Below are 140564 nucleotides of genomic sequence, written 5' to 3'. Positions count from 1 at the left end.
CCCGCTACAAACACACGCTCAAAACTATATTCCGTACTTTTTTTTTTCTTCTGCCGGAGTACTCTCGTGGAGGTGTGTACTTTACAAAAGTATCGGTAATATAAATAATGAGAAGAGACAACTGACTGCTGAAAAGTTTGAATCTACTCACGGGCGTACATAAAATCACGCGTGTACACGAGTATAAATGAAAAAAACGGACAATGATAGATATAAACCTACTGCCTACGATCACAATACGTAGCGATGCAAAAGTCGGGTTACGAAGTGGGTCTGTGTGTGTATGTGTGTGTTTGCGGAGTATACACTTCGTAGAGCTTGAAATAGTTTCAATATTCGTAGCGTAATGATCTGTAGAAGCTGCAATCGAATCGAGGGTACCCTCGGGTTTCTCGTGTACTCGTTGGATAAAAACAGAAGAAACCTAATCTCTATGTCTGTGTGTCGACAGTGTGATCACCGTGTGTGTGCACCGGTTCTAAGTCGTTCTTCAGTTTACGTTAGTACTTTTCCATCAACCCTAATACCGTCGTCCGTAATCAATAAATATCAATAAAATATCTAACATCGTTATTATATTTTCAAGTAAATTACCACCCTTACTAGTCATATTACTTTTCATGTACAGATTAAAATTAATTATCATTATATTAACAATATTTATCCTCCAATAATAGTTATTAATTATCGGTAATTATAATATTAAGAAAAAAAAAAAAAAATCAAAATACCTAAAAAAATGGCAATTTCACGTGACCAGAACAAGTTTCCATTTTCTCTCGTTTTTCGTAACTTTTTACAACTCAGCATACGACGCACTTTGTACCAAACCAGGCCGATTAAAATCGCAGCACGACTGGCGTTCATTCGCGTGCTCAAATAATGCTTTTTTCACATGCCACATCGCTTCTCTCTCTCTCTCTCTCTCTCTCTCTCTCTCTCTCTCTCTCTCATTCCTTTATATTACCTCTTTAAATAATTTGCGTTCAATATTCTTCGTATAACGCATTTCTTATTATTATCAAACACTTCCGCGCACTGCAACCTACTATCTCTTACTCTAGGCCATTTTTTCATGAAAAGTGCACTTAACGGTGTCCATGGAGCACCAAAATTTAAGGGACTACCACCTCGGCAGAGATTGATTGATCGCGCTAAGATACGTAGTGGTCTCGAAGGGGCGCGTGCTTGCGCCGTTTGCGGTTGTTTGTGTGTATGTGTGTGTGTTAGTTCCGAATATAAAATATCATTTGCGATACGTACATCTAAATCTATCACCGGGTAGAAGCGTAGGTACATTAAAAGTAAGGCAAAACTGGACTTCACAGAAGGATATTGGTACGGAATATGTGATATATATGTATATGTATATTCGTAAAAATGTAAAATATATTCCTATAAAAAGCATCTCTAATATTTCCCACTATGGGAAAGTATCACAAACATTTGCCGAGGACGTCCCCGGAAACGTTTATCTCAAACAATGCGTAAACCTCGTCAGACAGGATGAACAAACTGACTTTGCGATAGAAGCTCATCCGAAATTATCGTTGAAACGTTTAGCGGCTCTGTTGAATACTAGACAAACAAAATATCGGATCTGCCTTGCAGATTTCGTCATTTAAACTTGTCCCGACGTTTAAAAACTCAGACGTTGATAAAGTCAATGATGATGATATTGGCAAGGTGGAAGCACAAATATATATATATATATACATATATATATATATATATATATATATATATACACACATATATATATATATATATATATATGTTTATATATACATATATATATATATACACAAAAAATATATATATATGTATATATATATATATATGTGTGTGTATATATATGCATATATGTATAAGTGCGATATCTAAAAAAAATATACAAAAAAAAGAAAATATCAAACTGGCGCTGTTCACCTTTGCACGGTTATACGGTTTGAAATTTTTTTTTTTTTTCTTTCGGACGAGGAGAGTCCGGATAATCCTCTCACATCGCGGTTGCTCGACAATTAATGAGACAAAAACCGTATCAATGTCTGCCAAAGTAGGTACACCTTCGAACAATGTCCTGCTATAGGAGACTGTTCTCCCTTGCCATTCTCTATCTCTCTCTCCTTAATGCCTACATTCCTAACTTAAGTTAAAACGAGTTTGCTGTACTTACATCAAAGACGATATATCTAGTCTAACAATTACATATTTTACAAAAACATTTGAAATCTGGCCCTACACAGCAGACGTGAAATGTCACGAAGTTAGTCATACACTGTACACTAAATTTAAAAATTTACACGAATCTCGTTTAAATATACAATTATATCGCGCATTAGATTCTCGTTCGCTCGACATTTGTACAATGCGCTCACACGTCATTTCTTCTTTTTTTTCCCGTGACACTCGAGAGAAACGCAACCGATCTCCCACGATCAGTCATGAACATCGAAAATCCGCTGTTTTCCTCGACGCGCCCTTCGCATGAGAGACAGCTTCCATTTATTTTTTCCTTCATTCTTTCTTTCTTTCTTTCTTTCTTTTTTAATCTGTTCCAACACGTTCGCCACGTATAGGGGGAAGAGTTTCTCAAATTCGATCGAACCCTCGACAAACCTCTGTCGACGTCATGTAACATGGATGATCAAAATCATACGAACCGATGAGCCGTCGTATTTAGTGTAAAGTGTAAGATAACTTGTACACTCTCTTAAGCCTCAATAGTAGATAATAGGTAGAGTCTAAAAGTCGTGCGAGAAAGCACAGGCGTGAATAAAGTAACACTTTCAAAAGTCTCAAAGCGCGTTAGTACACGCACGACTCGCCGGGTACGAAAGCGGGACATGCTCGAATCGTTTATTGCTATAAGGTATACGTGCCATACACGTGCAGGTATACCTTCCCCCTCTCCGCCCTTTTCCCATTTCGCCACTCTTGCTCTTCCTCCTGCTTTACCTATTAAATCAACTACACGAACGTAGCTGTCTAAAGTAACATCGTCGCGACCGCGCCGTGCTTCGCGTACTATACACTCTGGCCTTCTAATATTTAAAATGTATAATCTATGCTCTTTTATAGTAATAAAAAGCTGCAATCTCTGAAAATAGTTTGATGATGAGTAAATGAATAACGTTCAATAAAACGAATCCTATTCGAAAGCGCGCGCGCAATTATAGCACATATTTTATCTCTGTGTCGTCGATCGGCTGCTTAGGATAAGCTGTATATACGCAGTCTCAATTGAGGTATTTGCGACATCTGCGGGAACCGCAAGTACACGGGATCTTGATGTCCTCGAACGGGAATTTGTAGTCGTACGTTAATTCCTCCCCTTGAGTGATACGGCGGAGAGCGAAAATCAATATGTGTTTCTTACCAAGAATGTCCACCACTCGCGAGTAACAGTTTGGCTGTAACACAAACGCGTCAAACGTTATCACCGAGCGAGCGAGCGTCCTTATCGCTTTCTATCCATTTAATAAATTTCAAGTAAGAGGAAAGACATGTGAGATATGTAGAAAGAGGAAAGAGAGCATACCTCGCACGAGTGATTGATAAATCTAGCTGCATTCCCTTTCATAGTGGCGTCGACAACAAGATGATCGTCGATCTTAAACATGTAACAGCCAATGTTCTTGCTGTCGTAGTACTTTTCTCTCTTGTCGGTCAGAGACGATCGAATAACCTGGAGACGAGATGATTTCGATAGTAGTAGCAATAGTAATACAGAGATACCGCGTTAACAAGCAATACATCATCACGACATGGCAATTCTTCTCTATCGCTATCTCTCAAACGATCATTCGCGTCACTCACCTCGCCAGCATATTCAATGACCATTTCACCAGCCTCGATATCACGCAGGCAAAACAGACCTCGACCGTGTATGTGAGAGTGGTACACACCGACAGATTCTTTCGATGTTTCCTTAAGTATTCTGAAGCGCATCGCCATGGGCAAATTGGTGCTGGCAACTCGCCTGGAAGAGACGCATCTGACGTGATATTCACCAACAAGTACTCGCGGTGATTTTGGGACAGCCTGGCAAACTCGATACGCAGGTTTTACCTGGACTCCGCTTCGGATATGGCTATCATCTTGGGCTGTTGCCTGTGCCGCGACGCCAGCCAACTAAACATGTCGTGCACCTTCCTGTTTTTGAACGGTTCCGCCCGCACCGCTCCGTTGTCGCAAGCCGCCGGCAGCTCGTTCTCCATCTCGCCGGGTCTCGGCGGCGTCGGCGTGTGAAACTTGGGTTTGTACTTGGTGCATCGGTTCACGCTCGGCAGTTGCTCGACCAGATAAACGGTCGCGTTGTTCTCCAGGCCGAGGCCCTCCAGCAGCGGATTGTGAGGCAGCGGTGGCAGATTGTGCGCTTTGCGGGCGTTCTGCACCGCCTGGAACACCGTCTCCCAGACCTCGGCCATGGACGAGGCGGTGTGAGTGAAGCCGTCCTGAGATTTTATCTCATACATCAGCGTCGGCCCCCTCGAGCAGTTCTTCTGCATCTGCTGCTGCGGATTACTTCGCACCGGTCTGATGGACTTGGCCAAGATCCTGGGCTTCTTCACGGCAACCGGCGGCGCCTTCGCCTTCAGCATGTTCATGGACGCCTTGGCGTCCATCGCCGGCTTCACCTTGTCCTCGATTTTGTTCGCCTTGAGCGTGAACGTTTTGATCGGCAACAGTTGCAACGACGCGATCTGCGGCACCTGCTTCGACGGCAGTATCTCCACGGAGGTCACCTGCGGCGTCTTCTTATTCTGCGTCACGGCCTTCATGTTGCGCGTGATCTTGTACGAGCCGTCCTGCAGCTGCTTCTGCAGCACTATCTTCAACGATGTGTTCTGCAGTTTCTCCTTGTCGAGCTCCAGCTTGAGATTCTCTTTCACCTTCTCTATGGTCTCCGTGTTTAGCTTGATGCCGTCGCTGATGTTATTGTTGTTATTGTTGCTGCTGTTGTTATTGTTGTTATTGTTGAGCACAGGTTCAGGTTTCATCACCTCTTCGGCAATCTCTTCAATCTCCTTCTCCTTCTTCTTCGGCTCCGCAATCTCCGGCTCGGCCGGCTTGATCACCGGCTTCGTGGGTTCCTCGATCATCGCGATGTCGTCCTTCTGCACAGCCTTCGCCGGATCCTGCTTGGGCGTGACCGCCTGCATCGGCAGTACCCTGTTCATCGGCCGACTGGTGGGCATGCTGTTGCTCGTCGGCATCGATATCTTGTTCTGCGCGTTGGAATTGCTCACGATCACCGGATGACTGCTGACGTTGATGTTGTTCGTGCTGTTGCAGTTGGAAGTGGCCGCTGCGCCACCGCCGCCGACGCCGCGCCGCCGCCGCCGCCGCCGCTGCTGCAGCTCTTGGATACGCTATGGTTCATGTCATGATGTGGCTTACTGTTGATGACCAGGCTCCTCTGGGCGATACAATGATTCGGCAAGGGCGGTATCTTGGACGACAAGATGCTGGACTTGATCATGCTGGTATTCTCCGACACGTGCTTTGAGTCGAAGTACGGCCGCACGCTGTTGCTCATCGGTTGCTCCGCGCCAAACAACGGTTCGGTGATCTTCCAAGGCCCATGATTCATCTGCTGCGTGATCGAGTGCGCGACCGGACTGGGTCGCACGGCCACACGAGGGATCGTCGGCGGCATCACATGCGGCGGCAGCTTCGGCGACGTCGACGCCCTCGCGACCGCCGCCGTGATCGCCGCGCCGTTGTGCATATCGGAGGAGCACACGTCTGCCACTTGGATCGACATCACCGACTTCGCCACGACATTCTGACAAGGAGCCGCCGCTGGCGACACGACGTTGCACGCGATGGAGCCAAAGGTCGCTTGTTGTTCACCACCGGTTGCGGAGATGTTGATCTGCGGAGCTGTCGCAATCGGTTCCATCGGCACCAACGACGCTGCCGGCGGCACTGGTGGGGGTGCTGGTGGTGCTGGTAGCGGTACTGCTGCCACTGGCGCCGGTGGCGGATGTATCGGCGGTATCGACATCGGTACCGATGCCGTGGCTGATGCTGGTATCGACACTGCCGCCGATATCGTCGGTGTCGTCGCCGCTAACGGCGTTGGTACCGGCGTGGCTACCGCCGCTACTGCCGCCGCCGTCGGTGCTGGCGGAGGTGGTGGTGGCGGCGGCGGGGCCGGTTGGTTCACCACCACGTAACCGCTAGGCACCGCAGGTACATTGGGCACGCTGCTCACGCCTTGCATACTCGCCACGTTCGTAGGCACCCCGGCGATATTGGCAGGTACGCCTGGCACGCTCTGTACACTCGGCACGTTCGCCGGCACACCCGGCACGTTCTGTACAGCCTGCACCGCCGTGACAGTTGGCATTCCTGACACAGCCTGCACGTCCACGATCGGCTCCATCAGCTTGGACGCTTGGAACACCTGCGTGGTGGTCTGGTAGCTGCTGGCCAACACCTGCGGCACCGCTCCAGCCATGAACTGGCTGGACGACATGACGGTGTTGCTAACGATCGTCTCCAGGCCGTAGTACATGGGCTGGTTCGACACGAACATGCCGCCGGTCGGGTCGGTGAACATCTCCAGAGTGGGGGCGGAGCTCAGTAGCAACTGCTCCGACGATATGACGCCGCACTGGATCGCCGCGCCCGGTTGCTGCTGAATGATGGTGCCCAGCACTGTCGTCGGCTGCGTCTGCGCAATTTGCACGCTCGGCAGTATCGAGATGCCGCTGCCGTTCTGCAGCGCCAGCAGGTTGTCGGACGGCGTCTGTATGTAAGTGCCGGGCACCAGATGATTGGTGGCGATGAACTGAGGCTTAAAGCCGGACTCGTGCTGGCCGCCAATCGTCGTGATATACTGCACATTCTGACCAGACTGCTGTTGCAGCGTTTCCACGTACGCCGACACGATGCCGGGCGACGCCACCTGCTGGAGGATCACGGTTGGTCGCTGGGTCTGCTGCGCCAACTGGATCACCGGCGCGCCGCTCTGCACCGGCTGATACCTCGCGTGGGCGGCATTGTTGTGCGGCTGCACCACGTTCTTCACCACATGCGGCTTCACGCTCTTGGCACGAGGCTTGGCCGCCCGGGGACTCTTGGTTTTGGAGGGAGCGCGGTTCACCTGCAATAACGACGACGACGATGACGATAACGATGGGGAGGAGGAGGAGGAGGAGGAGGAAGAGGAGGAGGAGGAAGAGGAAGAGGAAGAGGAGGAGGAGGAGGAAGAAGAGGAGGAGGAGGACAAGGACGAAGACGAAGACGAAGACGACAAGGACGTCAACGGAGACGACTCATGCGCGGTCTGCACCCCCATGGACGAGAATGTGGGCGACATCTCCGGCGTAGGGACGGTTTGCGAGCTCGTGCTGTCCGGCGAGCTCATCGGCGTGTTCACCATATTGTTGTGCACCGGCGCGGCGACCGAGTCGCTGGAGACGGATGGCAGATCCGTGATCTCCGTGATCTGCACCGTGCTCTCCTGCGGTAATACTGCTGGGTTCGGCAGGGTGGTGGTCCTGCGCGTGTACTGCGTCTGCACGATCACGTCGTTGGACGCTAATACTGTCTGGTGAACGGTCTCCACGTGCGTGGCGTGAGCATGGATCTGCGGAGTGATGATCGCCTGGGCGATCGGCTCGATCTGGATGCTCGGGTGCGGCGATGCCACGGACGCTTCGATCGGCGAGGTCACTTGGATCTCCGTGTAGTCGGTCGACAGGGCGTGGCCCTGCGATGGCGAGAGCGTGATGAACTGCGGCGGCGAGCCGACCGAGCCGTTGCTCGGCGAGAACCTCGAGTCCGGCGACGACGCCAGCTTGTTGTCCATGGTCTCGGAGTCGCTGTCGCTGGTGATCATGATGTCGCAGTTGGCCAGGTGCCGGTTGTAGCTGTCCTGCGTGCGGTATGTGCAGCAGCATCGCTTGCAGGTGACCGGCCGGTCGATGTGCTGCTCGAACGGCGACGACTCGTAAGACTCGTGCGGCCGCGTCAGCCGATTATTGTCGCGCGTCACCGACAACGAGTGCTGCTGCTGCTGCATCGAGACGCCGACGCCGACGCCGCCGCTGCCGCCGCCGCCGCCACCGCCACCACCGCCGCACTCGTCGTCGCTCGAGATGTCGTCGGCGCCGTCCAGTTGCGGGATCTGCGGCAGGTTCAGCTTCAGGAGGCTCTTCTCCTTCAACGGGCTCGCTACCTTGTGCGGAGCGTATCTCGCGGACGCGTTCATCACGAGACTGCCGTTGCTCTTCGCCTTCGGCGGCTTGTTGCCGATGTTACCGTTGTTGGACATGTGCGACCTGACGAAGCTGAAGTAGCGTTTCTGCTGCAACAAGTTGCAGGAGCGCTGCTGCAGCAGGTAGAGGTCTTTCTCGTTCGCGACCAGCTCGCTCGCGTCGGACGAGTGCTCGTCGTTGATACCGTCCAATTGCGGGATCGACAGCGACTCCTCGGACGCGTGCAGGCCCGCCGCGCTCTTCTCCTCGGCGTTGTACTCCGGCGAGCTGCATTCGCTCGCGCTGTTCGCGTCCGCCGGACCGTCCACCTGCAAGATGCGCGGCTGCTGCTGCCTCGGGTGCCAGAACAGCCTCTTGTGCTCCTTCGTTTCGTCGCGAGCTGGCAACATGCGGCGATTCAGCGCGCCCGGGTCCTCGATGCAGTACTTGAGCTCGCGCATCGAATCCGAGAGTATGTTGGGAGTGCTTCCTCTGCCTACGGTGACCATGATGCTCTCCGGGATCCTCAGCTCGTGGAACATGGACGTGCGCTCGTTCTGCGCGTCCAGAACGATCAGGCCGGCCTCGTTGGACTTGGTACTGGAGGGATTGCGCGGTAGCTTCCGTCTCTTGATGCCGGCGCCGTAGGTGTTGTCCAGCTTGCAGCTCCAGGTAAGGCTGCAGGAGCGCTGGTGGTGACGCTGGTGGCCGCCGACGATCAGCGGATTGTTCGACATTACCTCGGACTTGGAGCGCTTGAGCTCCCTGCCGCCGCGCTTTTGGCTCTTCGAATTGAACAAGTCATCCATGAGATCCTGCATCGCGGTCTTCGCCTCCAGCCGCACCCACAGGTCGTTGTGCGTGCCGAGTTCCAGCAAGGACGAGTCCATCTTCGAGATCTTGCTGTCCGGCGGTTTGATCGTCTCCTCAACCTCCGACGGCAACATGTCGTCCTTGAAGAGGTCCGCGGTGAAGGAGCCGTCGTTCTTCAAGTCCATGGCTAAAAAATCCTCGTACGACATTTTCGGGAAGATGTCCTGCATGGAGATGCCGTCCAACAGGTCGTGCGGCAGATCCTCGAATATGGCCTCCTTCAGCTCCGGCGGCAGGATGTCCGTGTTATTCTGCTCCGCCAGATTCTCGTCGACCTCTTTATTGCACACGATGTCGATCAGCGTATCCAGAGTCTGCTTCACCGCCAGAAACTCGACCTTCTGCGCGTCCGTCGGCGCCGTCTCCTCCTTCGCTTGCTCCTTCGTATGGTCGATGGTGATGTTGTTCTCCATGTCGGACGAGACGTCCGGCATGTGTACCTGCACGTACGTTCTGATGTAATAGCGCACGATCTTGTAAGGGTTCACCGTCGACCAGTAGAGCCTGGAGCACTTGTAGTCGCACGGTATTATCCTCTCGGCCGTGTCGGAGAATTCAGGCACGATCCCGCCCAAGCAGTCGACCATCAGCGAGCCTATCATCACCTTCACCTTGTTCGGCTCCGCATGCTTCTTCTTCTTACGGTCCAGTTCCACGTAGACCGACCGCTTCAGGCTGAACTCGTTCTCGCTCTGCAGCGGCTTGTGCCCGTAATGGTTGGCGTGCACCGCGCAAAACACCGTCTTGTCGTCGTTGAAGTCGAGCCCGATGTTTCTCGCGCACGGAAAGTGAAAGGTATTGCTGCAGTTTTTGGCGCAGCAGCCGACGCTCGCGCCCTTCTTGCCGCATTCGGTGCAGCGGATCAGCCGGCCGCGCGAGATGGCACTATGAACGTTCTGCAGCGACCCGTCGATCTCCTCGAACACCTCGTTGGACCACAACGCGCAATTCGCATGCACCCACTCGTTCTGTCCGCAGTACAGCAGCCTGCCCTCCTTCGTCTCCTGGCCGTCGCCCAAGCCTTTGCACAAGCAACACGATCTGCTGTCCTCGACGTGGATGTTGTAGAGATTCGCCGTTTTCGCGGCGATCGCCTTCGGCGCCTTCATCAGCTCCTCCTTCCACGCCTCCAGGATGGGGTCGTCGAATTTGGTCGTCGAAGCGGTGTCCTTGCTCGAGTTCTTCACGGACGATGGCACGTCGAGCTCGTCGTCGCTGCTCTTGAAGTTCTTCGGAGTGAACCAGGGAAAGACCTCTTGCAGGATGTCGTGGTAGGTCTCCGTTAGACCCTTGGCGCCGGCGCGACTGATCACGTGCTCCATGTCACAGTGGAACTGCGACAGCGACTTGTACTCGTTGCCGTTCACCTTGCGCTTCACGGACATCAACGTGGGCGAAGGCCTCGCGATAATCTGCTGTTCCGAACAGTGGCACTCTGTCGCGTCGCCCAACGCAGTCAACGACTCCTGACTCGTCCAGTCCCTTCTCTCGTTGTTCTCCTGCGAGTCCTTCGGGATACAGTTCTTCACCCGGACCGAGCACTCTCTCAGATGGAACTTCTGCCGCAGCCGTCGCAGGCCTTTCCTCACAGGACCGTCCGTCGACTGTTCCTCCGAGTCGAGTTTACCAATACCGTCTTTGCAGCTACCCGAGCTAGTGTCGGTATCGGCGGACTTGTCGCCGTTCGACTCCTCTGGATCCTCGTTCTCCCCTCTCGTGCAGCTCGTCTCGCTCTTGTCCTCGGGGAACTCGAGTTTCCTCACGCTCGAGACCGGTCTGCAGAGACACTCCTTCCGCGGACTCCACTTGAGAGCCGTGCACACCTTGCGGTTCTTACTCAGGGCCTTGATGACACCGATCAAACCCGCTTTCAGTTCCGCCTCTATAGCGTTCCTCCACACGGAGTTCGAGTTGGAGGAGCACTGACTGCACGTGAACTCGATCGAGTCGGGCAGGTAGCTGAGTATCTGGTAACGCTCGTCGGAGAGGCCTTCGCAACGGGCGTGTACCCAGCAGGAACACTCGCTACACTCCATCATCTGAAAGAACACACGCGGTGGTAACGCGCGGGCACACCATCCGACGCCTGGCGGCGGGGAAGGGGACGACGAAGAGTGCGAGCGAGATCTCTGCAAGTTAGGCAAAGCGCGCGCGCGCGCGCGCGCACACACGCGTACTCACCTTCGTGTCGAAATCGTTTTCGTTGTAACACCTCTGACACAAAGGACAATAGTTTCCTTGTTGCCTTAACTTAAAGCACATGGAGCACAGAGGTAAATTGCCCACGTGGACGTTGACGCCTTCGCTACCGCAGCTCTTACATTTAATGCAGCTCTGACAAACATACGGCCGATCGGGACTGTACAGTCTCGAGCTGACGCCGGACTTCGACAAACACGAATGATGAAACGACTGACGACAACGGATGCAGGACAATTTCGGACCGGATCTGAGATGGCAGGATTGACATATCGTACACCGGGGACAACACCAGTTGGGCTGGGCGCAAGCGTTCCATTCACTGGGTTCCAAACAGAAGGCGTGGTATGGCTCGCAACAGCACTGACAGTGGATCAACTGTAAAGAACGATCGTTATGTTTGACAATTCTCGACTTCGATATCGCGCACGAGAGGTGGTGAGACTTGTTACTGCGAGATACGCACACTCGAGGATTTTCCGATTCTCGGATTCGGATCGAATGTTCTACACTCTACACTCACCGGTTCTTTACCGGCGCTTCCACACAGAAAACAAATGGCAGGTATGTGAAACAGCTCCGAGCCGATAAGAGCGAAACCCTTCGTCCCGACTTCCGAAGGATCGTACTGCTCCCAGAAGTCTATGGAGACTGTGTACAGGGTGTCTGCGGTTGCCTTGGATATCTGCGATAAGACATATCGATTAGTGAAAGTTTTGAACGCATCGAGTGCGCACACAACGTGGCACTTTGTGTGTGTGTGTGTGTGTTTGACCGTTTTCGAGAAAAGGTCTTACTACTGGAAAGTGCTGCGACGTTGACACGTTCTGTTGCGGCTTTCCTCTCCTCGGGTGAGACTGTTGCGTCACGTTGACATTGGGATTTAAAGTGCCATCTTCAGCCTGCTTCTGCGTCTCTTTCTCCTTCACGACGTCGTCTTTCTTCTCCGCTTTTTCGAGTTCCTTCGCCGTCTTTGGAATGTTCTTGCCGTGTTCGTTGTCTTCTTTCGCGTCTGCGGCGGGAAAGGTGGCGATAGGCTGGCCGAGAGCGACGCTAGCGCTCCGGCAAACGTGCTTGACCCTCGGCCCCTTCAACTCGAGCCTCTGTCGAAGAGGCTGCGGACACTGTTGATTTCCAACGGACGAGGTGAGCGCGGGACTTTTCATTTTCTTTCTCACTTTGATCCTATTGTTTTTCCTCCGCTTCTTGTTGGGCGATATGCTGATTGACGAGTCGACTGCAACAGAACGATTCGTCGTGTAATTGGAGAGTAAAAAAAAGAAACGCTATCGCAAAGAAGAGCATTCGAGATGCGAATCGACATTGCGTCTTACACTTGCCTATCTTTGTATAGAGGAAACCTCCGGTACCCTGATAACTCGTCTTTTGTCCTATTTCGAAGTTTTTCCAGCTCGTGGCGGACTTGAACAGATTCCTCTCGGAGCTATCTTCCGCGGGCCAGCTGAGTTTGGACGAGCCCAATTTTTGACAGTCTTCATCTTGACCGAGCGCCAAGGAGATACTCAAGGGATCTCTCATTATCGGCGGTAACAACGAATTTAAACCTGTCCTCAGGGCAGATGGAATGTTGTAACATTTCAAGCACATCTTCAACCAACAGGCCGGACACCTGGCCTTGTAAACGCATCTCATGAGGTTCCATTGCTGACTCCTCACGACAGGCGGAACCAAGCACAGACCGTCGCCTTTATGACACTGGAGAATGGGAAGAACTTTGTTGGAGGATTTGGCGCAAGCTTGACGTTTGATCATCTTGCTTATAAACTTGCGGCAGGACTCGCAACTGTGAATGCCGAACTTGCGCGCCTGTTTGACGAATCGATAAAACCGGACTGCGCCGCAAACGCCGCATTTTATAGTTCCTGTTAACCCTGGAATTTTTAAAGATTCATCATGAGACGGGAAATGTTGTGCACGTATGTGTGTGTGTGTGTGTGTGTGTGTGCGTGTTCAATTGATGTCGAATTATGAGTTTAAGTAAATACAAATGCAAGTGCAAGGGATGAGGAATACAAATGTACCACCTAGATTAGTACTTCCTCCCATGGTATTATTACTAGCGCTCGTCGTTGAAAATGGTCCTTCGGTTCCGGTTAAGCACTTATTATCCAACTTTAATCTCGCTTTCCTCAGAATAACTTTTCCACCGTTCAGTTTCATCCCGCTGAATTCGGACTGCTCATCTTCCGTATGATTGCCGTGTTCGCTCTCGCTCTCGGACAGATTGCTCTCCGTCTCGAAATTGTCCAATGTACTAACCACAGTCTTGTTACCATTTTCAGGCTGATCGTCAGCTTTCGCACAGCCATCTTCCGGTAATCCTGCACCACCTTCGGAGCTCGCCTGATTACTCACATCGGTCGCTATCTCACTTTGGGTTCCTGATCTCGTCTGAACCCTGGAAGACTCGAAGTTTGGAACATTGGAATCGGGAAGAACTTTTGTAGGAATAGAAATCTGCTTCTGATTTCTGGGAACTGTTGATTTCGCATTTTGTGCCGCTCTGCTCGGATTCGGCGAGCACTCCTGATTGTTACTGGAATTGTCGGGTGTGTCGTTTGATACTTTATTCTTACACGATATACTATGAGATTTCTTTACTTCTCTATGAGTGACTTTTGATATTTGTGCGTTTTGTACAGAACTCGCTAATTTCTCTGTGCCTTTCACTTGCTGGACTGTCGCAACCTCGACGTTAGAATCTACACTATGAACCACTTTTTTTGGCTTGCTCCGTGTCTCTTTGTCCTTCACTTTTGTACACTTGCTAGCCTCGTCCCCCTTCAATTTTGATTCCTGATTGCAGAGTTTGTCCGAATTTAACTTGACCTTCTTCACGTGTACACCGATCTCGTTTTCACTGTGCTCTGTACCAGAAACTTCCTCCAATTCCTCGATGAATCTTTTATTCGGCTTTATCACCCTCGACGAGTGCACGCTGCGAACGGGTAAAACAAACTTTCTCACTGTGCTGGCCTTCTCTCCAGGTTGCACCACCAAATTGCGCGCATTACTCCCATTAGATTTCGCCCTTTGCAGCAATCTCTTTGCGGTACTGTTACGCAACTGCCTAGTTCGTTGATGCTGATCCAAAATGTTGTTCACTGACTTTAGCACTGGACTCTTCAAGTAATTGGAAAATTTGATATTCTTGCAATTTTTACGATTCTTAGCTTTGTGTACATTCGGAGACTGTTTGTTAGTCAAGGGTACAGTTGTATCTTTAGTGTCTTCCACCGGTTGTGAATTTCCATCGGTAAGCTTCTCTGTGCTGTTCTTGATGTCTGAGGGAGAATTTTTAGCATCAGTGGTATCCTTCTTCGTGCTTGACTGTGGTGCAAGATTTCTGACTGTGGCTGAGGGTAATTTCTTGGTGCTTTCCTCTGCATTGTGTTGCTGTGTTTTTATATAAGACGCAGAAAGATTAGCTTCTTTAGTGCTAAATCCATGGAACGGTGGATGTTCCTGAGGGCAAAACAAGTACGTTAACATCAGACATGGCAAACTGCTTGACAACTATTACTAAGTATCTATTACCTGCATTTATTCATATTACAACTGTCACATCGTAGTTACTACTTATCATACTACACAATAAACAGTAAACAAACAAGTGGCTCATGAATTATGTCGGATTTCCCTACGTGACAACTTGTTCCCTGTAAACTCTCGCTTGCCCAAACTTGGCAGTTCTGTATTTATTAGCTACTGAAGAACTGCGGAGCAAGAATTTACAGAGACATACCTCACTGACAGCATTCGGCAACAAAATGTCTAGAGTGGCAAACGGCTCCAAACAAATGGCCACAAATGACACGACTTCTGTACAGCGTCGTACAGAAATGAAGGTAGTTCTCATTCGAGAGGCAAAGCATCCTCGCGGCGAGCGAGCGCGCGAGTCGTACACCTGCCATTCCGCGGCCGCGACGGTCCCGCCGTTAGGTTAACCCGCACGATACATGGCTCCGGAGCTGTTGAGCTCGCGCACATCGTGACTCCGGGTGCACCGTATGCGTCCTCAGTGGGACAACACGCGGCAGCGGGTCGCCGCGGCGAGTCGCAAGTTGCGTTGCGCCGCGTCGCACGATGACGCGAGACGCCTCGTCGGCAACGGCGACAGCGACAGCGACAACGACGGCTCCGTCGACGTCGACGTCGACGTCGACGTCGACGGCGACGGCAACGACAACGGCGATCGCAGCGTAGTAACAACGCTGGCGGGCGACGACGACAGCGGCCGCTCCGACGCGGCGATTTTTTCCCTCACCTTCTCGTTGTCACCGAATGTTTCGTTGAACAGGGAAAGTCCGTAGTAGATGTTCTCGGCGACGGTTACCGGATCGTTCTGCGCTACCTCGGGCTGGCCGAGCACCTTGATCCGTTTCCTGGTGGCCGTCTTCGGCGGCTTCCCGGGAAACTTGGACCTTCCCATGTTCACTGTTCTCAACGGCCGACCTCAACCTCGCAGCGAAATTCCGCTTCCATTTTACTCGCGATTTGTGCCCACGGCCGAGAGGCGCACCGACTCTCTCGCGTACACTATACACCGACGTACGCTCTCCGATGCACACGTACGCGCGCGCGCACACACAAGCACGCAGTGTTGGTCGCTCTCGGGCTGCCGCCTGCTCGGCCGTCGTCGGCCATCCTCGCCGGTGCTCGGCCGACGGCCGCGAAATACGCGCGTACTTCTCAAACAGAGAGAGCCTGGTCTACCAAGGCGGGCTACGCCGTGCCACGCTCGTGCATGTCGCGCGATAGGACGCGCGGCCTTCGCCGCGCGCGAGACGCCTTTTCGTCCGCTGAAAAATCCGCACGTCGGACGCGCAGCCGGCACGATCGCGCGCGCGAGGATCGTGCTCGTGCTCGAGAGAGACAGAGACGGGGAGAGAGAGAGAGAGAGAGAGAGAGAGAGGGAGGAGAGAGAGAGAGAGAGAGAGGGAGGGAGGGAGAGATAGAGAAAGAGGGGAACAGCGGCATTCGAGACGGAGAAGACGCGCGAAAACGCTCCTCCATGTTCGACAAGTGGTGATAATGGAAATACGGTATGAAGGATATTTTTCTCTTTGTAGAACATTGTAGCGACAGCGCGAGCACTCGTCGTTGTCGCCTGCGAAGCGACGTTCTCGAAAGCCGACGTCGTCGAGATCTCGAGATCGCGGTCGATATCATTGCGAAAGGTTAACATTCATCGCTGCCATTTCGGTGCATTGGAACACGATCGAGGTCCTTTTTGTTTTGCCCCATGTCGGACGGTGGAGACAGGGCTCTCGATAATGGCCGATAAAGATCTCGCGTGTTGATATCGGTGGCCGGAAAAAAACAGCAAGGGTCGTACACAAGTAACGAGCCCGATTCGGACGCTAGGTGTCACGTGACTCGCCACGGAGCGCCGCGTCCAGTTTGAACGCGGCATAACGCGCATTTAACGTTCCGCGCACATGTTAACGCTTTTTTTACGGAGCGAATGTTTTATTCATGAATGATTATCCGCGCACAACTTGCCGGGCTGGCTATCGATTTTGATTTCCCGCCCTAATCTGATCGGTCGGCAGCGACGGCGCGAGGACGCGACGGTGAAAAATAGAAATATTAAGGCGATCTCTCGCGTTCTACCGTAATTTGCGTGTCGAGCGGCTTGAAATTAGCTGCCCGCTCCAAAAAATCCCCGCTCTCTCGCTGCAAAAATATCAAAATATGCGCCCCTTTGCATTCTCTCTCTCTCTCTCTCTCTCTCTCTCTCTCTCTCTCTCTCTCTCTCTCTCTCTGTCTGCCTATCTCTTTCTCTCTCCTCTCCATCTCTCTCTCTCTCTCTCTCTCTCTCTCTCCCCCTCCCTCCCTCCCTCCCTCCCTTTCTCCCGCTCGCCTCCTCTTCTTTTCATTTTTCCTTTCGCGTGTGCAATCGCGAGAATAAATTTCTCACACGCGCGCAAACCTTGTTTCACGCGACGCTCGGCGACCGCTTTGGCCAATTACGTGCTTTATGCGTACTTTACGAAGTTACCCTCGTACACACATCGTTAACTCGTACGTACTTTGTTAAGAATCCATTGTTCATAACGTCGAGGCAATAATCCGCCATAAACGCGCGTGCGCTCACGCGGGAACACGAAGAAGGATGGAAACGTCGTCGTATCGCGCAGCGCGCGCGGCCGTCGCTATATCCATTTATTTACGTAGCCGGGTACACGTTGGCGCGTATCTATTTACTTATCTATATTTCATCGCGCTTTACTTCAACTCCGTCGGAATGAAGCCGGTATACTCTTACAAGCCCGGCGGCCGTTACGGAAGATTTACTTGTAATTCGTTTACTCCTTAGCGCGTTCCCAGCTTGCGCCGGTCGCCGCGCGGCGTGTTGTCGGTTCATTATTTCTGCCGAAGCTACCGCTCGAGCGCGAGCGCACGCGGGAATGAGGATCATTTCAGCGGCGCTTTAATTGCTTCCGGTATTCCATCGAACGTACGTTTACTCAAACAGTAATTAAGATCCGCCGTATAACGTCGTCGTTGCCGCGGCTCGCGGAAGAAAGGCGAGGCGCTGTGAAAGAGGCCGGGTTCGCGCTCGCGCTCGCGCTCCCGCTCGCGCACGCACTGTCGATTGATCGATTTCTCTCGCAGCCCCCGCGTATATTTCCGTGTGCACGCATATAGGACTTCTTCGACCGCACGCGGAGTCGCGGCGGAACCGAATGTACGCGGCGTGCGGCGATGTGCAATATTTAAGAGCGGCGTCGATGTTAACGGAACGGCGAGCGACGGCGGCGGCGGCGGCGGTGGCGAAATTAAAACTCGCGCCGCGTGAAATATTCGTCGCGACAATTTATTCAAGGGAAGTAATGCTGAGAGACGAGAGAGCTACACTCGCCCGCGTAAATTTCTTATTACTCTTGAGTAAACCGCGTGCACACGCGCGCGGTCGAACAGCGCAAAAAGTGCCGTCGTCCTGCGTAAAGTTGTAAACGATGAAACTTACAGAGCGACCTATTATCGCTCGATACTTCTTCGCCGCGAAAATTCCCTAATGCGTTCCACCTGTTTGCTAAACGGGTTCAGACGCGAGCGAGTAAGAGGCTCATTAAACTATCACGTTCGAGAGGCACCACTGACGGCCGCGGCGCGCGGTAATCGTTTATGACGGCAGATGAAGTGACAGCGCGCGCGAGGCATTCGACGTGACGACTGCAGCGAGGGAAAATCCGAGCGTTTTCAACGTACCTCGTATCCGTCACACCCGATGGATAAGAGTACGCAGTAAACGTAGACGTGTGCACCTAAAAAAAAAAGTAATTTCAAGCGGAATCATCTCAATTTTAGAGGATTTTATTCTTATATGTAGCCTCATGAAGATTCCTCTAAGATTAAGGGGAAAATATTATAAACACATTATTCTCTTAAAGTTAGAGGGATTATATGTATAATGCAAATCTTATTGATTTTAATATAAATTTCCTCTTATTCACAGGTTATTGAGTCTTTTTTTAAAAGAATTATTATTTATTCCTTATTATACTTTATTCTTACTGGTTATACTGATTAATTTGAGCAAATTATTATAATGTATATAGCGAAAAGTAATATATATATATACAGGGTGTCCCATTTTAAAGGACCCGCTCAAATATCTCAGAAACACTGCGTTAAGTCAAAAAATGCGTAAGACAAAAGTTGTTTGACTTGAAGGGGGACATAAGAGAACGATAGCATTTTATTTATAGATGGCTCCACTTTCGAGATATTCACTGATCATCAATTTTCTTAAATGGAAGTCCAAATTTTTTATTGTATCATCTTTTTCTACCAATTAGTTTGAACAACTTTTGTCTGACACATTTTTTTATTTGCTTAATATATTTTGAAATATTTAAGGAAAACTTGATAACTTTTCCAACATTTATCTTACAATGTCTCACTAACTATTCGTCGAAACAAAAAATAGTATTAGACTTTTTTACTTTATTTACTATCAAGAATATATTACTATAATAGTGTCCTAACTTTTGTTAACTTATCGACCTTTGAAAATTTCAAAATTATTAAATTGATAAAAGTTAGGGCACTATTATAGTAGTATATTCTTGAGTATAATAAAATAAAGTAAAAAAGTCTAATACTATTCTTTCGACGAATAGTTAGCGAGATATCGTAAGGTAAATGTCGGAAAAGTTACCAAGTTTTCCTTCAATATCTCAAAATATATTAAGCAAATAAAAAAGTGCTTCAGACAAAAGTTATTCAAATTGGTAGAAAAAGATGATATAATGAAAGAATTGGGATTTCCATTTAAAAAAATTGGTGTTCAGTGAATATTTCGAAGGTGGAGCCATCTATAAACCATATAAAAATCTATAAAATGCTATCGCTGTCTTATGTCCCTCTTCAAGCCAAACAACTTTTGTCTTAAGCATTTTTCGATTTAACCTAGTGTTTCTGAAATATTTGAGTGAGTCCTTCAAAATGGAACACCCTGTATATATACATGTATATGTACTTCTGGCTCCAGTTCTATAATAAGTAGGCACAAATGAAATAAGATCATCATAACAAACAAATTTCCAATCAGTTTTGTGATAAACTTCATAGCTACAAAGATGTTCATCATAACCAGTTGTATGAAACATAGTTAAAAGAAAGAATATATTATTTAACTTGTTGCAATAGATTATAAACTGTATTTGACTAAATATGGATAAATTATCTTCGTTATATGTTACTACAACACACATACCTTTTTTAAAAAGCGTTCCAAATATTCTGACCCATGAATATATGATTATTTTCGTTCATGTCTGGAGGTAGAGCATGACTGAACAAAAGAAGCCGACATTCAAATCGACATATTCCTCTTCTTGTAAGAGGCAAGTTAATTGCTATAAGAGGAAATCCTCTTGAAGTGAGAGGAAAGTAGAATAATATCAAATAAATTTTAGACGAATGGTTCACTTTAATCGCTTTATCGAAAGAGCAATCCTCTTTCTGTAAAGGGCTTCGCTTAGAATATGAGACTATGGGAGAAATCATTCTATTGATAGAATTTGATAGATATTCTATTGATAGATATGGATAGAATTATATAATATAATATAATAGAATAATTACAAATAGAATATTTTTTTTAGGTATGCGCGTAGACTGTGCGTTTCGTAAGAGGTGCTGCCGTGCGTAAAGATCTGTGCGTAAAAATCGACTAGATCTGTAAATCGACGATCGATTTCCTGCGCGCTGCGGGCACATTCGATCTTCGCCCAACTTCATTCCTGTCGGAGAAAGCTAGACGAAGATGGCGCGCCTGTGCAGGCAGCGGAAGGGAACTATCGCTGTCCTTTGTACGTATCTCTCTCTCTCTCTCTCTCTCTCTCTCTACCTCTCTCGGCCTCAAAGCTGTCGTAAGAAGAAGCGGTCTCTATTTGCGTAAGTCTACAATTATTTATCATCATGTTTGCAATGTACATCGATCCGTGTATCCGCGTGTACAGTGTGTGCGTATGAATCTATGACAATTTATCTGTAAATCTGTTTCTCGGCTGCTGTCATGGCCGATTGCCGTCAATCGCGGCGATTTGGCGCACTCCTTACTTCGCTGTGTCTAAACCGCTTCGCGAACAAGTGTCTGCGCGTGTCGTGTGTCGCGACACACACGCTTATACACCAATCAACGCTGTACACTTCTGTTGAAATAACTGACGCCAGCATGCGCGCGTTTTGCCTCCGTCGTGAATCGCAATCCGTTCGAATTTCGCAGCCGCTCCGGGCGATAGGGAAACGAAACATTTATCGGCTCGCCCATAGCCGCGTTATTAAATTTGAATTTCTTTTCAAGTAACCAACAATACCTCCGTCGACACTCCTAATTACTCAGATATTCCCCTCGCCGCTGATTATATGTTAAAACTTTAGCCCGCGAGCGACGCAAATAAGGTGGAAAATTTATCAGCTCGCGTTTATTCCCCCGATTTCTCTCGCTGTGTACGTGTAAAGTTTCGCCCGCGATCGCGGGATAACGTATTCGCGAATCATGCCGATCCGAGCAGAACACGCGGTATATACGTATATCGTGGTCTCCTTTTGGACAATTCAAAACAGCCGACACTCTTTTTTTCCGACGGACCAAAGCTGCGCGCCGCTGCTCGCAGATTTCCGTCGTAATTAATTTCCGACGTAATTAATAATGTCCACCGGAGCTCCTAACAGCCCCGCGGAATTCTCGCAGTGAGTCATCGTCGAAATTTCGAGGAAACAATTGGACCGGTCGCGTCGCTCGGAGCTCACAATTCCGATGATTTCCGCGGAGTTCTGCCCGCCTCGTTGCGAATTTCAGACTGCGCTGCGAAATGGCCGCGTCGAATCTCGCCGCGGTTGAAATTGCATTTTTAACTAACATCCAGTAGTATTCTAGAAATTAACGCGCCTCGGTTTTCACGAGGGAGAAAAATCCGCCGTTCCTCAATAAAAAAGCCCGGCCCTTTTTTGCTATTTTCCCGAAAATTCCGTTTCACCACGAGTGTCCTCCATTTCCGAATGAAACGGTGCCCCCTCCCTCCCTCCCTCCTTGCCGCCCTTTCATTTCGCTTTTCGGGAAAAAAATGTTTTGTTTGATGGAATTACGCGCTTTTAACATTGAGCGACTCGTTGATCGAATCACGCATGCCGGCCCGGCCCGGCCCGGGCCGATTCGGCCGGCCGGCCGGCCGGCCGAAAATCGCCACCTGCCGTGTGCTGCTGCCGAGCGAGAATATCGGGACGGGCGCGTGTCTGTCGTCGCGCGTCGAATCGCGGCGGGCGAGAGAACAGCATCTGGCTGGAAGGCGGCCACGTTGTCTACGAGGGCAACTTCAAGGCTCGTTACCGGCGAGCGCACTCGCTCGAACACCTCACGGGCGAGCGAGCGAGTGAGTCGGCTAGCTCGCTCGCTTATCTCTCCATCATTCCGCTCGAAATACTCTCGAGCGGGTGTGGTACCACCGGCCGTATTCGTTGGGATCGGTCAGCTAGCCGGTTGTAACGGAGCTATAAGATCTGCTGTTCCGTTTCGTTGCTTTGCATCGCGTATCTCTTCGGAGCGCGCCGCCGCTACGTGCACCGCCCTGACTTCGCTTAGCAAGAGAGAGAGAGAGAGAGAGAGAGAGAGAGAGAGAGAGAGAGAGAGAGAGAGAGAGAGAGAGAGAGAGTAGTGGTATCCAAGCGAGCTCGCCTCGTGTCGACGACTCTCCCGACGAAACTTTCGGACCGAGTATACATATTCCGATCGGCAGCGATAATAATACGTCACGATTGACTTGAGCCGAGGCTAAAGAGACCACGTGTGAATTTTCAGCTCGAGAACAGCGTCGGATTCGAGAGTCCGCGCACTTACAGGCGGAATCAACAACTGACCTTGACACGATAATTGATAACAATTCGCAGAAACGCACGCGGACAGAAACGACGAATGGAAGCGTCCTATTCCGCCCCGTTACACCTTATCCCGGGATTACCCAACTTGAGAAGTGAAATTACCCGACGAATGAACTCTCGCGTCGTCTATTCGCGCCGCTACGCGTGCTTCGCTCTCGAATCTCACGAGCCGCGCCGTATTTTCCCACCGGACAAGTGTGCGATCCTAGAAGGATAACGCGTTATGCGGTCAGAATCGTCGGTCCATTTGCCGAGTGTGTGAGCGAGAGATCGAGCGCGAGAATGAATGCGCGGGGGAAAGAGAGGGAGGGAGGGAGTGAGTGAGAGAAAGAAAGAGAGAGAGAGAGAGAGAGAGAGAGAGAGAGAGAGGCAGAAAGATACAGAGAGAGGCTGATAATACATATTAATACAGTCGTACGCACGCTCTCCCTCGCTCTCTCACTCGCTCGCTCGCGAGCATCGAAACCGGGACCGGTTCAGGTTTTACGACGGTGTCGAACGTTGCGCGGGAACCGACGACGCGATTTATACATTCGCGGAGCGATCAGTTTCGAACGCCCACGTGGCCGGGTATTATAATACTCCGCCGGCGTCGCGCGATCCGTTGTGCGCTCGCTCTCTTTTTATCACGTCGCTTCATTATATTTCATTACCATGCGCGCACTCTCTCTCTCTCTCTCTCTCTCTCTCTCTCTCTCTCTCTCTCTCTGTCACCCAGTCTGTATGTCTGTCTGACTCCCCCTTCCTCTTTCCCTCCTACGCGCGCGCGCCCAATTTTGAATTTATTACACCTAAACATCGACTATGCGATGTATTATTCGTTTGTTCATTATGCCTCGATTTCATTACACGGCTCGCGCGCGAGCGCACGCGAGTTCGTTAGCCGTTAACCTCTCATCGATCGATTTTTAATTTGGATTTTATTATATTCTAGGAGAGATCCATAGAGAGGGGCGGAGGGGGTCCCTGGGGCGCGCACGCGCGCGCGCTGCCATTATTCGGTCATTTTCATTGTGTCGCCGCTTATATTACTGTACGCCCATTATTCCCCACAGCGGCGTTTTCAATTCGAGATATTTATGCGACCTGGTTATACAGTCCGCGACACCTGGCGATTCTGACTTTTTCACGCGTCGCCGTATTTAACCCTTAATATGATATAGCGCAGCCTTAGCGCGCGACCCTATCCACAATTAGTCACCAGATCCACCGTATTTAGCGCCGAACAAAGGCGCTCGCTCGTATTATTTTAATTTATTTGCCGCGGTGAGGACGGGCTTCTCCTGTTCGGGGGAGGGAGGAGCAAGAGAAAGGCGCGATCGAAGTAATTGTAACGTTCGCGCGAACACGACACCGTGCTGTTTTGCAATCGTATAATTGACAATCGCGCTGCTCCCCCGTTCTCCCGCGATATTTTTATCACACAAACGCGTAGTTATCACTTCCTACGGCAGTTATCATTTTCTACGGTATCATCACATCCATCCGCGGGAAAATATCCCGCCGTTGCCACCCGATTGCATAAATATAAAGTCCGCGCAAACGTTTTGTCGCGTAAACAAAAGTCGATGGAAAAATAATAAATCTTTCGAGCCGATACACTATTTTTCTACATTCTCCTATCGCGATTTCGAGCAACGTACAATACGTACGCGCGTATGTGTGTGTGCGCACGCGCGCACAAACACACACACACACACACACCCGTGTATTGTATTTATCTTTCCATTTTCATAATTCCGAAAACAACCACGGACTCCGCATACCGGTCGCGTGACTTCCTTTCGCCGTACCGATTACGGCCCCCGGGAGGAAGAAAGAAAAAAAAACAAAAACACGGCCCATTAATAATTATGAATTTTTCTAGCGCGTTTAAAACGGTTCGCTTGCTCCGATAAACACCGGCTCGGTACTCGGGCTTGTACTTAGGAGGAAATTTACCGCGGCCATCGTCGTCGTCGTCGTCGTCGTCGTCGTCGTCGTCGTCGTCGTCGTCGTCGTAGCGATCGTCGTAATATTTAACGGAGACCGGAATCCGAACGCGCGCGCTCGCCGAGTTCCCATCGATACAGATCGGTGAGTCAGATCGGTCTCTTGCCACCATCCTGGCAAGCGGCGTGTGCGTATGGCCACGGGATGATTATATCGTACTTGACGGTATCGGCCGCGGTGCGACATCGGGGTGTATCCGCGCCCGGGACCGGTTCGTTCGCTTTACGAGCACCGGCCACGTTCGCCATGGGACGGCCGTTCTCGACGAGCAATCCAGTTCGTACGCCCACACACGCACACCGCGTATATTATCCGGATCATAGCTGACGAGAAGAGAGGACGAAAAAAAGACACATCGCAGTCCCTAACTCCTATCTCCGTCTCTTTGCTCTCTCTCTCTCTCTCTCTCTCTCTCTCTTTCTCCCCCCCTCTCCCCCCTCTCTCTCTCTCTTTCTCTCTCTCGCGCGCGCGCGTCACATCTATCTTGTTCTCTCTTGCTCTCCGCTTCTCCGTTGTACATTTCCGTGTGAAATCAATGATGCACCCCGAGTAACCAGACGTCCCGGTTTCCGAGAACGCGTCCTCCTTTTTTTTTTTGTAGGTGCTTCCGGACGTTCCCACGAGCTTTAGAAATTCGTCCTGGTTCGTCCCAGTTTCGCGCTCACAATACACGAGACCGAGAAGTTTGCCTCGTGCCGTTTATCGTCTCGTCTTATTAACGCGTCGAATGCCTGCGCGAATTTCCATTAAACTGCGCGAAAGGCCAGCTGAAAGTCAGTTGCATCGGTCGAGCCTTTGAGTATCGACCGGCGAGGTCCGACGAAGTCCGACGATTGTCCCGATGTATAATTAATCGGTGCAATTGATCGCGCAACAAATAAATATTAATTCTCTCTCCCACCCCCTCTCTCTCTCTCTCTGTCCCGCACTCAATGACAAATAAAAATGAATAAAAGTCGCGTGCGCGTACGACGACGCAGTAAAACAAACGCGGCTTCTGACGCGTACACTCGTTACCTCGTTTAATTGTTTCTCCATCGACGATATACGCAACTCCCCGAGCACAATTGATTGCCTTTTATACGTAAATCAATGAGACATTTCGGTATCATAGCGCCGGTCATCGGTGACCGCTATGGCATTCAACGCGTTAACACTTCAAAGCCCCAAAGCGAACAACCACTGTTAATAATTCCCGTGCGGTTGTTTCCGGTCCGATTGTGATTAATTTTCGCGATGCACGCACGAGAAAAAGAAACACAAGGCCCAATGCCGTGCGCTTCGTGACGTCACGGCCCGATATTAAACATTACAATAATAAAACGACCCGATGGTTTAAAAAAACATTCCTCTTTTCGATACAAAAATCTGTCTCCGATTCAGCACGAGTCGGAATACAAAACGCAACCGGAGAGAGCTTCGCTTCGTTTATTAAACCTTTCTTGTTAATTCTTGAAAGGACTTGAAAAGCCTCGCCAAGTGAACACCGTCGATAATAATACCCGCCATTGTTTCATCTCCGTAATTCGTTTCGACAATATTTAACTAAAAAATGCGCGAGCGTGCGTGTTCGCTACGTTGAGCGAATAATCGATAATAAAGTATAACTCGATGAAACAATTTTAATAAAAAAGCAAAAGAAAAGAGAGAAAGAGAGAGAGAGAGAGAGAGAGAGAGAGAGAGAGAGAGAAAGAAAGAAAAAAATATGTAAATGGATTCTCGTTGTAGCCACTAGAAATGATGCATACTCTGATTCTCTCGTGCCTCTCTTCTCCAATCGATATAAAGAAGATAAGTCAGTCTATCCTGGCTGCTTCATTGTATATTTTGTATAAATCAATCGGCCAGGCGATGAGACGTCGTAGTCTCGAGGAGAGAGAGAGAGAGAGAGAGAGAGAGAGAGAGAGGAAGTAGCCGGAGGAGCAAATAGATACAACCATCAATGGCTCGGCACGTACATATATAGGCAGCCATTAAGAGACAAGGATCGCTTCGCGCTTTACGACAATATGGAGCTATTAATGGACTTCAATAAGAGCAATCTGTACGTCTGCCATGTGCGCGGAGTCACTTCTCGCCGATTTTTCACCGTTAACCCATCATTCGGATCTTCTATTTCGAGGGCCTGTCCGATTTTTAACACGTTCGTTACCGCGTTGCATATTGAAAAAATAGACGACCACAGATGGAAAGTTATCTCTCTCTCCTCTCTCTCTCTCTTTCTCTCTCTCTCTCTCTCTCTCTCTCTCTCTCTCTCTCTCTCTCTCTCTCTCTCTCTCTCTCTCTCTCTCTCTCTCGTCGCGATCGTTTTTCAAATTCGTTCTCTGGTCGACGATATAAAAGAAGAAAAAAAGAAAAGTCAAAAAAATGGTAATTATTATTTCACCATCTGTTTCTAAAAGTACGACGACGTGAGTTTTAATTTTAACGAGGTACAAATTTCAATCTCGGCGCCGTATTCGCCATGCCGTTACGTAACCGTTATCATAAGCGAGTTGTTACACGAATCGGCGCATGTCGGGCGTATGTAACGCGCGATAGCAAAGATATTAAAACACGTCGAGTATTTGAGTAACTGATAGCCGAGTAATGGATCGAGGATACATATGCGATAAGATATCGAGAAACGAAATGTCCGTTTCATGAGTTTAATCTTTTCGGCGATAATAAGTTATCGATGCAGCCGCACCGTTCTCGACGTTTCTTCGATATTATACCTGCATCGCGGTGCTCACTGGAGGGGACTTTGAGTATTAATAAGACAAATTAATAAAGGGGACGCGACATGTTGAACTTTTCAGCAACATTCGCATAATGGGAAAATACAAGCGAATCAAAACGAATTTTGCAAAGAGAGAGAGAGAGAGAGAGAGAGTAATTCGAGGAATATTTATACAAATATATAAATGTAAATATTCCACGACCCCCGAGAGTTTGGGACACCCTATATACGGGAGCATTACATATTCCGCGTTTCAAATTGCGGCCTCGCAAAACGACCCAACTTTATCTCGCGCTCGCGAGACAACATTCATTTTATTTTCAGGTAACGAATAGCCGGCGTACATTTTCATTGTCGGCAACGGTTTTCGACAAATTACTTTTAATTGCGGCCTGCCGGAATTCGTTAGCACGTTTCTATAGTATACCGAAGAGATATAGAGAGAGAGAGAGAGAGAGAGAGAGAGAGAGGGGAGATAGGGAGGAAGGAGGGAGGAAAGGGACATGAAAGAACAAAAGAGACCGAGAAGAAGAGAGAGAAAGAGGAAAACTGCATACACGTATCAATGATGACGAAAATATAGCATGCTATAATGAGAAATGAAAAGATCAGTTCACTCTTTATAACAGAGTCGCTAAACTTATAAAAGCACAAACTTTGATCATAATATAATTTCATTTGTAGTAATTTCTTTAATATTTCTTTTACTGACGACAGAAATTTCGATAAAAGTTGGAGAATCAAAAGGAACGAAAAAGAAAGACCTGTGAACATTGCAAAGATTGCAATGATGTGTACCCAATAATATTGCACAACAATAAAGATTTAAATTCAGATTTGTAACACAACAATGACTCTTTAAATAGAAGAGAAAGGAAGACGAAAACTGGAATTATTTGCAATTTTCGATCGAGAGCATGACTAATTACACGTTTATATTTATTTGCCGTCAAGCCGCTGGAGTCAATATTTCTTGCTATATGAAAGCAAGTATAGATGTAGGTAAATATGGATCCAAATTACGATTAATAGATGACCAGAAGAGTGTATATCAATTCGTAATTTGTCAAACGTTTATGACCTAAATTTCGAGCCGGTGTATTTCTGCCTTCCCGATCAATTCGTCAAATATCCATCGAAATCGCGAATATTTTGTGTAATAAATAATAAATTGTATAATAAATTGTATAATAAATTGTTCAACGCACCTGGAGATATACGATGCGTCGCTGTCTGCAGCTCTCGGCATCCTGCGTCTTGTCCTGGCTCCTGGCTACTCCGTCTTGGTACACCGGGCATTCAGTCGTAGCGCTGACACTCGCTCAGATACAATTCGATTAAGGGGAGCACGTCTTAATTAACGCGACAAGCGCCCGATTGGATATTACAAGAACCGACGAAATATTTTTTTCTTTATCCATTCGACGGGAATTGTAATTAAAGCGTTCCCATGAAAAAGTCCGGTAGCCGACACTCTGCCAATTTTCGACACTCTCTCGCGCGGCTTTCATCAGATATTAACAATTCATATTAAACAATAACATCATTATTATTAATATTAAACAACGAGCACAAAGGTCATCCAACCGTAAATCGTCCAGCCGTCATTGCCCGTCACTGGACGCGGCTGAGGGATTTCAACGATCGATACATTCCCTGAAACATTCCAGGGTCTGTCAGTCTTATCTTCGTGTGTCCTTTCTTCAGAATTTCCATTGTGTTTCGAGCCGGCGAGTATGCGCATCACTATGCGCATACCGCGTCTTAGTGTCTCGATGCGTTAATTATCAATCTTAATCATTTAAACATTTCGTCGATTCTTGAAATATTTATCAACGTCTGACAAACTTGTCTAAGATCAAAATATCCGAGTCGAGAAATATAGGTCAATATTCATTCGTGTAACATTTCAGTTTCGTAAATTTTTGACTAATACCTGCGCGTCAACCTACGTGGTAAAACGGTCTATGAAGAAGAAACTATGACTGACTATTTTCACAAACAAAGATCGCAAATACTTCACTATTATGATTATCATGTTAGACTTTTAGTACAGGGTAAATATAGGTATAACGAACCGCGAGTTCTATCATGATTATCGTACATCTGATAATACTCTCTTTTTATTTCTAATTCATTGATATCACAGATCCAGATTCAAATGTATACATCCATTTACGTGCAGTATTATTGTATCAATCAATCGCTATCTTTCTTTGCTCTTACAACTCCCCTCCGTTTATCGATAAAATTGTATGCCATGAGTGAAAAAGTTTATATCGCCATATATTGTTCATCCATTAATCTCATTATTCAACTACATCAAATGTTTAATCTTTATTTGGTCGAAGTACTTTATATAAGACGTAGTTGAGCAAGTTATGCAAGAAATACGTTAATAATAACTAGTGACGTAATTAGTATATTGCCGCTGGAAATTGAGGAAATGTAACTTGAATAGAGATTGAACAATGAGATAATCAGATATTAAATAATCTGGAGGAGAATAGAAACAAGCCTTTTTCTAAAACATGGAGGAGAGAACAGTAATTAAATACACGGTGAAAATTAGACGATAGTTCGCGCAATGTTACATCCCACGATCCTCCCCAACGGGTTCGACAGAAGCCCGACTTTTGAAGGGAATTTTGAAGGGTTAACGGGCAGGAACAAAATTTCGACTCGGAAACTTCGGATTGCACGGTCGATCGTTAACTTCGTATCGCACGAGTGAGAAACATTGGCGAGTGACACGTTCGGAAAATGACGGGTCGAAGGGAAACGCGGCGGGTGTTTTCTCTCTCTCTCTCTCTCTCTCTCTCTCTCTCTCTCTCTCCTTCTCTCTCTCTCTCTCTCTCTCTCTGTCTCTCTCTCTCTCTCGTCCGTTTCCGCGGTCGGAAAAAGCGTCGATAGTATCGCCAACGTGTGTCGACAACGACGACGACGACGACGACGACGACGATACTATTTCGGAGTCAGAGCTCGAGAGATCGTGCCTATCGATTAGCTACACGGGCATTTGTATATTTGGCGTGTACATAGATTATGCGTACAATTTAATGCGGTTATCGAGATAACGAGATGCGCCGTTTAACAATATATCCGCGTTTCGCGAACGAATATACAGCGCTACATAATGGGGTGCGCCGCGCCGCGCCGCGCCGCGATTCTGTTTATGACGACGAGGTCGCGTCCATCGGATTTGCGGCGAACTCGGTCAGTCCCCCTTGTCCCTCCCCCACAAATCCGCGTCACTCCTCTCCCCGCCTCCGAGGCCGTCTAACCCCTTCATCCCCGGCTGCGCCGTGTAACGCTCGTCTTATTTCGCCGGCGATTAAATATAATGACGTTTCCTCGATCGCCTCGCCGAATCTCTCTACCACCCGCCCGCCCTCCCTCCCCCCGCCACTCCCAGAATCGTATCGCTGGCCGCGAACGATCAACCGCGAGAGAGGAACGTTAATTTAATTAAACTCGTCCACCGGAACGATGTTACATATTTGACTCGGTGCAGTGCGAGCGCCCGGTGGGAGGGCGTCGGGGCGGGGGCGCAGGGGGATCACCCCGCTGGAACCGGTTAATTCGCCGCTCGAGGAAAGTCGCACGAAAAACATTAATATTCAAGCGAGGTGATTAATCTTAGCCGCGCGCGGGCGGATAAGCATCGTACGTGTCACTATTCAACAAGGCAAGTAAGCGGTCACTAACACTAGATCCGCTCTTAATTAACATTTCTCGAGGGCCTCGCCGGCCGGCTGGCCGTTCGTTCGTTCGTTCGTTCGTTCGGTCGGTCGGTCGGTCGGTCGGTCGGTCGGTCGGTCGGTCGGTCGCCATCACAGGTTCGCGACTCGTCGCAGCCCTAACCATATAGCGTAGCGCGACATGTTCTTTTTACGCTGAGCGTTACACGTTACGTTTTCTTCTGCAAGAGTAAAGCCCTAAACACAATGCCAGACAACAGGCAATAAGAATAAAAATAGACCAATCACAATAGATTATTCTTGTGATAGTCGATTGTGATTGGTCTATTTTTATTCTTATTGCCTGTTGCCTGGCATTGTGTTTAGGGCTTTACGTATAGGAGGTATAAACAACATGGGAGCGAGTCCCTATAGACATGACCTTTCTTCTTTTGTTTATTTACCCTATGCATATACACTAAGAGCCGAATGAATAGACGAGCAGTTCGAGGTAGTAAACACAAAAAAATAATAGATAGCATAACGATAATATAATTCAGACGCTCATCGGTGGAGGTCGAGCGGGATACGGAGACGCACCGAGTGCCAGAACACCTTCGGGTCAGGCTTTCGCGTAATTACCTCACGCGATAATTGATTAAAAATGGCGATCCGAATGGGTATGCGTACCCTCGAACCGCTGGCGGGCGGTCGGAGATCTCCAAGGGAAAGCGCACGAGGAGATCACCAACGTGTCTCTGCCTAAAGCTCACCATCCAGGCACCAAGAGGTACAATGGACATCAAGGGCAAGCGCACGAGATGTCCCTGTCAAGTGCTGGCTCAGATCACTTAGGTCATCACCGGGCCCCCCGGCAAGACGCACGGCGAGTCCGGTCTGGCGAGCAAGAAAACATCTGAATCGGACCGGTGTCGAAGGGGAAACGCACGACGACACCGGTATTTGGAATTCAGAGAAATCAAGCAATTGTGTAAGGGAACAATGTTCGACCCCGGTTACCCGATGAACGTTAGAAAACTATGATTTGATTAACACTCACCAACCTTCCGTACGAGTGGCGATGGCGCGTCTCTCCTTCGGGCGTCCAACAGCGACTAACTGCCTACCTCTATCGCGACATCGTTTTTATGATCCGCGACTCTATCTTCCAAACGTAAACACATCGTTTCCCCCCACCATCGACCTCACTGTCATCGTTATTGTTTTCCGACGCTCCGAATGGGCCCATTTGGCATTTTCATATGCAATACTCACACCTCGTACGATATGAATGGTTAGGTATTAGAAGCAAGAATAAATTCAATATTTTTATTACAATTATGTGCTTCTCTTCAAACAATCTTATACACAACAACAGATCGACATTGTTTAGTAAAGGAGAAGAAAAAGGGCTGAGAAAGAAAATGAAAAGAAAAACGAATGTATGTCTCACACTTCCAAACGGCGCTGTGATTGCAAACGGAGAATGATGCCGCCGGGGGGATCGGGAGGGATACCCTTTTTCTCAGGAAGCGAGCGAGCTGTTACCTCCTGCGCGCGACGAATGCGAATCTTGCCGTCCAAAAGGCTGCTGAGGGACGAATCGTGCTTGCTAACCGATTCGAATGCTCGGGGCATCCTGTCTGGCGTCCTGTAAGATCTTCGGGAGCGCGGCCCATCCGCATTGTCCTGGCCGCACCGACAATGGGGGATCACGAAGGACTCGGCCGTGAATCCGGGCGAACGCTCGCGGAGCACACATCGGTCGGGTGGGAGGGAGAGAGGAAAAGAGAGAGAGAGAGAGAGAGAGAGAGAGAGAGAGAGAGAGAGAAAGAAAGGCCGAGACGTCCGCATTCTTCTTAGTTTCGTTTCAGGGACGTGTACTTATCGATTAGCCCCGGCAGCCGCGTGTCTCCTCTTTCCACGATTGTTCCGCTCTTGTAGCCGGTGTCGCGTCGATGGCGGCGCGCGGCCCACAAATGCGCCGCGCGTCGCTATGCGAGGCACGGTAATTACGTGGAGGTTAGAAATGACTCGGTTCTTCTCGTGTGGTCGGCGCGATCGAAAGGGACGGACGGACGTAAGGGACATCCGAAGGGACGCCCGGGGCCCTTCTGCGCTATCGCCCCGGCCGCAGTCGCCCCGTCGCAGGCGGAAGAAGAGAGAGCGAGCGAGCCGAGAGAGAGAAAGGGGGAAAGAAACTTCGGCCGATTTTCCGCAAGCAAGCTCCGGGCGAACCTAAAAATATTTCATGACCCGGCGAGCCGTATTTCTTCCCGCCGATAACTCCCGCCCTATCGCGGGGATATAGAAGCGTCCCGTCTATTCTCGGAATGATTGAAAATAAATCGCCTTAATAAGACGAGCGGTTTCCGTGATAGGTCGCGACGAACGGACAGACGGACGGACGGTTTCTCCCGATCGGCCGTGTTACGACGTTGAGATCGTTACGTACGGAATGCCTATTCCGCGCAGGGAGAATAAATTAGGCTAAGCGAGTGTTTTATTCAACGCTGCACCTCCCCCTCCTCGTGCGCGCAACCCTCGAATGCGCTTCAGCGGATTATACTCGAAGGGCTTGTGGAGCGGCAACACGTTAATCCGTACGAGGAAGGCGAGCGCGCGCGCGAGATTAGTACTCGGTATTTATTTACAGGTTCAATCGCGGTCGCTAATAAAAGACTCTCGGCCTCGGAAGCACCGCGGAGAAATCGGAGAAATCGGGGGAACGATATCGAGAGACGCGGAGGGTAAATCTTCGTTGATCATTTCCCTCCTGCCGGGGACTGACGAAAACGTAAACCTCCGGCCAGGATTTTCGAAGACGAAAACGGGAATATTAGAGCGGAGCTTCGCGCGCGCTCGATGTGTGTACCTTTTATTTATTGACATATTTATGGCGAGAGGTTTAACCGCCTGTTCCCCGCTGCGGCCCTTCGCGGCGGCGGCGGCGGCGGCGGCGGCGGCGGCGGCTGCGTCGCGCTACCCTCTGCCACGTCGCTAAATCCGTCTATGATTTATGGTATTCCTCACTTGTCCACATATAGTTCGCATATCGTTTACTCCAGTTTGCCAATCCGCTCGCTCGTCCGCCGACGCGACGCAATGTAAAACCAGAAAAGCTGCCGGTCGCTGATTAAACTTTACGCGCCGGTTTATACGCGTATTTATTTATGTCACGCAGCTGAACGTCGCGCGCTGAATGAATTATTAGCGACAAGTTGCCGGCCGCGCGCGCGCGCTCGCGAATAGTCGACATTTGCGTCGGCGGTTTATAACGTTGCCGGCAAATGTGGGAAATGTTCGCACCGTTCGAACTTTCTTCTTTCTCTCTCTCGCTCCCTCTCCCCCTCTCGCCCTTTCTCTCTCTCTCTCTCTCTCTCTCTCTCTCTCTTTCTCCCTGTCTCTCCATCGTGATATATCTCAAGGTGAAACGGTCGTAAAATATGCCGCGGAAAATCAAGCGTTCTCGTATACTGTGTAGCCGCGTGAATGTCCGACGACGACGGCGACGATGACGTAAGCAAATTGCGCGGAGAACGATTGTTGACTCGTTTACGACGAACTTGCGTAACGTTCGGTGACGACGCTCGAAGGGCACGCGCCGGCAAATCAGTCGAAAAACATAGAAACGCCACGCGTAAATCCCGCGGGGATCAACTCGAATGTCTCGGAGACCTCTACTTCTCTGTCTCTTTCTCTCTAATGACGTATACAAATGCCTCTCTTACAATAATGTACAGATCCCACAGCCATTCAAAATATTTGTGTTTCCGGAGGGGACGGTGCCTCCTCAGTTCTTCCGAGGCCTGACTTTCATTTTCACCTTCTACCTGTATTGTCCTACCATGTTGCCGCCGTGGTTTTACCTGTTTGCGGACCGATCGGCTCCTCTTAAGTGCCATTTACCGTCCAATAAATCTTGCCTCGTTTAACCTGCGACTACCGCGGTGACGTTTCTCTGATACTCTCTCGCCCCGGCGAGCGCGCGTCTCTGAAATTGACCCCGCGAGCGTAATCGGAATCCGTATAATCAATTACCGCATCTGGCAAAAACACGTCGTCGGTTCGGCGAAATAACGTTAACGTAATTAAAAAAATTTCGCGCGCGCGCGCGCGCGTCTGCAGCGCGCGGCGGTGAACATGACCGTTATATTACGTTATATTACACTAGCCGGAAGTTAATAATGTGTTAAACTCGACGTAGCGCCGGGCTATAAATAACGTAATATCAAGAAAATTAATTAAACGCGAGTTATCAAGTTCTCACATAATTATCGCGCGCGCGCAACTTTCGGATATTATTAACAGAAACCCCGGCCGAGAGAGCCGGAGCCGAGCGTTCATCTCCCGGCGGATAAGTACTTTCCGCCTTTGCCGCCGTTCCGCCCGTCAGCGTCGTTGTTATTTGACAAGCCAATCGCGAGATTATGAAGCGTCAGCTGAGCCGCGCCAGACTGGGCCGGAGAGGGGCGAAGGAGAAGCGGGTCATTGACAATAAGACGACGGGATAACTTCAAGGTTAATTGCTCGTTTCCGCGGCAATTAGACGCGCACCGTTATCGAATGGAGAAGTGCGGATCGATCGCGCGCGCGCGCGCGCGCGCGCGAGATGCACGGAGTCGTTACTACGACTCCGCCGTGGCAAACAAGATCGCGGGGTGCGGTTGCACAATAGCAGGAGGAAGCGACGATACACGCTAATGGCCGAAGAACTCGCGGAAACGCAATAAGGCTCGGGTATCGTGGCAAGATGCTGCGGACTAATGGAACAGTAACTTCGCCACCGTCGGAGCCGGCTTCCCGTCCCTTCGGGGAACAATATACGTTTCCATTGATCGATAATGTCCCAGGAAAGAGAAGACGGATCGTCTTATCTACGAGAAGTAACGTCGTTGTTCGCGAGGAGTTTCTGCTCGGGTTCATCGCACGAGCACGAGAACGACGACGACGACGACGATAGCTTCTCTCCTCCTTTTCCTCTCTCCCCTCCTCTCCCTGCCTTGCAACAAATACGACGGCGTCGCGATCAGCGCGATACCATTACACCCTCATCCTCGAAAATCGAATACGAAGCTGCTAATATCGTTACGCTTAATCCATCCCCGCGCGTCTTGTTGTCGCGGCGCGACCAAGCCGTGAATAAAACAGAACAGCGGTTTCAGTTCCGCGAGGAGAATCCGAGAGACACTTACATTATGTATTTGGACCCTGAACTTGAGACGAGTCTCGAAGAAGAGAAAGAGGAGAGAGAGAGAGAGAGAGAGAGAGAGAGGGAGGGAGGGAGGGAGGGAGAAAGATAGAAACTTTAGTCTGTAGCGAGAAATGTAAAAGGGAAGAAAACAAGAATCGACGAATAGCACGGCGTAGAGAAGAAGTCGCGGGCGAGTGATTTTTATACGTCCCTCTTTCTTCCTCTTGTTGTACACAAGACAAGACCTCCGAAGCGCGAAGGAGGAGGAGGCTGATTGTCAATCCGGCGCAATCCGCCGGCGAACGGTACACGCGACGTGCCGGCAACTTCTACCGATCTATTTTTTATTTAATCTAATTGGCCGCGGCAATAATGGTAACGACGAGGTGTCCCCGAGGTATTATACATATTAATGTTTGATAGACTCGAGAGCGGACTCTCGCCGAGGTCGCTGCACGCCGCTATGAATTATTCCCGAGTGCATTACGGCGCAACCAATTACCTTCGCGCGCGCGCGCGCTTGAGAAAGATCCCAGCTTCTCGCGTCCGTTCCGCGCAACAATACCACAATCTCCTCCGGTTTCACTTTCTCGTTTTCTCCACGACAGCCGACGACAATAGCGCGAAAAAGGACGCACGTTACGTCCCTTCCTGCGATTGTCCGCCGTTAAACGCGCTAGCCAAGCCGAAGCTTCCACTCATTGAGACTTTCGCGATGAGTGTCACGCCTCGCGAGACGCCACCATTTCCCGCGGAGTACCGCAGCGTTTTATGAGTCACGACCGCGCGCGCGCGCGAATCCCGTCACACGCAGCGGCCTGACTTCTCCTCTGTGTCTTTCCGTCCATCAAGGAGAGCGATCTCCCGACGAGGACTCGACAGATAGACAGGACAGAGGAAAGGACAGAACAGTAGAGGAAAAAGAAGGAAAGCCGCGGACGTTGCGAGACGGCGGCGCTCGGCGATGACTCACTTCTTTAAACTCGTTAACTCGTTACACAGCGAGCGAGCGAGCGGGCGGGTACGGGCGAATGAGTAAACGCACCGCGAGTTTTCCCCCCTCGAAGCGCCGCGTCTCCGACGACGACGACGGCGACGAGGCCGGCCAGCCGGCCGGCCGGCCGGCCGGCCGGTCGCTCGCTCGGTTGCTTGGTTGCTTCGAGTCGCTCGATCATCGTAACGCGCGCTGGGCGTACGCGCGCGGCAAGGTGCAAATAATAATAATGCCAATAACCGAGGGCCCGGAGAGCGTGCCGCGCGGCCGAGAAGTCAAGAGACGACGGCACGGCACGACGCGGCGCGGTGTGGCGTGCCGTGCCGTGATGTGGCGTGGTATGGTGCGGTGCGGTGTGGCGTGGCGTGGCGTGGCGTGGCGTTGCGCGCCAGTGGCCGGGATTGGGTCGAAGGGTTCGAGCCTCGCGCTCGGGGACTCATAATCGGTTCGACTCGCTCCTGCGCGACGAGGACGGCAGGCGAGATCGCCGCGAGCGAATTAACGAGAAGGAGAAGGACACGGGGGGAGAGAGAGAGAGAGAGAGAGAGAGAGAGAGAGAGAGAGAGAGAGAGAGAGAGAGAGAGAGAGAGAGAGAGAGAGAGAGCGAGAGAGCGAGAGCAACGCAGGGTGCGCGCTGCCGCGCCACCGAGGCCGATGCGATAGCGAGAGAAAGAGAAAGAGAGAGAGAGAGAGAGAGAGAGAGAGAGAGAGAGAGAGAGAGAGAGAAAGGGACAAAAAAGGAAAGGAGAGAACACGACGAAGGGAGCGAAAGAGCCGTAAGAGCGAGCGAGAAGGCGAACCGTGCGCTGACGGATTGGGGATCGAGGGAAGGAGCGGGTGGTGAGAGAGAGAGAGAGAGAGAGAGAGAGAGAGAGAGAGAGGGAAAGGGAGAGAGGGTCGACGCGAAAGGCGAAAGGTCCGACCGTGTGTGAGCGAGCGAGCGAGCGAGCGAGCGAGAGAGCGAGAGAGCGAAAGAGAAGGGAAGGGAAAGAGAGGAGAAAGCGAGAGCGAGAGTGAGAGAGTACGCGCGAGAGACACGCCCTGCTGCAGGTCGATAACGGAACCGACGCATCCTCTCGCGGCTCTCCGGTAGCTCTCTTCTTGCTCTACGCCACCCTCTCCGCGCGTCTCTCCGCGTCGCGCGTCCTCTCGCAGCCCCTTCCTCCCACTCGCCCTCTCCTGCTGCCCATCTTTTCGACCTTCTCCTTCTATCGCGCGCGCATAGTCACGTACCACACCCGCCATTCTATCCATGCCGACCGAGAGCGCGCGCGGACTCCCGCATACCTACTCCATCGTAGGGTGTATATCCATGAGCTACCCCCCTTACCCCCTAGCCTCGTCACGATCCTACCTACGATCTCATCCTCTCCTCCTCCTCCTCCTCCTCCTCCTCCTTCTCCTACCGGTCGTGCTTTTCCTTTTCCCGCGTCCTGCTTTCCTCCCTGCCGCCCCTCCAACCCCCGTCCCCCGTTCCTCGTCCTTCTCTCTTCGCCTCACGCATCGCGCCTCCTTCCGCGCGGCACGCTCGAGCCTTCCGCGAGGATACGATGTGCCGTGGATCGCATTATTATCACGCGCATCTAACCTCCGAGAAGGCTACGCCTGTCGGCGTTGGAGCGCGAACGCGCGGAGCGGAGCGGAGCGTTCCCGAGCGGAGTGAACCCGCGGAACGCACGCACGCACGCACGCACGCACGCACGCACGCACGTCGCTACGTGCGCGACAGTACGCAGTGGCGTAACTAGGTGAACGTACTCGCTCCTTGAGCGCACGCCAAGCGCGTAGCATCAAAAGCGGGCGCGGTACTGTTACGCGCGCTGCCTTAGCGCGCCTCATTGAGCCCGCACAATTTCCGCGCGTGGAATTTTCAATGCCGCGCACACAGGAGGGAAGGACGCTCGCGCTCGCGCGAGATAGTAGGCGCTTACAGTCGCCGCAGGACGCGACGCGGAAGAAGCGGCTGAGGTCGCGACCCGACCGAGACAACGGCGGCCTCGCTCTTCTCCCTCGACGCTTGTGCACGTCGTTGCACCGCGAATTAGAGCAGGTTGCTCCGCGATGCTGTTTATATACGCTGACGAGAGCGAATTTGATCGATCTGTAAAGCCACTCTTCCTCCCTCCCCTTTCGGCCCTCTCACCCTCCCGCCCTCCTTGCGCACCGACCATCCTCGCAAACGTGGTCGCGCACGAAACGAGTACACAATCGGGAGGAAGACACTCGGGCGACAATAACGGTGAATTAACGAGTATCTCATGTAAACTCGATAAATTCTCTAAACTCTCCCCTTAGTTACGCCTCTGACTATACATTTTCACGCACGCACGGCGCGTACGTGTACATGTACGTGTACGTGCATGTGCTAAGCCGTGTAAGCGCGCTGCGTACGTGTGAGAGCGAGTACACACGTTTCCCTTCGCCGAGAGAGATACGTATCGTCGTCGGATCGAACGACGACGACGACGACGACAACGACAACGACGACGACGACGACGAGGACGAGGACGGGAACGTGAACGAGGACGGGGTAGTTGTCGGGAAACCGGAGCGAGTCCCAACGCCTCTCTTCCCTTTTTCTTCTTCTTCTTCTCCTTCTTCTTCTCCTTCTTGTCGGCCCCTTTTTTTTTGTCAACCGACATCAAGCCGGCCGAGAGAGAGAGAGAGAGAGAGAGAGAGAGAGAGAGACAGGGAGGCGAAAGTACCAAAGGGTATCCCCTGTCGATGCTCGAACCGCCTTGTTTCGTCGTCCCTTCGAGCGCCCCTTCGCTTGTCCCTTGTCCCTCGTGTCCCAGGGACCCTTCCTCGCTCCCGCCCCCTTGCCCCGCTCGCTCCTTCTCGTCCCTTTCCCTTTGCTCCCCCGCCTGCGCCTGTATGTGTGTGTATGTGTGTGTCAAATGCCCGGCTCAGAAGTGACTCAGAAAATTTTCATCGACAGCGAGGGCGACGCTTAGGTCACTTGCACCGCGCGAGCGCGACGGTTTTTGTCGTGACTCGCTTCGATATCGATCATCGGAGCGCGTCAGCTGTAACAACGGCGGTGTCGCTTCGCAAATTTGCGGACGTCATTAAAAAATAGCGTACACTGTGTATCTTGTCCCGTGCAAATAGTCGGCGCGGCGTGACGCGCGTGACGCGAAATTCTTTTTTTATATTATTTAATAACAACCGCGCGCGCGAGAATTTGCGGGACGGCGCTTACGTCGCGTCGCGATACACGCGCTACCCCGGCCGAGCGACGTTTTCGATTGTGCAGTGGAAATTAAAAGTCGAAATTAAACACTGAAATACTGTACACACCGAGTCCTTTAAAGCGGAGCAGCGGGAAAAAAGAAATTATCTGCGTTGGACGTTAACAAAGTCCCCCGCGCAGTTCGCAATGTAAAATATTGCGAATATTCGGTCGATGCTTTCCCCGGCAGCCATTTCCCAGTTATTGGCGACTGCCACGCGCAGTCCCGCAAGAAACATTTTAACAAATAATAAAATTGCCGCGCGATAAGCGGCCGCACCAATTTCGCGCCCCCGATCCGCGCGTTTCCGAACGGCCGCGGCGGCAATGATCGCGCAAGATGGAAAAATTCCGATGCGTTTGCGATACGACGATGGCGCGGAAACGTGTCGTTGCATCTCGCGATAAACACACAGAGAGAGAGAGAGAGAGAGAGATGGGAGGGGGGGGGGGAAGAGGAAGAGAAAATGACAAAAGGAAACGGCAAATGTGCACGGGCGTGTAAGAATCGCGAGAGACACGCGGCTCGTTGTGTCGGAGTTTCCCGTCGTGTTATCCACATCCGGGGGATCCGCATCGCGCGGTGAGAGGACACTCCGCAGGAGGGAAAGGAGAGGATAAAACGATACCTCGGGTGCGCGATACGTCGTCGTGGAGGAACGTAGCCGCCTCGAACGCTCAAAAATTTATCCCCGATCGTAGCGGCGAAAACTGATTAAGGCGGGCGGGCGGAACGATGAAAAATTCACGGTTTTAAGAGTCGTCCCGGCGAAATAAGATATATCACTCGGGCGCGGGGGAGGGCGGGACGACGGTGCGAGAATTTGTCACGGATTCAGCCGGGGTGAGAGGGAGGAGGCGAGGGGGATCGTTCGTCGTCGATCGCGCGAAACGCCCTCCGTCTACGACGCATTCCGTGGAATTACGATTATAATTTCGGGATTCCGCGCCAACTAAGTTCGGATGGAAGTCGCCGCGCGCGCGCGAATCCGCGTTCCACTTTGCGAGCTTCCGCAACGTTAACATCAAACTTTATCCTCCGGGTAGACGGGCGGCGGGACGGCGAGATGAACGGGAGGCAGGGATGAGGATGAAGGGAGAGACGGAGAGATAGATAGATAGAGAGAGAGAGAGAGAGAGAGAGAGAGAGAGAGAGAGAAAGAGGGGGGCGGAGGGAGGAATGCGAGAGAAGCGCGTGGAGAGAGAGAGAGTTGGGTTTTCATTTACATAATTCCCCGAAATACGTTAGGCCCCCCGTCTATTTTCAAATACGACTTAACAAGCAACAATATCTCGTTATCCGACACGCTGCCGTCTCCCTCCTCTCCCTCGCATCGATGGGAATATTTATTGTCCCGAACCGGAGCGAACGGCTAGAGCGCCGTTACAAAGAGACGATAGATTCGTCCGTTGTTTGATCTTCTCGCCGCGCGGCTGCTGCTGCTGCTGCTGGAAGCTGCTCTCGGAGCATCTACGGGGTGTTCCGCGAGGTCCGACGTCGATCTTGAGAAACGACCTATCGGCCGCTAAACTCGCAGTCAATTTCTCCCCCGCCGGCGCGGGGCCGTCGAGAGAACGAGGCTCGCTCCTCTCCTCCGGCACTTTTCGCCGATTATGCGCAAACGATACTCGCAGCAGCCGCAACAATGATACCCGAAATATCCGATCGCGCATGATCGATTCGTTGCTTATCGTCCGCGGAACGTCGACTTGCGCCGAATTGCAAACGGATCTGCGAATGACGCGCGCGACATGTGTGAAGTCTCCGCGATGTGAAAAATCCTCGCGACTTCCGCCGAGCTTCGCCGGACGGAGGTACGCCCCTGCTCGGCGTGAACCTTCCGTCCCTGCACCCCTGTACGGGTGGTCGATGTACGGGTTGTCGGTCGGTCGGTCGGTCGGTCGGTCGGTCGGTCGGCTTACCTGGCCGCGTTACGAGCGCGCGTCCACTCGAATGCGAAAGAAACACGCTCGGGCGGAGGAAAAAGTCATCGCCGCCGCGCTGCGTGACGGTCGGTATCTGCTGGACACCCGGCCTCGAGTGTTCCATCCCCCTCCCCTCCCTCCCCCCCCCGCGCATTGTGTTAGCCTGTGTCATCGTGGCGATGGAGGAGGCGGCTCAGCGGGAAACTCGTTCCCTCCCCCCGGACGTGGAGAAGCATCGGATTGATGAAAAAGTCAAAGAGCTTGTTTCCTCCCCGCACGGCTCCGTGTAATAAAGAATGGTGAGAGAAAGAGGGAGGGCGCGGAGGGGGGAATCGAACGCACTCCCGGAGAGCGGTCTGATATTTCAGCCGGCCGGGCGGGTGAACGCGAGATGATTAATTCCACGGATTAATCTGGCGATTGTCGCGCAGCTGTTGAATCTCTCACGTCCTTACTTTTCCCGGGACCTTGCGCGCGCGGAAAAAGACGCGGAGGTCTAGGAAGCGCGAGGTTACGACGTATGCGCGCACACTCCGCGCGCGAGTCCCCGGCGGATTGGCATAAAGAATCCCGGCCGATCGGGCCGCGAGCCGAGCGAGATTTCCCATGTAAATATAAAATAATATTTCCTCCCACCGGCGCTTTTTCCTCCTCCGATTTCAGTTGCAGATTAATGCACTCGCCGGCTGCTCGACGAGTATAATCTCACGACGAAAGAAAACACACCTGCCCCTTGCTGCCTACGCGAGAGCCGGGCCCAGCGAGAGAGCAAGCACAGCGGCACAGAGTACAACAAGGCTGGGGGCGCTTTCTCGCTCCCCCTTCGGCTGAATTTTACACCAAGGGGAGGAAGGACCTCGCGCGTGCCCGGAGTACGAGGCTCCGTCCGCCGACGACGGACAGGCAGCACTCACGACGGCAGGTATAGCCGCGCGCCGCTGACGGAAGGGTCGACGGGGGTGGAGCGGACGCTAGCTCGACGAGGAGGTAAATATGCGACAAGTTAGCGTCCGCGTATAAATCTAGCAACGCTCACGGTGACAGGTCACGCAGCGCGGAGAGCCTTCCAGTTTAGATCGCCCACCTATACATATATACGGGCACACGGGTATATATGTACATACGCGAGCGGCATGGACGTCGCGCCGCCGCGAGAACCTCCTCACCAGGTTCTCTTCTCCTTGCGAGGAGACTGGCCGGGGAGGGGGCGAGGGTTGCATTGCGAAAATTGCGCCGAGTTGGCGGGAATTTCGGGCGACTTATCCGGCGCAACTTGCCGCCACGACGTGAGATGCGCGGTAATACACGTATCCGAGAGATGCGCGTCAATAAGCTGCTGCCAAACGGGTAAAATATATAATATCCTTTATATAAATAAATCGCACATGATATATATGTATGTGTGTGTGTGTGTGTGTGTGTATATACACGGATGTACAATATATCGGAGAAGTATGCGGTACGCCGAGTAGAAGCGTTAGTAGCTGCGAACGTAAGTCGCCGCGACGCACAGAGAGAATTCATCTTGCCGATAACGCCGACGCACGTACAACAGCCGCAAGCTATCGAGTACGAGATTTCGCGCGAATGAGAAAGCGACGTTCCTTTCTCTCTCTCTCTCTCTCGCTTTTTCCCTTTTTCGTCTTTCTCCTGTCGCCCGAGCTCTGCGCTGCGCTGGAAAACCCGGCGCGCCAGACTCGCAACCGGTGTCTGCGGCGGCCACGCCACGTGTGTGATTCTCTTATCCGGGCGGTTTGCGCGACTAATTAATTGTAAAGAGCCATCGAAAGTGACCGCGAGCGAGCGAACGAGCAAACGAGCGAGCGAGCGAACGAGCGAACGAACGAGCGAACGAACGAACGAACGAAGACGTACGAGCGAGCCGGCCTTCCGTGCCGGCGAGGGCGGCCAAGTATTTACCGGGGGTGGGCTCGCCGGGGATGGTTCGAGCGTTCTCGCGATAAGGGCGAAGAGCCGGCCGCGCGGCCGGCGATCGACGTCGGGGATAAGGGCAGACAATAATCTTTTAATAGAATTGAGAAGCGAAAGGACGAGCGCGGGCCGCGCGCGCGCGCGCTTCCACGATTTCCAGCGGCCAAGGTATGGACACCTTAACCGCCGACGCCGACGCCGACGCCGAGGGAGCCGGCGGAGCGTGCAGATAGAATCGCGTGCAGACACGTGGTGTGCGCGCTCTGTCCGCCTTGGGGTAGCCGTAACAGTGTGGTCGTAGTAGCCCGTGGTATCGTTAAAAGAGCGAGCGAGAGAGAGAGAGAGAGAGAGAGGGGGGGGGGAGGGGGGAGAGAGAGAGAGAGAGAGAGAGAAAGAGAGGAGGAAGAACGAAAGAGAGGCTAACCGACCGACAAAGAGGGGAAGATTTATTATGGAAAAGGGAGAAAGAGAGACAGAAAAGGGGAGAGAGAAACGAGGCCGCGACAGTGACGACGGTGGTGGCAGTTTTCGCGAAATTACCGGGTTCGCCGGGGTACACGTTTAAGCGGGCGCGGGGTGCGGGTGGGGGTTGCGGGGACGGGAGGGGGATGCAACTTGACGTGTGCGAGGTGGTGGCGAGAGGGAGAGCAGCGAGGGCGACTATGTTGCATGCGTGCGGGGCGAGCTAGCGCGATGGCGCAGGTGGTGGGTACATGGAGGCAAAGCAGAAGGGCGAGGACGGAGAGGGAGGCGGGAGGAAGCAGGAGCAGGAGGAAGAGGGTGAGATAGAGGAGGAGGAGGAGGAGGAGGAGGAGGAGGAGGAAGGGGATATCACGAAGAACGGGGCACGCGGGGCGGCGAGTCGCGCTAAAGTTCTCTCTCTGCAAACATGGCAGTCGTCACGCAAGTCACAAAACCCGCCAACGATATCTCGCTCGACTTCGCCTCGCCAGCGACAGGAAAAACGACGCCCCGGCTCGCGTATATACATATACGTACGTATCCGCGCGGGACCGCGACGCGTTACACGCGAGCTGACCGCGAGAGCAAGGCGGAATCGTCGTTGTCGTCGTCGTCTATCATCGACGAGCGGATTCAACGCGAGCGCGCATCTCCGTTTTCGCCGGGTAGATAAATAGGTAGGTAGGTAGGTTGGTAGGTAGGTAGATGGGCAGGCAGGTAGAGGTATAGGTAGGTCGGTACGCAAAGTTTTTTCTTGCCCTCCCTCCCTCCCCCCACCCCACCCTCGCGCGCCCTATGTTTTCGCCCTTTTATTTTAGGCGGCTGCGAACGCCTAAGCGAAGCGCGCACCTAAAAACGATTTAACCAGCCCGGCGCGGCACGCCTTGAGAAAGAGAGAGAGAGAGAGAGAGAGAGAGAGAGAGAGAGAGAGAGAAAGAGAGAATCGGAGAACCAGATCTCTCCTCTCCTCTCTTCCCTCTCTCTTAAATCGCGCCCGGTGCAGCGCGAGGATGGAGAGGCGGCGGCAGAGGTGTAGCCGGCGAGGGAGTCGGAGCCGCGCGCGCGCGCCTTCTTTTCGCCCACGGATGGATCGGAAAATGAACGCGGCTATCTCGGGCCGTTATCGAGCACGAGCCTTAATGCCCGGTTTACACGGGAGCGGATAGGGCACGTCAAGCAGCGGAGGCACTTGCTTAGCGTTTCTATTAGCTGTCGTTGAAAAAGGTAAGCGCGAGTGGCTCGTTACCTTCTTAGACGAGATGCCGATGTAAGAGGTAAGCAACACCGGGCTCTCGCTACATGACTCGCCTATCCGCTATTACCGCTGGCTCTCTCTCTTTCTCTCTCTCTCTCTCTCTCTCCCCCTCCCTCTCTCTCTCTCTCTCTCTCTCTCTCTCTCGTGTATTCGCGGCGTTAACTCTCCTTTCTGCCGCGACACCGCGTATAATATGCTCCACTGTCGCGAACGTGAACCATTGTTAACTGTAAAGCCCGTAAATGGAACATTGTTGCGTGATACTTTGTTACGTTGGCGTTGAAAGGTTTTCTCTGATACCGGGCGCAGCGATCCATTAAGCGTGATAGTAAATAAAAGTGCTCCAGTTACGATTTAATTGCCTCACCTTGATATGTGTGTGTGTGTGTATATATATATATATGTCATATATATAGATATACATACATAGATATATATATATTTTTTGTATGTATACATGTATATACACGTGTACACGCACACACGCGCGCGCGCACGTAGCGCACAACAAAGTGCGAAATTGCGAGAAACAGTCAAAGCTCGGCCGGGACGCAGAGAGAAAGACACGGCCGAAGGTCAAGTTTATTCGAATTCATTCGGGCTCGTGCTCTCTCCTCGTCAAGAGACGGGACAGGTGGTGGTGGTGGCGGCGGTGGCTGCAGCGGCGAAGCATCTCCTCCTGGAGCTCGAGGCTCGGACCTTTCGCCGATTACGCCACTGAAATCAGACGGCCGCTCGTCAAGGCCGGCGAACGCTACACAGAATCTCTGAATAGTGTTTCGCAAGAACGACCCAAATAACGAACCTGACGCCGACGCGTGGCGCCCACCCTTTCTCGATGCGAAAGGTGCTCTTGCGGTCTCGGTGACGCGCTCTCGCTCGAGTGCATTATCGCCGATTCCCTTTCTCCCGCGTAAAGCCGCTTTCACGCGCGCCGTTCGCGCGCGAAATCGATCAGAAATATGTATGTCCGCGATCGGTTCGCGCGCTGCTCCATTTTTCCAGCGCAGCGATCTTGCCGCGTCCCGCGCGGTGGCGCACAAAGTACACCGCGCGAGCGATTGACGAACGGGCAAGCGGAGCCCATTAGCGCGCGGCCCGGCGCGGCGCGGCGAGCCGACAGATAAATTCCGGCGTGGGAATAATTTTAATTGCTCGCCGGGTATTCGCCGCGGTGACGGCGAACTATGCACGAGTTATGCAGACCACCGCTCGCCAGCGACGTGGAGCCGACAATAACGGAAACGACGTCGACGAAGTAGTCGTCGGCGACCGAACGTCGACGCGGCGGGCGGGAGGCTCGGCGTGGCCGCGGCGGGATATACCGCAAGGATCGGGATCATAGAGGCGATCCTACCGCGCCTAGATCCGATCGCGGCCGGCAACTACGCGCTGCAAATAATTACAGCCGTCCTTACATTCCATAGCAAGGCGGGCAAACTGGTTCCGAGCGCGCGGCCGCTTGCGCTACTATACGGAGAGCCGCGGAGAGGAAACTATATTTCTTAAAGTATCACATACGTGTTTTTCAACCGCGCGCGCACCGCCCTGCGAGCCGCGCGAGCGCGTCCACCGTGTCAACGATCGCGATCGCGAATATCGCGCCGCGCGCGGCCGTGCCGTGTGGAAGCCGAGGACGGTGATTGCGCGAGTGCTCGAATAGACCGCGCTGTGCTCCGCACATCGCCGCTCTCTCCGTATTCCTCATTCAGTGTCTTGAATTCTTCAACGTGCATCACGCTAATTCCCTCTTCGCCGTTCCATCGAGTGCGCGATAAGACACGGATGAGAGACTTCTCTGTTTCTCTTTCTTTTTCTCTCTTGTTCTTCCCCCCCCCTCCCCGCCTCTCTCTCTCTCTCTCTCTCTCTTTCTGCGCCGCTTGAAATCCGCTCCGAGTCGCGGTCAAGAGTTCCCGATTTTTCATACTAATGTATTAAATATCGGCTCGTTCCCAAATATGCGAACGTTTCGAATCGCAATTAATCGTAACGAGCGAATGTACTCTGAACTCGATTTTCCATCGGATCTCGTAAGCGATCGGTCGACGGATTGGCCCTCCTCCTTCCCTCTCGCTCTCTCTCTCTCTCTCTTTCTTTCTGCCTACATAGGACTCGGCGATGCCGACGAAAATGCGAATCACATCGCGGACCTCTCCCGAGTGCGCTCGAGAGTTGAACCGCCGCGTGCGCGCGCGCGACATTCTCGTTGTTGTTTACACACTCGGCCGCGGAAAGATTTCACAAACAACGGAGAAACATACGTCCCCCGCGGGTACTGAATCCCCTCTCGCCCTCCCCCCTCCCCGCGCAGTAGCGGTCGTAGGCGCATTAATAATGTAAGTGTGCAGATGGTGTGCAGTGAGTGCGCGGCGCCGCTGACTAGGATCAATGTTCCGTTCGCGATCTATATAGTCGCTGCGCGGCCGCGCGCCGCGATATATAGGTAACGACAGAGAGAAAGAGAGAGAGAGAGAGAGAGAGAGAGAGAGAGAGAGCTAGGCTATGTGGGAAACAACACGGTTGCACACACCACTCGTCGCTCGCTCGTTCGCCTCCCCCTTCTACTCTTGCTGCTGCACCTCCTCCTCCTCCTCTTGCTCCTCCTCCTCCTCCCGCGCACGGATAATGCATTTGCGCGAATATTTTAACCAATCGTAGCGCAAAATTTCCATATGGAAATAAGTTCTCTCTCTCTTTTTCTTTCTCTCTCTCTCTCTCCCTCTCACTCTCTCTCGATCGATCGATCCGAGTTTCGCTCGCGAACTCGATTCACGGGAAAAAGCAGCTCTCCTTCGTCGACCGACTCGCGAAAGAAAAAGACGTTAACCGCGGGAGGAGCACGTGTCCCTCACGTTGTCGCTCATAAGCTCGTTCTGGCGAAATCGCGCTCCCCTCTCTCTTTCTCTCTCTCTCTCTCTCTCCTCCTCCTCCTCTCTGCATAATATTTCTCTCGAAATGAGATTTAAAAGCCCGTTTTAGAGAAATTACAATTTGGAACGGAGAGTGCCGGAGAGTGTCTGCAGAAATTTATCCTCCTCCCAATTTGTTGAGTGCAATTACAAATTTTCTTACGTCGCGGTTGTCGCGCGCGCCCTCGCGCGTTTGTAATTAGAATCTGCTCGTGCGAGTAATTAAATCCTGCCGCCGGTGTTTTCTTCCAATTCATCTTCACCCGCGCTGTTATTATTGCGCGGCAATAAAGGAGCATTAGAGCAACGGCGGCGGCGGCGGCGGCAGCGACGAGAAACTCGCGGCGCGATTATATTTTATTTCTCGTCCGGCCGGGCGAATATTTATCCGTTATCGTGGGACCGCGCGCATTGCCGTTGCCGCGGCCGCGGCGGCGAACTATGCGAGCGATTAAAGTTTCCCTATCGTAGGCATCGCGGATTATTAAATCTGTCAAGTAGTTTGCCACACATAACTGTACACTTGTGATACCACCGCGAACGTTTCTTCCGTATTACGCGACACGATGAGGGCTGCACCGCGGGAATCTTGTCCTGAGTTCCCTGGTGAACGAACGAACGAACGAACGAACGAACGAACGAACGAACGAATGAACGAACGTAGCTTGTCTAAAACGAGCTCGACTTTCAACAGCGCGGCGTCATAGCCGTAGCCGTAGTTATCGACTTGGCCGGAGCATCGAGAATGTCGGGCATATTACTTTCTGCGAAGATGAGTAGTAACGTACTTTATAAATTTATTCACATGATTTAAATAAATCAAGTATACAGTTAAGTCTCACGACACATGCGCGCGGACGCTCTCGCGCGTCGCTCGCTCGGCGGGTCGCGGGCGCACATGCCTCTCGCCCTTGCATCTCTCTCTCTCTCTCTCTCACTCTCTCCTTCCTGCCGTTCTTTTCGAATTCTCGCCATCTCGTCATTGACTCTTTCTCTCTCTCTCTCTCTCTCCCTCTCTTTCACACACGCGACGAACGCAGTAGTATCTTACACGAGGCGCGGCGGCAGGGGTGTAATGTGTAATCGAATATACATATTTACATATCGTACAAACCGCCTTTCGCTCTCTCTCTCTCTCTCTCTCTCTCTCTCTCTCTCTCTCTCTCTCTCTCTCTCTCTCTCTCTCTCACTCTCTTCCTCGTACCGGACATATAAAATTACAAAAAGTCTCGTCTACCTAGTCAAGAAATTCAAAGTCGAAGCTAGCGTCATGATTCTATTATCGCGGCGAGGACGTCGAAATGCGACGACGCGTGTCAATTACGTGTATGTATATATACAATGTACACACGTACACAGACGCATGCTGCGTAGTAGCGTATTTACACGGGTTCGCGCGCGCGCAGGTAAGTAAGTAAGTAAGTATTTACACGAAAGGTGTAATCGCCGCCGAGGGGAACGGCTCGCTCGTTCGCCCGCTCGCTCGCGCCTTATTGCTCGCTGAAAAGTCGTCGGACAAAGTAAACGGACGTAAACGTGGGCGGCACAGGACGCCCCGGAAGCCTCGACCCGCGGGTTCTCTCTCGCGAGGTCTCTCTTTCTCTCGCGTGCTCGCGGAAAGAAATTCCACGTGAAAATCCAAGCGAAGCGAAGCGACGCGACGCGACGCGACGCGACGCCCCGCGCGCGACTCGAGACTAGATTTCGATTGAAATTAAGGTGCGTACACACGAATCGAAAGAAACAGCCGATACATCTCGATGAGAGAAACAAATGCCGTGGGACGCGGCTGAGGAAGATGACGCGAGGCGCCGATCCCGTCCCGCCGCAGGAAACTCAAACACACAGACCGAAATTCGCTGGAAGCGAACCCGAGGCACCCTGTATACCCGGACGAGGCGCGTTCTCTCGCGAGACGCCATTCAGAAATTCGCATTACAGCGGGGGTGCGCACACGCGCAGCCGCGGCGCCAAGGGGGAGGCCGAAAGTCTTATTACGTCGAGCGGAGCGGAGGAAGACGGGGGCGAGGAGGAGGAGGAGGAGGAGGAGGAGGAGGAGGAGGAGGAGGAGGAGGAGGAGGAGGAGGAGGAGGAGGAGGAGGAGGAGAATAATAATAATAAAAGGGAAATGAGAAGTAAGGAATAAGCAAGGCGAGAGGGTAAACGAGGGAGAAGCGGCGTCGATCACATCCCGGCGACGGAAAAGAAGCAGCGGAACGAGACGAAGATGAAGAAAGATCGTCGCGTACCGTCGAGCCGAGCGGTCGCTCGCGGACGACTTGCGACACGTAACGCGACTGGCATCCTCGTAGTCTCCGGAGATGACAATTGTGACACGCGAGCACTCAGTCCCTCTCCCTTCGCGACGACGTCTCTCAACTATATACACGCGTAGTCTCGCGTGGCTGCGCGGCTCGGTCGTTTCGCGGCGGCGACGACGACCACCACCTGGTGGTCGTCGTCGTCGTCGTCGCGACCGAGCCCGCGGACGAGCAGCACTGCGAGATCGAGCACAACCTTTCGAGCGCGAGCTACCACCGGCGCTCGTCGCTGGCGCGTTCGAGCCGATGGTATCACAGTCCCGGCTTCTTCTTCTTCTTTTTCTTCTTCTTCTTGGACGTAGCGGCGTTGTCGCCACCGCGGGAACACCAAGGGTGACGGTCGCGAGGAGCTAAACCAGGTAGGCTTGTCCGGAGGAGGGCGGGGGCGGCGGTGGCGGCGGTTGTTGCTGCTGTTGCTGCTGCCTCCAGGCGGTTCTCTCCAGGGTGGAGTAGTCCGAGTCGATGGACGAGTAGATGTGCTCCGAAAGCGGTCTCCTGTGATCCTCGCCGAGGCCGCAATTGACGGTGGTGGTGGCGGCGGCGGCAGCGGCGGCGGCGGCGGCGGCGGCGGCGGCGGTGGCGGTCGTGATGAGATTACCGGATGGCACGCCGGAGACTGCGTCCCGGTAAGCGTGATTGACGGTCAGCCTCGGTTGCGCCGGCGACGACGGCGGCGGCGGCAGAGTTTGTTGCTGTTGCTGCTGATGCTGATGCTGATGCTGCTGCGGCAACACCGGTATCGCGCCGCACGAGTACGCGGGTGGCGCGTGTTGCAGCATCAGCGCCGACGACGCGTCCTTGAAGAGCGCCGCGCGCTGACCACCGCGCAACGTCGACATGCCGGTCTTCTCGCCGCCGATCCCGACGCCGACGCCGCTGTCCAGCGTGTAGGTGTTGATGTTGCGCTTGTAGACCAGCGGCGAGGACTTGCTCTCGATGGAGACGTCGCCGCCGCCGCCGCCGCCGCCGACGGTGGCGGTGGTGTTGCTGGTGGCGGTGGTGGTGATGCTGGCGGTGACGGACGGCGGAATCCCGTACCTCAGCCGCTCCCAGAACCTCTTCTCGCCCCACGTGAGTATGAGCGCCGCTGATCTCAGGTAAGGTCTCAGCTCGGGGTCGCGTTCCACCTCGACGCCGACGTGTCGGCCGGCCTGGACGATGACGAGCTGGGAGGCACGGCCGCGCAGGGCCTCGTGCAAGGCCGCGCGGAACTCGAAGCGCGACCACTCGGTCTGCAGGAAGTCGCGGGTCAGCACGATCAGCACGCGCCTGGACGCGTCCACGGCCTCGAGGACGGCCGGCGCGGGCGCGGAGGCGCGCAACACGCATGGTAGGTCGCGGTGATGAAGACAGAGCCGCAGGCCGGCCGGGCCGTGCTCCAACTCGACCGCCAACGAGTGCAGCACAAAGTCCTCGTCGTTCGGGCTGTAGCACACGTAGCAGTCGTAGAGGCGATCGCGCTCGACGTCGCAGCAGCCGGCCATGGCCGAGCCGGCGCTCATGGTCGCCGTGGTCGCGGCCTTGCCGGGTTTCGCGCGGAGGAACCGCAGGCCGTACTTGGAGTAGGCCCACGCGCCGACCGGCTCGCGGAACACAAAGGCCAGCACTATGATGACCAGGAGAACGAGAATGGCCGAGAGCGTCGCCGCCACCAGCGGCAGATAGTCCGACACCATGATACTCTCGATGACACCGCCCTGGGCGAAGTAGTCGGAGCAGGCGGTCTCGTTGACGTTGAGGCGACGTCGGTAGGCCGGCCTGGCGTCGCCGCCGTAGTAACACCACACGTCGCCGGCGTCGATCACCTTGTGCGCGTTGTCCGACACCCAGGAGGAGAGCTCCTGCAGGAACTTGCAGCGGCAGGACCACGGGTTGCCGCCGAGCGACAGCTCGACCAGCCGGGCGTTCAGCGTGACTTGCCACACGGGAAAGGTGACCAGCCGGTTGCCGTGCAGCCGCAGGATCTCGAGGGACCGCAGCGGCAGGAACGTGAGATTGCCGATGAAGCCGATCGCGTTGTTCTGCAGGTAGAGCTCGCGCAGATGCGACAGCCGCTCGAACTCGAAGCCCTTGAGCTCGCGGATGCGGTTGTCCTCGAGGTGCAGGATCTGCAGATTGTTGAGGCCGTTGAACGTGCGGTTCTGGATGGACTCGATGCCGCTCGCGTTCACGTACAGCACGCGCATGTTCTTCCGGCCGATGAACACGTGGTTCTGCAGCTCCCGCAGCACGTTGCCGTCCAGGTAGACCTCGGTGGCGTCCATCGGTATCCTGCGCGGGATCTCCTCGGCCCTGAGCCCCGAGCAGTCCACCGCGTTCGTGTTCCACGTGCGGTCGTTGTAACACTTGCAGCCGGCCGGGCAGGTCATCTCGCAGTCGCAAGCGTCGAAGTCGCAGCAGTGGCAGAGGGCGAAGCAGTGCGCCTCGTAGCGGCAGAGGAACTGCTCGGAACGCGCGCTCGACGCGGTGACGATGGCGACTCCGCGGGGGCCCGAGGTGCGGCACATCGCGTTGTCCAGGTCCATGACGCGCGGGTACTCCCTCGTGGAGGTCTGATTGTTGATGGCCGGCAGCCAGTCCATGGAGCAGTTGCAGTTGAAGGGGTTGCCGCCGATGTAGAACTCCGGCAGGGGCTTGCTGTCCGGCACCTTGGTCAGCAACAGCGACGTCAGCTCCATCGTCTCGATCATGTTCGCGTACATGTCGACCCGCGTGAGGTTCACCTTGTCGGCGAATGTGTTCGGCCGCACGATGGTGATGTAGTTGTTGTTGATGAACAACAGCTCCACGCTGTCCGGCACGGACAACGGCGACAGCTCGGTGATGCGATTGTGGCTGGCGTCCAGGGTCTTCACCTTGGAGTCGCGGATCTTGTAGTAGTTGCCGAGGCTCTCGATGAAGTTGCCGTGGATGTCGAGCCACTTGAGGTTGCCCGGTATGAAGGCGTAGTCGAACCACTCGATGTGATTCTCCGACAGGTTGAGCAGCAGCAGGCTGCTGACGCTGGTGAAGACGCCGTTGATGTCCGACAGGAAATTGCCGTCGAGCCGGATCGCCTCGAGCCGGATGTTCCGCTCGAACGAGTGCCGCTCCACGTGTTGCACCTTGTTACGGGCGAGATTGAGGATCTGCAGGTTCGGCAGGTCCCAGAGCATGCCGCGCGACAGATTGCCGATGTCGTTGCCGATGAGACGGAGGCCCGTGAGCTGATGGAGGTTGCGGAAGGAGCCGTTGTGGAACTCGCTGATGCGATTCTCGCCGAGGTCGAGGGTCTTGAGGAAGGCGAGGTCGCGCAACGCGTCCGGCACCGCGGCGAGCTCGTTGCTGCTGAGATCGAGCTCCTTCAGGTCGGAGCAGTTGCGGAACGCCATCGGGTCGACGCTGGCGATCGCGTTGCCCGACAGGCTCAGGCGGTTCAGCACGAACAGGCCGTTGAAGAGCTGCGCTCCCACGGTGTGCAGCCTGTTGTCGGACAGCTCGAGAGTGTGGAGATTGTAGAGCGGCAGGAAGGCGTTGCTCTCGATCCGGTCGATCGAGTTGTTGCGCAGATCGAGGATCTGCAGGAAGTACAGGTCCTTGAACATGCGGGCGTCGATGTGCGTCAGCTGATTGTACGACAGGTCGAGCACGATCAGGCGGATCAGGCCGAGGAAGGTGGCGTCGTCGACGTGGTCGCTGCCGAGCCGGTTGTTGGCGAGGTTCAACACCAGCAGCTGCTCGAGATTGGTGAAGACGTCGCGCGGCAGGTCGCGCAGGCCGTTGTACGCCAGGTGGATCTCCCGTAGGTCGCGGGTGCTGACGAACAGACCCTCCGGCAGCGTGTCCAGGCCGTTGTAGCTGGCGTTGAAGGTGCGCAGCACCGTCAGGCCGTTCAGCGCGTTCGCCTCGATCCGGACGATCGCGTTGCGCTGCAGGTAGAGCTCCTGCAGCTGCCGCAGGCCAACCAGCGGCCCGTCCTCCGACAGCCGCTGCAGCTCGTTGCGCGACAGGTCGAGGATGCGTATGTCGGCGCGACACGACTCGCCGTCGACGGCGCGCGCCGTCAGACCGATGTCGTCGACGTCGCGGATACGGTTCCCGGTGAGATTCAGGCTCTGCAGGTTGTCCAGCTCGCAGAGCAAGTCCGCCGGCAGCGCCAGCACGTTGCTCTCGACGATCTCCAGGGTGTGCAGTTCGCGGAGGCCGAGGAACGAGCGCGGGGCGAAGTCCAGGTGCCTGCCGGCGCCCCACGCGGCGTTGAAGGTCTGCAGCACCAGCCGCTTGAGCTCCAGCAACGGCTGGAACGCACCCTCCGGCACGCGCAGCACCTTACAGCCGTGCACGTGCAGCTCGTGCAGGCCGACCAGTCGCTGCCAGCTCTGCGCGTTCAAGCTGCTCTCGAAGTGGTGCACGTCGCTGCAGCGTATACGCAAGCGGAGCGCGCCGTCGAGCGACGGTGCGAGGGCAACGATCGCGGCGGGGTCCAAGACGCGGAGGGCGCAGTCCGCCGAGCGGGTGTCGTTCCCGGCCTCGTTGCTCCATCGGCACGAGGCCAAGGCGGGCCCAGGGTGCGTCGACATCAGTAACAGCAGTAGCAGGGTGCTCGCGAGCAGACGGCGAAACGGCGCGAACACGCTCGCGAGCGTCGGCGCCGTCGGCCACGACGACGACGTTGCCAGCGACGACGACGACGACGACGACGACGACGACGACGACGACGACGACGACGACGACGACGGCGACGACGACGACGACGACGACGACGACGACGACGACGACGATGACGACGACGACGACGACGACGACAACGACGCCGTCGACGACGTCGTCACGCCGCCGACGACGACACCACCCCTCGCCGTCGTCATGTCGCCGTGTCGCGCTTTCACGGGCTGCGATCTAGCCGTCCGTTGGACGTGAACGTCGTCGGGTCGCGCGACGACGACGACGACGTTCGTCTCGGCGATCTCGGGGTGACTAGCAGCCCTGCCCCTTCCTTCTCTCTCATTCACGCGAGCACTGACGTATTTCGGCCAAGACAGACACACACGCGCGCGCGCGGGACACTCGACACCACCACCAGCACGACAATGATGATGATGATGATGATGATGATGATGATGATGATAATGTTGACGACGACGACGATGATGATGATGATGATGATGATGAGGATGATGATAATGATGACAACGTCGACGACGACGCCGACGAGGACGATGACGACCGCGGGGCGGGCGAGCAGGCGGACGACGACAACGACAAGCACACACGCACGCACGCCACATACACACGCGCCGCTCACGGAAGGGAGAGAGAGAGAGAGCGCGCGCGCGCGCGCGCGCTCACGCACCTCGTATCACGTATCAAACGCGGAGCGGCCCATTTCCCTTCTCGCCCTTTATCCGCGGGCCGAGAGCAACCTCCTTGCCTCCCCGGACTCCGTCGCACGTCGTGTGTTTCTGTCAGCCGCGCGTACTCTCGTCAACCCCTCGTTGTGCGTACGTCGCGGGACGTCGACGTCGACTCTTTCTCCGTCGCTCGCTCCCTCGCGCGCGCGCGCGCGCGCGCGAGATCGAGAGTCCTTCGCGCGAGATTATCCTTTATCGATGTCCAATCCTGCTAATCGGTAACAGGCAACAGGCAACGTACTGTCCGTTCCCGCTCGGCGGCAGCGCGCGTATCAACAAGCGCCCTGTCGCGCCCGACGACGGAGCCGAGAAGACGCTCCTCCTCGACGATCAACGAAAACAGGCTCGTTCGGGCGCGAGCACACGGAGCACTACTCGTGCCGCACCGTCGCGCACGCACTCGCCTCGCATCGAGCACCAGCACTGAAACCCGTAGGCGCCTGCGAACGCGCATCATCGGCATTCCCGACCGTTGCGGCCCCCGGTCTCTCCCCACCGACGGTGCTAGAGGGCACCACCTTGCTAGGACCGCGCGGAGAGCGGGGGTAGCGAGCATAGGGATAGTCGGTAGGGTTGAAGTCGGGATTCGTTCCGGGGAATAATAGTCTCACGTGGTGCCATTGTCAGCGTCGGCGTAGCGTCGACGAATCCGAGCGTCGAACGCGCGCACCTTCCGCACGTCGTCCGTGCGCGTCACGTTTCGACGTGGGGAAGGATTCTCTCGACGAACGCCCAGACCACAGAAGCCGGCGTCGCAGCGATCGCTCTTCCCGGGGAGCGCGTCTCGCGCGCCGCGGACCGCGCCGGAGAGGAAGAAATCCACCGCGACTGTCGCCGCGTTCTCTCTCTCTCTCTCTCTCTCTCTCTCGTCGTCTCCGAGACTCGTGCATTCTTACTCCGATCCAGCGAGCGAGTCCTTACTCAGGTCCGCGTTTTTTCAAGCGAAGTCCTCCGAAATCGCGCCGCTTCCGACAGCCGCTCTCTCTCTCTCTCTCTCTTTCGAGAGAGAGAGAGAGAGAGAGAGAGAGAGCGGCTCCTGCGTTTAGGAAGTACCAACCCACATTTCACGCGCGACCACGGTCGGCGCCATTGTGGTTACCTGCGCGCGTTGCTTCCAGTCGCGACGTCGATAATATCCCTTCTCGATCGGCGACAACGCGTTATCCTTCTCCTCGGTTCTCTCGCGGTTCGCAAGCGGAGGACCGTCGTTCTCGCTTCTCGGCTCTCGCAACCTTCCGCGCGCGAGATTAGTCCCAACGAGCCGCCTAGGGATTATCATCCCGCGCTGCCGGCGTGAGACCGCGCCGCCACCGTCGCCACGGGCATCACCTCGCGTCGTTGGCGAGGCAGTCGCTCTGCGCTGCGAGTTCAGGCGAGTTTCAGTCCGGTGCTGGTGTGCATCGCGTGTGCCTCGTCGTGCGTTCTCGTTCCAGCCGCTCCTCACATTGTTTCTCGCGCTGCGCACTGCGAAGCGAAATCCCGATCTCGTATTTCCGACGACGCTCATACTTGCGACGATGAAGTCGGCTTATGTGCTGTGCGCATTGCTCTGCGTAGCGATCGACACGTTGGTGTTGGCCAGCGACGGTGAGTCTCTCTCTCTCTCTTTCTTTCTTTCTTTCTTTCTTTCTTTCTTCTTTCCTTCCTTCCTTCCTTCCTCTCTCTCCCTCTTGGTCGATGCCCGATGCGGCACGATAGCGTTTTAGAACGACGTAGAAAACGGCGTCCCACCGACACACGCGAGACGCTAGGCTGCGTGGCGTGCGTGCGCGCGTACGTAATAACGGGTTTCGATAACGGATTAGAGGCGGCTCTCGGTTTGTCATGTACAACGCCTACTCACCTTCAACCGACCCGGTAACGACGGGTTTTTCCAGGGTTGTCGCGAGTTCGAGTCGATCCTGCGTCGCGTTCGTTCCGTTCGGTCGTTTGCTCGTCCGCCCGTCCGTTCATTTGTTTTTTTGTTTGTTCATTCATCCGTTCGTTCGTTCGTTCATTCATTCATTTGTTCGCTCGCTTGCTTGCTTCGGTTAGCGCCCCCCTCCCCTTGATCTTCTTCCCTTCTCCGCGGGGATAAGTGTGCGCTTTTCTTCTCATTTCGGGAAAAAGGCGCGAGGGACAAGGGACGCTTGGCGTCGCGGCGTGTTTCTTGCGCGCGTTCTCGACCTTCATGTCGCGTCGGCGTCGACGCCGGCGGATTCGAGCAGATTCCTCGTCGCTATCGATCTCAACCGGCGGCCGAATCATGCGGACTTCGACTACGTCAGCGATAGCGATCAATGCACGACGTGATAATACTTTGGCCGGTGCGATAATAAATTGGAGAGCGCCGACGAGTGTCCCGCCGGTGGTGTGTATTGCTTTTACACGTGTCGTACTTTGATAGGTGTTGTTTTTAGTCTGATGCGAGATATCGTACAAATTCGTGGAGGTATTGGGAAACTGTGAGCCGAAATCATTTAACGCACCGAAGATTAAAACATCGTCAAGCTTGAAGGGTGATGAAGCCGCGATAGAATATTGCTTACGAATTTATTGTATAATAAAATTCAAGGCGTTTCTTATCTCGCCATGCCTTCTGAAAATATTTTACAAGTTTGAAAAATATACATATCAATATTTGACCAATAGTTGATTTTACAAAATATTCGCATGCGATGCATCATCATGCGAGCGCACGTAACGTACAGTACTAACCAGATAGCTGAAACTTGTTAGAGATGTTTCAAGATCTCCTAAAAAAATGTCTAAAAAGTCCTTAGCACGTACACAATAAAGATAACTTGTGTGTACATTTTAATTGTTAATGTATTATAATATAAAGAACGTCTAGAAAAGCTGATGTCTTTGAGATGCCTTTAATGTTCCCAAGATTGATTTTACAAGTTATACTACATGGCCATATCGACCCACATAGATTAATTTATCACAAATAAATAAAAATCTGAGTATGTACTTAGCCAACACGCATGTCCAAAAGATATGTCTGAGAGATGTGTTAGATGTGATATTGTCTCAAACATATCTCAACATTGTCTGGGTTAATTGTTGCTCAATCGATCAAGGATATTCCTAAAACTGATCACTTATTATGACCAAAACAAAGTCTTGTCTGTTGTACAAGAAACAATGTATGGATCCTCTGTATGTTCAGGTGCAGCAGTAAAGGCGACATCAACTCCTGTCGCTCCAACTGAGGTTAATACCAAAGAAATTAGCACAACTGCTATTCCTACAACAACCAAAGTTACATCCGAACCGAATGTCACCACAAATTTTTCTGTTTCGACTACAATTTCTACCAACCCTACTATTTCTACTACTACTCTTCCTACCACTATTATTCCACCTGTTACCACCACAAACAGTTCTACTATCAAAACTGTAACAACTGCTGCACCGCCAACAACTACGACAGTTAAACCCAGCACATCTTCAAGTGTAACTCCGCCGTCTAGCAGTACAGCTACACCCAATAGCACAGCAGCGCCGCAAACAACGCCTGTACCACCAGCTTCCAAAAATCGTCATTTTGATGGCCTGAGCTTCTTTGGTACGTAAGAGATATACTGATGATTAATTGACGACAGATTCGCCAAAGCCAAAGTAATATAATATCATTACAGTCGCCTAACATATGGTATATGTTAGTTGTTGCTTTAATACTTAATGTATCACAAGAATATTATTTATTATATACTATATTTGTCCGAGAAAAATGTGTGTTTCAATAAGTCAGCCGTTACGTGCGTCCCATTAAGACAATTGATGGGTCGTAAAGTCGTAAAGTGCTAAAGAATCCCTTGTGTTTTCGCTTGTTGCAGGTGGTATTATTCTTGCTACATGTCTGATGGCAATTTCCGTGTTTGCATGGAAGTTTTACAAACAATGCAACGAGGGGAACTATCGTACACTGTGATAACGTGCGAGACTGTAACAATAATCTTTCAATGATCGACAACTAAATGCAGTCAACTGAACTAAGAACTACGAATAATTATTTTATTGTAATAATATTGCGTATTTTTATAACGCAGTTAAGTGTTGCGTGGTTTAAGTGCTCTTAGTAATGTGATGTGCAACCACGAGTTCAGTTTTTCTCAACATATATACGTGTATATGTATATATATATATACACATCGTATATATATATATATATGGAATATGTAATATATATAATATATATATTATATATATTACACACACACACACACATACACACACACACCTATTTACAAAGAGTAAATTATCACATGTATTAAGAGCGACACATCGCGGTGGTGTTTGTACATGCGTTTCATTAGTAGATGAAAGATAGTGGAGAGAGGTTGCGACGTAACAGGAAGAGAAAATAGAGCGAAAAAGGAATGAAATGACAAGAGAATAGGTGGGTGGAGAGGGGAGAGCGGGCGGACTGAGGAACGTTTCTTCACAGAGTTAGTGACCAATGAGGGGAAGAAGGAAAGAAACAGCCCGCGGTTCTGCAAACGCGCGCGCGCTATCCTACTTGTTATAATTTCTGCTCGAAGTCGCTAGTACTCTCGATAACGACGCGACTTGTATCTGCAATCTGCATCGGAGCGTTGTGTATATACCTCGTGGTTAGAGTTACGTAAGATTAATCTTTTCTACGATTCGATAGAAAGAGAGAGAGGGAGGAGGAGGGAGGAGAAAGTGCTCGGTGCGCGAGCGCGCACTCGACAAGCGGAGAGCGCGATACGGCATTTTGCGAGCGAAACTCTCGCCAAGACTTGCCGATTGTGTCGGCAGAGTCGGCACGAATCGATGTTAATAATCTGCGAAGCGTCACTCGATGTCGCATCCGCAGCGGGGTATGATGTGTAACAAATTAACACCGCGTGTTGTCGGGAAGGTGATAGCAGTTGCAGCACGCTCGCACGTTGGGTGTGAACTGATAACTCCCTCCTCCTCCGGTCCCACGCTCGTCGATGCCTTCAGTCGCCGCTGTCCGCTGTACAATGTTTTCCCGGTGAAAACGCGTTTATACCACGCGTGGATAATCGTCCGTGAAGATCTCGGCATTGCGCTTAATCAGAGCAAACGTTCATTCTTTTTTTTCTTTTGTAGTGCGAGATATACGTAAGATCACGGGATCCTTGAGAGAGAGAGAGAGAGAGAGAGAGAGAGAGAGAGAGAGAGAGAGAGAGAGAGAGAGAGAGAGAGAAACATAACATATGTTGGCATAATATTTTCATTTCTTTTCCCCTTCTCTCGTGTTTTCTCCTTAATCAGATAACGTGATCTCTGTGTAGACTGAGGTATCGACCGTGCGATTATTTACGTGTTGTAATCGCAACCGTCGGCGTTCTAGAATTTTCTGCGAACTCTTCAACGTGCTTACTTGTCGGATAAAAAGCCTAAAAGCGTGCTCATAGATCGAGCAGTTCCTTTCTCACACTCTCGCCTAAAACACAATTAGAGGTAATATTGAATTAATTTAAGGCAAACTTGTTCTTCACTCTTGCTCACGTCTTTTCGTTTTTTCTTTTTTTTCCTTCATTCCTTTTAGAGCGGCGCGTTGACACAGATTGATTTGCCGTAGACTTTCGAGATATAGCGAATGTTATTTTAAGTATATACAGTCTTGTATAATGTCGAGAGAGAGAGAGAGAGAGAGAGAGAGAGAAAGAGAGCGAGTGAGTGAGCAAAACCTTACGAAGCGATTTTGTAAGCGTTACGTATTTCTTATAAAAAAAAAAAAGGGAAAAAAAAGAAACAAAAACATCACATGTTATGTTATCTGTATTCACGTTTCGTGCAATATTCGTGTAGAGTTTTTAATTCCTCGATTTATGTTGAAGTTACGTCACGTTGGTACAACATTGAAAGACCAAAGACAGAATATTGCGTGGTATTTCATGAATTTCCCGACTCCGCTCCCGGTTTTCCTCTCGACACCGACGCGCGCTGACACGGATGGCACTACGGGGACACTTATCTCCGACCGCTCGTTTTTGCGTTTTTTCCTTGCGTGTGAACAGGGAAGAGAGAGAGAGAGAGAGAGAGAAAGCGCTACGATATGAAATCCATAATGTCTATCTCTCGGCGCGAACGTTGCATCTGTACTAACCGTTATGTTTGTATCAATACCGCTGTTGCTTTCTCCGAGAACGCAATCGCGCGCATTTGTCGAGCGCAATCACCAACGATTTAGAGCTACAGAGCGGACACAAAGAAAGCGCTGCCGAGAGCGGCGATATGTGGATCGATCCCGATCACGAGCGATCCGCGATATTTTCAGCGCGCGTGTAGATTGTCGTCGGCGACTGGTCAGATAAATCGGCAGATATTCATAAGCGACGGCGGACCCGGCGAGAGATATCTATTCCCATGTGCGATAAAGGCGATAAAAATATCAGTCAGATTACAAATAACTCGCCGCGGTTATCGCAGTCTCGAGCGAGTGTCGCGGCGGGTTTTCACATAAATTTTGGCTTCTATCGGAGAACAATCGCAACGGTAACAGTCGATCGACGTCTCTCCGGTAGACCGCGTGCGTTTCATTATCGGTGTCTCCCGGCCGCGGCTGGCTGGCTTTTAAATAGACGTTTAAATACCGTCCAGAAAGAGTATTGATCCGACGCGGTGCCCGTCCGTCCATTCGTGCGTTCGTTTGTTCGTTACACGTACTTGACACACATATTTCCGCCGGCATGCGCTTGTAAAACAAATATGCAGGACCGCGCGCGCACACACAAGCCTCTCTGATACGGCTGTTTTCCCCGGCGCCGCGGAAAGCCGCCGTGTTTTTTTCACCGGGCGTTACGCGAGGTCGTGGAACGCGCGCCCAGTAAAAGCTGTTGGGGTAAAAGGTGAAGAGCAGAGAGAGAGAGAGAGAGAGAGGGGAGACGGTCGATAACGGTGCGACCGCTTCGCGGTTTAGAGTTCGTTGTAACGGATATTTAACGAGGTAAATTAGAACGCACGTTAAATCGCGCGGCAGTCCCCCTTGCCCGCCCTGCCGGCCCCCCCCCCCCCGCTAGCGCGCGTTTATTATATTTGCAGACTCTCGCCGGCAAATGATCCGGTCGGGTCAGCGCGAAATTTTCGACGCGCCAAGCGGAACGACGGTTGACAGGCGAGACACGGTAACATATGGCATTTTACGTAACACCGCGCTCTTACTTCCGACCGCTTCGCGCGGCAGCTGTCGATGAGCGCGCTGAATCGATCGGCGCATTATTTTCGTGTTGTCGCGCGTTACTTCGTTTCATTTTCCTCGGTGTTGTATTTTTCTTTATTTTTTTTCTTATTTTCCGAGATTCTACGGAGAATAACTCGCGACGAGATGCACGCGAGTGGAGCTTGTGTTCTCTCTCTCTCTCTCTCTCTCTCTCTCTCTCTCTCTCTCTCTCTCTCTCTCTCTCGTATTTTTCTCTCCGCACTGAGAGACGCGGTAATTGCAGCTCGTGGAAAACGAAGACGTTCGAAAAACGTTGGAGAAGGTGGAGCAGCAGCAGCAGCAGCAGGAGGAGGAGGAGGAGGAGGAGCAGCGGAAGGGAGGAGGATCGATAAGAGCGAAGTAGCGGGTATCGTGCATAAGGATTTGCACTCGGCGAGATCTATAGTTTCGCCGACTACAATGAGATATCCGGCGGCGAACACGGCGCAAGACGGTGCCGTGGTATTATAGTCGATAAACTCTCTCGCTTGGCACGCCGCAATAATTCATTCGACGCTGCCGAGTTTCCTGGGCGTCTTCCGCGAAACTGAATACGGGACGTCCCGTTAGCCCCGCGATGTTTTGAGGAAAATCCAATTCGACCGTTTCCCGCTGAATTATTAGTCAAAAGGGCTGGTCGAGAGAGCAAGTTTTGCTGTTTGCGATCTCGTGATTGTCAGAAATATTTTAAGCCGGTTGCTTCGACTTGCCTCTCTCCCTCCTGCCCCCTCTCTACCTCTCTCACTCTCTCTCTCTGCCTGCGCTCTCTCAATAAATAACGCGACGAGAGAGGGAGAGAAAAGCGTAATATAGCGATGAGGAAATATTAATAAAGCTACGAGAGACCGTGGCGCGCGCGAGACAAGTCTCAAGACAAAGAATAATAGGAGCGACGGCCGAACTCTGGCGGCTCTCTCTCTCTCTCTCTCTCTCTCTCTCTCTCTCTCTCTCTGCGAGAGCAGCGAGTAAACAAAAGAAAAGTTTCCCGTTGAACAAGCACATGTGCCGAGCGGCGAAGGAATCGCGCTGCAAATATACTTATTTCAATCCCGCCCTTGGGTTCTTGTCGGCGCGGATGATGTCGTCGTGGACTCGCCGATTTCATCGTTCTTTCTGTTGCGGAATTTTGCGAGATATCTCTCGGATTAAGTACGAAACAACGAAACATTCGCGAACTTTGTGGGAGTCACATGCGCGCCGCTTATTCCCATTTTATTTCGCGCATATCAGGCGTGCGAGTGTCGCGGCGCAACATTCCCAGGGTGGAGAGATAGGGCGCGGAAAAGCAGATAAGAAAAACACACGCGTGCAGAAAGGAGATCGCGGGCGGCAGCAACGTCGGCGGGCGTGACGCGGCAAGAAAGAAGCAAGGAAAAAAAACTTCAGCGTGACATCACGTTGCGTTTCGTGAGAATCGCTCGGCGAAAGCGCGACACGACGTCGTTCCGCGCAATTCGCTCGCTTCTTTCCGCAAAAGCACAGCGGAAGTGTGTAGCCCGCCGACGCGGGGCTGCCGCCATTCACGGAGGAAACTGCGATTGAAAGTCGATTTTCGCGGATGGATCGAGTTTCCGCCGGGAGTTACGCCGGGCGTTCCGGAATGCAATCAGTTATTGTACAAATTTAATATGAGATCGCTTCGGGCGTCCACGTGGATTCTCAAACGCGAGCCGACTCCGAATTGTCTCGAGGAAACTCGCCGCGGATAAAAAGGCGGAAAACAGAGAGGCCGGAACGTCACTCGTAATGTGTGTGTGCGTGTGTATGTGTGTGTGACTGATGCGTGTAATTACGCAATTAAAGGTGATGACATACGAGACACCGCATACTGCAGCGCGCTTTCATCTTCCTCATCTGCGACGCGACGTTGCGAACCATCGGCTATCAAAACATTCTCTCTCGCCTTATTTATCTCCTCCGCCAGCCGTACGCTAAGCGCGCCTTTTTCTTCCTCGTGATTTCACTTCCGCTTATCAAGTCGCGTTCAGGGTCGGATCGATTATTCAGCCGGCGAGTTTCGCGAAAGAGAGAATGGATGGTACACGCATTCTGCATTTTTCAGCAGAATCCTGGACGTCCCTGCGAGTCGAACTTGCAGAGCGATTGAAGTTACAAGTCTCAGGTTCTCTTTGCTCTAGCAGAAATTTAGTTTCCCAACTAAAATGGAACGTTTAACCTTTGAGACGGGAGGGACAGATATATTGCGTTAATTTATGTGGGTCAGATTATCCGTTTGACTTAAATATCCTAAAATTAATCAAGCGAGCGCAAAATGATTCTCGCGAGTAATTCGAGAATATTCGCTGGAAAATTTAATACGTCGGGAGAGTTTAACGTTGCTTTAGCGGAGCGTTATGATATCGAGAGCGAAAAGGGGATATTCCATCCAGAATTACTCCGAGACTGACTTGAACCGGCCGATTATCCGGGGACGTTCCGATATTAATTGGAAACGGTAAAATCCAATTGTAATCCGAGATTATCCGCGATCGCGGGAGAACATACATTCTCAAGACACCCTGTACAATTTGCTATAATGTAGGGCGATGTTGGAAAGTCCGACCGCGCGGATATCAGCTACCGTGATAGCGGGGAAAAAATGGATTCGCCTGGAGCACGATACGCCCTTACTCCTTTCACTGAGAGTCCGCTCCGCGGTCTACTATTTATACTTCAGTGGAAATTCTCAGGATAACGACACGGAACTATTACGTAGCGCGCGTAACGGCCGGTGCAGCACCGCGATTACGAACCGCGGACGATAAATTCTCGCCGCGTAGCGCTTGGCTGTGAGCGACTGTGCCGTTTCAACGACACCTGAAAGAGCGATAGGAATTTTAACGGCGCTCCGACGACACTTGGAAGAGCGATACGAATTGTAGGGTCTTGATAAATCTCCAGCAAGTTGGAGAAAGAACTGAAAACGAACAGCCTTTCTCGTGAAGGGAAGGAAAATCTCTTCTCGTGACCTCCCGTTCCTTTTAAAGCACCGGCGGTTTAATAGCTTCACTTAGCTTTCTCCGCGATACCGCACGTATGACTTTTTCATTTCTGCGTGCAGACCCGTATAATGTTGAGGAAACTTCACAACTTCACAACTTGGTCTGTAAACGTGAATCTGTTTTGGAATTGGTTCTCGAGTTCAGTCTCATTTTCGGCTTCCTTTCACGGTAAATCGACCGCCTTTCAAGGCCTTCCAAGGCGACAAAGGCACACGAATCGTAAATACATACACACACACACACACAGCGCCTACTCGACTGACGAATAATTCATCGCCATTGAATGTGTGTGCAACAAAGTCAAGCTCGCATCAAAAGTCGAAGCGAATTTTTTCGAATAATTGCAAGCGTGACTTGACTTGGGCTCGCTTGAGCTCTTAATTATAAAATTATTTCACCGAGAAACCCGACTCAATGTTGAAACTCGTTCGTGTTTAATTTATCTGAAATTAAACCGTCATGGTGAACGGCGTTACGCTCTCCGTTGGGACACTCGCGAGCGGCGCGAGTCGGCTTCGCAATTAATAATACCGGCTAAGTAACGTGTCGCCAATCGCTGAAACTCCGCTGCAAATTGTAACGACAGATTGCGCGCTGCGGTGGACGCGTGCTGCGAGGCGAGGCCAGGCGGCCGCGTGTACGCCGCGAAGTCTCTCACCAGGGGCGGAGTTCGTGCCGACCGTCAATAAGAGAGCACACACACACACACACACACACCCTTCCGTATTTCTCCGTCTCGTATATTCTTTACCCTTCTCCCCCACGTCGTATCTTTCGCCATTCCTCTCTCGCGTCGTCCTTCCCTGACTCCCTCGCGCATTTTCCACCCTTGTCGAAGCCCCACATCTTCACTTTTCCTCCGTCTTCCTTCCGCCCAGCTTGACCTACTCCTTCTCTCTCTCTCTCCCTCCCTCTCTCTCTCTCTCTCTCTCTCTCTCTCTCTCTCTCTCTCTCTTCTCTTTCTGCCGTCCTCCCTCGGCACCTCCCACGCGGCGACCTCTGATCATTAAAAAAATTCATCATTAAAAAATAGAACAAAAAAGCAGGAAGCAGATCTCTCGCGTAATACGGCAGCTCGTACGTTGCTCGTTTAGTAAAGACCGCTGATAGATCGTTTCACTTCACGCGCGAGATGCGATTTAGAGCCTCTCCCGTCTCCCGCAGCTTTGACCGTATCATAACTACGGTAAGAATTCGCGGCGCGCAATTTCGCTCGAAATTACTCCGCCTCCCGTGCCCCTCGCCCCCAGGGTGGAAGCTCCGCTCCGTCATTAACGTCACATGCGGGGACAATTTACGGATCCTCCCGAAGAGCGACATTCATCGGACGGCGAGTGACAAGCGACGCGTTGCGAGGAGGATCTCCCGACGAGCGAGCGTCCGTCTGCATATTTCATCGTACTTATCCGCGCCCTGGCCACATACATTAACATTTCATGGCCGATACGTCGGCGACTCGACTCGCCACGGCGCGACGAGGCGAGAACGGCCGCTCCTACATCACTCGCTCCGCTTCACACGGAGCGGTCTGCCTACAGCGAAGCTGTCGCGCGGCGAAGCTACTCGCTCGAGCTGAACGCGCGCCGCGCCGCGCCGGCTGATCGATCGACGCCCGCGACGGCGTCGGGGCAGGTCCGGAGCGCGCTCACTGGCAGCCACTCGTGCGGCAGGTCGCCGAGGTGCACGAGGGAGAGATCGGCGGAGCCGGGAGGCCCGGATGATGCTCGGGACGTTCCCGGCTCCCCTAAACAAGTAGGCCCGGCGTCACCGTGTCATTAGGCGCGCCGCGCGACGCCGCTAATCCCTTCGATCGCGGGATAATCGCTCGAGCAGAGCCTCCCCGCGTTCCTCAGCCGTCCGCCCGCTTCGCTCGCCCACTCACCTTCATGCTGGAGGATCGAGGGCGCGAGAACGCGCGCGGGACGTAATCGCGCCGTGTGGTCCACGCGCGCGCCGCCGGAACGAGAGGGGAAGGAGAGCGCGAGAGGGAGGAGAGGGAGAGGAAGAGAGTGAGAGAGCGAGAGAGAGAGAGAGAGAGAGGAACGAGAGCGTGCGCTGCTCCGCTGGCGAAACCTAGATTTCGCGCGCGAAACAACACCCTCCGTTGCGGCTCGCCGACGAGGACGCATTCCCCGCGGCTCGTCCACGGCGGCTCCTCGTCCTCGCCCTCGACGATCGCTCTCTTGCTCGATTACACCACGGCGTGGCTTCGACGCTGTGTGGTCCAGGTTGCGGCGGTGGCGACGGCAGCGGTGCTAGAGGCGGTGGTGGCGGTGGTGGTGGTGGCGGCGGCGGCGGAGGCGGCGGCGGCGGCGGCGGTGGTGGTGGTGGAGGTGGCGGTGGTGGCGGTGGTGCGTCCGCGGGGGACGTTTCGCGAAGTGTGCGAGGAGAGAGCCGCGGTGCGCGCGAGAGGGCCGGATCGATAGCACCGAAAAGCGAGAGGAAAGAGAGCGCGGCTGGATCCTCTCTCGGCTAAGACGCTCCGTAGTGTCGTAGGACGGAGCTGCGTGAGCTCAGCGTGCGCGCCGGTTCCGTGGAAGCTGTGAACGCTTCGAGTTCCTCGCGTGATCGCGCACGTGCGTGCCTGCGTGGGCCACGACGTGGGTCGTCCGGGTCCGGGTCCCGCGGTCGTGGTGTGACGTACGTGTGTGAAGGACCGCCAGGTTTCTCTCTCCGCGCTGCTGCGGGTCCTCGAGGACCCGCGGCGAGAGGTCGTGCGGGAGGAGGAGGAGGCGAAGGAGGAGGAGGAGGAGGAAGAGGAAGAGAAAGAGAACACGCGCGAGAGCGCGACCTTTGGGTCCTGGCCGGCCGTCGCCGCATGATCTCGAAGACAACATCCTGTCGAGCGTCCTCCGAGTGGACGACCGAAATCCGCACAGGACACCCCCAGCCCGTTCTCGATAGCTGCCTCACGCTCGGGTCCGGCTGGCTTTCGCGCTGACAGCTGCTACTCCGCGGGGAAGATCGACGGACCGCGGACAATCGCCGCACGCGACTGTCGTCGGTGCTGCCCGCCGCGGCCGGTGCGCATTCGCGAAGGACGAGCCGTCGGACGTCGGGACCTTGGATGCGAGCACGAAGCGGAGGATACCGACGACGACGACGGGGGTTGTTACGTCGAAAGTACGTGGATAATAGACGGCAAGTAGACATGGCTAGCGTCAGCTAGTTCCTCTTCTGTAAATCCGGCCGCGTGTACGTCACCGCCGCGACGCCGCTGGCTGTTATCCCGGTCAGACAGCGCAACGTTGATTCGACGGCGTTGAATTAACCGTTGAGGGTTGAATTAACGTTGATTCAAGCAACCGTTTCATCGTGACCATCTCTCAGCGTGAAATCAACGCTATTGTTCTGACTGACGCGAATACGAATTCTCCCGTCGCCGTCGGCGCCGTCGACACGCAATTTCGTAAGAATCCGAATCGCGCGACTCGCGAGCGGGAAGCTGAGGATTTAATCGTTAGCCGAGCTCGACCTCGCGGTGTCGAAGGGTAGGCCCGATATAGCCGGCAGCATTGACCGATATTGCTGTTGCTAACGGCACTTTGCGCGATCTTAACTACGCTGATCGTCCCATCGGCGCGCAAAAACGGCCTGCAAATTGTCGCCGACGAGGCTCGCTCTCTCTCTCTCTCTCTCTCTCTCTCTCTCTCTCTCTCTCTCTCTCTCTCTCTCTCTCTCTCTCTCTCTCTCTCTCTCTCTCTCTCTCTCTCTTCTTCCTCATCGATTGTCACCACGGGGGTCGACAACATGACCCCCGGGTCGTGCTGATGTTATATACGGCACAATTGGCCGCGTGGACACACGCCGTAGCGTAGTGTCCAACGATATTGCGTAGCGTGGACGTTTGTCACTGTCAAAAGATGACATGAGCGTCCGGGAAGGCGGCGTATTCATGTATCATAGATAGGATTGCCAGGTAGCCTTGATTTCCGAGATTGTCCCGGAATTTCAGTCTTTTGTCCCGGAAACTCAGAATTTCCCTCAAATTATAATCATAATATTTATGTTTTTAACCGACACCAGAGAGGAATGTGAGAGCAATCATTGGGATTTATTAATATGATCGAGATATTTGACGTGCCACCTGAGAAACCATTCGTGTGGTAAAAGAAAAAACAGAAAAGGTCAATCGTGTGATTGATGTCTAAACTTCTCTCTTTTGGTATCTTTCGCACATTTATTCGTTGCAAGTGTGAGCAACGACATCTCTTAACCCTCTCTGTCTTACCCCCCTCTGTCTGTTGAATTTAACTAAAATTCCCCAACAACCTACTTTTCAACCTAAAAAATGTCCCGGAAATAGTCGTTTTGCATCTGGCAACCCTAATCACAGATGATTGTCCGCGCGTCGAAAACACCTCGGCTGAATTGCCAGACGAAAAGCTGCGCGGCTCCCAGCCGCGGACACGTGCGTTGTGAACTGCGCGAGTGATCGGGTGACACAGATTCGGCGGGTCGATCGCGTTTCGTTCGTGCCGATGTTCCTCCTTCCTCTTTCTCCCTCACGTTTGCGCGATTTTTCGCACTTCCGCACCGCCGCGGCGGAAGCGCCGGCGGAGGGAAACGCGAACGGGAGGGGGGAGGGGGGGGTAAACATCCCAACGAGCGGCACTCCAGGGGGATATAACGATTATTTATTAATTATCACCTATCATCGATTCACTTCCGATCCTCACGCGTCTCAGTCAAAATTCGGTGAAAAACCCAGCGAGAGTGCCGGAAATGGAGAGTGCGGAATCGGTCGGCAAAGGACGTCGGCGGCTCACACTGGGGCCAGATGACATTCTTTGGTTGAAAATTCTTTAGAGACCTGAATTTCCAACCGATCATCGACACCAATGGATGAGGTTGATCCTGAATAAATTCCGAAGAGATTTGCCTTGCCAGAATTTAAAAAGAAATTTTTTTCTCGAATTACTAGCCGCAAAAGAGGAAAAATTATCGTTAAACGCGAGAAACTTGTGAAATACTCATTATTCGAAATACTTATTTCCATCTAATAGCGTATTCAGCGAATTGAAACTACGAAACCAATCAACAGACACCTCGAGATTTATCGATCTTGAAGCAGAAACCCATTAACCACCCAAAACTCACATGCCCAAAATACAAAAACATCAAATATAGACTCGTTAAGCACAAAACCGAGAGATTTTGAGTCTTAAGCCCATCAACCTACGAATCTATCAATCCGAGAACTTTTTAGCACGTGGATGCATGAAGCCGTATACATTAAGAGCCCCAAATAGTCCAAGAACCCAATCTAGCCATAGCTCGAGAACCTAATAATACTCGACGTTGAATATTCAGCTGTAAAACATTAAGTTCGAGCCTCGAAACTTTTAAGACAAACCCTAAACCCATGAGACCTGAAGCGATAATTTTTTCAAAATTTCGGCTAGACAGATCTCTTTGGAATTTATTCAGGATCAACCTTATCCATTGGTGTCGATGATCGGTTGGAAATTCAGGTCACTAGAGAATTTTCAACCGAAAAATGTCATCTGGCTCCACTGTGCGGCCGGGCGGTCGCTCGAGGACTCGCGCAGGACCAGCGAAAAAACGAGCACACTCGGGCAGCTAATTTGAATAACGTCGAGGACAGTTCGCCGCCGTCTCGCGCCATTGTCATCCGAAGCGGAGGCAGGCCGGTCACTCGCACGACGAGTAATCCACGCAGCGCGTGGAGCGTCCGCGAGCGTCGCGCGAATCCTATCCGGGAGGAAATCACAAACGCCACGGGGTCCGAGAGGCGGACGACTCGGCTCTCTCTCTCTCTCTCTCTCTCCGAGTGTTTTCAAGTCGACGACGATGAGCACTTCCGGATCACGTGATCATTGAAACGGAGGGTGCGACATAATCCGCGGAGATGGTCGCCGCGGCGACAGCGGCGAGGCGAGGCTGCACCGCTCTCCGGAAGAGACAGGAGAGAGGGAGCGAGAGCAAGACAGGGAACAAAGTGCTTTCCTTGATTGCTGTTAACGAGAAGTGAGACCAACTGGAAGGTTGGTCCGGCAAATAGCGCTATGTGTTATTTCGTAGGCGGCTCGTATTTCAGATTGCGCCGCGCCATCGTGCCCTCGCGATCGACCGACGGATTCGGCCGCGTAGTCCAGTGAATCTTTTCGTAAACACGAAACACCGCCCGCTGTTTTGCCGTTCTAGCGTCATTCGCAGGTCTGTGCCGAGTGATCAGGTGAGGATACATCTCGTCGGCGACGGCAGCTGTCTAGTCAACTTCACCCTTTGTACCCTTTGTATCCTGAATCAATTTATCCGAGACCTCATTAATTGTTTTGTAATCAAAATAAATCTTATAGGAAAGTAAGTAAATTTTAGAATAATTTGGTGAGTAAATTTTAAGATAGTGCTGGTGCAAGCAGCGAGAGGAGTGTAGGATAAAACATGGAAAAAAAATTGAAAAACGTATGAGCGTTAACGAAAAGTGCTACTTTTAATTATCGTCAAGATACAAAGGATGCCGATGCCTCGTTGTCCGTCACCGTCGCGACGTCACATGTCTCTCTCTCTCTCTCTCTCTCTCTCTCTCTCTCTCTCTCTCTCTCTCTCTCTCTCTCTCTCTCTCTCTCTCTCTCTCTCCACGTCTCTCTTTCCACGTGCGTTATCGCACGAGTAACGCGCGATTTACGATTATTATCTTATTATTATTGAAACATCGTACGGATTGAAAGTTGACTTCTACGGTGGAACGTTTCTCCGAAGATGGCGGTGTCTTTCTCGGCTTTCCTCCGTGTCGATTACCCGTCTGCTAATTTACATGAGGACGGACGTTTGTCCCGGTTGTTTACGCAAGCGACCCTGAGATTTTGACACGCTGTTAAACCTTTGTTGCCCGGGCTTTTCCCCACGAGAGGAAAGTGTTGCGCTCACGTCGTCGGGTAGATTGGAAATTTCTCGTTCCGCTTCAATCGAATCTCCTTTCGCTCGAGGCACCCTAACGAATCTCTACATTGAGCGTTTCGACAGGCCCGCTGAGACTTCTCGAAATTAATCCACGACATTTTCGAATAATCACCGACGGAGCGACGCCACGATTAGCTGTCAAGTGGGAACATTCGGCAGAGGAGATTCGATCGATATTTGTTCGCTGACAATAACTGGCCTTTGTCCGAGTACACTGTATAGGAAAAGGGAAAAAATCCGTCGACGCCGGAGGTAGAGTGAGAACCGCGCTCTGCCATAGACACGAGAAAAAGGGGCAAGAGGGGGAGAGAGCTTCCCAGGATTTTCCGTTTTGCCGGCGTCTCCACGGCCATGCCGGACTCGGAGCGCGTTAAAATTATCCTCACGTTTCGCGGCGATATCGCGCCCCCCAATATAAGCGCAGCACTCGGCTAAGAAGGAGAGAGTGGGCGAGTAGATTAATTGACGAGATCGCGATTCTTCGTGGCCTTTGCGCGATTCTCGCGGCGCGGCGCGGCGCGGCGCGGCATTGTGAGTCGCGAAATAACGGAAGCCAACGCGACGCTTCGAGTGTAAACCGCCGCGATTACGCGAGCAGCTACGACTGAACTTACTTACCGCACTTGCGAGCCCACGCGCAAAGTTGGAACGGGAGCTTCAACGGCGGGCCAAAGTTTAAGCTTTGCGCGACGCGGTTTGCATCAAAGTTAATATCGCCGTTGCAACACAACTGAGGACGAAGCCAAATTTAAAAAGCCCGAGCTAAAATTAAATCATCCACGGGCGTCTCTCGCCGCGACGTAAATTGGAAGAAATGTCTCGCGGAGATGCACACGCATACGGTATTATGTAATTCCGGGGGAAAAATCTCGAATTAATAAAAATGCACACGCATCCGTCTGCCTGTGACGGCTTTCACATCCGCCTATGGGCGATACGTACGTCCATGCTGCTCGACAAAACGCCCCCACGTCGCTCTTTCTCTCTCTCTCTCTCTGCAAATTATTACTTCTCTTTGTGCCTGAAAAAGCGGCGAGATCTCGTAATTAATGCGATGTCGAGAGTAAATGGAAATGCATTTCGGCATTTCCCGTTGCGCGCGCGAACGTTGCGAGCGCGAATCGCTCGCTAAAACGGCCCCGACGGCGGCCGACGGACAGGCCGTAGCTTCATCTCCGCGCGCACGCCGGATATCAGCAGATATCGGGGAATCGGTAGTTCCATTTCCGCTACTCGCGGCTTCGCTTCATTAATTCGTTTTCTCTCGAGCGAATTTTGCAATCTCCGCTCCGCGCGAAATCCTGACCGTTCGGATCTCGACGCGCGAATTTCCGCGACGTGCCGGCGCGATAGGGAGACGGTCTGTCGTGTCGTCTCGGATACGATCGAAGTGTTCGCTCTCAAGTATACACTGACGGATGAAATGTCAATTTTACGCCTGAGAAACGCCCAGCACGCCGATACACTTTGAATGAAAATGTCTCATTTGTCGCACGTTGCTTATCGATCGACCGAGTGTGTTGATTAACTCGCGCATTCTTCTTTCGCATTCGTGCTCGCTGTTTTCACTCTAAATACGACGTAAAGACAATGAAAGTAATGAAAAGCACTCGGGGGAGAACCATTGAAAAATAACTGTCAAGCACTTGGTATATTCGCGGGACATTGTTGTGCGCGCGTTATCCAGCTACCTAATGCATTGAGAATAAAATGTTATTTCAATAAAATTCGGAGCGGACTCTCCGCGACGTTAAGTCGGCGCTACATTCGTAAGATGCACCACTGAGAAAACTGATGTTGCAGTCATAGCGAAAATTATCTAGATGCGAGAGAAATTAGCGAAAATGGCTAAATCACTGGCAAACATGTTACGATATCGCATATATTTTGTATCTGTAATATAAATGACGGAGACAGAATTTATGACTGACTGTTTGTCAAATTTAGCAAGAAAATCTCCAATCAAATTGTTATTATTATTATTATTATTATTTTCATTTAACGCAGTGATTTATATTTAGCTATGGAATCTAAATTTTCCTTAGCAAATATTGCTAGAAAGTTGTGATAAATTTTGTGCGCCGCGGACAATTTTCTAGCAGATACAAAAATCAGCGAAAGATTTTAGCTGTAACGTTTAGAATTCCAGCTGGACCAGCGAAACATTTTTTTCAGCAACTCATATCACTCGATTATGTCACCTTGTGAGAAACGACAGACGAATCACGCTTTGACTCCAAATACGACGTAAAAACAATGAAAATAATCAAAGGCACTCGGGGGAGAAGCTGAAATAACTCTCAAGGACTATATTCTTGTGTGCGGGACATTCTTGTGTTTTCCAGCTACCTGACGCATCGACAAAAAATGTTATTTCAATAAAATTCAGGATGGACCTTCCGCGACGTTAAGTCGCGCTACATTCAGATAAAAAGATGAGCACTATTGAGAAAAATGATCTTGCGGTCTTAGCACCGAAATTATCTGGGCACGAGAGGAAATTAGCTGAAATTTAGATTTAGCTGAAATGGCTGAATCGCTAGCAAACACTTATCGATATCGCGTATGTTTCGTATGTCTAACCGATATAAATCAGTGGTAATCTCGTCGGCCGGACGAAAAGTTGCGCGATACCGAAATCTGTGTGATTGCAGCCCCAAGTGCAGCGGCGAGCCCGAGGATCGCCGGCAGGACCCATGATGCTCGCGATCGCGTCCGCCGTCGCCATCGATTTCCCGCCGCCGATCGTCCTCCCGAGATATGCCGCGCGTTCGGCGCCTGGCAGCCGGCAGTGAAAATACGAACGGCAGCAGCGTTTCCGCGGAATCATGCGCGGTACCCCGGTAAAACGAAGCGCACGATGTCGCGCGTGACCTCGTCGGGGGCTACCGAACGATCGCTGGACGAAAACGCGGAGCAATGATGAGGAACACGTGGCCGGGGCTGGCGAGATCCGCGAGTGACAGTCGGGCGAGTCGCACGTGCGATCGCCGACACGTGTTGTCCGGCGGCGGTGGCGGCGGCGGCGATGGCGGCGGCGGCGGCGGCGGCGGCGGCGGGAGCGGCAGGTTGTTGCTTCGCATCGTCGCCTTGACCCTCTGTTGCGTCGTGGCGATCTGCGGCGACTCCAAGGACAGAACGGCGCGCGGGCTCAAGGATCTGCAGGAGGCCCTGAACAAAGCGTCGGCGATAGGCGAGTGCGACCTGGAGCCTAACTGCGACTGGAAGTGGAACAAAACCCGGGGCTTCGTGCTCATGCAGGCGCCGGCACGCAGCAAGTTCGGCCCGACCACGGACGCCAACAATTCGAAAGACGGTAAAGAGTGTTCCTCTCGACGACGCGCGAGCGCTCGGGTTATCGAGCGCGTTTTATCGGCGCCGCGCTGCTCAGTGCGGCCAGATGACATTCTTTGGTCCGAAATTCTCTAGAGACTTGAATTTCCAATCGATCATCGACACCAATGGATGAGGTTGATCCTGAATAAATTCCGAAGAGATCTGTCTTGCCAAAATTAAAAAACAAATTTTCTTCTCGAATACTAGCCGCAAAAGAGGAAAAATTATCGTTAAACGCGAGAAACTTGTGAAATACTTATTATTCGAAATACTTATTTCTATCTAATGGCGTATCGCAATCAGCGAATTGAAACTACGAAATCAATCAACAGACACCTCGAGATTTATCGATCTTGAAGCAGAAACCCATTAACCACCCAAAACTCACATGCCCAAAATACAAAAACATCAAATATAGACCCGTTAAGCACAAAACCGAGGGATTTTGAGTCTTAAGCCCATCAACCTAGGAATCTATCAATCCGAGAACTTTTTAGCACGTGGATGCATGAAGCCGTATACATTAAGAGCCCCAAATAGTCCAAGAACTCAATCTAGCCATAGCTCGAGAACCTAATAATACTCGACGTTGAATATTCAGCTGTAAAACATGAAGTACGAGCCTTGCAACTTTTGGGACAAACTCTAAACCCATGAACCCTGAAGCGGTAATTTGTTCAAAATTTCGGCTAGACAGATTTCTTTGGAATTTATTCAGGACCAACCTCATCCATTGGTGTCGATGATCGGTTGGAAATTCAGGTCACTAGAGAATTTTCAACCAAAAGATGTCATCTGGTCCCGCTGTGCGTCGAGTCGAAGCGACACAGCGAGAGCTTGTCACAGACAAGGTCATGGCGGCGGCTTTTAACCCCGTGTGCTGCGTGCACGCAATCTAATCGGAGCCGGAGAGAAGCCGATGATTGCTTCGTCTCGACGCGACTTCGATTCTTCGCGACAGCAAGTCGATGGACGTTTAATTGGAACGCGTTGCGAGGAGGATCGAGCCGCGAGCACCTTCGCCGTGGCGGCAGTCCCAGCAGTCGTCTGTGCCCGCGTACTAACCCTGCACGAATCATGTGGGGTAAATCAAGCCCAGTGGCTTGGTGTTGAGACCCCTTGCTGCACCACGAGCAAACGAAACTTGCAATCCGCCTGAATTCGGGACAAAGCGCGAAGAGAGATCACCTCCATTTGAATTTCGAAAAGATGTCACTCTCTTGTCTCCCAGCACGATGCAAGACTCGGGCCGTGACTTTTGTTCCTCCTGCTTCGCGGAGGGTTAAGCTCGTATTCTGTCGACGGAGCCTGCTGACGTAACTTGACGGCAGAAACCGAGCGGGATCTGCGCCATTTAACGTTCCCTTTACCGTAACCCGTAACTGACGCCCCGGGGTTCCAGTGACCCCGTACTACAGTTTTACGATTTCCCATGCTACCCGTTGTGCAGGCACCGATACATTCCGATTGTCTCTCTTTTATGTTGCGCAAGTTGACTGAAGGCCATATGACCCCATTGTACAGGCAGAAAAGGCATTGTACGGGTTACGCTTCGCGATGGTTGCTGGTCAATTCTTGCTCGGAATCTCTGCCATCAATCTGCCAGCCAGCGCGTTCCGTTGTATTTCTGCTGGTAGACGGCATTTTGGCTATCCGGGTTAGTCGAGAGAAGTTTTCTCCCGTAGGCCACAGATTCCGTTCGTCGTATGTCGTATTCTCACTCGAAGAAGCTCGCGTCGACCTTAGCTCGGGATTTACGGGGAGAGATTTCCAGGATCGACCTGATATGCCTAACCTGTAATCTGAAGTGTGTCCGATGAAATTAATTCGTTCTCCCTCACTTGCCTCCCTCTCTCCCTCGCTCGCTCGCTCGCTCGCTCGCTCGCTCCCTTGCGCCCTCAAGGCCACTTTTTGTGGTACAACGGCAGCGGGACGGCTCAAATGTGGTCCCCGCGGATCTCCTCCACGAGTACACGCTGCACCCTCGAGTTGTGGATGCACCAGGTGGCGATGGAGGACGGGGCCATAAATCTCGTGATAGACACCAACAACGTGAGCTCGGTGACGGAGGAGAAATACGGAAATAATAACGCTAGGTAAAACGAGACACTCGCGCTGATATTCTCAACACCGAGGCGACTGGAGGCAAAGACTCTGACTCTGCGATTCTGCTTTGTCGTTTCAGGTGGGAGAACATGCGTTTCTTCCTGGGCGCGATCAGCCAGCCCTACAAGCTATTTTTAGAGATACTCTTGCCGTACGCGAACTCGAGCGTCGCCGTTGACAACGTCCGTCTGGTCAATTGCTTTCCAGGTACTCACCTTCGCGAAGCACAACCGCACGGAAAAAGAAATATCAGTTCTAAAGTGCGACTAAATAACGCTCGCTCGCTCGCGCGCGCGCGGAAGCTGCCGCTTCCGGTTGATACTTCTGCCCGCGCAGCTGATTGAATTAGCGAATTTGCTCCTCCTGCTTCCGCCGGAGAAAACATTCAGTCGCGGCGGAACTGTTCTTCTCTCTCCGATGCGAGGATCAGTCAGTTAGGTGTGCCGCGTTCAATCGAACCGTCGCGTCGCTCATATATTGAGAGAGAGAGAGGTTCGATTGAACGCGGCACACCTAACTGACTGATCCTCGCGTCCGCTCTCCTCTCGTCACCTAGATTCTACGCTGGGCGCAGTCCTCTGCACGGACAACATGTTCCGCTGCAAGAACGGCAGCTGCTTGAGCAACATCCGCATCTGCGACTTTATCAAGGACTGCCCCGACGGCGAGGACGAGACGTCCGAGTGTGGTGCGTAGATTCAAAATGCCTTTGTATCCGCGGTGTCGAGTATCGATGCATCGATTCGCCCGCGGGGTGACGATCTGACGATCCCCCCTGCGCTTGTCGTAGACAAGCTGTCCGAAAAACTACGCCTCTCGAACGGAGGCTGACGCACTGAAATCTGAGTGATTCGCGAAAATGCCGTAGACAAGATTCCGGAGAACGCGAGGTGCAACTTCGAGGACGGCTGGTGCGGTTGGGCGAACGTCCCCGAGAGACCTCTGAATTGGAGCCTGAGGAGCGTCTCCACGGACAGAGTCGGTCCCGCTTACGATCACACCTACGGCAATAAGACAGGTCGGCGGACCAAGTCGCGCCCGGCTGGGGCGCGATGCGAAGTATATTAAGTGACGAGAAGAAAGTTCGTGCGGTTTCATGCGACGAGTTGTCGAATCTTGCAGAGCGCGCGTGCTTTATGCGCATCGTATAGCACAAATTTTCGTAGCGTGGTCTCTTTTGCTCGGTGATTACTCATTCTTTTAAAACTCTTCTTCTGTCGAGTCGAGCATGTTCGCTTTACGAATTTAAATTCGAAATCTGCAGAAATATGTATCGTAAGACACGCGTAGCGTTTGGAGAAGATGTTCTACAAAAAAAGAAAAAAAAAAACAAAAGCGGACACTGCGTAGAAGTGGTTTAAAAAATTTTCCTCCGGCGATGAATCGCCTCGAGGATGTTCAGAAAGAGCATCTCCGGTTATTGATAACGAAGAGTTCTCAATTATTTCATATCATGTGTCAATTGTTACATATATTTGTATATCAATTATAATTATAATATGTCTTCTGAAAGTTTCCGTCCTTGCCTAATTTCTAATACACAAAAACCGCACGAATTTGTTTGGTTGCCCGATAACATCATCGCGATTTAACGCGACGACCGACGACGACGAGTAACGGGTTGTCGGCTGTCCACCCGGCAGGGACGTACGCGTACGTGGAGATGTCGAAGCGCGTCGAATACGGCAGCCGCGGCACCATCGAGAGTTCTCTGTACAACCCGACACCGCCTTACAGCAGCGACATCAAGAGCCCGTATTACCAATCGTGTCAGGTGCGTCCGCGATCGCTCTGCAAGGCGTTCAGCACGCTAACCAGCGCTAACGCGAAACACACGAAACGCTTTCAGGTGCGCTTCTTCTTCCACAAGTACGGCCTGCACAGCTCGTCCCTCGCGCTCTACATGGTCCAGATGAAGCAACACGGCAATCAGTCGAGTATGCTGTGGTGGTCCTACGGGAAGGGCAACAGGATGTGGGAGAACGCGGTCGTCGCCCTGCCCGCCATAAAATGCAGGTGGGTGCGAAAGTTGTTGAGAGAGAGAGAGAGAGAAAGGGGGGGAGAGAGAGAGAGAGAGAGAGAGAGCCCACGACTTGGGCATCTCGAGTTTGCCGGCGCAGCACGTCGAATTTTCGAGAAGAACAGCGAGAAACTGGGTCTCTCCGATGTGCGTTCGCAGGTACTTCTTGCAGTTCGAAGCGAGCAGGGGCTACTCCTCCAAGAGCGAGATAGCGATCGACGATGTTTCCTTGAGCCGAGAGTGCTTCGGCATCGGTAAGCCCAACGATTATCTCTACGTGTTGTTGCTTCTCTTACATGCCGCTGGTTATACTCATGCGATACTCATGCTCTTCCTCTCGCAGGAGTGCCGCCAGAGATCGTAGGCGACTTCAACTATTACAACCCCAATATAGAACTCGAGACGGTGCCGCCGCAGCATCCGGAATTCGGGAACGAGACAGGTAGGTGTGAGACGACGAGCATCGACGAGCACAAACCTCACTCGAATGAGTTGAACTTTCGAGCAAATAGAGATGTGCGAGAACTATTCGAATTCGAATCGGATCGAATCGAATTACATTAGATTCGAATCCGAATTCCTATGATTCGAATCTAAATAATTCGAATAGGAATCAAATAAATTATACGTTTGCGTGCGTCAACAACGCGGCTACAAAACGGGCCAAATCTGGGCCTGTATGTTTGTACCCTTAACTTGTGATTGACTTAATTTATAATTAATAACTTAATTATAAATTACTTTAATTATTTAAATATATATTTTACTTTAAAATGATATTACAATATCAATATTCCCTTCCATATTAAAATCTTCCATCATTATGCGTGCATGTTTAACAGTCATGTCAAAATTTTTTAATGATTCCATTCGATTTTGATTCGATTCGATGCGAATTCGAGTAAAATTTCACAGACTCGATTCGATTCGACATAAAAATTCTTGATTCGCACACCTCCACGAACAAACGAAGAATCCTCCGTCCGTCGACCTTGCCGACAATCTCAGTGCTAGTCGCTCGTATCTGTCTACGAAGATCTTCGCAGACAGGTCGCTAGAACAGCTAGCAGATAGTCGGTGAAGAAAGCACCGGGTAACTCGCGTTAAGCCGCCCGTTCACCACACTCATCCACATCATCGATCACCGATCTCTTCCGTGCTGCTTCAGTCATCCGAATTACCAGCTGCGGGGCCACCGGCAGGACAGGTCCGACCGCTGAGCAATGCGCCGAGGAGTACAACGGCACCGACGTGGAATTGATCGTGCCGTCGTCGTTACCGGATCAGGAGGTCACGTCAGGAGCCCACAATCTGAGCGGTATGCAACGGTGGACCGCGCCCCGCGGCGAATACTACACGTTAGTACGAACAAGAGAGGGCAGCGTGTTTTGGCCAACGCCAAGCGCGGTTTAACGCCCAACGGACAAATCGATCGTCTCGGACGAATTGCAGGTCGAATTCTCGCGCGATACATACGCAGCTATTAGAGATACTTGAACGTCGGGGCGTTTCGGAGGGCGGGGGGGGGGAGCTTCCGCTCCCACCGCGAAATGTAGAGGTAGACCTGCAATTTGGCGTCCTTTTCCCTCGGACTCGGAGCGAGTCTAATAATTCTCATTTCGGATGGTTCATACTTGGACTGAACTGAATTTCTGGATTTCTTCAAACAGCTTGATCGTCGTCGGGGCGCGCGGCGGGATGGGCTCCGGCGGTATGGGCAGCACCTTCGGTGCTCTCGTTCGCGGTGTGATCGAGCTGCAGAAGGGCGACCAGCTGTACTTCATGGTGGGTCAAGAGGGAACGGACGCGTGCGCCAAGGTGAGCGGCAACGGGATATTAGCCGCGATTCAAGCCGCTGAATCTTATACGATAATCTCTCACACGTCGTCTTCATCGTCATTCCAGAGCCTCGGCATGAGGGAGACCTGCCGGTCGCCGGATGAGTCCCACCGCTCATCTGTGTCGTCCAGCACCTCGGCGAAGGTGCGAGAAGTGAAGAAGGTCGTGTTCAAGTACGGTGGCGGTGGCGGCGGTGGCGCGACTGCAGTCTTCATGGTGAGCGCCCTTTCTCTTCTTCCGATGGTAACAAGTGATATCGTCGCCTCATGCGACCATTTGTTGACTCTGAGATTTCATTTGCGACTTTGACCAATCGGCCGATCGGCAAAGATCGCAAATCTCATGTCGCGATCATGTCGCCACGAGACATCATGTGGGTCGAGATATCTGACGCACGATCGTAGTTGAAGGCAAACGGCGAGCTGGAGCCTATCATGATCGCGGGCGGCGGCGGCGGTTTGGGATCGGGCCAGTTCAAGGATGACGGACTCCAACATGGACGCGGTCCCGTTCCCGGGGGGAGACTCCTACCTTCCTCGTACGAAATTGCCGAAGGCACTGGTAAGACGAGTCGAATCGAAACGGGAGGACGTATATCCGAGAGTGACGTGTCATTCTCTTCGCAGGCGGGCCTGGGGCGAGCTGGAACGGCCAGTGGACCAATAGTACCAATCATCAGAATGCCGCGGGGACACCGCTGCTTCGCGGTGGCTCGGGAGGTCTCGGCTGCGAGCCGGGGGAGCAAGGTCACAGTAACGGAGGCTTCGGCGGCGGCGGCGGCGGTTGCCAGACCGGAGGCGGCGGCGGCGGTTACATCGGTAAAAAAATAAAACGCGAATGGTCGAACGATTCTGAGCGTATCCGAGCGAGTTCTGAGAAAATATCACCTGGCGAAAATTAGAATTTCCCAATCAACCAACATGCTTCACGAGACTCGTCATCCTTCCGTTTCGCGCGCGCTGTTCATAATATCCCAGCCTGATGTTGAGAAATTGGCAGGTGATCGACGGCCGATCTCGCCTGTCGGTCTGAATCCGTCGTCGGATTACGTCACCGTCACGACTACGTGTTCATCCGCAGGTGGCAACTCCGGCCGCAAGCCGTCCGGCAACGGCGAGGGTGGCTACTCGTACATCAGTCAGCGACTCACGGACGTCTACTTCAAGGAAGCGGCTCACTACGGCCCGGGCGAGGTCTTCATCATACCGGCGATCAGCGGCTGCAGCTGCGACTACCGCTGCGTCGTTCTCGACCAATATCTGAGCGAGGTCAAGTGCCTCTGTCCTCAGGGCTGGTTACTCGGCAACGACTCCAAGTCCTGCATCGGTGAGTACAACGCTCCCAATTCCACGTTCCCGCTCTAAGTCTTCCTGTAAGTTCGTCCCAGCCGCGCCTTTGTCCTTCGACTTGCCCGCTCTGTGTGTTCACCCTCCCCTCCCCTCCTCGCCCGTCCGTGTCCGGTTACGCGTGTACATCCCATTTCATTTCAAAAATGGCAATTGCTAATGAGTGTTAAATAAACGGACCTTGACGCCACGAACAAACGAATAATGGGGGACTGTGCGAACTACCAACGACCCGATCGATCGTCTTGAATTTCAGTGACCGACGAGTCGAAGGGTGTACACTCGACGTACATGATCCCGCTCATAGTCGTGAGCAGTCTGCTCGTCATCGTCGGAATCGGCCTAATACTTTGTAAGTACGCCCCGTCTAGAGGGATCAGACCCTCCCTCCCCCCCCTACCCGCTCGTGAGAGCGAAAGCGCTGACCGCTCGGGTGCCTCCTTCCTCTCTAGATTTCTCGTTGAACAAACGCTTCCAATGCAAGAAGGCGCTTCTGCATCGCCGCCAAATGATACTCGGCAACGGCACGGAGTTGACGGCGCTGCGCGCGATGTCGGGCACGTTGATAACCGAATTCAACCCCAACTACGAGTTCGCCGGCAATCTCTACAGTTTCAAGGACTTGCCGCAGATACCCCGCGAATGCATCTCCCTGACGAGGTTGGTACGAGTGTGTTCGGGACTCGCGCTTCGCGAGATCGCGAGATCGGGTGGAAGGTGTTGGTTTCACTCTGGTAACTTGGAAGTCGCGAGTCGAAACTCGAGCTCGATCTCGAGACCGATCTTGTTTGTTTTCTTCCTCCCAATGCAGGCCTCTCGGTCAAGGTGCCTTCGGCGAGGTTCACGAGGGCCAGTACAAGTACAGACGCGGCCAGCACCCGGTCGCGGTGAAAACGCTGCTGTCGCTGTCCACGCCGCAGGCGGAGGCTGACTTCATGATGGAGGCGTTGATAATGAGCAAATTTAATCACACTAATATCGTGCACTTTATCGGGGTCTGTTTCGACAAACATCCCAAGTACATCGTCCTCGAGTTGCTGGCCGGCGGTGACCTGAAGAACTTCCTGCGCGAGGAAAGGCCACGACGAGTGAGCACATTATTGTTACCGTATCTATCGTTCATTTTCATCAGCCCGGTTTCTTTCTCCCGCCGGTCGATATCGCGACTGCCGGAAGTCCGAAGTTCACGGCGACTAGTTGCAGCACGCGCGTCGCGCGTTTGTGTCGTGTATCATTGTCATGTCTCATTGTATCTCGTCTCTCGACAGGACCGATCTACAACGTTGACGATGCGCGACCTCGTGATGTGTAGCTTCGACGTCGCAAACGGCTGCAAATACATGGAGGAGACGCGCTTCATACATCGTGACATCGCCGCTAGGAACTGCCTGTTGACCACCAAGGGTCCAGGGCGCATCGTCAAGATCGCGGACTTCGGCATGGCGAGGGACATCTACCGGGGCGATTATTACAGGAAAGGTGCCGGGACGGTGCTGCCCATAAAGTGGATGTCGCCGGAGAGCCTCTTCGACGGCATTTACACCACGAAGAGCGACGTCTGGTGAGATTACGCTTCTACCACGACCTCGTTCATAGATGAAGTGACTCCCTACGACTATTGAACTTTATCCGCGCGATCGCCTCTCGCCTCGAGAGCGAAGATCTCTCAGACGCGAGATCTCCGCTCCGCGAGTTCTCCCGGCTGGTCGATCGCGAGATGTAAATGTCACTCCGAATACACAAGGAAGATCTCTTAGGTCCTTCGGCGTCCTCCTATGGGAGATCATGTCGTTCGGGTACACACCCTACATAGGATGCGGGAACCACGAGGTGATATCGATGGTGAAGACCGGCGGTCGGCTGGAAAAACCCGTAGGATGCCCGGACCCGATTTACGGGATTATGATGAAGTGCTGGCGCCCTCAGCCCGACCGTAGGCCGAGTTTCTGCAACATTGTCGAGAGAATCGGTTACTGTCTGCAGGTGAGCAGAACAACCGAGAGCTCGCGAGCGTCGCGAAGCGCCGCGGCGATTCTATTCTACCGGAAGAAAACACTGATAATCTCCTTCTTCTTTCTCATCACGTAGGACCCTGACGTAGTGTGCGAGCCTACGCCCAAGTACGACGTACTCCCCACTGACGAAGGCGAAATGACCATCTGGCCGGACCCGGAGGCGGAATGCATCAATATGCAGTCCGACGTGAGTACAGTAGCTCCGGTAAAGTAGCGCGGGAGTGTCATACTTCCGCGCGAGGAGTGTAAAGCCTTCCAGTACGCGTGTCACGCGGTACTGTCGATAGCGTACGATTCGATTATCCGACAGCTGGACGGATGCGGCTACGTGCGGCCAAGGGTCATCGATCCGCGATCTGTGGCGCACCACATGAATCAAGCCGTGGGTGTCGTCACTTACGACGCGGAGACCGAGAAATCGAACGGGAACGACGAACCGCGCTGCAAGGCCTTCGCGAAGTCGGCGGAGTGCCGGCAGAGAAAGTTCGGTTGCAACGCCTACGACTCCATCACGGACAGCTTCAAGCGAGGCTACAACGCCGACGATCACAACGACTGCGGAGCCGACGTTATCGGAGAGTGCAAGGTAACTATGAAGATGCTTCTATCATTTTGATTGTATCAACTTCGCTTCGAATCAAGCTGTGTGGAAATATACACAGCACAGGGTGATTCGTTAGAATGTACGTCGAGTCTCGGTTAATTCAATTCCACGGGAAAAACGTCAGAGATGAAGGTTGTGTCGCGGAAAATCGAGGTATCTTTGAAACTATGCATTTTCTCAACATCTTGCCCCGATACTTGCGCAACGGAATAATGGGAAGAATGAATTGACGTGAAAAGATGTAGGCAGTTTCGTGAGGAAGCGTCGAACTCTTCAAAACACCTCCGCATTCTTGAGCGCAAACATTCCGCCGCGGGTAATCTGTGTCATTCGAGAAGGCCATCAACTGCTGCGGCTGACGGCAGATGATTTGATGCCACCTCTCGTCTGCGATGATGATACCAAATGAACATGCGCGATCCGCAGGGCAGACATCGAGCCGACCTGTCGAATCGACCAGACCTGAGGACGATACATCGAAGCGAAAACATCGAAGAGCGCGACAACCGGATCAATGAAGAGAACGGCAACAACCGTCCAAAGGAGGAGGGAAAGCAAGAAGAGGAGGAGGAGGAGGAGGAGGAGGAGGAAGAGGAAGAGGAAGAGGAGGAGGAGGAGGAGGAGGAGGAGGAGGAAGAGGAGTGTCACATGACTGCCAATACCGATAGCGCGATGACGGATCGCAGGAACGGCAATGAGAGTACAACGACTACCGACACCAACTCCGACTCCCTGATCGTGCAGTCGTCCGACACCCCGCCAAACACGACAACGAACTCGTCGCCCAACACGCGCACCTGTTCGCCGAGTCGCGTCATCGGCCTCAACTATGCGAACGTCAACAACGCGAACGGCGTGGTGAAGAAGAGCACGCTGAAGGCGACCCTGAGTCTCGACCCGAGCGCTCTCTACAGAGGCGCCATCCCCTACGATAAGATCACCAGGCATACGCAACGCTCCAGCACGCCGGGCAGTATGGAGCTAAGGAAGGTAACTTGACCTCCTCCTCTCCCTCCTGCACCCCGTTTCCACCCGTAGGTGACCGAGGGTCGTTGATCGAGGGTACTCGATCGAAGGCTAAGGGTGACCTTCGGCAAACTCCGATTAAACTGACCGACGATGAACCGACGAGGAATCGCCAACGACCATTTCCTTAACGAAGGAAAAAAGCGTTGATTGTTCTGTTAATGTCGGCGCAAAAGAGTTGCAACAATCTAGCTTTCTCGGGCGCCAACTTTCTCACGTGTGAATTCCTCGATCACAGTTTAATCACGTTCCTCCGAGAGAGGGAAGGATTTCGGAGACATGTAGCTTTCGAGAGAGACTTCCGCTAGTTTCTGTCCAAGTCGAACGAGTCCAATTCAAGCCTAAGACAGTTCTGGAAGAGCGGTCACATGTTGCGATGTTCGCGAGATTCAGTGAAGACGCGGCCACTTCTCTTCCACTTCTCGTCTCCGGCGTGAGTTCTTTGCCCTCTTTTTTTCACAATATCCCCGTTCTCTTTCCGGGCTCGAAGGACTCCCTGAGCCACGAGTTACCGCGGGAGGAGGAGTGCTCCTGCTGAGACTTATCCGAGGGGGGTTGACGAGGCTCCTCGAAGATCGCAGCTGTGGCCGCGCTCAACTGCAGCGCCGCTCGACGAATGCAGCTGCAACGTTCGGCCACGACGACTGCGGTTACGACGGACACGCAACTCGTGGAACTCTCCTCACCGCTGTGGGCCTACGACAACGAATACTCACGTCGTTTCTACTCCGAGGAGACCCTACTGTGAATCGCAAACCGGGAAGTACCCATTCGCCCCGTCGTAAAGAGCGCCTTCCGCTAGCGCGACCCTCGCGATTCCAACCGCGACTTTTTGCGCGCGAGCGAAGGAGAAGAAAACGGTGGCTCTCTCTCGCGCGCGAATCAACGGCACGGGATTGTCACGGGGGGAAGGTTGACGTAGGTTTAGGCCGATCATGTACATACAGAGGAGAGAAGAGATACTAAAATACGTAACACACTTGTATTCAAACGCGTCGCGCGTCGAGAGATCACTTCGTCGAGCTTATACTGTAAGCTTCCCAATTCCACGATCACGATCAGCCGATGACGATGTGGAATGGCGAAATGTCAAACTCCGGAGAACGTCTCGTACTCGCGGGTAGGCGCGTGACTATGACGAGCGAAGCGAGGCTTACTGTACGAAAATACCGCGCGACTGCTTTCGGTTTAGAACAGTGAGAAACTTGACGAGAGAAGGAGAGAGAGAGAGAGAGAGAGAGAGAGTCATGTATCGCGCGAGATGTACACAGGTGTATTCGACGTGTGTGAAACTCTAACGCGAGTAGTTTTGTCTTCGAAATAAGGTATTCCCGCGACCGAGGAGAAGGTGACCGTGTCGTCTAAGTAACGCCGGCTCGATCGTTGGTGAGTTAATTGTGTATTCGGATCGACTGGGTCGTCCGAAAAAATGTGTCATGGTTGTCGAGTAAAATATTATACCGTAATACTTGGTGTCAAAGTCTCTCCGTAGGCTGGTCGTCTACTTCGTGACTCGTCTCTGCTCGGAGAATCTCAATAACGTGAACTCGATCCTCTCGTTGTACACCATCGCAGCGTTTTGCAGAGCGGACGAGTGGACGAGTGAACGAACGAACGGACGAGCGATCGAAATTATATATCGTAGGAGGGGTGAGTGGGTGGGCGGGCTGTGGATTGGAGTTAATAAAAAGAGCACGAGCCCTTTTTTATTTTTCTTACAACGACGACGTACTTTACGTGCGCGTAGCGTATGAAAGTCAACCACTATGTATCTGTAAGTGAAATACGTAATAAAGGCGTGTTTGTGGAAAGGAGGGCACTTCACTGTGTTCCCACCCCGAAATGTCGTCTCGCTCTGCGACTCGCAGATCGGATCACCTAGGGAGCTTCCGCTTTGGACAAGAGTGTCCCCAAATAATTATTGCGGCCCGAAATGTCGCATTAAAATTGCATTAGTATATATCGACGGGGAATAGTCGGAGAAAATTGATTTATCAATAAATCGGCAAGCGCGTCAACGTGCTTATCAACGTGCCGTCAACAATAGATGGCAGGTAATGAGTGGAAGTAATAAAAAAAGTCTCGATTCAGTCTCACTCTTCTTTGACTACGTCTTCACCCGCGCGTAGTTCATAAGAAAGTCAAGCACTAAACATCTGTACGTGGAACGTAATAAAGGAAGAACGCATTGTTATATTCTCTTACTCTGGAACGCCGCCTCCCTCTGTGATTCGCAAATCAAATCAACTAAAGATTCTCCACTCTAGACCCGAACCGCGATCCGAACTTGCAAAATTACATTTATCGATACAAGAACCAGTCATTGTAGAAAAAGAATCAAAAAATATTCCATCGTCTGTCGTATTCTTTTTTCTCTCTCTCTCTCTCTCACTCTCTCTCACTCTCTCTCTCTCTCTCTCTCTCTCTCTCTCTCTCTCGGCCTGGCAGTCATCGAGATTGCCAAAATTGCGAAAAATCGGTAGACTGCTTAATTACGCATCTTTGGCATCGGACGACGACGTCGATGTGACATCTTGGGAAGCTTCGTAGTTTTCCCAGCAAACGTCGACGGCCGGCTATATATACACCTATGCACACGCATATGCGGTCGTAGATAAGCACAAAGGCAGAGTGCCGACAAGCGTAGCGCACACACACATACACACGCGGCCGACACGCAGCGAGGGAGAGAAGAGGGTGCAGTTGTCGGACGACAATTCGAGCGCGGTGGTCGTGGATGAAAATTCGCGCGCGCTTTTCCCGCATTGTGTGCGTGCCGACTTGACTCGCGGCTCTTCTCCTCGAGACTGTGTGCGTGTCACCTCGACTTTCGCTTGACGATGCTGAGTTACTCGTACTACTACGTGAAAACCATCGTCGAGGGCGGCCAGCCGCCGAAAACGTATAAATTCGCGAAAGGGTAAGCGTCTTAATCCCGACACGACGTGTACGTCCGCTCGCGGTAGCTGGCGAAAGTGAATGCCGAAACGCGCGCGGAGTCACGTGCGGAACGCGTAAACGCGTGTTTCGATCTTTTTCATTTTCGTTTGAAAGGTCCCCTCTCGGCCCCCCGCGAGAGGAGGGACGTATGCGCGAAGTGTCTGCGGGAATTTATGTCCACCTCTCGTTAAACGTAGGAGGAGACAAAAGGAGAGTATCGCAAAAGCGTGAATTTTTCTTTTTCATATACACCGTGGCGGAAAACGACACATTTTTCTCTGCCTAGATATCCTGTGCAATCGACCAAAGGCGCGTGGTCGACGGTGGGTCGCTATAATCTTCTCTCACGACTGCTACGAGGAGGACTCTCCGGCTCCGGCGATGTGTACCATCCTGCTAATACCACTTTCAAGGTTCGTTATTGCGCATTGCATCGCCGTCGTCGGTGAAAACGCATGATTTGATTTTCACGAATTCTCTCTCTTCCTCTCTCAACGTGAGTCGCGAAGGACGAATCCTCGAGGGATTTCTTTCTCTTGCGCAGATCCTTCGAACGCAGCTGGAATTTATCCGCTCTCTCTCTCTAATGGGGTTTGTTCCGCCGAACGTTGAGCGTGGCTAATCCGAAAGGATTTTCCACGCGCGACTCCCGGTGCGTCGGCTCGGTGCAACACCTTCGGCCTGTTTTCGCTCTTTCATGTTTCCCGGCTCGCTGAGCGACGACGAACATTCCGCGCGAGCCGCGCGCGGTCGACGACGCGGCGCGCGGCGACTAAAGCTCCGAACTTCGCGCCGCGCCTCTCCCGTAATCGCGTGCGCGCGTTCTCGTCGGCAGGGAGCATTTTTTCGGGCTCTCGCCCTTGGCGCACCGCCAAATTCACTTTTAAACGTCAAACAAACCCCCTCGCGTGCGAGAGCATGCGGCGGCTCTAATATCTGCCGTCGACATATTTTTAGGACCGCCGCGCCGCCGCGTCTCCAAGGCTCTTCCCTCGCGCTCGCTCCTTGCCCGCGCGATATTTACACGACTTTGATTTCGCACGAACCCCTTGATACCACGACGATCCGCCGACTTACGGGATTCCCCGGTCTTACGGACTCCCGTCGGGACGACGATCCGTCTTCGTTGATGGCCCGGTTAGTGGAAGAATCTCGCTCGGAAATTACGGGCGGTTTGTTTCTGTGTTGCCATTATACTCTTTGAGTTACTTCTTAAGTCTTCTTAAATCTCTCAACTTCGATCTTGGGCGGGAGGGGGGATTTCGATCAAAGTAACACGTCTCTTTGGGGCTGTCATTAGAAATGAGATAAATTGCGTTAAAGAGACTTTCGCGAGTGGGATCGTGATGAAAGGATAATGGAGAATCGGAAAATGGAGACTCACACATGCGCGCGCGTGTGTAGGTATGTGTGTGTTAGTGATAAATCGGAAAGAATTTGTAACGGCGCTCTTTTCGACCGATACCGAGTTTGACGCATCGAGTTTACGTATTTTGTAGGCATTCATACGTCGGTTACGTTCAGTGGCCATTAAATATTGTCAACCGTTGGCGAATAATGTTGCGAAATGGTGTTTCATCTCCGCCGCGCTTCTTCTGTTCCGCAGCCAAGGATTGCACGTTCGCGATTCCCACTGGCAGCGAGTTGCACGTGCCAAGTTAATTAAACGTGACACTCGACTCATACTTGATAGGCCGCGCGTGCTTTTCACAGATGACGATTCGTGTTTACGAAACGTCCGCGAGGCGCGGGGAACGACGCCGATCCGATACGGCGGAAAAGAACGCTCGGAACTTTTCCCTCGCGGCGCAATGATTCATCGCTTCTTCACAAGCCCCGAAATAACTTTCGTGAAATTAGTCGCTCGCAAACACATGGCACCGACCCGATCTCGGGACGTCAAGTCTCTCTCAACGCGAGTTTTATATATAACTAAAATATCGAGCCCCATCTCTCTTTCCCTCTCTGCGTTTTAAAAAATCTCGTAAATGTAAATTAAAATTCTCTTAAATGTGCAAGCAACAAAGCGCAAAAGCGAGAGAGAGAGAGAGAGAGAGAGAGAGAGAGAAAACCAAGGTTGATTGGTGTGATTAATTAAAAATTATGTAATTAAAAAATTATTTAAAGGTAGAAAATCACGGACGAAATTACGTGCGGCACCTACAGGATACTCGTTTTCACTGTAACTGTAACAACTGCCAACCATTGTTGTACCGCGGCCGCGAAGGGGTGGTGTAACACCACCATCCTCTCGTCCGCGCTGAGAAACATTCATCGCGACGCGATGCCGGAGAACCGGTTCCTCCTCCTCGGGTCGAGCTTTCCTTTTCGCTCGGCGAGATTCGCGACATTCCCTTTTAGGGCAAGATGTTTGGCAGTTACATTACACTACACACGTGTAGTGGTCGTCTCATGGTCGCATGGGCGCCGTGTCGGCGGCAGCATCGCGACGCCGGCGTATATCGGGCGGGGGAGAGAAGCCAGTTCCATAACGGAACGAATCCCGAACGGATACGTTGGCCATCAGTGCAGCACGCGCCTCGCTCGTTCGCGTTCGCGTCACGGTTGGACCGGCTCGTGAAAAATCTCGCTCGCCGCTCTCGCGAGAAAACGCCTCTTATCGCGATCCGCGAAACGCGACGCTCGCGATAAGAGAGGCTGGCGTGGGCGCTGGCGAGGCTGGGTAATCCCGGACGGTGGACGAAACGGCAATTCTCGCTGGTAATTGCCGTTAATCGCGATCGCATATGATGTTGCAATTGCATATTCTAATATTGTATCGTACATTTTATGCAGTATTTTGTATATCACATGTACACACTGAGAAAAGATTGAAGTATTAAAATTAAACAAATACTTGTTCGAATACGACTGTGAATACATTTATTCAAATTAAGCGACTAATTTCTAAAATAAAATACAGAGGTTCTCTGAATGTGAACTTTTTTCTTGAATTTTAGAAAATAATTGCTTAATTTCAGTAAATGTATTCACAGTCGTATTCGAATATTTGTTTAATTTTAATACAATTTTTTTTTCAGTGTATATCACATGTAACGCGTGTACTGAATCGCAGCGGAAACAGCCAGTTCGCTTTTGTAGTTGAATGTAGTTGAATCTCGGTCAATTGTTCGTCCAAGAGTCGCCATCGCTTACGATCCTCCGCCAACTCGTAGCGTAAAACGGTTTGCCGAAGAAGGCAAAAAATATCGAGCTTTTCGATCGACTCAGTACATTTTACGTAACTACAAGTCGTTACGGATGATTTGCTAGTTGAAGTTCGTTATTACCAGTTATTATTGCTGGTTATATAATATCACGTACGGTACGTCTTGGTACGAGATAAGCAGGAGTTATCAGGAAATTTCTAGTTGCAAAAGAGTCGCGGAATAACAACGTAACTGCACGTAGAAAATTGATTGGCTGATAAACGACAAGTCAGCCATTGAGCTGAAAGTTTCGGCAGTTGCAAAAGTGCGTGGTTTCAAGCGACGATATTTCTTTGGCCGCCATCAAGGAGGCTGGTTCATTGATTACGACATGAAACATCTGACTGAAGTCGTTTTGTTGGAAACGACGACCTTGCCAGAGCTCAGGCAGAGTCGTAGCCATTGCAACAGCTGATCGTTCTATCGCGTTCTATAGAGTCTCTCCCCGCTGCAAAGCGCTCCCAGCCAGCTAATGACATCGCAGTAATTGCTAAATTGCCGGGTAGATTGTACTTTGTATCGGGTGAGAGATGAAGTTGATCTTCAATATGACACGCTGACCGTGACACATTTCGCCGTGTGACGTATTTTCCGCACGAGGGTGCGCCCTCAAATCGATAATCGCGCGACACGACATCACTTGACACTTGAATGCGAACGAAAGGGTGCAACTTGTCGCGTGGAATTGGTATAAATAATTGGGATTTTTTAATTACCACGAGGAGTAATCTCTCATGGGAACTTCCATGTCTCTTGACCTCAAAAAAGCCTTAATTAGATTACCTAATATATTTTAATAAACTCGCGGAAACAAGCGATGCATTTCCGAGCGCAAATTTTATCTAAGTAACTTCTCCCGATATATCTCGAGCAAATAAAAACCATTCAATATGCTTGCACATTTAAGCCGGAAGCGAATTATTCGACAGTCAAGGAATCATCGTCGTTGTTTATAATTCTTCGCCAATGTTCCGGCGGGGCAAACGCTGTCAGCATAATCGGCCGTCCGTGCACACGCACGGAAAAACATTTCGCGATTTATGCGTTTTGCTGTTGGACAAGCGGACGAAAACCGGTTGTAGAAACACCGAAATCCTCGTACGTGATTTATATTCAGTCAAGTGCGCTCTGTTACTTCAGCCGGGTCGAATATTCTCAGACGAATGATCTCAGTCGCGATAACGGCGATATCGTTGCTTGTCATCGAGTCGAGTCCGACTCCCATTTTATTACGCTGCCGTGCAATCATCCGGTGTGATTTATGCCCGCTCCGTTCGATCAAATTTATTTATACGAATTATAAACTAGTTTCCCGGCGATATCGTCCCCATTGTATCACCCCGCGATTTCCGTTCACGCGAGCATTCGCGCACGATGCGATACATTTATTTAGCCAGTGCGACTGCGCGACAGCCACGTGCCAGCGCAACGCGAACGCGCTCGGGAACACGTTCGTGTTCCCGAGCGCGTGATACCGTTTCCGAGGCTAAGGAAAGCTTACGAAACGAAACGATCACGCAGGTGCGTACCGCAGCGGCGTATGCAAATTCTGCCGGCGCCAGTGAAACGTGACAATTCACGGGAGGAACAATAATCGCGCGACGACGTGTCGAATACGTGTCATGACGCGACGACAGCGTTCGACTTTTAACACGTTCATTGTCAGACTGAAAATTTGAATTTCGTGCGGTGGCCAAAGTTATTTTTTCTTTTATTTATTTTTAGTCGTTTTTTTGCACGATTGAATTGGCATTGAACTGAGTCTTTTCGAGGGTCCTGGTTTGTCACTCATAATAAAAAACAATCGCGTAAACGGCCGTTTGGTGAGGGGCCGCAACACGCGATATCGCGTGAACGACAATGAACGTGTTAAATCGACGCTAATTAAGTCGAGCGTGACGTAGCGGGAAATGATTCCGTGAAACGCGATGGATCCAATTTCCTCGACTGGTCATAAAAGACGCGCGACGATAAAACCGCGGCGGGAGGCGCGACTGGGCGCTGTTTCGAGCGCGTCGCAGGTGCGATAACGCGCGACTTCTCCGCGATGTTCTCGCGTGGATTCTCTCGCTATTGTGTTCGCAATTAAAAACACTCGCGTCGGGAGTGATGAGCAGTGGCGAGCGGCGAATTGTCAGGTTACCCGACAGGGATTCACCCGGGACGCACCTAGGACGTTGTTTTAGGCTGTGACTCGCGACGATCCCATGTCGAGATAATAACACTGTGACTGTCTGACTTTCTGCGGTTGAAATTATTGCTCTTGGCAGACGCCCCGAAATGCAGCGTTAATGCACTTCGAGCATGTGCTGTGCATGCGTGTTCGGTTGATATAGCTTCGTCACGGGTCTAAGCCTCGCCGAATCGACTCGAATAGAACGGCAATAACGACGACGTCTTTATCGTCGTTAATATTACTCAGTGTCGTTTCTTCGGCAAGTTCCCCGTGGAATTTGCAATTCTGATTCCGACGGGCGGGAGTTCCTTCGACTTTATACTTTACGAACTTCTCAACGAGATTTACCGTTAAGGATCCGCGACTTACTACTACTCGCGCAGCTTTGAGTTTCCAAGGTATAAACACGTGACATAATTACAAGTGAATAGCCACAAATGAATATTCATACCGATTCCGGTATAATATATCAGGAAGAATCGGACCGAAAGAGAACTAGATCGTAATTGGGGACACATACGAGCGGACCCGTCCAAGATCGCGCTCGGTAGTTTCGAAAGATATCCTTCGCGCGTATCGGTCGCAAGGACCTTGTCGCAGCCATAACCTCGTGACTTTGATAACGACGTCGCGCGACATCGGCAGCGGTGCAAGCGGCACCGATAAAAGTGAGGTTAATCGGCAGCCAGATAGAACGATCGGCCAGCTTTCGGCGTCGTCGAGGTGATACGCGTTCAGTGCAATTCTCTCGGTTCAACTGATCGTCCGACAGTTTCCGACAGTTGGACATCGTGGATCACCCGCGATAAGAATATATCAGGACAAATCAGGATGAATACATACGGATGGAGCAGGGAGATATGCGAGCCAGAGTTCGTGCGGCAGGAGACGAGGAATGTAGAAGTGAGTATGACTTCGGGATCCGGCTTCGGGCTTGTTCCGGGTTGTCCAGTTCAGCGGATTATCCTGTTACGGGTTTTACGAGCTTCAAACGTGCAATTAAGGCGAACACCGAGTCGCGTGATCTCGTTAATTAGCGAACGCAAGGACAAGTCCTTCGCGCTTGGAATTCGCGCGCGTATTGTACGCGTTCGACTAAGGTCACACGTTGACCCGGACGTCGCACAGATGGCGCGACGAGGTTAAGCCGCGTGCACACGAACTGCACGCGCGCGGCATGACGCACGAGATGTTTGTTCAACCGCAGCGTTTTACGATATCCGCCACTTTAGCGAGCGAGATGGACACACATCGGACCGCGCTGCGGAGCGACGAGGAGGAGAGATACGATCGCGACGCGAAGTTTAGAAAACGCAGACGCGGAGAACACCTAGCTGAAACTTTACAGCTCACGAGGAAACTTTCCCGAGACGGAAATCCCCGTGTGCTCCAACGATGCACTGGATTATATAAAGTTCGGGGAAATCACCGTTGAAAAATTAACGCAAAACTCGATCGACTTTTCCTCTTGTCGCATTACGCATCATGATGAGCTATACACACGACTCCCACACGATCAATTCCTCCCACAACTCTATAATCGCATTTTCCTTCCTCGTTCTGCTTATATACGTGCTTATATCTACTCGAGCGTGTCTTTTATCCCATCAACATTCTATCTTTCTCTAGTTTTATCCGCTAAACTGCGACCACGACGCTTGTACGCTTAAACCTCGATAAGGCGGTCAATCGCGAACCTCTTTCTCCAGCATGAACTCGTAAAAAATGAAGATTGTGTTTTCCTCAGAAAGTTTGCGATATTTAACTGTTCGCAAGTTCACGTTAGAGGACAAGATTCACGATTGTTAATTAACTTATGTCTGTGAAATGAATCTCCTGATAATTACCGAAGGAACAGATCCCTGTACGTTAACCTCGATAAGCTCTAGGCGATCGATTCCTCCGAATCTCTTCCTCCGACATGAACTCCGACATAAAAAATGAAGATTGCGTTTCCTTCAAAAAGCACGTTAGCAATATTTATAATAGACTACGTTTACACGGCTTCTAACTTCGACTTAGTAACTACTACGTAGTTAGTGCAGTCTCGAATCCGATTAGAATATATTTTTAGATCTAAAAGAATATAGCAATCGAATATCAAAGAATTCACTAACTACGCTTGTTACTAATCCGGATTAACTTTGCCGTATAAACGTAGTTACTGAGGACAAGATTCACGATCACCGCTGATTATTTATACCTAATGAAACTCCTGATAATTACCGGAGGAACACGGATTCTCTCTATCGGCGCGTCGGGCGCGGGCGCGTTGCGAAACTCATCGATACGTATCGATTGTAAGCGCACGTCGCGAGAACTCGATGCACCAATGAGAGCGCGCTTTACCCGCGCGTTTCACGGGAATCGCGTGCACACCTCTCCGATACGCATTTAGCCGCGCCGCATCGCGTCGCGTCGCGTCGCTTGTACGCGGTGTGTGACGAAACACAGCGAAGAAATGCCATGAGTGAGGGGAGGCCGCAACGGCCGTGGCCGGCGCCGTGAATCTGTCCAGGCTAACGGTTTTATATCCGCACGAGAGCAACGGCGGGTCTCGGGTCGGTCTTCTCGCGCGTATCGTGATTCGTGCCGATCGGCGCCGACTTGAGCGTCGACGAGAGAGCGGTGTTGTTTCGTGTGTCCCGGCTGTCCTCGGGCTCGATTTATATCGACTCGATTCGCTGCGTGACTTCCTTCGAAATCCCGATATCCTGCGGTGGGCGTAGTCGAGCGACGGAACGGCCACGATGAGTTACTACGGTGGAGGTTATGGCTACGGCTTCGGCGGAGGCGACGGCGAACACGCGGACGATGTGTTCGTGAAGTCGGTGGTCGAGGTCAAGCGGTTCCTGCCGTCGCTCTTCAATATCAAAGTGGTACGCCGCAGCGCATTGATTCTCAATTAATTGGCTGTGTTCGGAAACGTCACTTGGATACTCTCTCTCTCTCTTTGTCTCATTTTTATGTCTCTCTCACACCAACGCAGCAGTACACCCGAGTGACGTTTCCGAACGCAGCCAAAAGGTCTGTTTTTTATCGCTGAACTAGTTTTAAATGAAAATAAATAAATATACATCTAGGAGTTAGTGAAAGGGAGAGGAGAAGAGAATAAGTGCAAGTTAGTGCAGCCAGTTCAGCAATAAAAAACAAACGTATAGATCGCCGGCGAATGAGTCAGAAAGAGCACCTCGTCGCGCAATTGGACGCGTAGCGTTTCACTAACCGCTCGTATCGCGTTCCGGTTCGCGTGTCGTCCAAGCATGCGCGTACCTGTGTATGTGTGTGTGTGTGTGTGTGAGTACTTGACATCACACGAGAAGATGCAACCGGGCGTATCTGAATTTCTCCCATAGTCGCGTTGCTTACGTGATCGCGATCTACTCATCCATTCTGACGCCACTTTCAGGACGAGCTGGATTTATTTTCGTAGGTCTATCGGCGTCGCTGACGCGAGATGTTCGATGTTTCATTCATGCCACACGCTCCATCGGAAGTGGAGTGCGCGGAACTCCTCGGTATTAGTAAACTTGAGCGCGGAGTGCGCTATTAACCGCGAATTTTATCCACCCTGATACGATCTTATCTACCGTTGGCCCGGCTGATAAGAGTTGTCAGTGTGTGAGTCCGATGAATCATTCAGTTGACCGAATCGAGAGTTCAAGTTTAGCGTTTACCGACAAACACAAAGCGACAAGATAACGTTTGACATCGATGTTACAATTCGGCAAATGCAAATACAACACACACTGTACATAACGAGAAATTAACATCGATGTAATGTTACCGAATCGCTTCGCACTCTCTCGGGGCGAACGTGTTGCGGCGACCGGCGTTCTGTTGCCGTTTCGTTTTCATCGCCGCTGAATCAAGAGAATGCGAAGACGCGTCTACGATATTACGCTCGATCGACGTGCTGGAGACGCGCATCTATACACTCCCTCTTCAACGAGCGAAACCGCATGCCAGTTTCACCCTTAAAAGCTAATCAAATATTCAAATTCAAATATTCAAATATCACCCCAAGTTAACTCTTCTCATTGTATATAGCGAAGTATATGCGAGAATCGATCTGTCTTATCATGATGGTATGTATCACTACTGACAGGGTGAATAAAATTAGTACTGTCAGTGTGGTCTTTTGACAAAATAAAAAATTCACACAGGGTGGAATTGGACCCGTAGTAACCCTTTAGGGGTTAAACGCGCGTTTTCGCGGACGAAATTCAGGATATCTCGACAACCGATACGCAGATGGGGGGGATTTCTCGAAATCGATCCGTTACACGATTAAATTCGCAAGTTGGGCGAGGGACGGAGGAGTAGTTCCTGTCATTCGAAACAAATTCACGTGACGGACCACATCCGTTGCACGATTCCGGCGGATTTGGTCCCGACCAGATCGAGTCTCTTTTCCGTTGGCGGGCCTGCTGGATTCGGCTGACTTCTTGATGTGCTCCCGCACGATATGTCGAGATCGTTTAATTTCATCGGTCAAGACAAATTCATTGGTCAGGCGTGCGTGCCGTCGCGCGGTGAATGGCGCGAGATCTTTCGCGTATCCTTCGATTCGCAAGGCGAACACTGCGGCTCGAATTTCGCTTTACGTTTCAGGCCGGCTGCTGCGATACGATCGCTTGAAACGTGCCAGGTGTTGAAGATGACGAAGGTTGCAATATACGATGACGACACTGTGCAAGAAATGCATGATCGATTCAATGCTACGTGTTTTTGCACAGTACGCATTCATTAATGGAATGACGGACGCGTATTGTGCGTCATTACACACGCGAGCGTCTCGTCCACGTGCTTCCATGCGCGTTAAATTGCGGGACTCGATTTAATGGCGCTTTAATTGGATTTATCGCGTGTCGCCGTCGTTTCGACAGCAATAACTCGGACGGGAGGAGAGAAGCGCGATGGACGGATCTGTGAATGTACCTCTGAGCTGATCCTGCTCCTGGTCCCCGAACTGGATATTTGCCGGAGCTACAGTTATCTTCGCCTCGAATCCCGCCTGATCTGCAACGGAAATGAATCCCCCCGATTATAATCCAAAGAGCCTCCTCGATTCCGACGTATCGCGAAAAAAGAGGCATCGGGCATATATTAGAAATTGACATCAACTCCTCCCCCCGTCTGCGTCTCTCCTTTAAGTCTAAGGTAGTCACTCTTCGACTCTTTCGTCTGGACTCTCTTTCTAGAGGTTCAATGAAGCTCGCAATCGTTACCGGGTCAGAGATGTCGGAGATGATTTCCGCAATTTTCAAAATATTCACCTCTCATCTCATGCCGTCGCCGCTGATATCGCGCACAAAGTCTCATCCTTCGCGAACCGACTTGCAAAATTCCAAAGGCAACTACGCTAGGCTTTCGATGTGACCGCCACCACGTCTAAGACTGTAACAGAAGACTGATCTCTTCATCGCACACCTCTCTCTCTTTCTCTCTCTCTCTCTCTCTCTCTCTCTCTCTCTCTCTCTCTCTCTCTCTCTCTCTCTCTCTTTCTCTCTACCTACGTAGAGGTATGGTTGCTGTTGTTCGAAAGGCCACGCGACCTACAGCCCACGGAGAGACGAGCACTTTGAAGGAGAGCACTGTTACGTTATTTATTTAATTATTCAACGTTCGTCAACCATGAAAATCAACAGCAGGCTGACACACGGCGGGATACTCGCTGGCCTTGGATGTGCGGCAAGCACGCGATAACATCTCGCGCTGTAGATGAATTCGCGTCCGCTCATCGCGCTCCAGAATTCATGCGGCCATCGCGATATGATTCCGTATGAATTCTCCTCGACGCTAACCGAGCTAGTTAAGGTGTCGCGCGGCACTTTCGGGATATCCTGTGTGAGGTATTATAGGATGTTCGCATATATGCTTATCAAACAGCGCATTGTAATCTAAATTGCGGTTCGTTGTCATCCGGTTGTGCACTATCATATCAGAGAGGCGATAACGCGATATCAAGCGAGCCCCATTGCCAGCACATAGCTTCCCTAAACAACGAGTGAGAATAGTCTCACTTGTCGCTTCAGATCGATCGTACGTCCTCTCGGCCTCTTTCTCAAGAAGACCTCTCGTGAATATCTAACGACTCCGCCGTTGTTTTCTTTCCCTTCCTTCATCTATGAACACGAGCGGCCTCGGCTTTCGCCCTTTCGTTGATAACACACCGAGATGGATATACAACGTCGTAGCAAGTACGCCAATTATCGCTACTCCAATTACATGCAAGAAGGCGTCGCGGTGCTGAAAATTGGATCCGGTTGCGAGCCCGTGAAGCTCGCGGGCGACGGTAGAACCGGCACCAACAACAACATCTATCCCGCGAAGCTCGAAATTGTCGGGAAAAATCCGGGAAAGAACGCGCCGACTCAGTCGAGCGACGAGCAGCTTCCGGCGGAGGAGCGAACGCGTTCGCTGCGAAATAAACAATTGTACGCGGACAAAGCCATACGAACGACGAAAAGTTACATCGGGAAGTCCTGCTACAACGTAGGCCACCCTCTAGATCTCTTAATCGTTGGTCCTCTCCGACTCGGATCACCCAGACCGCGCCGTGACTTCATGTAAACTGATGTTCGCAGCTGGGCGAGAAGGGCTCCGGCTTCAGACCGCGCGGTGAGGTCCAGGACTTCAACAGACTGAGACGGGAGTGCCTAGAGACAGGGCGGCTCTTCGAGGATCCTGAATTCCCGGCCATCGACTCGTCGCTGTACTTCTCCCGCAGACCGGACAGATACATAGAATGGAGACGGCCGATGGTCAGAAATATTCCAAAGATTTGTCAGGCTGTGTCATCATCCTGCTCGAGTAGTCGAGAAATCTGAAAACGTTGTCTCTCGCGCGAGAGAGCCAGGAAGGACTTTCGACTTGCAACGTGCTCGTGCTTTTGCAGGAAATCGCGGACGACCCGCAGCTTTTCGTGGAGGGCTTCTCGCGATTCGACGTGCAGCAGGGGGAGTTGGGAGACTGCTGGCTGTTAGCCGCTGTGGCGAATCTCACCATGCATCCGAATCTGTTCTTCCAAGTGGTGCCGGAGGACCAAAGTTTCGAGGAGAACTACGCGGGGATCTTCCACTTCAGGTTCGACGGGAATTCGATTCGTAAATGTCGATTCGCGCCTCCTCTATACCAGAATGATTACGTAAACTCTGTCTGCTTTCGCAATTTCTCGCTTATGCGAGGCGAGTCATCCTGCCCGTGCAGTGAAATGTCGCGAATAAATATTTCCCGCGTGCTTTCGTCGAATCGAATTTATTATTATGGAAACTGGCCGTTTTAATCACGAGTCATCGTGAGCTTGGAAACGACTAATCTGCATGAGATATGTATGCGCATCAGGTTCTGGCAATACGGCAGATGGGTCGACGTGGTGATCGATGATCGATTGCCTACCTGCCGCGGCGAACTGGTATATCTGCACTCAGCCGAGAACAACGAATTCTGGAGCGCCCTGCTCGAGAAAGCTTATGCGAAGTTACACGGCTCCTACGAGGCGTTGAAAGGCGGCACGACCTGCGAGGCCATGGAGGACTTTACTGGCGGAGTAACGGAGATGTATCAGATGGACCAAACGCCGCCCAACTTATTCAACATACTGCTGAAGGCTTTTGAGAGAAACTCGTTATTGGGTTGCTCGATTGAGGTGAACTAGAAACCGCTCGTCCTGGACGAGGCCTCTTGAATCGATCATTGCTTCCGTTTGGTACTTCAACCGGTTGAGCGATAATTTTTGTTCGATATCACAGCGTTGCTGTGACGTTTTCAGTTTCTGTTATAGACGGGATATAATTCGAAAGACAAGACTCTATACTTTCTACACTCGCAATATCAGAGCTTCTCAAGAGTGTATCAGAGGACGCGTTCGACGCGTTTTACGCGTGAATGCACCGTTCAGAAAATTAATAATTTAATCGCTAAAACTTGCCAATGAAAGTATCATGCGAGAAAACAAACGTCATGTTGACAGCGTCAACACGAAGGAAACGTTATCAACATGCAGACGCGTCTCTTTTAGCCCGACCCGAACATACTAGAAGCAGAGACACCTCAGGGACTGATACGGGGTCACGCTTATAGCATTACTCGCGTGAAACACGTGGAAATCGAGACGCCGAATCAGCGCGGCACCATACCTCTGCTGAGACTTCGGAATCCTTGGGGAAACGAAGCGGAGTGGAACGGGCCTTGGAGCGATCAGTGAGTCTAATTTCACACGTCGACTATGTGTCACGAGCGAATCTCACGCTTTCGTTGTATATCAATGCCCATCAAGGTCCCCGGAATGGAGATTCATTCCCGATCACGAGAAAGAGGAGCTCGGCTTAACCTTCGACGTGGACGGCGAGTTCTGGATGTCGTTCCATGATTTTACGCGTTACTTCACCCAACTCGAGATTTGCAACTTGAATCCGGACTCGTTGACAGGTCACGATCTCGATGCCGGTAAGAAGCGTTGGGAGATGAGCGTGTTCGAGGGAGAGTGGGTGCGCGGAGTAACGGCGGGTGGTTGCAGAAACTACTTGGGTGAGACTTCGACTTCGTGAAGTTTGTTTATCTTAATTTCGATTCATTCGGACGAACGAAATGTATCTCTTTCGCGCAGAGACTTTCTGGCACAACCCGCAATATCGCATCACGTTGGAATATCCCGACGACGATGACGATAAGTGTACCGTGATCAGCGCTCTGATGCAGAAGAACAGGCGGGCGCAAAAGAGAATGGGTGCCGATTGCCTCACTATAGGATTCGCTATTTACCACGTATGCAAAATTTCATTGATGATGAAAGATAAATCCACGGAATCTGAAGTCTTCTGTGTACGATGAGTTATCAACTGAATTTTTCATCGACAGTTGGAGTACCCGGAGAGATTGCCGAAACCGTTGGACATTAACTTCTTCAAGTACAACGCGTCTGTCGCTCGTTCACCGGCGTTTATAAATTTACGAGAGGTCACGTGTCGCTTCAAATTACCGCCGGGCGTGTATTGCATAGTTCCAAGTACATTCGATCCGAACGAAGAGGGTGAATTTCTGCTGAGAATCTTTTCCGAAAACAAGAATAATATGGAGTAAGTTGTGTCGCGATATGCAAGATGTCTCAGACGAACGCGTGAAGAGAAGTTATAAATTTTCAGTTATCAACAGTGACTTCTTTCTCAACTATTCGAAAGGTCTTTTGTTTTCTGTTACGTGAATACTTATGATTCCTCAATGTTTTCATCCACGAGAAAACCGCTTGAAATATTAAACAAATTTGTAGATAAAAGCACGACATGCCATTAAGTTTGAGATATCTCGTACGGTGACCTTTGTTACGCTAATCGAAAAGTTTTTATTGCAACTATCTCGTTTCGTTTACAGAGAAAACGACGAGGAAGTCGGTATCGGCGAAGTCGACGATAGGGTAAACACTATGAATATTTTAATGAGAGCTAACACTCGCACACCATTAATCTTAAGACATTAATCTTAAACAGTACTGACTGTTATATTTTATGTATGTGTGATATCTCTTATTTTATTATCACATAATTTGACGATGAAACTAAAACGATACATTAGGTAAAATTCATAAACACCGTTGAACCATGAAGATGTTGAATAATACATGAAAATTCTGATGTACTGTTTAGGATTAATTGTATTGCATCGAACGCGATAAATATCATTTCACTTTGCATAATTCATGAGAAACAATTGCTATATAGCGCAGCATTAACGCTTGATAAGTACAGGTCATGTATCGTGTGTAATGAATGTGTAATGAATGTGTAATTGTGGATTGACAATGCATTTAATCGGTTCTTGCTAATTCATGTAAATCATCGAATTAACCAGCACTATGCAATTGAGCTCTCGGCCTAGCTCGATATGTCAAGCTCGCAGCAACACTTATGGGGCTCAACATCATTTCATTTATTCGACATGCTATCCAACGTTACTTCACATTCGGAACATCATCCCCATCCACGATGGTAATCTCTCTTTAATGTATAACGATACGCATGTTTACCCCGCTTGGCTTTTAGGTGATTAACCATGTGGGTGGTAAAGAGGAAGAGGACAGAAATAACGTAAGTATGTCGCACGCCTACTTACACCAGCACAATCACTTCGATTGCAATGACTTTACAGCACCGAGTGAGTCACTCTGTAGGAGCAGAATTAAAAACTAAGATATTTATTCAGCTATAAAAGTACTTCTGTTACTACAGTTACTCATTCTGTATACTAACAACACAAGAATCTTATATATCTTACTGAAATTATGATCGTTTGTAGATGAAGGATGAAATAGGAAATGCAGAGTTTTAGAATACAATTGCAATCACATTTTAAGAACTGAAATTTTGCGTTTCTTCCCTGAGATTATCTTAGACTGTAATTGTTTGTCATTTTTGTCATCAACAGTCTTCTCTTTTTTCTGTTTCCAGGTTCGCGATGAACCCGAACAAGACCGCAATACCGAAAAAGTCCGAGAATTCTTTAAGAAACTCGCTGGTGACGACTTGGAAGTTGACTGGATGGAACTCAAAGATATCTTAGATTTCGCCATGAGAAAAGGTAAATATCGTATATACAAATAAAAAGTATATACATATGATATGAAAAATAGTACACATATATATTTAGTTGCAAATAAGATACCGTATACTTTGAAACACATGATTACATTTTATCCAAACACAGAGCTTTGCTTCTTGCTATGTAGCTTCTCGTACCTTATCTCTTCGCTTAATTGATGTTTTATGTAACCACGTAGACATCGTACATTTAATCACGCTTAATCATTGATCCTGATATTCTGAATATCGTTCGATTATCATTACCACCTGCACAATTAATTTTTACTCTAATAGCTAATTTCTTATGGATTCTCTCTTAGTACCATTCAAGATTCCTTCATTCTCTCGGCACGCGATGGCATTTTAATTATTATGTCAATAATTTCGCATGCTTATGTCTCTTACCTTGTAATTCATATTGTACAGTACATAAATACATTTGGGTCCCTCAAATAATAAGCGCAGAGACTAACGTTAATATCACTTCTTAAGTTAGAATTTTTGATTCCGGTCGATCTGACAAGGGAGTGATATAAACTTCCGCAGTAAGAATTTTTAACTGATATAAGAAGCCGTTGAGTGCAATAAATGAGAGAGAATCGTGTAAGCGATACGAATGATGTTCACGCTCCAAAGTAATGAGTTCTCGAATTATACGTTGTACGTACGACTTGTATGGCCCAAGTGTACGTATGTAGAACATCTATGCTAACATGTAGCTGTGTGTTACGGGTAGAGTTACCGCAGTTGGCGCATCGTAGCGAGGCACATGTACCCGAAACTGTTGAAGGAAATGGTTCGTTTGTCGACACTCTCATCTCACTGCTGTGCGGCGTTGTTTGTAATAATGAACAGTACAATAAGCCCGTAGGTAAGGCAACAATATGCTATTTCCTACCGCGGGATCGTTCTTGTCTCAGTCGCGTTGCGTCAATAACGATTACCGCAAAATATATCGCCAAGATCATTTGGTTATCCTTGTTACGATAACACGCTCTCGCCAGCACTCCTACAATGAACTGATAGTGTCAGTGTCAAGATGGCGAGTTAACGAGTTGACATTCTAATCTAGTACGGTGCGAGGCAGAGCAGAGTGGAAAGAAACGTAATAAGAGAACAGCTACGGCAAATATTAGTGGAGTACAATTTTAAACTGCATGCTTCCTTAATTAACGGAATGATGAGGCGTTAACGAGATGCTTGATGAATTTTTTTGACTCTGATATAGCTGTAACATAATCTTATCAGATTGCTATCTCTAATCTATGGTCAAAGAAACTAAGTGTCCCCAATCTCGCAACTATAGCGTTGTTATATATATATCTTTAACATCCATGTTTGTCTTCCGCACAATTTAGAACGTCTCACGACAACATTCCCATGTGCAATTTCCACCTACGTTTTACACGTATTGTTGTGTACCTGAATATAAATGTATTTGAATTTTTTTGATGTTACAAATCTTTTTCTTCCTCTGAGTTGTGAAGATCACAGTAGGCAAATTTTTGTTGTACTGAACGAGTTCTTATTTTTTGAATTGCAGATACTCAAGACAGAGGATTTAGCAAAGACATATGTCGCAGCATGGTCGCAATGTTGGATGTAGATCATTCTGGGAAACTCGGTTTTGAAGAATTCAAGACGTTATGGAATGACATCAGGAAATGGCGGGTAAGCGTGAGATATTCTATTCGATAATTTGCATAAATACGAGTATGCGAATTTGCAAATATACATATGCGAAATGCAGCGTTGTATCAGCGTCAAGCGATATAACAATTACGATACAATTATTTTTAGGCTGTTTTCAAGCTATACGACAAAGACGAATCGGGCTATCTGAGCGCGTTCGAATTGAGACAAGCGTTAAATAGCGCCGGATATCGTTTGAATAATCATATTCTCAACATTTTGGTCCACCGTTATGGCACCAAAGACGGCAAAATTACATTCGATGATTACATAATGTGCGCGGTCAGACTTAAAACGATGATCGGTAAGTAAAGCGTATGCTTAATTAATGCGCTTATTAATATTAACGGTCATACAAGCACGAGGTAATTAACAATAACACTTCACTGCTATTGCAGACATTTTCAGAGAAAGAGATCCAGATCAAACCAACACGGCTACGTTCACGATGGAAGAATGGATAGAGAAGACGCTTTACTCGTAATAACATACGTACAAATATATACGATTCGCTGTTATCTGACTTTACCTCGAACTTATTCGGTTCTTCTTATAATGTGACAACAAACGCTTGAAATTGTGAACAACATCTACTTTTTTATAGAAAAGAGAGTATTTTTAAGAATGTAATTTGAGAAGCTGCGTGCGTGTGTGCACATCTGTTAATTCTCACTTCTCCAAAGCGATATTATAGTATAAGAAAACGTCCACCTTGAGGAAGATCTTTGCAATATATATTTAACAAAAAAAAAAAACTAATGTATTTGTAATGTAATTAATGTATAATAAAATTTTCAGATTGTTTCTTAATTATGCAATTATCGGCTGCATCAATGCTGGGTGCAACGTTTGTACCTTCGGTATTATGAGATTTCTTTGTAAACGCGGTTATACCGAACAGCATTAATGTACTCGAATACGCGACATAGATTAATAGAAATATTCAAATGCATTTGAACTCAGGTAAGTTTTGAGTAATATCGAATATTATTTGCAGAAGAATTGAACTATTTTTAATACTATCAGTGTGATCTGTGGTCAAACGGACGTTGCTTCATGCAAACTCCATAAAACTTTTGGTGGTAAATCTTCATATTTCATTGGTATTGTTATTAAGAGATACATCTTACTAGTTCGCATATATAAAACAAATACGCAAGCTGATCTTCATAAATTTACGCAACTTAAAATATCAATTCTGTTCATCTTTTTTTAATCTATGAAATCAGTATTGTTATTCCCAATACAATGAAAAAAAAATGAAGATTGCATGTGAACGTGTATGGGTGAACATTATATAATTTAACTACAGTGTTGTATTTTCTATGTTTGTTTAATTGTGTCCAATACAATGACAAATAAACTAAGTTGATACTCCAATTCCTATTGTCTGATTGGCATCATATTCTCCCTAAAACATCCTACCATCAAATATAACTCTCTATTTTATTACAAATATACGGTGGAGCAGTTTTTAAAACTACAAAATTCTCAGCTTATATAAGAGGGCTTTATATTTTCTTGAATATTTATATACAAGTTATATTAAATTATTTTGAAAATAAGGCAGATCTAAGTACTAAAATAGTATTGCAGAAGAGTACAGCATGAAAATAGTCAAAGGTGACTAGTAAACTTTTAAAATACTTTCAAGAAAAATTGCTGTTTTATAAAATCTGAAGGAAGAAGAGTTTCTGTATATATAACATCAATGTGTATAATCAATATATGACATCAATGTGTATAACAATTATAGGATATAACTCTTCTTCAAGGGCTTCCAAGGATCTACAATGGTGAATTCTAAGAAATCCTCTGTTGATTTATATATCAGGTCTCTTCATGTAAACCATGGGCTGTGGAAGAAGATATGTTGTCCACTGGGTTCTGGATGAATTAATTTGGTTTTTTTTAGTCAGTCTATGTACAGATCCTCCTCAATACTGAAGAACTTTCTCCATTAAAGATTCTTTACAAAATATGGAACAAATCTTATATAAGTATAGTAAATAAGAGCTTATGTTCATATTTTTCTTAATGCTAATATTTCACTGGAAAAATATTCCAAGTAAAAATGAAATCAATTTAAATAAATACAGACATTCATCTTCATTAAGAAAGGCAATATAGTATGATATATAAAAAATCAAATATGATTTGTAATATATAATGAGAACATAATGCTTTAAATATAAAAATAGCTTTAATTGGTGCAATTATTTACCTAAACAGCAGTGAGAGGTACATCATCATCTAAGTCATCGTCTTTACTTTGTTCATGCAAAAGAACATATTCTCTTGAACTAAAGCCAAAGCGTATCACATCTCGTTCTAATAATTCATGATACCTCCTGGGTTCTAATTTCACATTATTTACAAATGTGCCATTTGCTGATTCCAAGTCAATGAGGTATGGCCGTATTCTTCTACTTTCAAGACCACCTTCTTTTTGATAAGAGACTAAACGATATTGCAGTGCAGCATGCTGCTTAGAACATGATGGGTGATCCAAAGGTATATCAGCCACTTTACGATCTCTCCCCATAAGATACGCCGACTGCCGATGGATATATAATGTGGGCAATTCTTTCTCTCCTTTAAAAGTGTACAGCCTCCACCTGCGTTTTGGTTTCCTAGCATCTTGTGGCTCCGAGTACTTTATGACTACACCATTGAAAGTGTTGACTTCTTCTGTCAATTTTCCTGACAATTCGAAATTAGGTTTTTCTTTCTCTTGGGGTTTTGATTTAGACTCGTTTTTTATATTTGGTTTCCCCCATTCAGGAGAAGTTTCCTTCTTCTCCCTAACTTCTTCTGAGCTTCTCTTCTGCTTATCATCGCGTCTTCTCCCAGAGTCATTTCTGTCTCTGCTCCTGCTCCGATCGTTGTGTTCCTTATGCCTGGAGCGTCCGTTATCTTTCCTGAACGGCGATCTCTCATGTTTTCTCCTGTCGTCATCTTTCCTAGAGTGATCGCGTCTGCTGGTTCTGTGATTTCTATCTCTGTCTCTTTGAGATCTGTGAGAATCATTGTTACTCTCACGTCTGCTGCTTTTGTGCGTGTCCCGCCGATCTATATTGTCGTTGTGACTTGATCGCCACATATCGTTCGGTTTATTCGCAAAATCAAAAATTCAAAGTTGATAAACTACAACCTAACCTAACTTAGTAGTTAGAGACGTAGCACTGAGTTGTTGAAATTAGAAAGAGAAACCTGAGAGGCTACGGTGCTGTGATTCAAGACATGACACTGCTCAAGATCATTACGCACGCTTTCCATAAAACGTAACAGCAAAATTTCGACCAGTCGCATTCCTTGTTTCAAATACAAATTTACGATTACAGATGGCCGAATTAAGCTAAGACTCCATGCATGCGGTGAGCTCCGGCAAACGGCTGCGGTGACCAATCAGGAAACAGACGCATGCCGGAGCTTGCCGCAACCGGACTTGCGCCTCCCTCCTGATTGGTCACCGCAGCCGTTTGCCGCAGCTCACCGCATGCATGGAGTCTTAGCTTTAAGCAATGCAATTGGTCGAAACCTTGGTGTTACATTTTGTGGGAAATATGTGTGATAGCCTTTACCACACGAAAAAACTTGCCCTGGTAATAATTCTGTAGCTAAAACATCTCGTTTTCTTCGGAAATAATTAGTTACTCGGAATAATAAGAAAAATTAAGCAATGCAATTGGTCGAAACCTTGGTGTTACATTTTGCGGGAAATATGTGTGATAGCCTTTACCACACGAAAAAACTTGTCCTGATAATAATTCTGTAGCTAAAACATCTCGTTTTCTTCGGAAATAATTAGTTACTCGGAATAATAAGAAAAATGCGATATTTTCAACTTCAATGAAATAAAATTTCGTTTACGCTCTGTTGCCTATAAGAATAAAGAAATTAGTAATTCCATTATGTTTTTTATTTCAATCAATTTTTAAAAAATTTTTTAATGAGTTGGTAGAAATGAGCATGACACAATTAATGTGATGTGTTTTTATAAAATTGACCTTGGTCTGAAATATGTTACAATTTAATATTATATCTGGAGTAGAATAGTTTCCAGTTATCACGAAATTCTTGAGCGGTGGTTACTGTAAGTAATTTTATTATTTTTATTCATTTGATTTTGTTTTCATACGTCTTTAATAAAAATTGTGTGTGTTTTCTTATCAGAAAACGTATAGTAAGAATATTTAAAGCGCCATTGATTGATATATCGATTATCACATAAGATGAATCTGCTACGTTCTTTTGTCAATTTGCGACACATTGCAAATCTCGCAAATTGTGCTAATAAAATCACAGTGAGATGTGCTTCTCAATATTATGATATAAACGACGATCTGTTTGGTTTAAGTAAGGACCAGAAAGAGGTTAGTAATGCTTTGTAGTTTCAACTGATCGCGATCACGTCGTTATCAACTGAATCATGACAAAATATAATTTTAGTTTTCTAGTTATATTATTTTAATTACATTCCCTGTAGAATGAAATTTATATTTGGAAATTAGAGAATAAAAAAGAAAATCCAATGAAATTGTATAAAAATGTCAGAAGTGTAGCTGAAAATAAAAAAAATGTAATACAGTTATTATTTAATTACTAAACTTGTCTTTTTACGTAAATTTGTGCATATTTATCTTAATTTTGAATTATATTTACTTTAATTACATAATTCAGAATATATAATTCAAAATTTATAGTATTTGTTATATGCACAGTATTTTTTTCATAAAAATTATATCTAAAGTTTTATATACTAACAAAATACAAAATACTAACAAAGTACAATATTTCTTTTCCAGCTTCGCTCACTAGTTTTCAATTTTGTGCAAAAGGAATTGGCTCCTAAAGCTGCTGAAATTGACAAGAAAAATAATTTTGATAAATTGAAAGTAAGTATTCTTTCATAAAGAGAATATTCTTCCTCTATAATATAAACTCAATCTTGATATAAAGATTATGAAAAAAATTTCGAAAATTCTAAAATTTTGTTCTATTCATGGAAATCAGATCTTATGGATAAAGAGATGATTTTTAAGTGGTAATTTTATATAAATGATTTAGGAATTTTGGCAAGAATTAGGCAAATTGGGCTTATTAGGTATTACAGCAAGTACAGAATATGGTGGCACAGGTGGCACATATTTTGATCATATTATTGTCATGGAAGAAATAAGCAGAGCATCAGCAGCTATTGGACTAAGTTATGGTGCACATTCAAATCTATGTTTGAACCAGATCAGTAGAAACGGCACAGAGGAGCAAAAGCACAAATACTTGCCCAAAGTAACTTTTTTTTATTATGTTTATACATACAATATCTATTATATATCCACCCTAATATTGTAATATTTTAGTTGTATATATGGCTTTATGTTATACATATTATAACATGGCTTTATAACATATATACAAGTATATATCTAAAATATGCACAATTAGAGAGAATACTTTCTATAACATAGAAAAATTATCCAAAATATAAGTGAAAGTTTTGTAAATTAAGATATTCTTTAATATTCACATTGATTAATGAAATTAAATCTATATGATTTAATGAACTTTTTAGCCAAGCGAGTTCTTAGAGCATATTGTATTTTCTCTTCTATGCTCACAAATTCATTAAGCCACATAAATCGTTTGTGACATATGAAACTTTCAGCTGTGTAGTGGCGAGCATTTTGGTGCTTTGGCAATGTCAGAGGCAGGATCAGGTTCTGATGTTGTCTCCATGAAGCTAAAAGCTGAGAAAAAGGGCGACTATTATATATTGAGTGGAAATAAATTTTGGATCACCAATGGCCCAGACGCAGACACATTAATTGTCTATGCAAAGACTAATCCAAATGGAAAACCGCAGCATGGTATCACCGCTTTCATTATAGAACGTGGTATGGAAGGCTTCAGTACAGGACAAAAGCTAGACAAGGTGGGAATGCGTGGTTCTAACACGTCGGAACTGATCTTTGAAGACTGTAAAGTTCCAGGTAAAAAGGAGCTCTGACATAAAATTATTGCATAAAAATGGAGGTTTTATTTATGATACAGTTTGATTGTTTAAGTTAGAAAACTATTTTGTATATATTACGATGTATATTTTTTCATTAAGGATGTCAATATATTAAATAAAGATTTTTCATTTATGATTTAATTATAGAGATATATAATGATGAAGAAAGAGTCAGTTTTTCTAATCTTCACTTTCCGCATGTTCTTTAGAGATTTGAGTATTGCTGCTGTTTCCAATAGTATAATTTGCACATTCAGTACCTATTGCAACATTATAATTTTTTGTTACGCTTTTAGTAAGTTTAACAATTTTTGTTACAGCTGCGAACGTATTGGGTGAAGTTAACAAGGGGGTTTATGTACTCTTCAGCGGACTGGATTACGAACGACTAATATTAGCTGCCGGACCTTTGGGGTGAATATTTAATAAAAATTCGACGAATCGTGCAAACTAAATTTTTCTTGAGTAGTCTGTTTTTATTTTTTAAGCAAAAAGTTCGAGCATCTCAGTACTAAAGACAATTATTAAAGATATATTAATACGTGAATCTTTGTGATTTTGATCAGACTACGATAATTCGATCGATAAGACTTGTTTGTAATACGATCATAAATTACAGAGTCTCGATGTCCTGTTGCGATGTAACTTTCGAATATGCTCACACGAGGAAGCAATTCGATCAATATCTTGCAAAATTTCAAATGATACAGGTAAGATTGTTTTATAATTCACAAGTGTTTGTAATCTCAATTGATATTGATTGGTTGAAGTAATATAATTGTTTCAGTCGAAATTGGCCGATATGTATACGCGTTTATGTTCAGCCAAGAGTTATCTTTACACTATCGCGAGATCTGCTGACGCCGGTGAGAGAAGCCGCAAGGATTGCGCTTCGGTGCTCCTTTTTAATACAGAGAACGCCGTGAAAACGGCATTGGACGCCATGCAAATACTTGGTAAATTGTTCACCGAACAAGACGATAAGAAATTTTATACGTTTATCATATTATTCGAACTATTTTCGATGAGAAAGTATGTTCTTTGATAGATTTTAATTCACATTCTCTGTTTTTTCAATTACGATAGGTGGAAATGGATATACCAACGACTACTCAGTGGGACGACTGCTACGAGACGCAAAGCTCTACGATATCGGCGCGGGAACTAACGAAGTACGACGTTTAGTCATTGCCCGTGCAATCACCGAAGAATACTTAAAATGAGACATTTCGTCAACCTGCATCTACTAATTATTAGACGACAAATGTGATCTTCCAATGGTAATATATCATACTCATGTGGAAACTTATGCAACAATACGATACATGTCATGAGATAAGACTCATAACTATTAAGTAGTGTTTACTTAATAATGTGTTGTATAAGTTTTCGATATATGTTTTTGATATATGGAGAAATATCTTATTTTAATCTTATGGATGTTAATTTTGTTATTCTTTATTAATCATTGCTGAATATATAGCTTACGTTGTTCGTTTTGTCATTTACATGATTATCATGTACACTTGTAAAAGTTTTTATATATATCATACAGAAGCAGATAAACATGTTATGTTTCATAAGTAGAGATAGTTATCCTCAATGCGTGTTCTCATTAATTTTAATGATTTTGCAGGCTTATACTTTATATACATTCGCAAAGATTGCACCGCGTTAGTTTCTCAAACGAGAAACTTTTCTTTTCAAGGATTGTCAGTGATCGACTTATAATTAACTAGTAATTAATAAACCAATGATATCGCTGATTTTTCATATTGCATATCAGCGATACGAATGGATGATTGTATAAATTAAGATAATTGAGTCACTAGAGCGGCCAGAACAGAGATTGCAATTGACTAACCTTTCGCGCTATAGGTTGCTAATTTAAGTCGTAACACATACAAGCGTATTTTCTTATCTTTTCTTTCTTGCTTCCTCTCGCGCTTTCTCTCTCTCTCTCTCTCTCTCTCTCTCTCGCTCTCGCTCTTTAAAGCTCGGATCTCTCTGTTAATGACAGTGCAGCCCAATTGTATCGAACCAGTTCACATAGGGGATAAGTTCCTCGTCGTCTGTGAACAGCGACAGAACGATCCTCACCAGGAAGAAGTTTGAAAAAAGCTGAGTGAACGGGTTTTTGCAGACTAAGGATGGCTCTCAAATTCTCTATAGGCAACTTTTACGAGGCCTATGTGAGTACATTCGAACGAGGAGGAGTTGTCCCCCAATATCATTCCTTTATGTGACTTATAGCCTGTTCATCCGTTGATTGGACCTACCATCGTTTTTTATTTCTACCGACAGTTTCTTTGACGAGTCCAGCAAAGATTTTTCGCGCTTATAAAACCGACTGGGAGATTCGGCGACTGAATAATTCAACTCGGTTCATGTTTAGTTTAGCAATTAGTTTATATAGCAAATTAGCAAATATAGTTAATAGGATAATTTAACATGATATCTCAATTGAATTAGTCCTCAATTGAGATGTCAATTGAATTATCCCGAATAGAACTTTAAGTCAAAATGTGCTAGAAAATTGTTTTTATTTTAGATTAAATTAATAAATTGATAAACATTAAATTAATAAACGATGAATATACCATTGGAATTTTGGACGCGATGAAGTGTATCTTGTGTTGCTTCTCATGGATGCTGCGTCATGAATATGTATCCGTTCCCATTCATAATGGATTTCCAAGGAACAAGTGTTCTGACAAACCTGTCCCGAATTGTATCAATAGAATTTATATTATTTTGCATGAATAGTCGCGCAGAAAATTATTTTCTTCTCTTCCCAATGGTTTCCTGGCTTTTTCCGATATGTTATTGTTGCTATATATTATCATTTCGTATGCACGTTCGAATGCTATTGTCTTAAATGTTACCTGCACAAACAATATTTTCTTTTTCAGTATTTTCTAATCATTTCGCTCTGTGATATTCTGCGATTATCTATAATCTTTTTCTTAGAGTTTCAAGAGAGAAACGGAGAAGATGACAAAATATTTTATAATCAAAGATAATTCGATAAATCCCTTTCAGGTTCTTGTTGCATCGAGCTGTTAGAAAGCATACGAAAATTCACGAATCTATTTATTTGTACATATGAGACAAAATCTACAAAGTTCCACGCCCGCTATGTTAGCAGCGTTTATAGACGCCCTTGGTAATCATTTCACAAGTTCCACCGGCCCGGCTAGCCCCGTCGTGTACATGATGATACACTCGCACCTTGAAGGATCCCTCCCGCGAAGTGTCCTTCGCGGGCTGACGCCGCCGCGGCGTCGCGTCTCTCTCTCTCTCTCTCTCTCTCTCTCTCTCTCTCTCTCTCTCTCTCTCTCTCTCTCTCCTCTCTCTCTATCTCTCTCTCCTTCTTTTTGTCGCGCATTTTATGTGTACGCCCGCGACAAATACCAAAGAGAAATGAGTGCAGGTCGGGCCAGAACAATACGTCGGCGCGGTATGCCAACATTGCCAACTCGAAATGGGGCCAGAATAGCAGGGACGAGCAGCCGCCACCGCCGCCACCACCACCGTCGCGGCAGCGGTGCGATCCGTCGAGAGTTGGGCAACTCTCACGGGGCTCTGTCAAAGTCGGCATAGTCGCAAGCGAATGCAGCTGCAGCTGCTGCCTACCCCTCAGTGAGCAGTGCGACCACGACCCGGGACCCATCGCTCGCCGACTCGCGAGCGCGCGAGATCTCTCTGTCTTTCTATCCGCGCGGATCGACCTCGAGATCTCGAGAGCGGTTGATCCCTTCTGCTCCCCGTTCCGCCTTTCTTTCTCTCTTCACTCATTCGGATCTCGTAGTGCGTCTCGTGGTCGAATTAGGTGGTTCTTGTTGTTGTTGTTGTTGTTGTGCCTCCTGTTGTTCTCTCGTTGTTGTTTGTTGTCAGTGGTGGTGGTGGTGGTGGTGCTGCCGCCGGCTGGAGCCACATCTAGTTTAGAGCATGACGAGGAGGCACACGGTGATCGTGAAGCTCAGGAGATCCAGCACCGGCAGGCCTTGGGGCATACGAATCGCCGGGGGTGCTGATCTGGGCACACCGATCGTCGTCACCCGCGTGAGTCGTCCTTTCATCCACCCTTAACATGTTAAGGTCTCACCGGTCTCGTTTATTTGCGCGCAAAGCGCGGCTAATTGCATCTAGCGAATTAAATAAATAAATGCATACATATATATATAAATATACACATCAGGAAATGTACACAGATTGGCTGTGTAACTTGATTACGAAATACTCGAACGCAAGTAACATTTATTTGAATTAGCGTATGTGATGTCCAATTTCACCATTCGATTGTGATCGTCGTGTTAAATCGGCGGTAAATGGTTAAAATTTCTCTTGGTCTAAGAGAGGAGGCGGGCCTCACGTGCCAGATGGAAATTCGCTAATTAGCCCGAGCAGTATTCTCTCCGGGCAATAACGACTTTTATCCGGGGAGGACCGAATCATCTCAAATTAGCGAGACGGTCCGTTCGACGTCTACTTACTTGGCTTCGATACGTTTTCGCGCTGGCATTTGCAAACCGGCCGAACAACAGCAGAAGACGTAACACAATCCCGTGAACATTTGAAACAGCGAGAGAGGGAGAGAGAGAGAGAGAGAGAGAGAGACAGAAAGGGGGAAGAAGAAACAAAGAGAGAAGCCGCCGAGAGGGCTGCCAAGGAATTCTTAAATCAACGATGTGATCTAGCGCACCCGCGACATTGATACACGATACGGCGGAAAACGCGGTTCGACGATAACGAGATTCCTTTTTCTCGCACGTTTCATCTCATATTCTCATCAGCGTATTTTATGCAGCGTAAATTGAGAGAGAGAGAGAGAGAGAGAGAGAGAGAGAGAGAGAGAGAGAGAGAGAAGGAGAGAAAGTCGTAGAATTCGCACGTCCCGCAGTTTTATTTACCTCTATTTTTAGTTCCAGTTTACCATTCAGCCAACGTTATTTCACTCTTTGCCTCTGTTTCACTTTGATGTTCCTCCGTCGAGAGACCGGCTGATTCATAATAATGTCTCAATGATGATAATCTCTTAATATCGATGATAATCGTTATGACAGCACAAGTGGCCGTGGAACTCATACTTTCTAATTTTTTATCTCTATTTTTAGTTTACATTTAATTTTAAGTTTACATTTAATTTACCATTCATCTCTGACTTCCTTACTTTCTTCACCTGCTTGACCCTGATTTTCCTTCTTCGAGAGATTGATTGATTCACAACAATATCTCGATAATGATAATCCTTTAAAATTGATCATGATCACGCGGATCCCTCCCCCCCCCTCTCTCTCTCTTTCTCTCTCTCTCTCTCTCTCTCTCTCTCTCGTATTGTTAATAACACCGTACCGATGTTCTGCTTACAGTCGGAGAACGAGGCGCTCCAGAAGGGTGACGTGATCAAGAAAATCGACGAGTATGACGCGCGCGACGTGAGGCATGTAGACGCACAGAATCTCCTACAAAACTCCGAAAGCATAAAGCTAGTCGTCGAAAGGTCTGAGCCGTCGAGCACAATATCGTCACGCACCACCGACACTACCACTACGTCACCCACGATTTTCGGGTCAATCATTGGCGACGGGGCTGCGGTCACTAGTCTGTCAGAATGCAATACCGTCTCTATTACTGCGTACTTCTGATATCGCCGCAAAAACTATCGCCAACTGCCGCTGCGCAACGCTATATTAACACGCCTCCTTCGATTAATCCCTCCGGTTGATCCCTGATCAGCCCCCCCCTTATTCTCCTCTCTCTCTCTCTCTCTCTCTCTCTCTCTCTCTCTCTCTCTCTCTTCTAATATCTTTTTTTTTCTTTTTTTTTCTTCAAGAGAAAACACGACCGACACCTCGCCACCTCGCGTCAGAATCTACCACCCTACCGTTCTCACCCCGACGACCGCCTTTGATCAACTTTTCTCGGGCACGTAAACGTCGAGGAACAGCTTCCTTTGAGCGAAAGTGAAACTAAAAGTTGCTCCTCGTATGTTTAATTTTAATTCGCACACAGCCTCTGGCGTTGCGTTTATTTCGATGGAGATCGAGAGGACCTCTGTTTCCTTTTTCGTTTGGATTACTGCTCTCACCTGACCTGAAGCAAACGATTCTCAAATTGCGCTTAAGAATGCTCCCTCGTTAGAATGAGATACTTCGTCATGCTTAAAGACGGTCGTCGAAGAACTGCGGAGCTTCTTGCATTCTGCCGCTACCGCGCAACACGAATGCATGCCGCCGGCAGCTTACTGATAATTCCACGACTACTTCACGCAGGTACAAGCCAGAGAAAGAATATCCTCGGGACTTACCGAGGAGCCCGATACCGCCGCTCCCAGCTGAGGAGCACATGCCTGTGCCTTTACCGGCCTCCGACACCTACACCCTTCGCAGCACAATCGTTTTGCCGCACGATCATATAGACGAGATCCGCGAGGAGAAGACTCACCTGTCGCAGGTACCTCGAGTATTATTTCTTGCCGTTTAAATAACGAAACGCTTTTCTGTTCAGTCATCTCCGATAGAATGGATGGAAGTATTCGAGTGGTCAGCTTTTACACGCGCAAAAAATTCACCAGCCTCAGAGTCCTCGAGTCTGACTTTGCACAGCTTGCTTTCGCAGGACAAATAAAAGCAGAGCGATATAATTTGGATCGCGGGAGAAATTTGCGTGTAAACGCGCCGCGTAGCTCAGCTCGCTTCCCGCCGTTCAGCGCGGATCGACAGATTTGTTTAAGTCCAGCGATAAACGCGACTCTGTTGCGAGAACAATGCCGCGAAGAATGAGGACGGAAATGCGTTTCGCTTCTGGGATACGTTGAAGTCTCGAATTCGCTCACACGTCGAACTCGCTGGAGTGAACTCGTTGATCTGCACGAACGAGAACAGCGGGCCTGGTTTCACCGTGTAAATCAAGGTGTCTATCAGGACGGCTAACGGCGCTATCCTTTTCCTCTCGCGTCGAGGTAGATTAACAGAAGCAACATTGCTGTGTAAAAACACTCCGAAAGTCTCGGATTACTCGAAAGAATGACACGCTGAACTTTCGATATGTAGCTCTAAATTTCTCCGAGCCTGGTTATCACAAGCCAAGAGACAAGGGAAATGTCCTTCGAAATTCATTAGGACTTCGATCGTTTGATATATCGTCTAATTGGTGGGAAGGGTTGAGAAGGCTTAGCGATCGCGGCAGGCGCCAGCGTCCACCTATGACTGACAGCTTCGCGCGAAATTATGCGCGCGAACGCCAAAAGCGGATGCTAAGTTTAGAGTCGGGAGCGCGGCTCGTGTCGCGCGACTCCTAACCTACCACTGCGGCGCTATAAATGTTTTTCTTTTTCTCTTTATCTTCATTTTACAACCCGAGGCTCTCTCTCTCTCTCTCTCTCTCTCTCTCTGGGGGATTCCCAAGAGCGCGCGGCCAAAACGCACGCGAACAATTGCGTAAATCAGCGTGACAGGGAATGCTTGGCGGATCCAAGAATACCCTTCCGGCATAGGATGATCTTTCGCTCGATCACAGAAGCTGTCTTTCATGAATATGGAGGAAGATGCGTCGCATTCGCTCTTCTCGTGTACGCCGAAGGAGACTCGGACGGACAATCAACACCAAGACGATATTCGTCAGCGGCGAGAGAGAGATGCGTCTTCGTTTTCGTGAGGAAGCGGGATTTGAAAAGAGAAAGAACTATCTCTCGGAATTCACTTGCGTATTACGCAAGCTTCGCAAGCAGACACGGCGCAAATTGCCGCGATAAAAGGCACGTGCTCGGTTCTCAAAGTCTGCGCGCGCGCGGCGCGGCGCGGCGTCTGGCAAAGGCTCGAGCTCGTTCCGAAATACACCGCTGCACTTTGAAATCCAATAACTCATCGTCGGATCACGTCGCTCACGTACGGTGACAGGGCATTCCTCGCCCTGTTGAATCCGCGATCTTTCCAACATCCGCAAAGGGGGAAACACACGACGGCCGGCTCATTAGAGCGGACGGTGTACCAATGCAATGATTCCGATGATCATCAAGCGCTAGTCGGGCGACAGGACGTATGGAGATTTCACAACACGAAGGGCCTCCCCACTTCAATTACTCGAGAACGAAAAGCGAAACTAAGAACAGAAAGAAGACAAACGGCAAGAAGAAATTAAACCGAGGAAACTGAGGAAATAACACTGAAGTTAAAGTTACTACTAACTCTCAATCGGGTGTCTTCTCCCTGACTGGACTTCTTTGCTTCTCTCTTCGCGTGATTCCGCGTCTTGCTGATAGGAAGAAGCGTGATTCGCCTTGAGATGCGAAATTCCGACGGATCCGAGTCTCTCCTAAAAACGCACGCACGGACTTGAGATTTTCATTAGTTGCTAACAGCAAGGTGAGATTTGCAATAGTCGCAACCTCGCGTCTAGATGTCTCTCGTTTGACGGAGCGCCGTTTTACAAGGCGATACCGACAAGGCTTCGGAAAGAAGAAGAGGAGCGCGCGCGCGCACATCTCTTCGCGTTTATTTCTCGACGCGAGAGCACGCGAGTCGCGGCCGCATACGCACCTGCGTCGCTTGGCAGCCACGACAGACAGGGTGCAAAATCCGTGTGCATCCATCGTGCATCTCGTGCGGCACGGAGAGAGCGCGAGAGCACGGAGAGGCGCCTTTATTCGCGGGAAGTCCGAAGTGTGAATATATTTTTGTTGGCCAGCCGCGATGCCGGAAAGTCCGCCGCGGTACAGCCAGTTGCCGGCACGCTATAAATATCGCTTTTGCATCGAAACCGTCTGCCCCGATCCGATACTCCGCGATTCAGGACGTCATGCTCTCTCTTTCTCTCTCTCTCTCTCTCTCTCTCTCTCTCTCTCTCTCTCTCTCTCTCTTCAGCACGCCTTGTGGCTATTCGCCGCCAGTGGCGAATTTAATCGCGCGTCGTGATCCATCCTATTTGCGATCGAGTAAATACGAGCAACTGCCCTGAAAGGGTAATGACACACGGGTGGCGGACTTACATTTTTGAAAGACCTAACTCGACGAAAGGGCTTCAATTGGAGTGTGCTTTAATCGGAATATCGTCTGTAGGATGGCACGCAAGTAGAGAAAGAGAAGAGCGTTGTACTTGGAAAATGTTGAAATTTCGGAGAAGGAAAAATCGGGAATCTTACGACGGATGATTTCTCTTGTTGACCGGGAAACCTCGTTGGGAAAGAATGCGCGCTAAGAAGACACACCACGTTCGGCGTCTAATGAGTAAGCGGGAAAGAGCGAGAGATTGATCGAATCCTTGGCAATCGAAATTCGCGTATTCGAGCGCGTCTCGTTACGTCTCACCGCGGATTTTCGCTGCGCCAAAGAAAACACCTTTCGGATTTTGAGATCATTTAATCGATCGTCCCGAGGCAATAATCAATTTGTCGGAAATCTTAGTAGTCGCGAACGAACGGGGCCACACGCGAAGACAAGTTTCAGCCGAGGGGGGGAAATCCAAAGTAGTTTACACACCACGCGAAAGGTATCAAGTTTGGTGCGAGGAAGGTTACGTTAATATATATAATCCAAGATTATCTCAACACAATCTCGAGTTATGTTTTAATAAAATTATATTAAATTAACCCTGGTTAAATTTAATCCCATTGACGAAGAATTTAACTCGAAATTATTTGAAAAAAATAAGCGCGCGGATGGATGTGCCGACACGAGTCTCGCAAGGATATAAGAAAATCTATTTATAGCTCGGCGTATTTTGTTATTTTTGAGCGTCGGCAGATAAATTTAGCAGCCGTTAATAGTGCGGTTGCGTGCTGTTCACAAACGGATCCTGATTAAATCGACTTTGACCGATCTGCTTATCGGCCCGACCCGACGATTCGTTTAGCTCGCTCAATCGGCCGATTCAACCGGAGCTTCTGAACGTTTCTTTTTTTTTTCTTTTCCACTCGTTCCACTCGCGACAGTTGGAAGATGATCGCCAACGGCAGCCCTTCCGGTATCAAGAGCTTCGCGCGGACGGGAGCGCGAGCGTTTTCGACGCGAGAGGTCCGAGGGAAAGAGAGAGAGAAGAGAGAGGAGAGAGGAGAGAAGAGAGAGAGAGAGAGAGAGAGAGAGAGAGAGAGAGAGAGCCGCGTGGAAAAGGCCAGAGTTAGTGCCGCCCGCGCTCGCGTCGTGCCAGTAGTGCTTTAGCGCGAATAATCCCGCGAGAGTCGCGAACGAGCGAGGGACGACGCGATTGCGAGAGCGAGAGTGTCGCGAAAAGGGTGACGGGCGAGGACATCCGGAGAACGAGCAGAGGGTAGCAGGGGTTTTGCGAGGTGGTTTTCCGGCGGTGTGTCTCGAAGAAACGAACGGCAAGATGCCCGCTTATACGACAGTCTATCGTTACAACATCGAGCACCACCCTAAGGAGGAGGAGGCGGCTGTTTACTGGGTACGAAAAAGCTGTTCTGCTTCCTTTTCGCCTCTTCTTTTCTTTTCTCTTCTTCGTCGGACTCGCGATCGAGGAGGAATATATCGAGACGAGCCATGAGAGCGCGGAAACTCCGCGCGTCTCTCCGCGACCGAGCGAGGCGTGAATCGTCCCTCGCCCTTGAACGTACGTCTTCTTCGCGGCCAAAATATGCCCGAGGATTTTGCGAACGGCCGTGCATCGCGTTCGCGGGAGAGGGAGAGAGAGAGAGAGAGAGAGAGAGAGAGGAGAACGAGGGTGACATTGCGTCCGCGAAAACCGCACTGCACCGGTGCGTGCGCGTGTGAGATGATGATGATGCGCATGTAAAAAGTCATGTAAAACTTCACACTCGTTCAGCGGAGAATTGAAGAGGAATCTCTTTCTCGCCGATCGTCGCCAAAATCGGAGCTTCGTCTGTCTCTGAGAAAGAGCGATTATCAGACACGGTTGAATGCGCATATTAATATTGACACGTACATATACATGCGTACATGTATAGCTTTTACATAACACGCGAGTATAATTTCTCAAAATATATTATGTTACATCGCAAAAACGTGCGAGATACGTCAGCGATTTAATCATTTAATTAAAGATCGACTTGATCATTTAATTAAACATCGATTGTTCATTTATTTAAGTAGAAAAAAAACATACGATCTACGCCCGCGCGACATTTTGCAGCAAACAACGCGTGCAATCAGTTCCTTTTTCTTGTTTTCTACCGTAATCAGATTACTCTTCGTAGGAGCGACTTTTCCACTTCGTCTTTGCTTGGACTTCGGCAGCCGAAAGCGAGCGTAACCGCGCGAGTTTAACAACTACGTAGTCGCGCGGGCGACCCTAAAAATACCAAAACACGGGAAAGAGTGCGGCCCCGCCGACAGAGAGAGAGAGAGAGAGAGAGAGAGAGAGAGAGAGAGAGAGAGAGAGAGAGAGAGAGAGAGACGCGTTCACCACTCGATATACCGAAAAACGAGCGGCGCGGGCAGAATAATAGAGTGGCCGGACGATCTAGATCTCGCGGAGTCTGCCAACCTTGACATGGTATTCGCGGTGTAATTGTGCGATTTTTCGCCCCCTTCGATGCATCGCGGGGGCCGATTTTCCCCCTGGATCTTCATTCGCCAGAGCCTCCCCCTCAACGAAAGGCAGCGCATCATCGCGCGATGTGCAACGCAATCGATGCAATAAAATGCAACGCGGGCGTCGCCGCGCGCGCTTTGCGTCGCATCGCGTGGCGTTGCGTTGCGATGCCGTTCATCGGTATCGCGTTCTATTTTCGTGAACGGGATCTGGGTTACTCAAACATGAGAGAGGCCGTCATACAAAGACACACCCACGTTCTCTTCGCGTTTTTCGAACTCGGCCGGCCGCCCGGCTCGAGAAATCGCCCCGCGAATTATCAGACGCCGTGCGCGGCGCGTTAATCGCACAAGGCCCGATATACTCGCGGGGCGATTGTCTGAACAATCGGAGATTCGATATCTTTCGGGCCGGGAAATAATCCAAGATGCGAAATGTAAGATGCTTTGATGAGACGAACTCGACTGAATCGACGGAATCTTGTTCCACGTCGAGAGAGAGAAAGGAGAGAATCACCACGGCGAGTCAGATCGCCCGACTGAATCGTTATCGCGCGCGTTAAGCCTTTCTTAAGTTTAACAAAGATGGGACGGATCTGCTCGTTAGCGCCTTGCCAACGTGTTCCAATCAGTTTCCCAAGAGTTCAAGTTTCACCTCGACGCCGCCGCCGCCGCCAAGCAATAAACACTCCTCGGAAACAGCTGTTTCGCTCCGTCTCAATATAGTCCGCTGGACTTTTTGCAGAGCTTGCGACGTGCGAGCAAGGGACACTTGCGAAGACTCGAAAGCAGAAGAGACGAAGATAAAAATGAAAGAAGACAGTCGTACGCACTCGCGGACAATCGAACTCGTCGAACCGTTCGCGATTAACCAGTCAGCCAAAAATCTGCCGACCAGTCTCGCGTGAAGATTGCCGTACCAAAAATGCATCATCATGTAATTCTGTAACATCCCAATACCCCCCTCATATTCTACACGGTGAATAGGGGTTGCTTGAATTAACTTGGCAGCGGACTGAAAGGGAAATAAAATCTTATGAGCCAAACTCAGTCAGATTCGCTCAAAAGCAGAAATTCCGTTCCCTTAAGGAAAGTTCGATTCGTTCATCGCAAGGTTGACTCGATCTTTTTGCTCCGCGTAACACTTCGACTTTGTCGAAGCTTCACTCCACGTCCTTTCGCGATCCGCTTCAAAGTGATTCGCGGTTGAAGGAAGTGGTCTGTTCCTTTTAGCTGCACCACGGAACTAGCTCGGAATAAGTTAGAATGAGACGACTATATTTTTTCTCACTTTAACTTATTGCACCAGTTCAGTAGCGCAGCTGAAAAGAACAGACCGAAGATCAACGCGAGACGAGACGTCGTCGAGACGGAACGGAAATAAGACGCCCTTTGGGCCGAGCGACCTTGCTCGACCCACTGCTCCCTTCTCAGCCATCGTGGCGACGCACGCTTCCTGGTGAAAAAGTCATAGAAAAGTGAAATCATGGAAAAGCGAACGGATGGAGACGCGAGAGAATACGCTCTCTCGCGTACACGGCTCGCGGGGTGCGCGTTATTTTTGCCGGCCAGGGGCCTTCGTCTATTTCGAGAGAGTCACTCGCGCTCACCCTCTAACATAATGACGTATCTGACCCATTTATAATGGAATCATCGTAATCGTGATTTCGCCTCGGCCGAGGCGCGAAATCCGAGGCGCGAACTTGCGACTTGAAACCGCGGGTCTAAAATTGTAACGTCGCGCCGCTGATGCGAAATTCATGCGAATGGCGCTCCTTCAACCCTCTCGAGGTAGCTCCTTGATCTACGGTGCGAGCGAAGTTTCACGTCCTTCCTTCTTTCGATCAGGAGGTCAGGTAAAAGGTACCAATAAAATATATTTCATGAACATTTTTGAACATTTTAACGTACGAATCTAAATTTCTTGGAGTGACGTTTCATGCGAAAAGAGCGACTATCGAGTCGAGTTCGAGTGTGGCTTCGCTTGTGTCGAGTGAATCCTTCACCTCGAATCGTTCAGTGAATACCTTCGCTCGAAATTAAGGGGACTGGAGGGTCAGATTGCTGAAAAATCGTGCTTGTTTTTGACAATATTTTGCGATGAACTGAATAAATGTGCAAGAATGAAAATTTTAGGTATTTATACAGCATGTGAAGAGTAGAAAAATTTTATTTATTAACAAATACTCATATAAATATACGATGTATATAGCTGAAATATGCCCTCCTTTTTTTTTTCAAGTTGTCGTTTTTGCAGTAATATCTCGGCTCTCGGTGGTCCGATCAGAGCGAATTTTAGCTAGAAATCTTAAGGAAGCTTATCATTATCCGGTGAAACACTATAAAAAAAAATCGAACAAAATTAACAAAATGCTATTATTAGCTATTATTAGGAAAAAATTCCAATTTTTCAGTTTTTTTACAATAAAAAAATTAATATCTCGAAATGAAATATTTTGACGGAGTTGTCCATGGTTCACCTGAGAGCCAGACGAACAAATATTATTGCTTTAAAATTTCAAATCGATACGAAGCTCAGTTTCGGAGAAATCACTGCAAAAAGTTGAACAATAAAATTTCGAGAAAAACGCGTTTAAAATTTAAATGAACGTATATTTATATGAATATTTGTTTAAAAAAAAAATTTTTCTACTCTTCATATGTTATATAAACATATGTAAAATTTTCATTCTTGCACATTTATTCAGTTCGTCACAAAATCATTATCAAAAACAAGCACGATTTTTCAGTAATCTGACCCTCCGGTCTCCTTAAAGAGTAAATCCGATGTAGTCTATCGTCACAGGGACATATTTCCTCTAATTGATTGGAACATTCGCTATTCTACCATCTTCAATCGGTTTTCGCAATTAATTTTGTCTAGACCTATTTTTTCCAGATTTTCCAGATTGATCTTCTAGATCCACTTTCTAGATCCCAGGTGAACTGAGGACGCGATTTACATGCAGGGAGTAGAGCTGTAAATCGTAACAATGCGCCGCGATACGATGAAAGAGCATCAACGTGTTTGGTGTTTTTTTTCCATCGACGCGGAAGCTGTCGCAAGCTCGACGCGCAACAAGTCCGTGGCTTGACGGAGTAAAGTCGCTCGTAAATCTCGAGCCGTCCTTCAAAAATGACTATTTCTGCGGCTATTTCACACGCGTTTCATCGCGGGAATGAGGCGAGGGTTTACTTTCCGCGAGAAAATGACGCGACGATCTTACGGCAGCTGCAACAATAGCTCGCTTCCTCGGCTTCGCAAAAATATCCGCGGAAATTTCGCGAACGTTTCGCCTCTCTCCGTTTGTTCTCGCGGATGTATTTCAGCTCGACACACACTGTAAACAGAGACGAGACGCGCGTGGCGAATCAGCGATGCATGATGCATCCAGAATCACGTAATTTCATAATCACGCGCAAAAGTTAGCCGCACATGTGACGTAACGATTTGTAACTTGCCAAGTGGTTGATTCGCAATACGAAGGCGACCACTGTCGTTTTATGTAATTTTCTCATTGTGAGCCAGCTGGGCGGAATTTCGGCTCTTTTGGGACTGATTGGATTGGTCAACAGGCGAGATCACTTCCGATCCGCGGTTTCGCGCCAAAAAGAGCGATCAACATGTTGCTCCTAATAATTATCCGCTCTATAAAAGTGATATGACGCGAGAGTATCATCCTCGTGGCAAAGATGATTTATTATCGATTTAAGATGAAAGTGTTTAGTCACACACACACACACACACACACACACACACACACACACACACACACACACACACACACACACACACACACACACACACACACACACACACATATACACACACGAGAACTCTCTCTCTCTCTCTCTGTCTCCCTCTATCAGCGAGAAAAAGGATATCAAATAGCGCTATAAAAATTTTTGAAACTGACTCAGCTTCTTCGATTATTTCGAAGATCTTTACAACTGTCAACACTCAAAGTCTTTCCTTTTGCTGGTAATTTGTTCTGCTCCTATCGTTTTATTGTAACAACAGAATTCTTCTAATCTTTTCCAGTAATAAATGAAGTATATATAAAATAATGATTAAATTACTGAGTAGGTAGATGGTAATAGTAAATTAAAGTATTATAGTAAATTATAGTAAATAAAAAGAAATTAAAAATCATTCAATACGGGCGTTAAAAAATACATAAAATTTCACCAAACACGCACACACATATTACGGTAATCGAGTCTCGAAACTGTCGATCGTTCATATTACGAAACAGGAACAATGTCATCATCGTCTGCAACATCGTCGCAAATTTATTTTCGTCGTTGCTCGGAATTATGGTGACATAAGCGTCGAAGATTAACGAGCCACTTTTCGATCGCTATGGCCTCCATTACAGTTTATTTTCGATAACGTCAGCTAATTAGGGCCGCTTTGGCAAGACGCTGGTGACAAGTTATATCTTCGATAAGGGTTGCAATTGCGATTACGTCACGAGTGTATCGTAAATCATCGCTGAGGACGATACCTGATGTAACGTGTATCTCATCATCAGACTTTACACGCTTCGATACGACTTTCCAGCTAGCCAGCACTAACCTGACGTGCGTTTTTTTCCAGCCCTACCGCACGACTCCTTTGGTCTTGCCAGGTGCCAAGGTCAAGAAGGATGCTCCTCTCGGCGAATGCTACCTGCGGCATCATCCGAACCCGATGATCCGGGCGGCGCCCCATCATTATGAACCCGCTCACCCTGAGGTGGCTATGAAGCAAAAGGTAATCCAGAATCCTTACGCGCGGCCACCCCCTTACACATCGTCCTTCGTCCCCGGCATAAGTCGAAAATGGGCCCAGCTGTTCTTTTTCTTCTTCTCATGGGGACACGTTAGTCGAGTCGTGCGATGCTTCTCTCGTGTCAGATCATTTAAAAATCGTATTTCATTGCACGTGTGAGCAGGTGGCGGAAACGGTGCTTCAGCGTGTCTTGGCACCGAATGAAGTTCCAAAGGTTTGGACCATTTTCTTTTCATTTTTTTTCTCTTGTTCTACTTGTTCTTTTTACAAGTCGCTTCCGCTTCCGAGAAACGACGCTTACGCTTTGGTTACGGCGTTACCCCGCAAGGGTCTCGAGTTTCTTTTATTTTATTTTTCTTCTTCCTTGCGGAAGTCTTCGTTCTAAAGCTTCGTTTTCTCTTGTCATTTCTGTTTCTTTTTTTACGAGATTCACTCCGTCGCTATCGCGATTTTTACTCGCAGTGTGACCAACGACTAATAGCAACACTTGCAGGATGAAACCTGTCCTGAAGTGTGATGTCCTGGACTCTCGTCTAGTTAACTCGATAATACTCGAAATAACACCCGATGCATCGATATCGCATCGCGGACTGGATGAAGCTTGCATTATTTCTCATAATTATAATTAAATTACTAAAGTGACTCGTAATTAAGTTTTACCTTGGTGATTTTCTTATTTTTGGAGTAACACTCGTTTATGGGATATACCGCATCTCTCGCTTGAGTCATCACGGGTAACCATTAACGTGTGATTCAAAACGTGAGAATTTGGATGACCAAACCGTCGATTGACGGTCACACATTGTGGCTATTGTCTTGTGACACAGCGACAGTTTACAGAGTAAACACAGGTCTCGTCTGTCCACGTTAATATTTTCGACATGAGAGAGAAAGAGGAGACAGAGAGAGAGAGAGAGAGAGAGAGAGAGAGAGAGAGAGAGGGGGGGGGAGAGAGAAGGAGAGAGATACACTTGGCATTAGCCGAATGTTTGTTGCGTTCAATGCCAACACGCTAGAGTTATGTTTACTTTTTGCAGCACTATATTGTCATAACGTAATAGCTCAGTGGCAAATAACACGATTTGATGACACACTGCAATAATACGCAACATCCTCAGTAGATACTTATGTTGTTGATGCGTTATTAATTCTCCGTTACCGCACGAAAGTCTCACGGGATATTCGCGTGCTGGGGTTACCCAACGTTATTTTTCGATTATGCCGTTGAGGTAAACATCGTGGGGTAACGTTATATCGCGTAGCGAAGAAACGCGGCGGATCTTATGCACGTTTTTCTTGCATGAGAAACATCGGTCGTCCGAACCTCATGGGGATATCTTCTCGGATTTTGCGTGCGGTGTAACAATGTCGCGCGCGCGCGACAATAGCGCGACAGCGTGTGTGTGTGTGTGTATGTGTGACAGCCTGATGACGACGTATGAACGACAAAATTCCATTTTCCAGGTCGTCCACAAGCAATTCAACTCACCGATCGGGCTTTACTCGGAGCAGAATATCGCGGACACCATCAAGTGCCAAGCGTCCGCCGTGCCGTAAGTAGTCGATCGTTAAATTCACTCGACGACGGCCCACTAAGTTCATTTAACTGGCCTTCTTAACACCAAATTAGATGCATAGTCATACTTAACGAATATACGCTAATACGCCGTGCAGCTTGCAGTAATCACAGAGGTACGATTAATAAAATACGATTAATAAAAATTGGCTTTATCGCTGAATGCCACTCACTCTATCTCTCATAGATCACTGTGACGTGTGCGAAAATTGCTCACGCAAATACATACAGTCCGATTTTCCAAGATTTCGTTTGGAACCGGCAGGTATCACTTCACGATATTCTCACCTCGAAAATGAACTCTTCATTTCCGACAAGTCGCTAATCGATTCGGTGATTTCCAGATGGAAAGTAATCGATTCAGAAATTTTCCAACTTGTAACTCGCCAGAATAAATATCTGCTCATTTCTCTGGAGATTCGGTTACTTCTCACAAATATATTTCATAATTAAGCGTATAATCCGCGAAGCGTTAGTGACTTTAAGTTGTTGTTTCCCGAGTTTTTAGAGATTCATGCGCAATTTCTCATCGTATTAGAAATTCTCACGGAGAAACGCGCACGGAGAGAGGAAAAGAAAATTATCTCTTTCGGCAGACGATATGTATTCATGAGGCCTGACTCAAGCAAAATTACCAATTGGAGAAGTAATCTGAACTTATTGTGCTCAAGGATGCACGACCGCCAATCTTCGGTCGTTAAAGGAAGGAACATCGGCTCTCGGTCCTTCTCCGTCTTTTTTTTTGCTATGCGGCTCTCAGGTCCTCCTGATTGATTGATTACTTACGTAGCGGTTTGTTTGTTTTCCAGCATTTTCATAGACTTTTCCTTCCTGAAACAGAAACAGGAAATACAGGAGCAAGCGAGAATCTTGAAGGAGCAGGCCAAGGCCGCCTCCTCGAAGAATGTGTGGCCGCAATTCAATAAGCCAAATTAAAATTTATCGAGCCGTTCGAGACGTTTTCCGATGCTTCTAGCACGTCGGACGACAGAGTTTTCCGGTTTTCACACGGATCATTGGACACGTTCCTTTCTTGCCGGAATTTAGAAAATTGTAAATTTATCTCAATCATCGATGTATTCAAGAAAATGTAGAAAAAATCTTAATTTGGGATGCAATGAGAAAAGAGATGAGAGATATAATTAACGATTAATGATAATGTGATAATAGATCAATGGCAATAAATGACGAATGTGGTAAATAATCACGTTAAAAGAAAAAAGAAATTAGCTGTACTGTAAGAGCAGATTAAGATACTCCTTAAATTTATAATTCGGTATCCCGATACAAAAATTTACATTACAATGTCGCAATTTAATCAATAATTAAATCAACTGTCCATTTGTTCTAAATATTATTGCAAAAGAATCTTAATTGAAGACTCAAATTACAGTTACGTGAAAAATCAACTGAAATGAATATTTTGATTAATCATCGGAGTGTAAAATAGAATGAACGTGACCAGTGAATCCCGAACGAATATGTGATTGTTATTTCGAGTTAATTTGCCGTCTATGTTATATAGTAAACGTAAATAGGGTTGCGGTGCATTACAAAAATTATGTAGTTCTTTCGCGAGACACGATCGGAGAAACGGCGCACAAAAAGCTTTCTTCCTAGCAATAGCAGTGCGTCCTTGCATGCGCGATAGAGTAGTGAATAATCAATAATCAATGCTGAATATAGTAGTTGAAAACACGTAAGATTATATTATCTACTAACTTCGATATTTTCTTAACAAATGTTCGTATGCTTGCATCGTAGACACCGTGTATGAATAATTCGAGACGACTTTCGAAAATTACGTCTTCGACAATTGTTTGTCTCGTACGTTTGTCTTGTTTAAAATAAGGTAATTAATTGTACGCTCATATTTCCTCGGTGACAGAACAAGAAATTAGAATCTGTATAAACAGATAAAGAAACTTTCGTTTTTTTTATTATCGAATCATTCTGCAGTGTGTGGATCCTCTTTAACTTAAAATTTACTTATAGTGGTATAATTGAAAATTGTGTTACTATATAAAGATCTCATGTGATTAAAATCATAACAATCTCATGTCATTTTGCACATATATATTAAAAATCGTTGATGTCGTTTCAGGGATCGAAACAAGATTTTACCATGAACTTAATCTTTTATTTTTCAAAACTGCAAATGGAACTTGCACTTATATGTATAAAGGATTCCTTATTAAATTTGTATGATTTTTGCTGTTTCTTTTTAATCGCAAAAACGGATGAAACTTTTCGAATACTTTTCTCAAAGACAAGGCGTAATTTTCGAAATGCCCAACGCGTTCTTCTTGATCGGGCATGCACGCAGAATTTGCACGATGAGGAATGATCGCTCTCTCGATTAAACGGCTGGAGGACGCGTCTGAAAGTCGCTCTCGAACAGACGAAAGCAAATAGTAAGATGAAATTGGCAAGAATCGTAACCCCGGCCGCTGCTAACCGAGCCAGATAGAAAAAAAGATAGGGAAAAGTGCGAAAGCGATTAAAAGTCGTCCCTGTGTCCACACATGCGATACGTGCAGTCTGAAGAAGCCGGTCAAGTACGATCCGAGCAAGAGCGAGGCATACAAGGCCCTGCAGGAGGAGGCGTTCGGGGACTATGTGCAGGAAGTCAGGCAACCGGTTCGTACCGGCGTCTTTACGCCGCAGAAATCCAACAAGGTGTGCGCCCTCATATCTACCGAGAGAATCTACCGAATTTTTCAGCAACGATAAAGTCTTCGCGCTTAATCCTCGAAACCAATTTGTTCTCTGACCGAAATTTGTGTGATTCGGTGTTCTTGCTACATAAATTAATTGTTTTATCTATATTAGACGTTAAATATCGGGAACTCTCTATATTAAACATTGGAATGCCTTAACGTATATTACAGTAAAAGTTACGATGTTTCTTGGTTCGCAGATATACCAGGCTCCACCGAAAAGTCCTGCATACGTAAGCAACCGTTTTCTCCGTTTAGATTAATTTAAATAACGATTTAAGGGCACACAAACCATTTTGGCAGGCTTCAAGAACATTTTCAAAACGTATCTCTCACTCGCATGTAGTCGCATGGATCTTACGAAAGAATTTTTGCGACAATGCAGCTGCATATTACATTCAAAGCTGAGCTCAAGGTTTTTCGCATTTTGCGCGAGTTATGGTATTGCGTCGCTCATTTTGTAAAATGCGTCAGATTTTATGCTACAACGAGCGTCAGCTTCACCCGGTAGTTTCTCTCACCGACGTCATGTCAACCGTTCTTTCTTCTCATTTTTATCATTATTTTATCGTTTGTTGTATTATTTGTTTTTTCATGAAATATTCATTTATCACTGGCCGGCCTGTTGCGTTCTATAACGTTACCGAGCACAGTCGGACGATGAAACGGCGTCGGATTATATAAGCGACTTGGCACGAGATGCTACTTCTGCATTTCTTTCTTTTTCGTCTACCAAAGCAGCCTGCCAAATCATCTCCCAGTAATAATCGACTGCTGCATTTCACCATTGAGAGATTATTTAAACTCGCACACGCACACGCACACATGCATACACACACACACACACACACACATCCTCATTTCGGACTTATAATAAAAATATTTTGATTTCCCCATACACGTACACGCAAAACACACATATTTCGAGTCTCTTTTGTCACATTTATTATTTTATATTATACTTGTATACTTCATTTATCATACTGCAACTAACTTTAATGATCATGATAATTGCCGGGATTGTCGTTTAATCGTCGCGATTGCAAAACGAGATGGGACTAATTTAATTTTCGGCCTCTGTTTCCTTAAGGGTGGATTTTATAGACGTCCCTTCCCCCTCCCTTTCGTTAAGGACCTCATCAACGACTATTAAAAATTTCGCAGGGACTTGTACGTGCGTCTTTTCTTTGCGATAAGGACTTTTGCGTTAAGTGCTCGTATACGCCCGCTTTCGCATAGCGAAGTTTAATTCATAGAGCAGCTGCCAGATTGTTGCACGCTATACTACCTCGGGTGTCCTGTTCTTTTTTTTATATATAACGCGCGTTAAGAGTTGCTACGAGAACAATTATGCATGTCGCCTCTCGAGACGAAAAGAAAAAAGAACATAAAACAAACCGCCTTTCCTGTGTACAAATTAAGATGTGGTTCACTTACAATGTACCCCTGTGATTCTGCGTAGACGTAGAACGGCTGTGTGTGATTCAATTTTCAGATGAACGTGTTGGACGACGACGGCGAGAAAATTCATCAGAGCAATAGCTTCAAGAGGATCATGTACAGTGTGCTAGGGCAGACCGAATTTTGAAGAGAACTGACGCTATAAATATATCATTTATTTATGTTAAATAAATATACATATTTTATTTATTGTATTATGCAACAAACAAGAATCGCATAGAACGAATGTCGAGTGTGTCGAAGCAAACAAAGGTATCTTCTAATTAAATTTTGTTTAGCGATTGTATTGCGTTTTAGAAAATTGCTTATTGTCAAAAACATTTAGAATGTTAACCGACGGTCCTCGACATTCATTGCTTGCCCGATGCAAACACGCCGTGTATCTTTTAAGCATAGTATTAATATATTAATATTAATATGTATTAAATATAATTACACACCGAAGCTTTTTTCTTCTTTTCTGCGATTATAACTGTTTTCTCAAAAGCTCAGAAGTCCTTTGTTGTTTTAGTGTGTTTTATATCATTCATCTTCTTTCCAAAATCACGAGACTTCTCTTCGCAGAATTTATCGCTGTTAGTCAACAATATCAAATTTTTCGCCTGTGTATCCCTTTAGAGACACCTAAAGTATTTTTTATTCAATAAAATATTAATCAATTAATCATTTGTGTTTTTAATTTTGACTGTAATCCCTAAAAGAATTCAACGTGGCAGATTCTAATAAAATGTGATGAAAATGTCCCGAATGTTTTTGAACCAACATTTTTGCCAACTTTATGAAAAACTGAGGATGAATTTTTGTAATTGACGAAAAATATAAGTATCTTTAATTTTAGATTTAACTCATTGTTGACCGAATAACATAAACTAAATAATAACATCTTTTCTGGTACTCACTGACGTACGCAAGTTATGCATAATGTAAACAAAAAAGTAAAATCGCTGATATTAAACATGTAAAGAATTCAATAAAAGGATTTATAATTTACCGCGTGTATTATTTTTCCTTTTTGGTTTAGAGAAGCTCTCCTTCGTCAATTGGAAACAAAACTGAAGATTTTATTTGAAATATAAGCGGCCAGAAACAGGCCTGTATCTCTAATAGTTTAGGAGATATCGAAAGTTAAAGTTTTACAGCCTTTCTCCGTCGATATCCAGCCTTCCTCCGTCGATATCTCCGCTTCTACTGGGAGTAGAGAGTCGTCCATGTAGTCGAAAATGTAGGGTTTTGCGAGGACTTTAATTTGGTACCAGAGCCAGGCTTGTATCTCTAACCGTTTAGGAGATATCGAAGATTAAAGTTTTCCAACATTTCTCCCTTGATATCTCCGCTTCTACTGCGAGTAGAGAGTCGCCATTTACGGCAAAATGTAGGGTTTTGAAAGAACTTTAATTTGGTACCAGAGCCAGGCCTGTATCTCTAACCGTTTAGGAGATATCGAAGGTTAAAGTTTTCCAGCCATTCTCCGTCGATATCCAGCCTTCCTCAGTCGATACATCGCTTTTACTGGGAGTAGAGAGAGTCGTCCATGTAGTCGAAAATGTAGGGTTTTGCGAGGACTTTAATTTGGTACCAGAGCCAGGCCTGTATCTCTAACCGTTTAGGAGATATCGAAGATTAAAGTTTTCCAACCTTTCTCCTTTGATATCTCCGCTTCTACTGGGAGTAGAGAGTCGCCATTTACGGCAAAATGTAGGGTTTTGAAAGGACTTTAATTTGGTACCAGAGCCAGGCCTGTATCTCTAACCGTTTAGGAGATATCGAAGGTTAAAGTTTTCCAAGCTTTCTCCGTTGATATCTCCGCTTCTACTGGGAGTAGAGAGTCGTCACTTACGGCAAAATGTAGGGTTTTGGGAGGACTTTAATTTGGTGCCAGAGCCAGGCCTGTATCTCTAACCGTTTAGGAGATATCGAAGTTAAAGTTTTCCAGCCTTTCTCCGTCGATATACCTCTCCGTCGATATCCCGCTTCTCTGGGAGTAGAGAGTCGTCATTCGGCAAAATGTAGGGTTTTGAGAGGACTTTAATTTGGTGCCAGAACCAGGCCTGTATCTCTAACCGTTTAGGAGATATCGAAGGTTAAAGTTTTCCAAGCTTTCTCCGTTAATATCTCCGCTTCTACTGGGAGTAGAGAGTCGTCACTTACGGCAAAATGTAGGGTTTTGAGAGGACTTTAATTTGGTGCCAGAACCAGGCCTGTATCTCTAACCGTTTAGGAGATATCGAAGGTTAAAGTTTTCCAAGCTTTCTCCGTTGATATCTCCGCTTCTACTGGGAGTAGAGAGTCGTCACTTACGGCAAAATGTAGGGTTTTGGAGGACTTTAATTTGGTGCCAGAACCAGGCCTGTATCTCTAACGTTTAGGAGATATCGAAGGTTAAAGTTTTCCAATTTCTCCGTGATATCTCCGCTTCTACTGGGAGTAGAGAGTTGTCACTTACGGCAAAATGTAGGGTTTTGAGAGGACTTTAATTTGGTTGCCAGAACCAGGCCTGTATCTCTAACCGTTTAGGAGATATCGAAGGTTAAAGTTTTCCAACCTTTCTCCGTCGATATCTCCGCTTCTACTGGGAGTAGAGAGTCGTCCATGTAGTGCAAAATGTAGGGTTTTGAAAGGGCTTTAATTTGGTACCTGTCCGAAGCCTGTATCTCTAACCGTTTAGGAGATATCGAAGGTTAAAGTTTTCCAAACTTTCTCCGTCGATATCCATCTCATCCGCGATTCTTTACTGGGAGTAGAGAGTCGTCCATGTAGTCAAAATGTAGGGTTTTGAAAGGGCTTTAATTTGGTACCTGTCCGAAGCCTGTATCTCTAACCGTTTAGGAGATATCGAAGGTTAAAGATTTCCAACCTTTCTCCGTCGATATCTCCGCTTCTACTGGGAGTAGAGGGTCGTCCATGTAGTCAAAATGTAGGGTTTTGAAAGGGCTTTAATTTGGTACCTGTCCGAAGCCTGTATCTCTAACCGTTTAGGAGATATCGAAGGTTAAAGTTTTCCAACCTTTCTCCGTCGATATCTCCGCTTCTACTGGGAGTAGAGAGTCGTCCATGTAGTGCAAAATGTAGGGTTTTGAAAGGGCTTTAATTTGGTACCTGTCCGAAGCCTGTATCTCTAACCGTTTAGGAGATATCGAAGGTTAAAGTTTTCCCAACCTTTCTCCGTCGATATCTCCGCTTCTACTGGGAGTAGAGAGTCGTCCATGTAGTCAAAATGTAGGGTTTTGAAAGGGCTTTAATTTGGTACCTGTCCGAAGCCTGTATCTCTAACCGTTTAGGAGATATCGAAGTTAAAGTTTTCCAACTTTCTCCGTCGATATCCAGCCTTCATCCGTCGATATCTCCGCTTCTACTGGGAGTAGAGGGTCGTCCATGTAGTCAAAATGTAGGGTTTTGAAAGGGCTTTAATTTGGTACCTGTCCGAAGCCTGTATCTCTAACCGTTTAGGAGATATCGAAGGTTAAAGTTTTCCAACCTTTCTCCGTCGATATCTCCGCTTCTACTGGGAGTAGAGAGTCGTCCATGTAGTGCAAAATGTAGGGTTTTGAAAGGGCTTTAATTTGGTACCTGTCCGAAGCCTGTATCTCTAACCGTTTAGGAGATATCGAAGGTTAAAGTTTTCCAACCTTTCTCCGTCGATATCTCCGCTTCTACTGGGAGTAGAGAGTCGTCCATGTAGTGCAAAATGTAGGGTTTTGAAAGGGCTTTAATTTGGTACCTGTCCGAAGCCTGTATCTCTAACCGTTTAGGAGATATCGAAGGTTAAAGTTTTCCAACCTTTCTCCGTCGATATCTCCGCTTC

At 49.2% G+C, this 140564-nt stretch overlaps 8 protein-coding genes across 28 annotated transcripts; 4 read left to right on the top strand and 4 right to left on the bottom strand.

Moving 5' to 3' along the window:
- Nucleotides 1–1952: 1952 nt before the first annotated feature.
- Nucleotides 1953–15993, bottom strand: trx (histone lysine N-methyltransferase trithorax). 3 transcript variants are annotated; one of them, XM_025301946.1, is made up of 11 exons: nucleotides 15574–15990; nucleotides 13331–14771; nucleotides 12626–13177; nucleotides 12083–12522; nucleotides 11809–11970; nucleotides 11268–11663; nucleotides 5362–11125; nucleotides 4072–5311; nucleotides 3820–3982; nucleotides 3542–3688; nucleotides 1953–3413 (listed from the first exon to the last, which is right to left on the bottom strand). In XM_025301946.1, the coding sequence occupies exons 1-11, from the start codon at nucleotides 15736–15738 to the stop codon at nucleotides 3240–3242; spliced, it is 10644 nt and encodes a 3547-aa protein (XP_025157731.1). In that variant the 5' UTR covers nucleotides 15739–15990; the 3' UTR covers nucleotides 1953–3239. The 3 variants fall into 3 exon arrangements, with proteins under 3 accessions (XP_025157731.1, XP_025157730.1, XP_025157729.1); XM_025301945.1 differs by lacking the exons at nucleotides 1953–3413; nucleotides 3542–3688; nucleotides 3820–3982 and having other exon boundaries at nucleotides 5086–11125; nucleotides 15643–15993; XM_025301944.1 differs by lacking the exons at nucleotides 1953–3413; nucleotides 3542–3688; nucleotides 3820–3982; nucleotides 15574–15990 and adding an exon at nucleotides 15052–15429 and having other exon boundaries at nucleotides 5086–11125.
- Nucleotides 15994–51074: 35081 nt separating this feature from the next.
- Nucleotides 51075–68783, bottom strand: Toll-7 (Toll-like receptor 7). Its single transcript, XM_025301956.1, has 5 exons — nucleotides 68778–68783; nucleotides 60553–60670; nucleotides 59961–60211; nucleotides 59831–59902; nucleotides 51075–56613 (listed from the first exon to the last, which is right to left on the bottom strand). The coding sequence occupies exons 1-5, from the start codon at nucleotides 68781–68783 to the stop codon at nucleotides 51670–51672; spliced, it is 5391 nt and encodes a 1796-aa protein (XP_025157741.1). The 3' UTR covers nucleotides 51075–51669.
- A 7693-nt stretch (nucleotides 68784–76476) lies between these two features.
- Alk (Anaplastic lymphoma kinase) lies at nucleotides 76477–89925 on the top strand. The gene is made up of 25 exons (XM_025301962.1): nucleotides 76477–77138; nucleotides 79062–79254; nucleotides 79344–79471; nucleotides 79821–79952; nucleotides 80133–80282; nucleotides 80908–81038; nucleotides 81114–81280; nucleotides 81444–81538; nucleotides 81628–81726; nucleotides 82453–82642; nucleotides 82955–83102; nucleotides 83190–83339; nucleotides 83528–83684; nucleotides 83750–83941; nucleotides 84204–84449; nucleotides 84726–84821; nucleotides 84922–85129; nucleotides 85281–85557; nucleotides 85738–86030; nucleotides 86227–86452; nucleotides 86558–86671; nucleotides 86795–87070; nucleotides 87515–87627; nucleotides 87721–88078; nucleotides 88605–89925. Exons 1-25 carry the CDS (start codon nucleotides 76742–76744, stop codon nucleotides 88650–88652), a joined length of 4584 nt encoding a protein of 1527 aa, XP_025157747.1. The 5' UTR covers nucleotides 76477–76741; the 3' UTR covers nucleotides 88653–89925.
- Nucleotides 89926–90795: 870 nt separating this feature from the next.
- Nucleotides 90796–109195, top strand: CalpA (calpain A). 9 transcript variants are annotated; one of them, XM_019845305.2, is made up of 17 exons: nucleotides 93439–93775; nucleotides 96913–97342; nucleotides 99169–99318; nucleotides 103030–103206; nucleotides 103341–103528; nucleotides 103787–104090; nucleotides 104463–104644; nucleotides 104721–104971; nucleotides 105051–105208; nucleotides 105302–105519; nucleotides 105812–105854; nucleotides 106480–106524; nucleotides 106885–107014; nucleotides 107753–107887; nucleotides 108560–108687; nucleotides 108817–109012; nucleotides 109107–109195. In XM_019845305.2, exons 2-17 carry the CDS (start codon nucleotides 97271–97273, stop codon nucleotides 109190–109192), a joined length of 2463 nt encoding a protein of 820 aa, XP_019700864.1. In that variant the 5' UTR covers nucleotides 93439–93775; nucleotides 96913–97270; the 3' UTR covers nucleotides 109193–109195. The 9 variants fall into 9 exon arrangements, with proteins under 9 accessions (XP_025157744.1, XP_019700864.1, XP_025157743.1 ...); XM_025301958.1 differs by having other exon boundaries at nucleotides 96795–97342; XM_025301959.1 differs by lacking the exons at nucleotides 93439–93775; nucleotides 96913–97342; nucleotides 99169–99318 and adding exons at nucleotides 90796–91034; nucleotides 91341–91467.
- Nucleotides 100590–101897, bottom strand: LOC112589310 (uncharacterized). Its single transcript, XM_025301961.1, has 3 exons — nucleotides 101719–101897; nucleotides 101381–101461; nucleotides 100590–101130 (listed from the first exon to the last, which is right to left on the bottom strand). The coding sequence occupies exons 1-3, from the start codon at nucleotides 101762–101764 to the stop codon at nucleotides 100952–100954; spliced, it is 306 nt and encodes a 101-aa protein (XP_025157746.1). The 5' UTR covers nucleotides 101765–101897; the 3' UTR covers nucleotides 100590–100951.
- Nucleotides 109196–110022: 827 nt separating the features above from the next.
- Nucleotides 110023–111992, bottom strand: LOC105191717 (smad nuclear-interacting protein 1). Of its 2 annotated transcripts, none has more exons than XM_011155328.3 (2): nucleotides 110933–111992; nucleotides 110023–110677 (listed from the first exon to the last, which is right to left on the bottom strand). In XM_011155328.3, exon 1 carries the CDS (start codon nucleotides 111809–111811, stop codon nucleotides 110933–110935), a length of 879 nt encoding a protein of 292 aa, XP_011153630.1. In that variant the 5' UTR covers nucleotides 111812–111992; the 3' UTR covers nucleotides 110023–110677. The 2 variants fall into 2 exon arrangements, with proteins under 2 accessions (XP_011153630.1, XP_011153631.1); XM_011155329.3 differs by having other exon boundaries at nucleotides 110023–110595.
- Nucleotides 111993–112661: 669 nt separating this feature from the next.
- On the top strand, nucleotides 112662–117165 carry LOC105191716 (isovaleryl-CoA dehydrogenase, mitochondrial). Of its 3 annotated transcripts, XR_003113439.1 has the most exons (10): nucleotides 112662–112804; nucleotides 112885–113084; nucleotides 113517–113606; nucleotides 113779–114000; nucleotides 114377–114701; nucleotides 115045–115138; nucleotides 115344–115434; nucleotides 115512–115680; nucleotides 115811–116004; nucleotides 116745–117165. XR_003113439.1 is itself a non-coding variant. In XM_011155327.3 (9 exons), the coding sequence occupies exons 2-9, from the start codon at nucleotides 112944–112946 to the stop codon at nucleotides 115945–115947; spliced, it is 1269 nt and encodes a 422-aa protein (XP_011153629.1). In that variant the 5' UTR covers nucleotides 112662–112804; nucleotides 112885–112943; the 3' UTR covers nucleotides 115948–116189. The 3 variants fall into 3 exon arrangements, 1 of the variants encoding a protein (XP_011153629.1); XM_011155327.3 differs by lacking the exon at nucleotides 116745–117165 and having other exon boundaries at nucleotides 115811–116189; XR_003113440.1 differs by lacking the exon at nucleotides 113779–114000 and having other exon boundaries at nucleotides 112663–112804.
- Nucleotides 117166–118060: 895 nt separating this feature from the next.
- Nucleotides 118061–137410, top strand: Zasp66 (PDZ_signaling and DUF4749 domain-containing protein Zasp66). Of its 8 annotated transcripts, XM_025301948.1 has the most exons (10): nucleotides 118070–118789; nucleotides 120097–120332; nucleotides 121000–121180; nucleotides 130832–130987; nucleotides 131169–131219; nucleotides 132470–132558; nucleotides 135122–135260; nucleotides 135502–135534; nucleotides 136392–136471; nucleotides 136797–137410. In XM_025301948.1, the coding sequence occupies exons 1-9, from the start codon at nucleotides 118676–118678 to the stop codon at nucleotides 136452–136454; spliced, it is 1062 nt and encodes a 353-aa protein (XP_025157733.1). In that variant the 5' UTR covers nucleotides 118070–118675; the 3' UTR covers nucleotides 136455–136471; nucleotides 136797–137410. The 8 variants fall into 8 exon arrangements, with proteins under 8 accessions (XP_025157736.1, XP_025157738.1, XP_025157739.1 ...); XM_025301947.1 differs by lacking the exon at nucleotides 136392–136471 and having other exon boundaries at nucleotides 118072–118789; nucleotides 136797–137408; XM_025301952.1 differs by lacking the exon at nucleotides 136392–136471 and having other exon boundaries at nucleotides 118074–118789; nucleotides 120097–120167; nucleotides 136797–137408.
- The last annotated feature ends 3154 nt before the right edge of the window (nucleotides 137411–140564 follow it).

Source organism: Harpegnathos saltator, unplaced genomic scaffold (assembly GCF_003227715.2).
Source record: "Harpegnathos saltator strain DR-91 unplaced genomic scaffold, Hsal_v8.6 scaffold460, whole genome shotgun sequence".
In the NCBI taxonomy this organism is placed as follows: Eukaryota; Metazoa; Arthropoda; class Insecta; order Hymenoptera; family Formicidae; genus Harpegnathos; species Harpegnathos saltator.
Note: the sequence above shows the minus strand (reverse complement) of the source record. Positions and strands in the feature narration are given on the sequence as shown.

Coding starts and splice junctions, on each gene's coding strand:
- CalpA (XM_011155310.3), top strand. CDS start 102,620: ATGGATATACAACGTCGTAGCAAGTACGCCAATTATCGCTACTCCAAT. Junction 105,855..106,479: donor TCGGCGAAGTCGACGATAGG/GTAAACACTATG, acceptor CTTGGCTTTTAG/GTGATTAACCATGTGGGTGG. Junction 107,888..108,559: donor ACAGTACAATAAGCCCGTAG/GTAAGGCAACAA, acceptor TTTGAATTGCAG/ATACTCAAGACAGAGGATTT.
- LOC112589310 (XM_025301961.1), bottom strand. CDS start 101,764: ATGAGACTTTGTGCGCGATATCAGCGGCGACGGCATGAGATGAGAG. Junction 101,462..101,718: donor GCGACGGCATGAGATGAGAG/GTGAATATTTTG, acceptor TTTCCGTTGCAG/ATCAGGCGGGATTCGAGGCG. Junction 101,131..101,380: donor GGAGCAGGATCAGCTCAGAG/GTACATTCACAG, acceptor TTTCTTGCACAG/TGTCGTCATCGTATATTGCA.
- LOC105191716 (XM_011155327.3), top strand. CDS start 112,944: ATGAATCTGCTACGTTCTTTTGTCAATTTGCGACACATTGCAAATCTC. Junction 115,435..115,511: donor CAAAATTTCAAATGATACAG/GTAAGATTGTTT, acceptor TAATTGTTTCAG/TCGAAATTGGCCGATATGTA. Junction 115,681..115,810: donor GGACGCCATGCAAATACTTG/GTAAATTGTTCA, acceptor CAATTACGATAG/GTGGAAATGGATATACCAAC.
- trx (XM_025301946.1), bottom strand. CDS start 15,738: ATGGGAAGGTCCAAGTTTCCCGGGAAGCCGCCGAAGACGGCCACCAGG. Junction 11,971..12,082: donor CGTCGCAGCACTTTCCAGTA/GTAAGACCTTTT, acceptor GTCTTATCGCAG/ATATCCAAGGCAACCGCAGA. Junction 5,312..5,361: donor CCATAGCGTATCCAAGAGCT/GCAGCAGCGGCG, acceptor GCGGTGGCGCAG/CGGCCACTTCCAACTGCAAC.
- Alk (XM_025301962.1), top strand. CDS start 76,742: ATGATGAGGAACACGTGGCCGGGGCTGGCGAGATCCGCGAGTGACAGT. Junction 83,103..83,189: donor GAACGGACGCGTGCGCCAAG/GTGAGCGGCAAC, acceptor TCGTCATTCCAG/AGCCTCGGCATGAGGGAGAC. Junction 85,558..85,737: donor GCGAGGAAAGGCCACGACGA/GTGAGCACATTA, acceptor GTCTCTCGACAG/GACCGATCTACAACGTTGAC.
- LOC105191717 (XM_011155328.3), bottom strand. CDS start 111,811: ATGTGGCGATCAAGTCACAACGACAATATAGATCGGCGGGACACGCAC.
- Zasp66 (XM_025301947.1), top strand. CDS start 118,676: ATGACGAGGAGGCACACGGTGATCGTGAAGCTCAGGAGATCCAGCACC. Junction 120,333..120,999: donor GGGGCTGCGGTCACTAGTCT/GTCAGAATGCAA, acceptor TACTTCACGCAG/GTACAAGCCAGAGAAAGAAT. Junction 135,261..135,501: donor CGCCGCAGAAATCCAACAAG/GTGTGCGCCCTC, acceptor CTTGGTTCGCAG/ATATACCAGGCTCCACCGAA.
- Toll-7 (XM_025301956.1), bottom strand. Junction 59,903..59,960: donor TGGTGACATTCGGTTCGGAT/GTAACTTTGGTT, acceptor TATTAACCTCAG/TTGGAGCGACAGGAGTTGAT. Junction 56,614..59,830: donor GGATCCATACATTGTTTCTT/GTACAACAGACA, acceptor GCTCTCTCTCTC/TCTCCCTTCCGTGAGCGGCG.